Genomic DNA, 144179 nt, shown 5'->3' with positions numbered 1-144179 from the left:
TCTAACACATCCTAGAAGGATGACTATATTTTTTGATTATTGTAATTTTCTAGCATTTGGCTATGTTAAAAATTTATTAAATTTGTTAGCGTATATATTATTTCATAATTAGAATTATAAATCTATATATTTCATCTATATATATGATGATATAATTTTAGTGATATGATTTTGATAACTATATGATAATATGTTTATATGCATGTGTATGATTAAAGTGTTAAATCATGAGATATTATTAGTATGATCAATATTTGCGGATACAATTTCTTTATTCACATTATTTCTAAATATTAATATTTTAACAAGAGAATAAAAACATTGCAATCTATTAAAGAATATATCAATAGTCTAAAGCTGCTACATATTTTAAAGTTGTTATAATAGTGCTTAAATTTCTCATATAAATCTTAATTATACTATTCTTTTCTTTTTACAAGTATAGTGTATGGATGACATTTGTTAGTTCATCTTAAAGACACACGAAAGTAAGCTCATATTTTGATAGAGTCGAGATTCAAATGAACTTTAATCCTTTATATTTTCTTTTTATGTGTTCTCTTTATGTCTTGCCAAATATTTGAATCATAGATAATTCACATGATTTATATTGGAGGTATTGAATATCTTTGTATTACACAAATGAATTTGGACATAAAATGTATAATAGAAAAGCTACCGGCTTTTCCCTCTGGCTTGTACTACACTTATATCAGTACAATTTAAGCACATGTCATTGTAAACCAGTAGTTTACAAATTACACTTAAATGTGTCGTTGGTAAAAACCGGGTGGGTCATCTCGGATATAATATGATGTGAATAATTTGTATTGAAGAACCAGAAGTTTCTTCAATCCAGTCAATTTTTGTGTGTTTCTAAAGGAAAATAAAAATTTGAGAAATTGCGATTTTATAACATTAATTGTTGCATCGAATAAAATATCATGCATATGTCTCTACTCACAACCAGAAGTTTGTGAAATTATTTTCTCCACTAATTAGACTAAGATCTTGTTTTCTGGGTTTTTTTAGAAATTCCTATATAAGTATCACATATATTATTAAAATTGATATTGAATATCATGTAATATATATTCATAAAAAGAAAATGGACCCGAAGATCCATTCTTTAGACGTCTAAAGTTAATTTTATGGTTGATACTTATGAGATCATCAATTCTAAATTATATATTTGAAACACCCAAAGTATGATATTAAGATATTTATTCGCATTAAGCCAACAAGATACTATATCTTAGTCCTCCCTAATTTATTCTAATACTTTTCATATTTGTGAACATTTGGATGTGTTGTGTATATTCCAATTGCTCCAATATAATACATTAAGATGAGTCGTGAAAGAATATTGGAAAAATATAATGACTCTCAATTTTGAGGATATAATTTGAGAAAATAATCAAATACTTGATTGCAGCCCAGTAGGCTGATTATCACTTGATAAATTAATTTTCTCAATATTAGGGGGAGGAGTAAGTAGCTGAAATCATGAACAAGAAGTTCAAATGAACAGCTGAAATCATGAACAAGAAGTTCAAATGAACAATTTAAAATAAATTGTTGTCTTGATCCTCGTACAAATCAATATGAACCAAAAGTTCAAAATATTATTCATTTGCAAAGTTTATGAAATAAATTATCAACTGATAATACTCCACTCAAAGTGGATTCTCCTATTGGATAATATAATATTGCAAATGAGTTGTTGTTGCGCCTGAAGCGTGGTATGAAAGTCGGATCCAATGTTAAAAGTCTTCTAATAAGAAAAGAAACTAAAGATGACCCAAGTGAGGATATGAAAATGCTAAGAGCACTTTGACCTAATTTAATTTTCAGTTCCAGAAGAACAAATCAAGTACCTGAAATATGAAATAAAGAGGTCTCGATAAATTATGTCATGAATGAAATGGAATGGAACCAAAATTGAGATAACCAAATAAAGTCAATATTGACAATGTCTTTGTATGCAATATAGCGCTAAAAGTTATCAATGATAACGAGGATCATGAGTCAAAGTCTATTAAAGATTGTAGACTAAGTGAGAAGTGGCCAAAATAAATATATTCATTTGAAGAAGAATTAAATTCACTGTACAAGTGACTCACTTTTGGACCTGTAGTCCGAACACCTCAAGGTGTGAAACTAATTGGATATAAATGAGTTTTTGTGAAAAAGAAAAATAAGAATAATATAAATTTTGATTTATTGCTCAATGATTTTCACAAAGACCTAAGATTGATTTTGATAAAACATATTCACCTGTAGTGGATTCAATCAATTTTTGATAATTAATTAGCCTTGTAACACATGAAGGGCTTAATTTGAAAATGATGGATGTAATGACATCTTATTTATATGGTTCACTTAATAGTGACATTTACATGAAACTCCCTGAAGGGTACAATATACCAGAGGCACGTAATTGTGGATCTCGAGAAAACTACTACATCTTATTAAACAAGTCTATCTATGGGCTGAATGAATCTGGATGCATGTGGTATAATCGCCTCAGTGAATATTTATTAAATGATGAATATACAAATAACTCAATTTGTACTTGTATTTTCATGAAATGATGTGGAAAAGAATTTGCAATAATAGTTATCTATGTGGATGACATAAATATTATTGGAACTCCCGAAGAGCTTCCAAAAGCTATAAATTGCTTAAATAAAGAGTTTGAGATGAAGGACCTAGAAAAGACAAAATATGTCTAGGTCTGCAAATTGAGCATTTGGACAAAGGAATATTTGTACATCAAGAATGCTAGATAGAAAAGTGTTTAAATACTTCTATATGGACAATTGTCACATGTTGCCTACTCCAATATGGTTGTTAGATCATTAGATGTGGAGAAAGATCTTTTTAGGCCTCGAGAAAAGGATGAAAATTGCTCGGTCCTGAAGTACCATATCTTAGTGCAATTGGAGTACTAATGCACCTTGCTAATTATACACATCTTGTTATATTCATTTGTGGTTAATCTATAAGTAAGATAGAATTATTCACCTACACGAAGATATTGGAAAGAAGTCAAACATATACTTCGTTATCTTAGAGATGCTGGTTACTTGTCAGATTCTCACAATAGTAGATCAGAAACAGGTTATTTTTTTACATGTGATGGTACAACCATTTCATGGAGATCTATGAAACAACTCATGGCAATAACTTCATCAAATCCTGCATAACTATTAGCACTACATGAAGTCACTTCGAAGAAGATATTTTAAGCAACGACTACAAAGAATATCGTCACACATATAAATTTTTGCATGAGGGGGAGAAATACATATGTTTTGCACTCTTTTTCCCTTCACCATGGTTTTTTCCCACTACGTTTTCCTGGTAAGGTTTTTAACGAGGCAATTCACATTCAAAGGATATTGTACTCTTTTTCCTTCACTAGAATTTTTCCCACTGGGTTTTCTCTAGTAAGGTTTTAACGAGGCATATCCTAAATGAACATCCAAGGGGGAGTGTTATGAATAATAGTAAATAGATGTGGATGTTTATTTCCCTCAATCTTTCTATATTCTTTAACTCCTATAAATTAAGTTCCTAACCTTTGTGTATTCCTTGAGTTAATGGTTGTTATTGGTCATGTACTATAAATATGGATTATGTTGAAATGTTAAGGCAACTTGAAAGAAGATGATAATATAATATTGTTTTTCTCTTCGCTACTTCTCTTTGATCTCTATTATTTTATTTAGTTCATAACAGAAGGGATGTAATTATTTAATGGATATGGAATGAACATAAAGAGCTTTCATATACATGCATTTGTTTTATACAAAATTTAAAACCGTTGGAGTTCGCCACCATGAAAAACCGTTGCATTCTGAAGCAACGTGTTATTCCTTTATCAAATAATAAATTAATTGATGGCTGTATTACGTCTTCTCTTTTTAACAATTTGTTTACACTCTCTTTTTAACAATTTATTATTAAATAAATTAACTTTATTTTAATAATTTGATGTTAATTTGAATTATTATTATAAAAATTTAGGTTTAACTTTATTTACTTATTAATTTAATTTAGGGTTATTACCATTTTTGCCCCCTGCCATATAGGCGACTTTTGGTTTACCCCCCTGTAAAATTTTTTTTTGTAAAACTAACCTTGCCAAATGAAGATTCTGTCATTTTAGACCTCGCCAGCAAATGGCACATGCCATTTGCATATGTGGCATGCTGATTGTGTAATTCTTTTATTTTTTTTAATTTTTTAAAATTCAAATATGCTGACATGTAATTATATTTTTTATTTTTTATTATTTTTAATTCCACGTCATATTTATTTTTTTAAATTTTTTTTTAAAAAAAAATTAAAATTTATTTTTATTTTTATTTAACATAATATTTTATTTTATTTTTTATTTATCTTAACGTAATATATATATATATATATATTATTTATTTTAATATTATTCAAATTCAAAACACATAAATATTGAAAAAAATACCTGCGGATTTACCTACGGATTTTAAAATACCTGCGGATTTTAAAATACCTGCAGATTTACCTGCGAATTTTAAAATATCTGCGGATTTACCTACGGATTTTAAAATACCTGCGGATTTACCTACGGATTTTAAAATACCTGCGGATTTACCTACGGATTTTAAAATACCTGCAGATTTACCTGCGGATTTACCTACGGATTTTAAAATACCTGCGGATTTACCTACGGATTTTAAAATACCTGCGGATTTACCTACGGATTTTAAAATACCTGCGGATTTACCTACGGATTTTAAAATACCTGCGAATTTACCTACGGATTTTAAAATACCTGCAGATTTACCTACGGATTTTAAAATACCTGCGGATTTACCTACGGGTTTTAAAATACCTGCGGATTTACCTACAAATTTTTTTTAAAAAAAAAAATATAAAAAAAAAATATATTTTTTAAAAAAAAAATTATTTAAAAAATTTTTTTTGAAAAAAAATTAAAAAAAAAAAGAAAATCCACGTGGAAATAAAAAAAAATCAAAATAAAAAAATATAATTCCACGTCAACTTAGTTGAAATTAAAAAAAAGAAAAAAGAAAAAAAATGCCACTAAGCACGCCACATAGGCTTTGGGCGTGTGCCATTTTCCTCCAAGGTCTAAACAAACAGAATCTTGAAAATGGCAAGGTTAGTTTTACAAAAAAAAAATTTACAAGGGGGTAAACCAAAAGTCGCCTATATGGCAGGGGGCAAAAATGGTAATAACCCTTTAATTTATATTAATTTTAATTCATATTATTTAAATCAATATTTTAAATTTTAAAAATTAATATAAATAAAATATTAATATATGAGATAAAAATGTGGAACCCAATATGATTTTTTTAGAGTTACAAGTAAAATTTGGATGAGTTGCTTCAATATGATGTGACTTAACAGGTCCCACAAAAAACTCAAAATTGAGTTGCACCATTGGAGATGCTCTTATGTCACAGATTAAGAATAAGAATGAGAATGAGGGCTTTCAAAATTAAGTGGATCTAACCGTTGGGATTTGTTTACCGTTATGGCCAATTAATTCTCTTGTACTTACTAAATACTAGTGTTATTATAAAGGCCAATGTCTACTTATGAGTTACGCTGTTTCATCTTGTGAATTCAGTAGTATTCCTTTCTAATATATTCTTTTTTCTGCTCATTTTTGTTACTTTTCATTTGGATTACAGTTTTCAATAAGCCCATAATTTTTTACTTCCATATTTTTTGAACATCTTCACCTTATAATTCTCTTCCACCATAATTATCAAAAAAAGGTTTTACCACTAAATCATTTTCTGTAGGAAGTGCATAGATGATTTTTTCTTCTTCCAAAAAATTAATTTTTCCATACTGTTTGGAATGGAAGAAAAATCAAAGAGAGGAGTTGATTGATGATAAGTTGTAAGCTGGGATACATAAATAACTGGGTGTATCTTAGAAGATGGTAGAAGCTTTAACTCGTATGTCATTGTTCCAAATGCGACATATCACTTTAAAAGCAAAATCTCTTAGCCAACTTCTGAGAGGCGCGTTTTTGAACCAATGTATGTCTATACGGTTGCAAACGCAACAATACCAATTCTCTAGGTAAAAATGCACAAGCCTTCCTTTTTTATTTGCATGTTCTTGCATTTTGTTTATGCAAATTTGGTCAAACGGTCTTAAATAACCCAAATCATAGTGTGTCCAAATCATAGTCACAGAATTCACTGCCCCTATAGAAAACTGCGAATTGGTTCGCACGTACCGGTTCGCGGTTGCAAATTGGTACGTGAAAATTCGCACAGAATTCTGCAAATATGCCATACCAGAGTACCAATCTTAAGAAATAAATTTTAAACTAATTTTAAAACTTCAAAGCCAGGGATTTGTTTCTCACTCTATAGTGAAGTGTATTTATAAGTAACCATAACACTAAAGCTAGGGATTTGTTTCTCACTCTATAGTGAAGTGAAAAATCTGGCCCCACTTACGACCAGCTTCTTTAATATCTTATGATACTTACAATTCCAACGTACCTGTAAAGTGTATTTATAAGTAACCATAACACTAAAGCTAAGTAAAGGTTCCGATGTGGGACTTACATATATTCATATGCATAAGTTTATCTCAATTAGCTTATATAATTATTCAAATAAAGTTTATATTCAACAAATAAAGTTTAGAATTGTTTCAAGACTAAATAAGTAGAGACTTTATTTTAATTAAATATTTTTTTGTTATAACGTACCGATTATTTTATTTTAACGTACCGCGAACCAAAATAGCGTACCAACTCTGTATACCCCTCACGTACCTACTTCTTTGAGAGCTGCGTATCGCGTACCCGAATTCGTACCACGTACCAGAGTGAATTGCGAACCATGTGACGATGGTCCAAATAACAAAGTAAGTGAGTTATAAAATCCATTAAAAACTCTTCCCACACTTGTGCTGGAATTTCTAATGGTTGTAGTAAATATCATTTCTTTGTTGGAAAATACTTGTTTTGTTGATAGACTTTGAAACATTGAATGAAATTTTTGACGTCTTTGTACGTGTCAGACCAATGGAAAGAAGCTGAAATGTGAGCTAGTGTTGGTTGAAGTCTTGAATGTACCGCAATAGGCATTGAATGATATTTTGGAAGAACTCATTGACACAGTTCTTGAATGAGTGGTATGTATACATGTCTTTGTAGTACAAAAAATCGTCTTAGAGTATGAAAAGTTGTTGCATGTGTGATTATGAGTTATATTTTAGCATAAGTTCTTTTCCTTATTTTTCGTTTCTATAATTAGGGGTGAGAATATGAGTGATAATATGTTAGGCCAACTAATAGGGGCTTACAGCCTAACCTACACAGGTTTAGGTAATGTCAGATTTTTTTAAGTAGAAAAGACCTATGTTTTTTATAACTTATGAAAGTCGAGTAAAAACACTTTATGAACTATAATTTTTTAATACATATAGTCTCACAAAACTTATGCTACTAGATAAACATAGATAAGTTAATATAAACAATTTTTTAGTATCATTGATCGTTTGGTCTTTTAATCTATATAAACATTAATTAAATTATTTATATACATATGCTCAAATAAAATAGGCATTTAAGTAGGCTAACATGTCAATCAGACATTTGAAAATATCATGCTTAAGCTTAAAAATAAGCTTATGACATGCTACATGCGAAACTTAGGCTTTGATATTCTTAGCAGGCCAGACGTAGGCTTGATAAAGTGTAGCTTGACCCAGTTTATTCCCACCCCTAGGTGAAAATAGGCCAGACCTTAGAAGGCATGAGCCTGGCCTATAATAAATTTTAAGGCTTGAGCGTGGCCTATGATATATTATAGACTTTTTTTTTGCTCAGTTTGAACTTTTTAAAAGCTTGGTCTTACTTGAAATGCTATTTAAAAACCTATTTCATGTTAAGACTTTTAAATAGTTCATTTTTACCTAATTTTAAATAGATAACACAAACATTTATATACTATTTTTCTAATATATATATATATATATATATATATATATATGCTGATCTATCAAGCTTCATAGATTTTTTTAATAGCCTAAGTTTGACCTATTTAATTTAATAGGGTTTTAAAAAAGCTTAAACTTGACCTTTTTATTGAACATGCAAAGATTAAATAAGCCAAACTATATGCCCTTGTAGGCTGGACTGACCTATTCATATTATTAGGTGTATCCTTCGTTGTGTCAGAAGCAATGGATTGTTGAGGAGATGGAGAATAAGAGAACTTCATCCTATGTGTGTCAGCAACTATGTACATATGCAACATGGTTTGCCTTTCAAATTGTAAAATATCTCAAAATTGAAACCTTGTAGCTTTAAGACCCACTCGTGTTGTTCTAAAGTCTAGATTGTTTGGACCAAAATTTTTTTTCAAACTCTTTTGATTCGTAAATATATGAAAGTGCCTTCCAATAAGATAGTGACGTCATTTTTTACAGCTTCTGTGTTGGCGTACATATCACAGACATATACTTAAAAAGCTTGCACGCGGTTACACATCTTTTTAAATAAGAAAGCTAAAGGGTGGCCCTCCTAAGATAGAACAACATCAATGGCTACAACTGAAGCATCTCTCTCACGAATGAAGACCTTCCATAAAAAAATTTGGAAGAGCCAATACTAGGGTTTCTGTCATGCTTTTCTTAAGTGTTGTAAATGTTATAACATCTGATGTATGTTGGAACAAGTTTAATTCTACGACTAATCCTTGAGTTTTGATGATAACAAGTATATAATGTAAGGAGAATAATTTTTTACTCTAACAGTTTGTTAAGTGTGCAGGATCTGATAATAAGTTATGAACTCTGGGTTAGCAAGTTATCGACTTAGGACTAGTAAAAGTTCTAGATTTTGAACGAGAAACTCTGAACTCTGGACACCAAACGCACTCTGAACCAATGATGAATACAACTAATTATGAATACAAGATGTGTTTTCAAGCAAATATACATCTGAAAGAATCAAGTCAAATCAAGAAAAGATCTTATCTAGAATGACTTTGATTAAAGACTGTGAAGTCTCAACGTTCTCAAAGCTCTTAAAACACTCTGATAAAGCTTCAATAACTCATACTGAGAAGCATATGACTCAATAAGTTAACTATGAAGAGATAATAATTCTAAATTCTGATTAAGCTTCACCAGTACTTATCTGAAACCTATGATAAAAATCTTGTGCAAAAGAAGATCACGTGATTACAATACATTATCCTACTCACTTCCCTAAAAATCCGAATAAAGGACTGTACTCTGCACCATCATTGCTATCACATGTTCCATCATCTGTCCTAGTGCTACAAGCGCAATTGTAGTCTAGTACTAGCTAACGTCTCAAACAAACTTTTCATTGTGGATACTAATTATTTTATTCTCCAACGGATATATTTCTTTATCTATAAAGAAGAAGACTTGGAAAGAATGAAACACAAAAGAATGTAATATGCACAAACAATGATACACATAAGAAAAATGAAAATATGAGTGTGAAGCAACAAAAACAAAGATACACATAAGAAGAAGAAAATATGTGTGCGAGATTTCTCGAAAGCATGTACTTTTGAGAAAAATAAATGAAGAAGATATGTGAAGAAGTTCACCAAAGAAATGAAGAAAATCAATGAAGATGTACAATTAAAAAATGACACTACTACGGAAAACACCTACCACAATGGTTGGAAAAGGGATACAACCACGTCAGACAGCCATTGTAAGGTAAGTTGTAATTGTATTTTTTTTTGATAATCAATGAGGTATAGGTATATATATATATATATATATATATATATATATATATATATATATATATATATATATATATATATATATATAAGGACCTGTACCAGAAAGATACAGATTGAATACAACACAAATGCAGTAATGCATTATCCAACCACCACCAACTAACTATCCTACCATTACATAAAATCTATAGGACAGTGATACCATTCATAAAAATTACACAACACTTTCTTCTTATTACCTACTACTAGCCACCACCAAGAGAACATTTTCACATTATGGATTATTTCCTCACTGTCCCGAATCCCATTCTCGAAGATTACGACATTCCGATGATTCCAAATACACCATCATGTACACGCCCAAACCACTGCAGCACGCCTTGAAGAACAGAAACGACTCAGTTTATCCACCATATCCTTTAAATGATTACAACAGTCTAATATTACCACCGGTTCTAGCCCCAACCATGCAAAGATCTTATCCCACACCCCTCTTGCAATTACACAGCATAGAAACAAATGAGATGAATTTTCTTCCTGTAAACATCCAAAGGCACAATAGCTCCGCTCATCGTTTTCTAAAATGCCTCGTTTCACAAGTTGTTCTCTTGTTGCTAGTCTATCTTGCAATAACCTCCACCCGAAAACTTTCACCTTCGAAGGCATCCATGAGTTCCATATCAACTTCATAACATCCTTTACCTCATACTGCATCTCCACCACATTTGCTCCCAGCATAAGTTCACGGTAATACTCTCCAACCACAAAACATCCTTTTCCACCAACCGGCCATGAAAATCCATCCCTAATGAATCTTCTCGGGACTATCTCAGTCAAAATATGACAAAGCTCTTCTAACTCTACCGCTGCCGCCTCACAGAGAACAGAATTGAAGTTTTCAATCTTCCAATTCCTTTCGGTCTCCGCCCACCACCCCATCTCCTTAACACTGCTATCCTTATTTTCAACTACCTAAAACAATAAAGGAAATACATAACAGAATGGCATATTCCCAATCCACCTACTTGTCCAAAACGGAACCTGACTGCCCTCTCCTAACTTGAATGATAGAATTCTACAGAAAGCTTTCTCTTCCTCTTTATCACAGATTTTCATGAGGTCTCTCCACCAAATGGATCTCGACGCGTGATTTCCAACTTTTCTTTTAAACAAAACTCTTTCATACAGAATTCCATACCTCTCCTCCAAAATTCCTTTCCATAACGGCTCTGCATCGTTGAAAAACCTCCAGAACCACTTAGTTAGCAGCGCAATGTTGAACACCTCCAAGTCCTTAATTCCTAAACCCCCTTCCTCTCGCGGCCTACAAACCGAACTCCAGCTAATCCAATCCACCCCCTTCTTTTCTCCAGAGTAATTGTATGTACGATGCTTTTCATTACGGTTGCGTGACCGTTGTGATAAACTATGTAGCGTGCTATCGATCACAACGATTAACTTAAACATCTGTTGTAATAAATGTAGGGTCACGAGTTCGATACCCGACTACAACCAAAATAAAAAAAATTAAACAAATTAAATCTTTAAAATATCTAAATTTCATAAACAAATAAAGTAAATATGTGAAGGGATGTAATTATTTAATGGATATGGAATGAACATAAAGAGCTTTCATATACATGCATTTGTTTTCATAAATTCATTCATATACATGCATTTTATTTTATTTTTTTGGTAATATTCATATACACGCATTTGTTTTCAAATATAAGAACCAATTTTAGGAAATCCTATTAATTAAAAAACAGTTTTCTATTTAGTACCAAAATGTAATAATGAAATAAACAAAACTAAAAAAGCAAAAGTAAGAACATGTTCCTATAAATACCGGGGCAGTACAAATCTCTTGGAAGCAACAACAACTTCTTCTGTCTCTGTGTCAAACTCATCTCATCACCGTCTTCTCTCTTGCTTATTAAAATGGCTAGCTGGAGAAAGTACCAACACCGGAGATATTATAACGGTAAACTGTCTTTTTTTTCTTTTCCCTTTCTTTCTTTCCTTTGGTTTTGTTCTTACTTTAGATTCTGTTTACTTCTTTTGGTTCACAGATAACAGGTTTTCAAGCGTGCCGTTATGGGATAAGAGGTATACGGAATCACATTCCAAAGTAATGAAGTGGGACGACTATGCTGTCAAACAGGCTGTTTATGTTGGTATTTGAGGGTAGTAGTGATAGTTTAGAATGTAGTTGAATAGTGTGAAGAGCTTTGATTGATAGTTCGAAGATAGTAGCAAGTAGTGTGTGAGATAGTATCGGAGCATGGCAACACATAAGTAATCAATTTGTTGTAGGAGGAGAGTAATAATAGAATGAAGCCTCCAATGTTATTGATATTGGACCTTAAAGGCTTAAAGGCTTGAATACAATTACACATATGTTTGCCTATTTATAGGAGCTTAAGGATGTTTCTAGAATAGAACTATCTAGGATCTTGTGGTCTTTTCTACATTACATTGACATAGAATTTTCTAGACTATAAGTAAATCTAAGAATCATTGGAACACTCTAGAAACATGTAGCAACTTTAGACTATTCTAGTTTTCTCTAAACATTTTCATATATTTATGCTAGAATAGTCTAGAAATGTGCATCAGTTTCAACAGTTTACGACGCAAAATTCAGGCATTGCGCTGAGATCAACGGCTATGGCTGGGACATTCCGTTGCCTGATCCAGACATGTACATCGATGATGTAGATTGGGATGCAAGTGTTGATCCTGAACTCTGTATGGATTTGGAGAGAGAAGAAGAGGCCAGAAGAAAGACGATAGAAAAGTGCGTGATTCTGGAAAGTTCACTCTTATTAAATCAGTCATTATCAGCTCTTGGTCTAAAACCTACCGGATGGGAGGTTGACGACGAACAAGTAACAAAGCTTCCGGAACCAAGTTATGGTGCTGATGAAGTTAATGAAGCAAACTCTTGGGAAGAGAATGATTCTCAGAGGTTGATTCCAGAGGAGCACTATGTTGCTGATTTTCCAAACAAGTATCAAGCAAGAAATGATGGATATAACAGAAGGAGAGGTAATAATGATTATAAGATGAATAGAGGAAGAAGAAATGGAGGAAGAGGAAGAGGAAGGGGAAGGAGGTGAAAAAATACTTAGACTGCAGATTTCTGTTAAGGGTTTTGTTATTTCTTTTGCTTTCTGTCCTGGTCGCTTGTTTTGTCTGGATTGCAGATTTTGCGAGCTTTTGATACTAATTCTCTTGTTTCTTTTATTTTTTTTATATTCTATTAGTATTAATATATGGGGTTCTACTTTGCTGTTAAAAACAAAAATTATAAAAATGTTTTTTTTATAGAATTATGACGGTTTAAAAGAGAACCTAAAATATTAAAATACTGGTCTCTTATTTGAATGAGTGCACTGACTGACATATAAATATATTGGATTGTCATTTACAAATTAAAATCAATGATTAAATTCCTTTTAACTAATAAATATTGAATGTAGTTAAACCAATCATTTGTGTGATTATAATGATTTAAAGTTTACCTTCATTCACAATATAATAATATTAATTACATTGTTGATTCGTACAAACTAAATATTTATTAAAAAAAAAGTTTATGTACAAAAAATGCAGAAGTGATTTTGACCAAATTAAAAGAAAAAAAAAGGTCAATTCTATAGAAATGTTTTTATTTGTGCTAAATATGTAGTTGATTAGAAAAGATATATCAACTAAATAGATATATATTAGAAAGAAAAAAAATGTGAGTAGTAGTAACCAAAAGTTTTGGTTGAAGAAAACTAATTGCATGCACACAAAATAAGCAACACAAAGCACTTTCAATTCCAACCCTTTTTTTCTTCTAAATTTGTTTTCACAATATTTGATATTAAAATAAAATATTATTTACACCTTTTAGAATATATGTTTAATCTTCTTTATTAGCAATAGAACCAAATCTATAAGAAAAGTTATTGTTTTGAATATCACCAAAATACCCTTTGGTTAACTTAGTCTAATTTAATAATTTTGGGGCAAAAAAATGTCTTTTGCTGATTAACCTATAGTATAATTTTTGGTTGCAAATAATTACTTTTTGCTTTTTGACAGACTTCTTTTCTCCTCTTCACGATAAAAATCAAAACCCCTTTTATCTTCTCTTCCCCAATTTGTTCTAGAAACCCTAACTTTTCTTGCCAAAAGCCTGCTGTGATTATGCAAACATGCTCAAATTCACATGCTACCCTTTGTTTTATTTTGCTTCATACACAATCCTACCATCTGTCTCACCAACAAATATTGAAATCTCTCCACAACAAATACATCCATCTCTTCTCCATCTCTCTCCACAACAAAGCTTTGCATCTCCCAATTCACTATGGCAAGACCTTATGCGAAATTGAATGACATCAATGAAAGTAAGGAACTATGGAAAATTGTCGTCAGAATCCACCATAAGTGGACAATTTTATCAAATACCAAAGAGCACTTCGAATTGATTCTGGTTGATAAAGAGGTTTGCTTCTTGTGTTCGAAAATATTTGGTGTTTCATTTTAGGGTTTCGTTTCGTATTTGTTGTTTGATATGGATTTTCATATTTCTGAATCCTTTTCGTGTCTCTGAATCGTTCCTAAAATATATGGTTTGCAGATTTAGGGTTTTCGTCGTTGACAAATCTGTACACCCTCATTTATATGTTTATTTGTTTCTAACGAGTTTAATGATGTACCTCTATTTGTAACAATATAAATTTATGATTCTCAATGGTTTATTGGATTTATTAGACTTATTTTCAGTTTTTCATGTTATTGATCATAATGGAAAAGGGGTCTTCAAGATGTTACTGGCATAGTTCTACAGGTAATAGATGTGTGTAATACTACTATGAAATTTGCTCACTGACTGACATGCAGTATGTGGTGTTCCATGATTTTGTTCTTGTGCTTTCCTAATATAACTCCCTGGAATTATACTGTATTAAATTTTAATATCTTTCATAATTTGAAATTATTGCTGAATCAGAATATTGTGACTTCGATATACTAGATAGTAAACATAATTTTCTTTAAATTGAATCATATAAAATGCATCAATTTTTCATTTGTTTGTTTTCAGTCTTATAAAATGCTAAGATGTTCACTTGTCTGATAGAACATGGTTCTCATGCTTTAGGATGATCATTCATATGGGCGAGACCTTAAACTAGCAAATGCGGCATATAGGTCGCCCCATCATCAGAGGGCCGCCGCAAGCGATGATATCAAAGTGTTTTGTCCAACCGCGAATTTTCCAAGAAGCGATCAATTCATCGAAAGAAAACCTTAATTGTATCACAACGGCGATACCGCCGAAGAAAGATAAGTGACTCTCCTTACGGTTCATTATTCTAAATTCTTTTATTGAGTTGTGTCCTTATAATTTGTTAACATATATGGAAGAATGTGGCCGCACAGCATAATAGCAGGTTGATATTGTACCAGATAACCATGTTTGGATACTTTGGGATGCAGAAATTCTACTATGCACCATTATTGCTTCCTCTTCCAATAATGTCAATATTATTTGACTTCGTCTGCAAATAGATTTGATCCGTTTTTTCAAAATTAATACTTGATGTTGCAACAGCTTCGGGGCTTAGGGGGGTTCCAAACATGGAATTGATGTACATGACTTTCATTCCACCAAATTTGAGTTCTGAGAAAATTGACGATGATCAGTTTGAAGATTTCTAAGATGTGTAGTCTCAAGTTTCAAGGTGATTGTTGCTTCACTCGTATAACTTCACTTCGATTGAAAAATCATATGTGCTGACTCAAATGTGTTTATTAACTATTATTGTTGATGATTAGGTTATGTTGTTATGGATATTACTAACTATTATTAGCTAACTAATAATTGGATTTATAAATTATATCATCAGGTAAACATTGTTGACATTGTTGACTGTGTTCTTGATTGAAGCTGTGAAGCAAGATCAAGTTATTGTTTATTGTTAATTGTATAAATTGCTGTTGCAGGGTTGTAACAGTTAGGTATTACTAGGGAGTGAGCAGAGGTTCTCTTGTCTTAGATGGAGTTCTAAGATAAAGGTTGCATTGGGTAGTGACTAGGTAAACCAGAGGTTGTTTATCTGTAAACTAGAGGTTGTTTACATAAAATAATACTATTGATAGTGAAATCTTCTTCCTGGCTTGGTAGCCCCTAGAGGAGGTAGTTAAACCAAAATGGGTTAACAATTAACTGTTTCCAATTTAGTACCAAAAATAATTATGAAATAAACAAAACTAAAAAGCAAAATAAAAACATGTTCCTATAAATACTGGGGCAGTACAAGAAACCTCAGACAACTTCTTCTATCTCATCATCGCTTTCTATCTTGCTTATTGAAATGGCTAGCTAGAGAAAAAACTATGTGGGTCACCGGAGACTCTCATCTTATAACGGTAAAGTGTCTTTTGTTTTCCCTTTCTCTCTTTGGTTTGGTTTTGTTCTTTCTTTTGACTCAAGTTATTTCTTTTGGTACACAGATAACAGGTTTTCAAGCGAGCCTTTATGGGATAAGAAGTATATGGAATTGCATTCCAAAGTGATGAAGTGGGAAGACTATGCTGTCAAACAGGTTGTTTATGATGCGAAATTCAGGGATTGCATTGAGATCAACGGCTATCGCTGGGACATTCTGTTGCCTGATCCGGACATGTACATCGATGATGTAGATTGGGATGCAAATGTTGATCCCGAACTCTGTATGGATTTGGAGAGAGAAAAAGAGGCGAGACGTGAGATGATAGAAAAGAGCGTGATTCTGGAAAGTCCCCTCTTATTAAATCAGTCAATATCAGCTCCTGGTCTAAAACCTACTAGATGGGAGGTTGATGAGGAACAAGTACTAAAGCCTGAGGAACCAAGTTATGGTGCTGATGAAAATAATGAAATCAACTCTTGGGAAGAGAATGATTCTCAAAGGTGGATTCCTGACTTGCAAAACAAGTATCAGGCAAGAAATTATGATGGATATAACAAAAGGAGAGGTAGACTATGCCAAACAGCAGCTTTTACAGCGCTTTTTTTGGGCTTTTAGAGTGGTTAAAAGCGCTGCCATAGCCAGCGCTGCCGTAGGCAAAGACAGAGCTTTTTGGTACGACAAAAGCGCTCTCGTAGCATCCCCTATAGCTGCGCTTTTTCCAGAAATGGGCTCTCGTAGCATCCCCTATAGCAGCGCTTTTTCCAGAAAGTGCTTTCGTAGGTAGCGCTTGTTTTATCTTTTATGCTTTTTTTATCATCTTAGGCAGCGCTTTTAGTTAGAAAGCGCTTTCGTAGGTAGGCATATAAGAGCATTTTTAAAAGCGTCGTCGTTGCTAAACGCAATATTTTAAAGTGCAACCTGTAATTTAAGCCTCCTAGTTCGATCTGTAATTTATATTTATTTTCAACCTGTAATATTTTCGACCTGTAATATATTTTCAACTTGTAATATTTTCAACCTATATTTATTTTCGACCTGTAATATATTTTCAACCTGTAATATTTTCAACCATAGGTAGGACATTATATACCATTATATACCAATATAATACTATTTTAATCCAACATAAATTATATACACCATTATAGTTCAATTCACATGTTTACAACAGATACATATAACCAAATCATCTCTAACAATAACTAAATCAGAATATAAGCCCGAAATTCTCAAAATCCGACGAGCGCACGGTCCTGGTCCTACAAAGTATGAACAAAACAACACGGTCAATTAAACTAACTTTGCTCAAACACAATTAAAGGCTCCAACACAAAGTCATTATCAAAATCCGTCACACAATAATGAGCAAGCAACACAAAACGACCCAATCCCCTCATATAAAATTCTGCACTAATAGTATTTGCTCAATATGAAAACAACACTAAAATTCTATACCACAATAAAGTTTCAAAACAGAGCCCACACCAACATCTATACTTCAAATTTTCCAAGAAAACAAATTGTCCTTCAGAAACATAAACAATATTATTAGCAACAATTTCATGTGATTTGCAACTCAATCCACCAATGTAACGTGCCATCAATCCAGTCCCAAATCAAACTATCAGCACCACTTATTTAAGAATCAAACTCAACAACAACAAAAACAAAGTTCAGCGCTCTTATTCAGCAAACAACAAACTTGATTCATATAACAACGTCATCATCGTCAATTAATATTAAGCAAAATGAACCAACATCCACCAAAGAAACTCAAACACAAAGTCATCATCAAAATCCGTCACACAGTAATGTATTCATAAAACTTTTCACACAATAATGTATTCATACCTATATGAATAGTCGCTGAATATAAAATTGACACAATTCCTCTTTGATTTCTTCCAACTTAAGTCTCGTGTAAGAAGCTGCATAGAAGTCATCAAAGTACTACATAACAAAAATATAATATGCATGATTTAGTTAAATGTAATAAATTATAAGAAATTATCCTAAGTTATAAATCCATACCGTGATTGGAATCTCTAATTGATTCGTTTGAAGAATTTCTTTCAAAACCCTCAAAATGAAGTATCTGCAATCTGTACTGTTTTGCTGTTGCGGACACTAAATAGAAAAACAAATAAGATTTTATAGATGTCTTGTTTTATCAAGTAGCATAACTATTATAAGCAAAATTGTGAAAATTAATGTGCCTGCACTTTGATGCAAGTAATGTTGTTTGATTTAGTCCGGGATACCTGTGCGTCTCTTTGACTTCGGAACACTTGTAATGATCTAAAAAAATATAAAAGCATATATTTAGATCAATCTCACAAATAATTAAATAGATAAATATACACGAATATTTAGAACGATCTCACTTACCTATCAATCGTTGACTTCATAGCCGGATAATTGGTCCATTCACCATCTACCAAATTCAGAAAATATACCACTTCTTTTATAGGGTTGATAGCAAGCAACAACCAGTGTGCTCTATAAAGTAAAACAAAAGTTTATATGAAAATTTTGCTAATCAAAAGAAACAAGATTAGATGAATCAAGAATGAAAAACTAACTCTACTGGTCGGGTATTATACGCCCAAAGATACAGGCTTTCTGTATTGCCGGTGGTCATGAATCTATCGACTAAGCGCTGTCTAACTGAATCCGGTTCCGTAGCAATTGGCTGTCCGCTGCAATGGGAGGAAGACACGAAATGAAATCTGTTTGACAATTCAGTCCCGCGCAACACTTTGTCTTACAACAACCTTAAATAAAAACATAATAAAAATTAGACTATTTTCATTGAAATGTGTAAATAAATTGTTCAACTAATTAAATAATATATTCATCAGATTACCGGATGTATGAGTGAATATTACCGACGCCTAATTGGTCATGCGTAAAAATCTCTTTCATGTCATCTAGTGCAACATTTTCGAGGAATTCAATACCAAAGACAACTTCATCCATATTAATTTCACGGAAAGTACCTGTCGTCAAATCTGACATATCAACAAGTGTTCCGAGTGTCTGCTGGTATCGAGGCACAAAAGCACCTCTTTTTGCCACGGCCTTCGGAGGACCCTTTTCCTTGGGTGGTACGCTACGAACTTCACTACAACATTTTTGGTCTACGGCCACGCTAAAATTTTCCACAGCTCAGAAACTATGGCCACATGCATGATTTGGCCAGGGTTTTCTTGACTTTAATGTTTAATTTTCTTGTATAATTAGATTTTAATTTTTGTAATCATTGTCTACACAAATGAGTATTGTTGTTGGAATTTTAAATTGACCTAAAATGACATTTTTTCCAAAATTTTTAGATTGACACAAATGATTTTCCAACAACTTTTTTAAAACAATGTTAGGGGATGTTTAACACTCTGCAACCTTTTTTTTCCAAAATTTCAAACTTCCTTCCCTTCTTTACGAGATGGAAAAACATTTATCTTTATTTTAAAAAGAAACTTGCGAGGTGTTATGCATCCCGCAAGTACAATAATTTGAGAGGTGGTTGTCACATGACAAACTCACACAGCTAATCAACAGTTTTCTTGTAGTGAGTCTGATAATCCTAAGAGTGAAGTTTGTAAGCTCCCCTTAAATCCTATTCAGGTTAATTAAATTTATCTTTAAAGCACAAAATCAAATCATCAGATATTAAGCATTTGTTTTTAGTAGATGTTTTGGGGATCGCTACCCCTAAGTGGGTTTGCTAAATTTGCAAAACATAATTACCAGTAATAATTGAACAAAAAAATAAATTTACTTGTAATAACAATTGCCCCTGAATTATTTACGGACAGGTAAAATCTTTAAAATATCTAAATTTCATTAACAAATTAAGTATGTATGTGTAGGGATGCGATCATTTGATGGATATAGAATGAACATAAAGAGCTTTCGTATACATGCATTTGTTTTCATAAATTCATTCATATACATGCATTTTATTTTATTGTCTTTGGTGATATTCATATACACGCATTTGTTTTCAAATCTAAGAATCGATTTTAGGAAATCCTTTTAATTTAAAAACAGTTTCCTATTTAGTACCAAAAAGTAATTATGAAATAAACAAAACTAAAAAGCAAAAGTAAGAACATGTTCCTATAAATACTGGGCCAGTACAAATCTCGTGGAAGCAACAAGAAATTCTTCTGTATTTAGATTATAGTGATTCCCTTGGTTTATTTAAATTTTCATTTCGTTAGACTTATTTGCTCTCATTTTCTTCCAACTCTATCAATATGTCTTCTTTCAACAGGAAGGAAACCATTCTATCAGTCCTCCGAGAGAAAATAGTGTCTCCTGACGATTTCAAAGAACATGGAATTGATTTTTCAAAGATGTTCTCTTCACAAAACATGGAACACTACATAAACATTTTAGATGGATCCATCTATCCTGTCACTGTTAAAGAATTCTGGATGAATGCATCCATTCAACTAAACGGCAAGGGTGAGTCTGTTATCTGTTCTAATGTTTTTGGTTTTCCTATTTCTCTCACTCCAAAACTCATTTCAAGGGTGATGAAATGTGAAGATAGTGGAATCTCTGTTGAGCTCTACAACAGCGGCTTCATTTCGGATTCTATGAATGAGGTCTTCGCCAACCCTGATAACTCCTTCATTGCTCTCTTGGCAAAGATCTGGCATCAACTTTTGGTGGGAAACTTTTGCCCAAAAATAGAAGATCAAAAAGTAATGACTTAGGGTGACTTTCAATTTCTGTATTTCTTTCTTATTAGGAAGAAAGTCAACATACCGCTTACAATCTTTAACTATCTTAAAGAGAAAATCTTGAGTTCAAGGAAAGGCAAGATTTTCTACATTCCATGCGGAAGACTTTTATCTGAAATCTTTATTCGGAAAGGGATAGTCAAAAAGATGCGGACGGCAGGGTTATCTGATGCCCTTGAGACCGAATGTGGCTCAATGTTGGACCTACATGAATTATAAATTTAAAATAGTTGATGATGTATTTAGGGTTTCTTCATAATATCTTTTTGCAGTTCTTCATGATGATGAATTTAGGGTTTTGTCGTATTAATCACTTCAAATCAATGAAAATTTCTCTTCCAATTCCAGTGTTCTGACTATCATTTATATTCAATCTATAAACGTTACCAACACAATTCCTTTTGGTTTCTCTTCCAACTCATGTGTTCTAATTATCATTTATATTCAATCTAAAAACGTTAACAACACAATTCCAGTGTTCTAACTATCATTTATATTCAATCTAAAAACGTTACCAACATAATGCCTTTTGGTTTCTCTTCCAACTCATGTGTTCCAATTATCATTTATATTCAATCTAGAAATGTTACCAACACAATTCCAGTGTTATAATTATCATTTATATTCAATCTATAATATTATTGTGATGCATATTATTGTGATGTATATTGTTTTAGAATATTATTGTGATGTATCTCTTTTTTAAGATAAAATTTAAACACAAACAATGTCTGCATCGAAAACCCAGAAAACCCACAATTCAGACAAATTCCCCTCGTCTACTTCAATCTTACAACCACAACATTGCAATAAAACAGTAACAGTTGCAAAAAATGTTATCATTGCAAAAACCATTAAAAGGTGCAACATATAAAAATCAATACACAACTTGATTACATAACTTATAAGTTGATAAATTAAAACAGCAACTCAACCACAAGTAATAAGGTGTGACCATAAAATAATGAACATCATAATGCCAAAAAAAGGTGCAAGATCCATAGTCATAATGTCATATAATACCTAGAAAGGTTCGTAATCTAATTACTTTGTAGCAAAGTCTAATTAGTCTTTCTTATTAATCCATTATCTTCAATTTGATAGCTAGACTCAGAAGAATGTCTACTATCAACAGGATGATTCTAAGTATGATCCCTAAAAAAATATATTAAACGAATATACTCTTTAAAATAATGATTATTTTCTATAACTTTTTTAACAATAATTTATACTATGTAGTGTTATCATAGTAGTTATTAATTTTGGAGAACAACATATATTTTCTCTAATCCAGATCCTGTTGGATACATTTTGTGCTCATTATTTTAAAGTTCTATGGACTGCATGCAATCAACTTTTAAAAAGCTATCGGCTCCATGTAAGGAAATATCACTTCCAAACATTGGAAATGTTTTTTCTGCCATTGCAATCCTTCATTGGGAACTTTTCCAAGATTTTTAAGTTACAAATATCATTATCTTGAGCAAATGTTATCAATGCAAATGCTTTCACAATAAAGATATATAGTGGTGAATACATATAGTTTGTTGTGGATTAATTTCTTGACAATATTGTGAGTGTTGTTCCTTTAGAAATGTAGGTTAAAGATTTGTTGTTGTATCTGTGTAACATATTCCCTCGATTGTTAAAAAAATTGAGGGAAAATCGAGATGAATAATATCTATATTTTAAAACATTACATTGTTTACATAGAATATTTAAAAAATTCATATTCATCATCATTACTGCAATTCCAAATTTTGTTGTATATATCGTTGCAAAGGTTGAACAAGCATCTTTGTTTAACAAGGAAGCATGAATGATTTTCTGCACTTGGGATCTATCATGTGGAACTTTTCTAACATTCTTTAACAGAGAGTTGTTCCAAAAACACAACATTAACACCATTATGTGAGATAGATTGCAAGGGGAGAAAAGTGTTTTTTTAATGATAGAAAAACATTGAATTTTTTTTTGTCTTGCAATTCATCCCAAAGAATGATGTGTACTAGTTTAGGACGATAACATATAAGTTGAGTGAGATTCAAAGCGTGTCTTGATTTATTTTCCCTCTCGGTTTTATTAAAAATCCAGGAAATATGTTGTTTTTATTTTTATAAAAAAATAAAACATGACACGACTTGACATAATATCTCGATATCTTTTTCTGAGGTGAAAGATTCTTTATTTATTGTTGTGATCTTTGATAATTAATGATACTAATAATAAAAATCGTGTCCTAAAGTTTATTTAAAATTAAAATTGATTTGAACTCTCTCAGTCCCGTTTTAACTCAATTTCTCTTAACATTAAATATCAGTTATGTAATCAGACTAAATCCTCTCAATTGATAATAGTACAATCTTTAGTTGGTCTAGTGGTGATTGGTTCTGAACTTGGTAGGGAAGACTACAGTTCAATCAAATAAAAAAATCTAAAGCACATTGACTAGTATGTTGAAAATTTGGTCCAACTTTATAAAAGAAAAAAATAAACATAATATTATTTCTATTGAACGAGAACTCCACAATAAGGAATACAATCATTTTCTTATAAAATAAAAATCAATAAAGTAAAAATAATAGTTAAAACTTCAATTTGTTTTTTTTTCTTTTGCAAAATAGACTTTATTTTTTTCCAATAGGAAATGGGATTAAAACCGGAGTATAAGGTGGATACTTCACCCGATTACCAAACGGAAGGATTCTACTACTCAAATCAAATGAGCGGTAGAATATTCCACACATGAAAGTTATAATTATCCACTTGCTTATAAATAGAGTAAAGCCAATTTCAAGCAATAAAAATTACCTCCGACATACATTCAGTAAAGTTAAACGAGTCATTCTTAAAAAAAATAGCGTTTCGCCTATTCCAAATACTTCACACCGTTGCTAACCAAATAACCGCAACTATAGACCTTTTGGCTAACTTCTTCACCTTCTCAACAACAAAGACAAACCCCTTAAACTTCTCCAAAGATAAACCATCGACGGGACCAATCCAATCAAAAACCTTTTCTCCAAATACCCTCCACGACAAAACAACCCCCTAACAATTGAGAAAGGCATTCCTCCTCCATAGAACAAAAAGCACAAACCAAATCATTACTATACAACACTGTCTTACGGAAGAAATGTGTCCATTGACCTGAATGATGAGGCATTTGTTATTGCAAAAACAAGGCCTAGATTGCGCAATCTTACAATTTCAGGGTTTAGGCTTACATCTGTTGGGGTTGTTGCCATTCTTGACGGTTGTTCTCTTCTTGAATCTCTTAACCTGAAACATTGTTCTTCTTTGTCTTCAATAACAAGTTTGAGGAAAAGGTGCTGTGAGCAAAATCAAAAAATTCATTCCACATATACTTGACAACTATTGTTGTTATAGTCACTCTGATTATGATTATGATTTTGATGGTTATGATTTTGATTTTGATTGATTATCTTTTGGTGACAGTTGGGATAGTGATTCTTTAAAATGTTATGAAAGAATTTGATTTCAGTTATAGGAAAATCTAATGCTTGGCTTGCATGTTTTATTTTTAACGAGATTACTTATGATTTTGATGCTGAATTATTCTGTTTGTTTATGATTGATGTTCATAAAATAGTAACATTATTAAACATAAAATGAGGTTAGTCACCATTAGCAAGACCATGTAAATTTTAAAGTCTAATATGTAATTTATTTTTTATCCAGTGTGAATTTTACTATTTTTAAATTTTATTAATTATATTTAAAGTTTTTAATTTCAGTAATTTACATTTTAGACTGGGAATTTCTGATATATAGAGTGAAAAACACTCTATAGAATTTCGAAAATGCCTATGCAGAAATCAAAAATGCATTTCCGGTACGCACTTTTCACAATACAAGTTTATCAATTTATCCATTTTATTTTAAAGAGAAAATTAAGTCGCAGATGCTTTTCCGATTCACACCCTGTAGGCAGATAGGGTTTATGTGGTCCATAATATCCTCCAACTATTATATATAGGCTTATTCTTCATATTGTTTCATACCAAAACACGAAAAACCAGATGAGCATCATTTGACATGTTGAAAATATTCATTTTATCGATAATACACCATCACGATAATTGAAGATCACCGAGTATATCCCTCTTGAAGATCTGCAATACACAGTGCATGAGCTTCTACCATATGGCAACAATCGGAAAGTTGTGAAGATCGAGCACCGCTCGCCATTGACAATGAAGGGAATCTTTAGTTCATCACCAGAGCTAAAGACGAGTGCTGATTTACGCTATGTGGAGAACCTTTTTCCGTTTAGAAGCAAAAGTTTCGAATGAGCTGGATGCGACTATTGCGAGATCGATCGATGATATTATCAACATGTTGCAACGCCCACTTGGACGTTGAAGTGTAATGTTTGAATTATGTTAAAAAAATCCTTAATGTATTGCTTATGTTATGTTATCAATATTAGAATTATGGTATTTTGAGTTTGTGAATTTGGTGTATTTTTAATCATTTTTTTCTGTTTTATGTGTATCAACATACCAGAAATGCAACTTCGGGTGCGTCTCAAAAATGCATTTCCAAAAAAATTAATTTCTTATCAATTCTTAGCGCGTCTTAAAAATATATTTCCGATTTTCTAAAATATTTTTAGAATTTCACATGGTGCGTAAGAAAATCATAAGATGGATTAAAAAATTCTATTTGAATTTTATCTATGGTAAATTAAATATTATCTAAATTTCGTATTTGTAAGATAGCCATGATCCTTCTTATTTTATAGCTTCTACTCCTTGTCGTCAAGTTTATTTGTTTTTTTATTTTATTTTATTGGATACTTTCTTCACTCAAAAACTTCCTCTTTTTTAATTATCTTAAGTATTTATTATTGATTATTATTTTTTATTTTTCAGCTTTCAATATCAGTTTTACATATTTTCTTTTACCTTTAATTTTCTCGTAAAGTACAAAAACAACTAATTTTCAGACATATTCTCTCCACTTCTAAAAACATTTCAAAATGTTTTATCTTTTTCTCAAACCTTAATGAGTCTAACTTTTAAGAAATTTAAAAATGTTTTATCTTTTCTAAACCTTAACGAGTCTAACAAGTATTCCAAAAAAAATTAAATTGCACTTATTGTTATATGCATCTCCATTGTTAAAAAAGACTTGTCCAACTTTTTATGACAAACTACATACAATTTTCCTCTACTGTATGGTGGTTCATCTCTCAATTCCTATAAATAAGCTCACATATTAATTATTTGTACAATTAAGCATATAATTAATATTAGATAAATTTAGTCATACCAACTCATGTCGCTTCCTTGCAAGCGACTTAGATCTGAGTGTATTCGGAATCTTTAATTTTTTTCTCTATTTTTGACATTTTGATTTGCTATTTTTTACATTGGCAACAAATAAAAACACACGTAAAACACATGGGAAATACGTATTTATATATTAAGAATACAATTATACGAGTAAAACAATAATATTACTTGAGTATCTTCTTTCCGCCTATATTGAACAAAAAGGCCCAATTGTTTTCGTTAACAATACCTTTTTGAAAAATTTGCAAGATTTTCCTCTATCCCATTTATAAATGTTTTTAAACAAGTTATATCGCTCATTCCTCCATTATTTTTTAGCAGAAGAAAGTATGAAATCTTTGTTATATCCATCATCAACAACAAAATGGAGCTAACCAAAAAAATAAAATTATATGACAAAGCAAATAGTATTCACAATGTAATTAATTTAAAAAATGTGAAGTTGTTTATTAATGATACTTTTATTTTGGTATCATAAAATTTTTGATTTTCTATCCATTGGAATTTCCTTCCAACTCTTGAACATCATGAGAAAGTCTTGAAATATTCTAACAACTCTATTCAAATACCCGGCTAACAAACGAGCAACTGATCATTATGCGAGACCATCTGAATTACATTCAAGTATTATCCATGTTCCATCATAAGATGTAATTGTATGGCCTTTTGACGTGACAAAATGCTATACGGTTCGTTCGGGTTACGATTTATTACAGCAACAAGATGGGGAGCTGGACATAGGCAGAAAACAGGGGCTGGAGTATATTTGGGCATCTAAGGTAACTTCTAAGCTCAAATTTTTTTGCTGGAGAGTGATTCTTGACAGACTGCCGACGAGGAATCAATTAGTTCGTCGTGGAATTATTGCGAATAATCATGAGCCCCTATGTGTTTTCTGTGAGTTGCATTTTGAAGAACCATCTCATATCTTCATTTCCTGTTCTAAGCTACGAATTATGTGAGGAAAAATTAAACTTAGGCTGGACATTGATTCGCAAGGGGCAGAAGACTGTTGTGAACAACTTCATGTGGGAATTTCTGCTTTGGTGGGGAAGTTCCAATGTAAAAGGGCTGCAGCTATTTGGATGACGATATGGTGGTGTATTTGGAAGGCTAGAAATAATATCATTTTCAATAATGCGGTTTTGGATTGCGATGAATTATTCTTCTCAATTGTTTGGTACTCTTGGTGGTGGCTTGCTATCGAAGCCAAAGATAGGATTAGAAGAAACTTTTATGAGTGGTTTAAAAACCCGTCTTTATGTATGTGAGTTTTTAGTTGGGATGGTATATGTCTTGATTTTCAGGTTTTACCCGTTTTCTCTTGTAAGGGTTGAGTACCCCTAGTACTCTCTTTTATACAAGAGTTTCTTATGAAAAAAAATCTATCACATAAAATTAAATAAAAGATGGTCATAACTCAACTATGTAAAACATTTAAATTATTTAAAGATACTTTAACCTTAAATTACTTACTAATAACACATACATTCCAAAATTCAGAAGTAGCCACTTGAACATCATCTTCAGTCTCATCTTATACCACAACATCTTCAGGGTGAGAGGGTGAAATGTCATGGTTAGGAAATTTCTCTAAAAGTGATGGTTCTATAGTTTGGATTGGCGGAGGGGTTATTTTAGTTTGGATTGACGGTGAGATTATTGTAGTTTGGATTGACAGAGAAATTATTGATGATTTTGGATTTGTCGCTGAACCAGGGGCAGTTCTATAGCCCAGCGAGCCCGGGCACGCGCCCGGGTTCAACCCCTAATTTCTTTGTATTTCCCCAAATTTAATAGCCGATTTTTAAACGAAACCAGAGGCAAAATTAGTAAAAATAAAGGTGTGAAAATTAAAACAAATGAATACCCAATGGTCCAGGAAGGCCCAACCAAATTAATTATTTATGACTTAAAACATATAATAAAAAAATCATGGTACCGCCATTGTAGACCTGCTGCATCTTCTTTCTCTGACTGTTCGTATTTCCTCTCTCCCCTCTCCGTCACTTTCAAACATTCACCGCAAAGAACTCTCGGAGAGGGCATTTACCTCTTAATTTTATTTAGCACACTATTCGCAAATTAGGTTTCATCTCTCTTATGTAGCACACTTAATGACTAGTTATATATTGTCACATGTAATGTGCAGTTAAATTTTTTGTCCAGGCTACATAAAATTCCTGGCTCCGCCACTGCGTTGAACGTATGCGCTTCTTGGATTCTTCTAGCTCTTCAAGATATACAAACCTTGGACGACCCTTCACAAACTAAATAAGACGTGTTAGTGAATATCAGTCAACAATCAAAACATAATTTGTATAAATTAGTATTGAGAATTTATTACTAATCGATGATGACTTTGAAAAATAAGAAGATGATTTGTAAATGGATTGAGAGAGTTGAGTAAGATTGAGAGGCTTCATCTTTTTCTGATTCTCTTTTATTGTTTTGCGACGAATATCTTCATATGAAATCATTCTTTCACAATAGGTTTAATCTTCAAGTATATGTGACACTATTACAAATAACACTTTTTATGACGAAACTTTTACCTCGAATATGCTAAAAATCGAGAGTATAGGTTCTGAGAGCACCATGTTTGGTTTTTTTTTTTTAAAATTAAACAACTTTTTCCCTTGTTTTTCTCAAAAACTGAGGCAACATATCTATAAGTGAGCACCATGTTTGATTTTTTTATATAAATAAACAACCTTTTCTCGCGGTTTTCTTAAAAACCGAGGTAACATATCTATAAGTGAGCGTCAGGTTTTATCCATAAAACAAAATAACAAACATATCCCCTCAATTTTTTTGGAAAACCAGGAGAATATAGCTATAATGGATCTCGCTTTAACTCTCTGTTACCGCATTTAAAGTTATTTTCAATGATTTTTCTTACTGATATCTCTCATGTAACTCAGGAAAAAATTAACAAAAAGACTTCTTTAACATTTGACTTGTAACCCAAAAAATTAAATGCTAATAGATGATTGGTCAAAAATATAATATATAAAATTTTACTATAGAACCTTCTTACAAATAAAATTATCAGTAATAATTGACCAAAAATAAATAAATTTACCAGTAATAACAATTGGCCGTGAATTAATTACTGACTGGTTACAAAAAGTTTCTCAAGATTTATAATGTGATGAGTTTGTGGGGGGAAGTATAAGAGGGAAAATAATGACATTAATGTGATCCCAAAGACTTTAGACTCGCATTTGTGGAAGTCGATTGTGAAATTATGGCCGAATCTAGAAGTGATGCGTGTTTGGACGATTGGTGATGGTAGAACTGTTAATTGGTACTAAAATGTCTGGATTGAAAAAGCTTTAAGGTTGAGTGGATTGAATTTGAATATCCCTGGTCACATGCATGAACCTATGGTAGCTCACTTTGTGGATGAATCAGGGTGTGGGCGTTGGAACTTCCAGATAGCATTATCTCTAATATGTATGGTTCTTTGGGCCATTTTAAAGAGAAAATGTTCATTCAAGTTGGAAGAAGATTTGGAAGGTAACAACACCTGAATGCATGCACATGTTTGTATGGTTAATGAAACTTGAAAGGATTTAGAATAATTGAACAAAAAAATAAATTTACTTGTAATAACAATTGCCCATGAATTATTTACTGACAGGTAAAATCTTTAAAATATCTAAATTTCATTAACAAATTAAGTATGTATGTGTAGGGATGCGATCATTTGATGGATATAGAATGAACATAAAGAGCTTTCGTATACATGCATTTGTTTTCATAAATTCATTCATATACATGCATTTTATTTTATGGTTTTTGGTAATATTCATATACACGCATTTGTTTTCAAATCTAAGAATCGATTTTAGGAAATCCTTTTAATTTAAAAACAGTTTCCTATTTAGTACCAAAAAGTAATTATGAAATAAACAAAACTAAAAAGCAAAAGTAAGAACATGTTCCTATAAATACTGGGCCAGTACAAATCTCGTGGAAGCAACAAGAAATTCTTCTGTATTTAGATTATAGTGATTCCCTTGGTTTATTTAAATTTTCATTTTGTTGGACTTATTTGCTCTCATTTTCTTCCAACTCTATCAATATGTCTTCTTTCAACAGGAAGGAAACCGTTCTATCAGTCCTCCGAGAGAAAATAGTGTCTCCTGACGATTTTGAAGAACATGGAATTGATTTTTCAAAGATGTTCTCTTCACAAAACTTGGAACACTACATAAACATTTTAGATGGATCCATCTATCCTGTCACTGTTAAAGATTTCTGGATGAATGCATCCATTCAACTAAACGGCAAGGGTGAGTCTGTTATTTGTTCTAATGTTTTTGGTTTTCCTATCACTCTCACTCCAAAACTCATTTCAAGGGTGATGAAATGTGAAGATAATGGAATCTGTGTTGAGCTCTACAACAGCGGCTTCATTTCTGATGCTATGAATGAGGTCTTCGCCAACCCTGATAACTCCTTCATTGCTCTCTTGGCAAAGATCTGGCATCAACTTTTGGTGGGAAACTTTCGCCCAAGAATAGAAGATCAGAAGGTAATGACTCAGGGTGACTTTCAATTTCTGTATTTCTTTCTTATTAAGAAGAAAGTCAACATACCGCTTACTATCTTTAACTATCTTAAAGAGAAAATCTTGAGTTCAAGGAAAGGCAAGATTTTCTACATTCCATGCGGAAGACTTTTATCTGAAATCTTTATTCGGAAAGGGATAGTCAAAAAGATGCGGATGGCAGGGTTATCTGATGCCCTTGAGACCGAATGTGGCTCAATGTTGGACCTACATGAATTATAAATTCAAAATAGTTGATGATGTATTTAGGGTTTCTTCATAATATCTTTTTGCAGTTCTTCATGATGATGTATTTAGGGTTCTGTCGTATTAATCACTTCAATTTGATAGCTAGAAAAGTTCGTAATCTAATTACTATGTAGCAAAGTCTAATTAGTCTTTCTTATAAATCCATTATCTTCAATTTGATAGCTGGACTCAGAAGAATGTCTATTATCAACAGGATGATTCTAAGTATGTTCCCTAAAAAAATGTATTAAAATAATATACTCTTTGAAATGATGATTATTTTCTTTAACTTTTTTAACAATGATTTATGCTATGTAGTGTTATCATAGTAGTTATTAATTTTGGAGAACAATACATATTTTCTCTAATCCAGATCCTGTTGGATACATTTTTGTGCTCATTATTTTAAAGCTCTATGGACTGCATGCAATCAACTTTTAAAGAGCTATCTGCTCCAAGTAAGGATATATCACTTCCAAACATTGGAAATGTTTTTTCTGCCATTGCAATCCTTCATTGGGAACTTTTCCAATATTTTTAAGTTACAAAATATCATTATCTTGAGAAAATGTTATTAATGCAAACGCTTTCACAATAAAGATATATAGTGGTGGATACAGATAGTTTGTCGTGGATTAATTTCTTGGCAATATTTTGAGTGTTGTTCCTTTAAAAATGTAGGTTAAAGATTCGTTGTTGTATCCGTGTAACATATTCCCTCGATTGTTAAAAAAATTGAGGGAAAATCGAGATGAATAATATCTATTTTTTAAAATATTACATTGTTTACATAGAATATTTAAAAAATTCATATTCATCATCATCGTTGCAATTCCAAATTTTGTTGTATATATCTTTGCAAAGGTTGAACAACCTTCTTTGTTTAACCTGGAAGCAGGAAAGATTTTCTGCACTTGCGATCTACCATGTGGAACTTTTCTAACATTCTTTAATAGAGAGTTGTTCCAAAAACACAACATTAACACCATTATGTGAGATAGATTGCAAGGGGAGAAAAGTGTTTTTTCAATGATAGAAAAACATTGAAGATTTTTTCTGTCTTGCAATTCATCCCAAGGAATGATGCAATACTAGTTTAGGGCGACAACATATAAGTTAGGATTAGGGTAAAATCTATTTAACGAGTGCTTTTATAATAAAATCTGATTATGTTATCCCTCGGTTTTTAAGGAAATCAAAGGGTTAGATCATTTAATATCCACTTATAAATAAATAAAAACATAAACATGACTGAGTGAGATTCGAAGCGTGTCTTGATTTATTTTCCCTCTCTGTTTTTTTAAAAATCCAGGAAATATGTTGTTTTTATTTTTATAAAAAAATAAAACATGACACGACTTGATATAATATCTCGATATTTTTTTGAGGTGAAAGATCCTTTATTTATTGTTGTGATGTTTGATAATTAATGACACTAATAATAATAATGTATCCTAAAGTTTATTTAAAATTAAAATTGATTTGAACTCTGTTTTCACTCAATTTCTCTTAACATTAAATTTCAATTATGTAATCACACTAAATCACCTCAATTGATAATAGTACAATTGTTAGTTGGTCTAGTGGTGATTGGTGTTGGACTTTGTAGGGAGGACTACAGTTCGATCCCCTGTAACAGCAATCAGGAGGGAGCTGGACCTAATTGATGTCAGAACTGACCCCGAATCGGACTAAGAAAAATCAAATAAAAAAAATCTAAAGCACATTGACTAGTATGTTGAAAACTTGGTCCAACTTTATAAAAGAAAAAAATAAACATTATATTATTTCTATTGAACAAGAACTCCAAAATAAGGAATAGAATCATTTTCTTATAAAATAAAAATCAATAAAGTAAAAATAATTAATAAAACATCGATTTGTTTTATTTTCTTTTGCAAAATAGACTTTATTTTTTTTCCAATAGGCAATGGGACTAAAACCGGAGTATAAGAGATACTCCACCCGATTACAAAACGAAAAGATTCTATTACTCAAAACAAATGCGCGGTAGAATATTCCACACATGAAAGTTATAATTATCCGCTTGCTTATAACTAGAGTAAAGCCAATTCCAAGCAATAAAAATTACCTCCGACATACATTCGGTAAAGTTAAACGATTCATTCTTAAAAATAATAGCGTTTCGCCTATTCCAAATACTTCACACTGTTGCTAACCAAATAACCGCAACTATAGACCTTTTGGCTAACTTCTTCACCTTCTCAACAACAAAGAAAAACTCCTCAAACTCCTCCAAAGATAAAACTATTTATAACTTATTCCCAACTAGACTTGGGCCTTCAATAACAGTCTTATTTGCTGTTACAAATCAGCAGAAAACTTATGCTAAATGTTAGGTCTTCAATCTTTTGTTTCCTAAATAATCTCCTTATTTAGGAAGTCTTCACTCTCCTTAATTTCTGATTGAAGCTTTTAATCCTTAAAGTATGCGCCATATAAGATTGCATAATATTCTCCAGAATATTCTGCATCTGTTAAACTGAATCTTCATATTCCAGCTCAACAGGCGCGATGTCATGAGTTTCTGCATATGACATCTCATAAGACATGTTGTCACAGAACATGTCTCAACATTCCATAAAACATCTTCTTGTTGTACCCTGTTTTGTACAAATCGCAGCAAACAGTATTCTTCTCTTTAATTCTTTGTTTCTGAAAGTAGGACTAACAGTCTTCTGTTATGCAAATCCTGGGCCTTGGGCCTAAAGAACATAAATTAGGGTTAACCAAGTTAACCTAATTTTCAAAAATCAGGGTGCTAAAAATCAGGCCATGGCTTGGTCTCTTACTGATATACAGTCAGCACATAATAGTTAGTTTCCTAAAATATAGCCTGAGATAAAATAGGAAACATAACAGAAACATAACAGCCCATGCTATCAGATATTGATGTCACAACATTCAGCTTTACATCCAATATAATATGTATTAGCTAACCATACATATCCTGCAATACACTACAAATGCATGTCATGACATCAATCAAGACATCTAAACTCAGAATTATGTTTTACCATAAAATGCAGCCAATCAAAAACATCTACAGACACTATTGTGAATAGATGATGTATGATTGGCCAAATAATAGGATCTAGAGACATTTCGGATCATTGTCCCATTTGGCTTGTCCTGGATAATAACAATTGGGGTCCTAAACCGTTCAAGTTCAATAATGAATGGTTCTCTCTCAATTCTTTTATTCCATTATTGGAGAAAGAATGGAAAGAGATTATGGTGGAAGGTAGAGGAGACTTTGTCTTGAAAGAAAAACTTAGACTTCTAAAAGAAAGACTAAAGTGTGGAATAAGATTGTAGTCTGACCTTAAGTCAATCTTAGTAAAAATAGTTGAAAAAACCAACTATTGTGGAGTTTTGGGTGGCACCACATCATGCACAATCCCTTCTTTTTCACATAACATGTCGAAGTCTTTCGACACATATTCTCCACCACCATTAGTCCTCGAAACCTTGAGTTTTAGACCATTTTCTCTTTCGACCATAGATTTAAACTTGGAAAATACCTCGATTACGTCACTTTTCTTCTTAATCAGGTAAATCCATAGTTTTCGACTGAAATCATCCATGAATGTAACAAAGTATCTGTTTTCTCCATTCGAATCCATTTGGATTGGGCCACATACATCAGAGTATATAACTTTAAGGATTGCCTTCGACTTGCTTCATATATTAATGTCATATAATACAATAAATCTTAAACATATCAATTCATAATCTTAAAAAATGAACATCATAATGCCAAAAAATGGTGCAAGATCCATAGTCATAATGTCATATAATACCTAGAAAAGTTCGTAATATAATTAATTTGTAGCAAAGTCTAATTAGTCTTTCTAATGAATCCATTATCTTCAATTTGATAGCTAGACTCAGAAGAATGTCTACTATCAACGGGATGATTCTTAGTATGATCCCTAAAAAAATGTATTAAAATAATATACTCTTTAAAATAATGATTATTTTCTTTAACATTTTTAACAATGATTTATACTATGTAGTGTTATCATAGTAGTTATTAATCTTGGATAACAACACATATTTTTTTTAATCTGAATCCTGTTGGATACATTTTGTGCTCATTATTTTAAAGTTCTATGGACTGCATGCAATAAACTTTTAAAGAGCTATCTGCTCCAAATAAGAAAATATCACTTCCAAACATTGAAAATGTTTTTTCTGCCATTGCAATCCTTCATTGAGAACTTTTTCCAAGATTTTTTAAGTTACGAAATTTCATTATCTTGAGCAAATGTTATCAATACAAATGCTTTCACAATAAAGATATATAGTTGTCGATACAGATAATTTTTGAATCAATATAATTTTATATTAAAAAGAATGCTACTATATGATTGGTTAAAAGTGTAATATATCAACTTTTATTATAGAATCTTGTTACAAATAAAATTACCACTAATGATTGACAAAAATAAATAAATTTACCCATGAATTAGTTACTGACAGGTTAAATCTTTAAAATATCTAAATTTCATTAACATATTAAGTAAATATGTGAAAGGATGCCATTATTTGATTGATATAGAATGAACATAAAGAGCTCTCATATACATGCATTAGTTTTCAGAAATTCATCCATATACACGCATTTTATTTTATTTTTTGATAATATTCATATACATGCATTCGTTTTCGAATATAAGAACCGATTTTAGGAAATCCTATTAATTAAAAAACAGTTTCCTATTTAGTACCAAAATGTAATTATGAAATAAACAAAACTAATAAGAACATGTTCCTATAAATACCGGGGCAGTACAAATCTCTTGGAAGCAACAACAACTTCTTCTGTCTTTGTGTCAAACTCATCTCATCACCGTCTTCTCTCTTGCTTATTAAAATGGCTAGCTGGAGAAAGTACCAACACCGGAGATATTATAACGGTAAACTGTCTTTTTTTTCTTTTCCCTTTCTTTCTTTCCTTTGGTTTTGTTCTTACTTTAGATTCTGTTTACTTCTTTTGGTTCACAGATAACAGGTTTTCAAGCGTGCCGTTATGGGATAAGAGGTATACGGAATCACATTCCAAAGTAATGAAGTGGGACGACTATGCTGTCAAACAGGCTGTTTACGACGCAAAATTCAGGCATTGCGCTGAGATCAACGGCTATGGCTGGGACATTCCGTTGCCTGATCCAGACATGTACATCGATGATGTAGATTGGGATGCAAGTGTTGATCCTGAACTCTGTATGGATTTGGAGAGAGAAGAAGAGGCCAGAAGAAAGACGATAGAAAAGTGCGTGATTCTGGAAAGTTCACTCTTATTAAATCAGTCATTATCAGCTCTTGGTCTAAAACCTACCGGATGGGAGGTTGACGATGAACAAGTAACAAAGCTTCCGGAACCAAGTTATGGTGCTGATGAAGTTAATGAAGCAAACTCTTGGGAAGAGAATGATTCTCAGAGGTTGATTCCAGAGGAGCACTATGTTGCTGATTTTCCAAACAAGTATCAAGCAAGAAATGATGGATATAACAGAAGGAGAGGTAATAATGATTATAAGATGAATAGAGGAAGAAGAAATGGAGGAAGAGGAAGAGGAAGGGGAAGGAGGTGAAAAAATACTTAGACTGCAGATTTCTGTTAAGGGTTTTGTTATTTCTTTTGCTTTCTGTCCTGGTCGCTTGTTTTGTCTGGATTGCAGATTTTGCGAGCTTTTGATACTAATTCTCTTGTTTCTTTTATTTTTTTTATATTCTATTAGTATTAATATATGGGGTTCTACTTTGCTGTTAAAAACAAAAATTATAAAAATGTTTTTTTTATAGAATTATGACGGTTTAAAAGAGAACCTAAAATATTAAAATACTGGTCTCTTATTTGAATGAGTGCACTGACTGACATATAAATATATTGGATTGTCATTTACAAATTAAAATCAATGATTAAATTCCTTTTAACTAATAAATATTGAATGTAGTTAAACCAATCATTTGTGTGATTATAATGATTTAAAGTTTACCTTCATTCACAATATAATAATATTAATTACATTGTTGATTCGTACAAACTAAATATTTATAAAAAAAAAGTTTATGTACAAAAAATGCAGAAGTGATTTTGACCAAATTAAAAGAAAAAAAAAATGTCAATTCTATAGAAATGTTTTTATTTGTGCTAAATATGTAGTTGATTAGAAAAGATATATCAACTAAATAGATATATATTAGAAAGAAAAAAAAAAAGTGAGTAGTAGTAACCAAAAGTTTTGGTTGAAGAAAACTAATTGCATGCACACAAAATAAGCAACACAAAGCACTTTCAATTCCAACCTTTTTTTTCTTCTAAATTTGTTTTCACAATATTTGATATTGAAATAAAATATTATTTACACCTTTTAGAATATATTTTTAATCTTCTTTATTAGCAATACAACCAAATCTATAAGAAAAGTTATTGTTTTGAATATCACCAAAATACCCTTTGGTTAACTTAGTCTAATTTAATAATTTTGGGGCAAAAAATGTCTTTTGCTGATTAACCTATAGTATAATTTTAGGTTGCAAATAATTACTTTTTGTTTTTTGACAGACTTCTTTTCTCCTCTTCACGATAAAAATCAAAACCCCTTTTATCTTCTCTTCCCCAATTTGTTTTAGAAACCCTAACTTTTCTTGCCAAAAGCCTGCTGTGATTCTGCAAACATGCTCAAATTCACATGCTACCCTTTATTTTATTTTGCTTCATACACAATCCTACCATCTGTCTCACCAACAAATATTGAAATCTCTCCACAACAAATACATCCATCTCTTCTCCATCTCTCTCCACAACAAAGCTTTGCAGCTCCCAATTCACTATGGCAAGACCTTATGCGAAATTGAATGACATCAATGAAAGTAAGGAACTATGGAAAATTGCCGTCAGAATCCACCATAAGTGGACAGTTTTATCAAATACCAAAGAGCACTTCGAATTGATTCTGGTTGATAAAGAGGTTTGCTTCTTGTGTTCGAAAATATTTGGTGTTTCACTTTTGGGTTTCGTTTCATATTTGTTGTTTGATATGGATTTTCATATTTCTTAATCCTTTTCGTGTCTCTGAATCGTTCCTAAAATATATGGTTTGCAGATTTAGTGTTTTCGTCGTTGACAAATCTGTACACCCTCATTTATATGTTTCTTTGTTTCTAACGAGTTTAATGATGTACCTCTATTTGTAACAATATAAAGTTATGATTCTCAATGGTTTATTGGATTTATTAGACTTATTTTCAGTTTTTCATGTTATTGATCATAATGGAAAAAGGGGTCTTCAAGATGTTACTGGCATAGTTCTACAGGTAATAGATGTGTGTAATACTACTATGAAATTTGCTCACTGACTGACATGCAGTATGTGGTGTTCCATGATTTTGTTCTTGTGCTTTCCTAATATAACTCCCTGGAATTATACTGTGTTAAATTTTAATATCTTTCATAATTTTAAATTATTGCTGAATCAGAATATTGTGACTTCGATATACTAGATAGTAAACATAATTTTCTTTAAATTGAATCATATAATATGCATCAATTTTTCATTTGTTTGTTTTCAGTCTTATAAAATGCTAAGATGTTCACTTGTCTGATAGAACATGGTTCTCATGCTTTAGGATGATCATTCATATGGGCGAGACCTTAAACTAGCAAAGATTTCTCGTGGTAGCTTGATGAACAATGGAAGGATGGAGTTAAATCCACATCAACGAAGATTTCTCGACTCTTGATGTGTTTCCAGCTCCTTTTACCTAAAACCTCTTCTATTCCTACTTCTATTACAAGTATATAATATGTTTTAAGAATAAAAACTGAATGCCCTTATGAACTGGTTTCTGCTCTATTTATAGCAGTTCTGGCCGCCATAGTTCGCTACGCGAAATATGGTTCGCTACAGCAAACTACATTTCTTCATCTTTAAGTCTTTCAGTTTGAACCGCCTTCAGCAGACCGCCAAAGTTCGCTACAGCGAAATATGGTTCACTGCAGCGAATCTCCTACGCTGTTGCTCGCTCCTAGCGAAACTAAGAAATTTGCTTTTGACTTGGTTAGCTACGCGAAAAATGGTTTGCTGCAGCAAATCGGACTTTCGCTACACATTCGCTGCAGCGAAGTATCTGTTTTCTGGAATTTGCCTTTGACTTCCATGGAATTCGCTACAGCGAAATATAGTTCGCTACAACGAATGTCCTGTTTGCTGGTTTTTGGTTTTAAGGCGAAATCCTGCACAAATGCAAACCAAACCAAGTAATCTTGCAAAATAATACTTTATTCAATAATTGAAGGTTTTTGTGTGAGAAATGTGTCAAATAAGTAAGATAAGTTCTATAAGATAATATGATATTTTAATATGAATTAAACACTTATCATGAACAAAAAAGCCCAATTGTTTTCGTTAACAATACCTTTTTGAAATATTTGCAATATTTTCCTCGATCCCATTTATAAATATCTTTCAACAAGTTATATCGGTCATTCCTCCATTTTTTTACTAGCAGAAGAAAGTATGAAATTTTTGATATTTTCATCATCAACAATAAAATGGAGCTAACCATAAAAATAAAATTATATAACAAAGCAAATAATATTCACAATGTAATTAATTTTAAAAAATGTGTAGTTTTTAATTAATGATACCTTTATCTTGGTATCATAAAATTTTATTTTTCTATCCATTGGAATTTCCTTCCAACTCTTGAACATTATGAGAAAGTCTTGAAATATTCTAACAACTCTATCCAAATACCCTGCTAACAAACGAGCAACCGATCATTATGTGAAACCATCTGAATTCCATTCAAGTATTATCCATGTTCCATCATAAGTTGTTGTTCAAACCAAGTCTTGCACACGTAAATGTGTGTTTGAAATATGACTCTCCTCATCTATCACATAAAACATTAAATAAAATATTGTCATAACTCAACTATGTAAAACATTTAAATTATATAAAGATACTTTAATCTTAAATTACTTACTAATAACACATACATTCCAAAATTCAGAAGTAGCCACTTGAACATCATCTTCAGTCTCATCTTCTACCACAACATCTTCAGGGTGAGAGAGTGAAATATCATGGTTAGGATTTTCTCTGAAAAGTGATGGTTCTATAGTTTGGATTGACGGAGGGGTTATTTTAGTTTGGATTGACGGTGAGATTATTGTAGTTTGGATTGACAGAGGAATTATTGATGATTTTGGATTTGCCGCTGAACATATGCGCTTCTTGGATTCTTCTAGCTATCCAGATATACAAACCTTGGACGACCCTTCACAAACTAAATAAGATGTGTCAGTGAATATCAGTCAACAATCAAAACATAATTTGTATAGAGTAGTATTGAGAATTATTACTAATCGATGATGGTTTTGAAAAAGAAGAAGATGATTTGTAAATGGATTGAGAGAGTTGAGAAAGACTGAGAGGCTTCATCTTTTTATGATTCTCTTTGTTTGTTTTGCGACGAATATCTTCATATGAAATATTTCTTTCACAATAGGTTTAATCTTCAAGTATATGTGACACTACTACAAATAACACTTTTTATGACGAAGCTTTTACCTCGAATATGCTAAAAATTGAAAGTATAGGTCCTGAGAGCACCATGTTTTATTTTTTTTAAAATTAAACAACTTTTTCCCTTGATTTTCTTAAAAACTAGGGTAACATATCTATTAGTGAGCGCCATGTTTATTTTCTATATAAATAAACAACCTTTTCTCTCGGTTTTCTTAAAAACCGAGGTAACATATCTATAAGTGAGCGTCAGGTTTTATCCATAAATAAAACAAACATATCCCCTCAGTTTTTTTGGAAAACCAAGGGAATATAGCTATAAGGGATCTCGCTTTTAATCCCTGTTACCGCATTTAAAGTTATTTTCAATGATTTTTCACTAGTCACCTTTCCATCATCCCTTTTTTTCTTACTTAATTTTTTTTAACATTTGACTTGTAACCCAAGAAAAAATTAACAAAACAACTTCTTTAACATTTGACTTGTAACCCAAGAAAGAATATATTCTTGCACTAGGGTCGAGTTTTGCTCTAGGGTCTAGGGTTGACTTGAATGAGTAATGTCATGTTGGTGTTTTGCATTGCTCAATCCTGTAATGCAAACAAACGATGTGGACACGTACAAGTGGGAATAGGAAAGAATGCTTTGAATTCTTCTCAAAGAACTTTCAAAGATGTGTAGAATTTTGAAACTGAGCGAGAATCTTGCTTCAAAATGAAGATTTCACATTGTAATTCAGAGATGTGAATATAATAACCTTGTGAGAAGCGTTCTTTGATCTTATTCCACATGATAACAACATTTTCGAGGATAAATATGCTTTGAGGGATTGATTCTTCAATTGAGTTCATGAACCACGAATGAACTAACATGTTGCAACGATTTCAAACTTTGAAACTTAGATCAAACTCCACCATAACGAGTATCGATCCATCAATGAAATCAATTTTTTTCGCCAATAGCACGTCTAATTTTTTTAATAGACAAATATTCCATTAAAAATGGAGTAAAAGGGATACTCCACCTTAATACAACCGGGAAAGCCCCTTACTTTCTAAAACATAGAAGGGGAAAGGTATTCCATATATAAAAGTTACTTAGATCGATGATTTTACAAAAAGAACATAACCAGATCCAAGATCTTTGGACAATATTCGACATACAATCATCAAGGATAAACATCACTCCCTTAAAAATGACTTTGTTACGTGCTAGCCAAAGACTCCAAATTGTTACTTACCAAATAACAGCTAAAACTGTCCTTTTCGACTTACACTTGACTTTCTCACTATTAAGAAAGAAGGACATGAACTCCCTCAGTGACAACTCCATCTGATTGCCTATACACTTCATAACACTCTTCCAAATTCTTACCGAAATCATACAGTCCTTAAAAGGATGCACTCTAGTTTCCTTTTCCGTAATGTAGAAGGCGCAACGTAACTCTTTGTTCTGCGTTAAAATTCCTCTTATGGATAGTTAATATTTAGTGGGCAGCTTATCGAATAACAATCTCCAACCAAATATGGACAAATTTGACGGATCTTTTATACCCCACAAACAATTGATAGCTTTTTCGACATCATGAGTTAGGGGCCTACTGTTATTACTATCACATAATAACTCAAAGCAAGATTTTACCTTTAATTTTTTGTCGGCTTCTTTCGACCAAACGAAAGTATCATCCTCATGCTCCTTCATTGTAGTCACCTGCACTAAGCTCTCAAGATCTTCCCACAAATCTTGATTAAAACCTTCCCTGTTGTTCACTACTGTTGTAAGATTCCAAATCCACACACTTCCTGTCTAACTCCCAACTTCATCTACACAGCAGCCAACTCTATTGGCTGACGCGGATATTTTGGGAAAAGCTTCCGTTAGAGATTGAGGACCCGCGTCTCATTGATCTTGCCCGTGCATGATAGTTTGAATGTGTGAGAACTGGTGTAATACAAATTGATGAGCGACAATCAGAAAGATGAACATAGAAAACATTTCCATACTTTTGAGATGGATCTTGAACTAGATCAGCCGTCGGTGCAACAACATTATCGCCGTTGTTGATTACAAAGTTTGCCCCACACACCATGATGTATGTTGAAAGAAGAAGAAAAACAGTATAATCGATGCGCCATAGAGCTCAAAAAAGTTGTGATACCATAATGAAGTTTTGAATGAACATGATGATAATGAAAGAAGAATAAGAATTCAATAGAAATGGGGTGAATAAAGGTAATAGTTTTCTCATTGAGTTGAAATGTTAGTTAGTTACACATGGTAAATATATTTTTTTTAATAAGCAATTGTATTAAGAAATCGCACTAAGGGTGCAACCTTTACAGCACAAACAACATTACAAATCGGTAAAACAATCCAATGGTAACATGTACCAATCGTAGAAACTAGATGAAGATGAAGGATTACTACAAGCTAACCATCTCCAAGAGAAGAATAACACATTATAGAAAACCACGCCAAATGAATAAGCAACATTCTCAAAAATCATGGCATTTCTCACTAGCCAAAGACTCCAAGTTGTAGAAATCCAAATGGTATTGATCTTAATCTTGGCATTTGCATTCTTCACCTTCTCTTGAATAGAACCGAAATCCACCAACTCCTCTAAATTAATATGAGCGTCATTCCCCAACAGAGAAAGAATTCATCCCCATATCGTTTTCGAGACTTGACAGCGGAAAAACAAATGATACAAAGTCTTCGGATGAATTGTACAAAACTCACAAATATGATTTGTAGAGATGTTGGAAAATCCTCTATTAATCAACTGATCTTTAGTAGGAATTCAAGAAATGATCAACCTCCACACAAAAATCTTGATCTTAGGCGGGACTTTCAAATTCCACATAACCTTCAACAAATTGAGCGTATGCGGCATCCACGTTGGATCCTTAAACTCAAAAACCGAAACAGAAATGCTTGCAACCGTAAAGCCCCCATTAGAAGTCAAGATCTATTCGAACTCGTCACTTCCTTCCCGGGGTGGGGCTGTCGCTGGCAACATGTGCTGCAACTGGCTCCTGTAACACCCCAAATTCTAGACTAATTATTTATTTAATTATTTTAGCGTGAATCTATGGGTCGTTGTGAAGTATTGAAAATGTGATGATATGTTGAGTCCTTATTATGGTTTGTGATGATCTGTGATGTTTGAGATTATGATGACTTATGTGATGTCTTGGTGATTCATCTGATGTCGTGATGGTTTGCGCGATGCTTATGTGCATTGATGAATTTTGGCGTATTTTAGAATAATTAGAATAATAAGTGGAATTATTTTAATTAGTAAAATAAAATAATATCAGTGTTAGAGATATTAAGGGTAAGAGTGGTCATTTGTGAAGAGTAAGTGAGGGCGATAAGGGAAGACCATATTAGGGGTCCTAGGGGTAAAAAGAGAAAAGAGGAAAGCAAGAATCATTCTGTACGATCAAAGTTTGTGAAGAGGCAAAGGGAGAGAGCTAGGGCATGAAGAACATGGAGGAATACGTAGAGAGAACGCGAATAGAAATAGAATCCAACCGTGAATTAAGGTAAGGGGTGACTATTCTTTATTAAATAGTATTATAGTTTTGATGATGGTAGAATAGATTAAGAGTTGAACCTCTATTTAGGATGTTAAGGTTTATGAGATTCTGACACTGACATGCCCAATCTGATGAATATGATGTAATTGGTTGTTATAATTGATGGATGATAGTTATATTGCATTGTTGTTGTGTTAGAATCATGAAAACTGATGAAAATTGGTCACTATAATGTGTGGGTTCGTATTTGGTGTTGGTAGTGAAAGTAGGAATGAAGAAAAGTCATAAAATTGGAGTTTTCTACTACAGCAGCGTCAGGAACCGGTTCCCAGGTGGGAGGAACCGGGTTCCCATAGTAAAAACCCGAAACGAGGTGATTTTGTTCAGCAGGAACCGGTTCCCAGATGGGGAGGAACCGGGTTCCACAGATTCTGTTAAATTTTACTTAACTTTAAAAGCCCCTAACTTTCAAACCGTAAGTCCGTTTTAGACGGCGTTTTGGACGTTGTTCCTTAAATTGAATGCTCTACCATATGAAATAAAGAAAACAACAATAACTTGAATATGTGCAATGATGTGGGTTGTTATAATTTGATTGTTATGATGAATGTTTTATCTGTTATGATGTTGTGGTTGTAACTGGTGATTGATATACATATATTGTTGATGTAAAATATGTGTTTGTTATGGTTGAGAAATAGCATAATTGTGTGTGGCTATTGATTGTTGTGTTGGTTGATGATTATGACATCTGGTTGATTAATGTTGATGATGAGCATGTTATGGTTGATGCATGCATTTCATAATCATCATGTGGCTTATCCTTGACGATGGTGGATCAGTGGTAGCTAATTCCCATTGTGTAGAATTAGTGAGTGGGTGTCGTCGTATCCTTGACGATGGTGGATCGGTGAGATGGGTTATCCCATGTTTGGTACCACATGCATATAGCTGCATTGCATTAGGTGTATGAATCGTTATAACATGAATGGAAGTGTTCCAATGTTATAATATTGTGTGTTGATTAATGATTGTGATTGGTATGAATTGATAAATCTGAATATGCTAAGTAGGGTGGATAATTGCTTATGAATTCTATATCTCACAATTTATAATGCTATTTAACTTATGATGTAGTCTCACCCTTACTTTGATGATTTCAGATTGAAGTAGTGGCTTAAGCGATTGGTGAGGATGGCTTGTAAAGTCATGTCTTTAGTTTTAATAAATAGGTGTCAGTGTCATGCTCTAAGACTTGTAACACTGGGGAACGCTTGATTGAGTGTTGATTATACTCTATTATTTCATTTTGGTTGTTTGGATAATTATTTCTTTTGAAACTAAGGCATGTGACTTTATGAATAGTATTTTATGTGGTTTTAAGAATTATCCAAAGTTTGTTTAATTTCCGCTGTGATAAGCATGAATTTTATTCCAATCAAATGTTGTTTCTCAGTAGAAAATGACCATGAATGTAGAATTTTATTTTAAATGAATTGTGACGCCCTTTAATTCATGTTAAACTCTGATTTCTTTATAATTTATTTGGGGAAATTAGAAGGGTGTTACAATAGTGGTATCAGAGTAGGTCGGTCGGTCCGGCCAAATGTCGAGTCAGTTGAGTTGCACGACAGTTGAATACTGTCGGCGTATTATCCCTTGGTACGCGACATGTGAGTGAATCACTGTCGGTACTTGTTTGTTTTGTTTTAGGAGTTGGTTTGAGCGAAGTGGGGGAGAAGCCTTGCTTCTCGAAAGAGATTCAGTTGCAAGTTTGCCAAGGGGGTTGTTGTCGTGATGTTTCAAAAATCGAACTATGAAATGTATTGTTCGAGTTACAAGAAGTTTGGAAGCGAAGAGATATGATAAGGTGATGTTAAGAATGTGATTGAATTGAAAAGGATGAGTTTTGGAGCGGAATTTCGTAAGCAAAACGCAGGAAAATTGCTGAATCGTTATAAAACTTCGAAAATTCATAACTGGAGTTCTGGACATCCGATTTGAGTTCCGTTTGAAGCGTCGGAAAGCTAATGAGATGAACTTTTTCATAAAAATGGTTGCAGAAGTTGTAACATATTTAATTATGACAGGATAATGTTGGAAAGAGGTGAAGTTGCGGTTACACTTGTTCTTAGAACTAGACTTGTTTGCTGGTACTGCACGGGATGTTAGTGTTAGAGTTGAACGAATGGAAGAAATAATTGAAAGGTTTGTCTCTCGGACGTGTTGTTAATATGTAGAAGTTGGTTCAAGGTGATGATAATGGTAAGAGTGTAAACGTTATCGAAGCGATGTTGTTGTGAACCGGCGAGAGTATGGACTCATGAATTCGTATCAGTCGAGTTTCAGATGTGCGTAGATTACGGATGGTGAATTGATTGAGAATGAAGAATTATTCCAATGGAAATGATAGTTGATGGATTAATTCTGTAGATGGTATGTCTTGAGTATAGTTGGATTATAGTCGGGTGATTTTCGTAGTTGGATGAAAAAAAAGGATGTTGGTAGATCTTGGAAGTAAGCGAAAGAGATGGAACTTATGTTCATCAATCTCAAATTCTGATTTTTGCAATCATGGAGCAGTTGTCAGTAAAAGGGGCATAATGTTTTACTTGTAATTCATATTGAAGTGATTCTGGACTTTTTGGAAAGCTTACAAAATTCCCTACAGTTTGCATATAAGATTTGTCATTAGGAAGTTTTTGAAGAGGGAGAAAAGTGTGTTTTAATATTTGGCTCTGATGCATACTTTTTGGAAAATTCTGCATACGGGAATTATGAACCAGTCCCATTGCAAGGATGATAACTTTTTACTCGTAACTCCGATTTGAGCGATTCTTGATGTTCTGGAATCTACACGAGTTTCCCTTCATTTTGGAATATAATTTTGTGCTTGGGAGGTCTGTATTGGAAGAGATAATTGTGTTTGAAGATGGGTGATTCTTGCTGAAAATTGAAAAGGTGAAGAAGAATGTAAAATATTGATGAAACATTGGCATCTGTAGGAATGCGACGGTATTGAAAAATGCATAGAGATGCAATTAATGTTGAATTAGAATGATTATAGTGACAATGTTATGAGATGGTAATGTTGAGAGGAGACAAATTCAAGAGAGATCGCGATAATAATGTTGAGTTGTGAATTGAATGAGGTCAAGTGTGAAATTAGGTGGATTATAAAGGTTTTGAGAATAAAAGAAAGACGATTGGTTGGTTAGCATTGTTGAAATTCTTAACTTGGAGGAAAGTTTCAATTGGAGCAAATCGAATCGGATTGTACTTGATGTAGTAACAATTCCCAATGTTAGAAGGATGTTTAATTGATAATTGTGTGGTGCTACGAGCGTGTATAAGAATATGTATTGGATTTTGAATGTTTTTGTATCGTGGCAAGGTTGGAATTAATGAAACTAAGAAGACGTTGATAGGCCTTATAGAATTAGCGGAACATTATGCTTATGGACTTTGGGCACAAGTTGAAGTACGCTATTGTCGTTGGGTACTGATTATTTATGCCGCTGTTATGGTTACCGGCTGTCTATTGGAAAATTGAGGAAGTGATCACCCTTAATCTATTGTTGATAGTAGACGGAATCATAATTGATGGATAGATGTGTCATGACAACTAGTATAGTATGTACGTTGAATTGGTTGAAGTCAAGCCGAGCACTTGTGTATTATTTGATTTGTCAATGGTTGTTTTTAAAGAATTGTGTGTGTTGTTACACGATGTGTTGTGGGTAGCCTTATGGAGTGAATCCTAGATTATGGAATCCATTATGAATTGTGGCCTTTTGGCAAATAAATGCACTGTCTAAATTAAAGGTAAATGCATGTTAATTGTGAATGAGTTCGTTGCAGTTTGGCGTAATTGGTGTGAATATTGTATGTGATAGCATGAGATGTGTCATACCCCAAAATTTGCCCTCCCATATTCCATCTACAATGATTCAAAATTCAAGATCCAGTCCCAAAGATTACTCACTCCAAAGTCCAGAAGGTCCACAATCAACTGGTTTGACCTAAAAAGTCAATCATCACCAGAGCATAGTCAAAGCTTCCCAATTTTGGTCAACATCTAGTATGTGAAGTACAACCATCATTTGAGCAAAGATTGATCATGATTCCATTAATAGAAACTCAGAGATGAACAAATACACAAAGGTTCAAATTAGCGTTTCTTAGGAGAAAGTCAACCCAACTTTGACTGGGCATAACTTTCACATGGAACATCAAAAATTCCCCACTCAAAGCCTATTTTGAAGGAAATTGGATTCTCTACAATTTTGTCTCTCACAAGCCAGGGCTAGAAGTGATTCATTTGAGAGATACAGTGCAAAAGATTACAGGTCCTTTTCAGGCATCCTTCAAAAGCAGTTTTTTCCCAAGGAGGATATGATCAAGATAAAAGCCCCAAATGAAAAATATGTTCCAAAGTGGCTTGTAGAGGACCTCTTGAGGTTTCCAAAAAGTATTAGAACTCCCTCATAGCTTAAGAATTGAGTGAGATATGATTGATCAAAGTTGGTTTATTTTGGAGGCAAAATGTGAGAAAAAGGTTCAAAGTGAGAAACTTTGCAAATGGGCCTATGGTTTTTTAATGCAATCTTGGTCCACAAATCATTAGCATGCCCAAAATCATTTTTCACGAAATTTAGCATTATATTTGATTTAATATGATTTTTATTTCATTTTAATGATTTAATTAACATAAAAATCAATATTTTGATAAAGGAGATTATTTTGATTGATTCCAATCAATACTTATGGTTAAATGCAATATAATTTCGTGGGATATCAATTGAAAAAAAGGTTGGCACAAGTGGAGACAAAATAGAAAGTTTTGAATCAAGAAAGAAAATCAATTTCTCAAACATGGCAATATTGGATGCAAAGATCTTTGGGCTATAATTTGTGACCTAATTCGTTGCCTATAAGTACCTAATGCATACCATATGAATAGGGGTTGGAAATTCTGCAGGGAGAACCATACTCACGAACAAGAAAATCCACCTAAAATCAAGATTAGGTTCTGAGGATTCAAGGCATTCCAAAGAGGTTTGAAGATAGCCACACGTTCCTTGGAGCATTCTGAAGCTATTGGGATACTCACGCTTCCACAACACCCCCAGAATTTCTCCACACGAGCCAAGGTATGGGGTCTTGAATTTTTGATCGGTTAGAGTAATCCACGCGCGCTTATGGCAAATTAATTGTATATTATGATTGTTCTCAATGTTGTGATCGTTTCTGGGCAAGAAATTTATCGTTTGCGTGGTTTTATCGTGATTAGCCATTAGAGGCCGTTTTCGAGCTTTTAGGGTTTGAATTGGGGGTTCTGCGTAGAAGTAAAATTAGGGCGTGAGAGTAGCTTGGCTGAACTCGCAAGATCAAAACGAAGAGGATAGGGGGGTCGCGAAATGTTTATTTTTGCACAGGGGCTAATCGCTATTATTTAAGGTATTTTGCTACAAACGAATCTGTAGCAGATTCGTAGCAAAATTCGTTAGAGATTTGCAGGTGATTCTGGGAAGACGATGGCGTGTCGTCCTATGGTTGGCCCATTCATAAATTCGCGCGCAATTTCGTTGCATGTTTCTTGTTTCTATTATATTTCCTTGGCCGCGTGGAACAAACAACTAATGGGTTTAGCTGGAGTGGTGGAAGCGTGTGTGTTTATCCCTAGGGTCCAGGGTTCGATCCCTGGCCCTTTTCCATACTTTTTTCAAAAGATTTGTTCTATTATCCCATGCATGCCTGGCCATGGGGGCGCGCCATAGTCCCTCCAGATCTGGACCTTCAGTCCATTCACTAACTTAGATCTAACATCCCAGACTCACCCTCATATCATGCACCATACGGTCAGCCACACTGAATCCTGTTCCTAATAAACTAAATTAATTTTGATTAATAATATGTTTTAATTAATTCTTTTTAATATATTATTTAATAATAATTATTTTTTACAAATAAATTATTATATAATATTTATATTAAAAATGCAATTTATTGTTCGTGCCGATTAAATCGATTAATCGCTATGGGCAATAATGATTTTAATTAACATGTTTATTTAATTAAAATAAAATGCAAATAATTTCTATTTAGTTAAATGGTTGCAACTATTTTATTAGTTGTGATGATTAACTTTTCCTTTTTTTCAATTTCTAATTTGTTATTATTTGTAATCGTATTAATCGATTATGAGGGATAACAATACAAAATAAAATCCCTAAAAAATAATAAAACACATTAATTCATTATTATTGATAATCGAATCAATCGATTTGAATTGGTAATGGTGCAAAACCTCAAATCTGTTAACTATGGCGATTGAATCTATTGATCGTTGCGGTTAATAGTGCTAAATCAAATCAGGGTTGTACCCCCAGAATATCTAAAACAACTTCAAAACACTTTTCAAACACCTTTCAAAACTCAAGTTCAAAATACAGATTTTTATCTACGATAGGCTATTCAAAGCCTTCAAACCTTCAAATCAAATTTCAAACCTTAAGGGCATACAACCCGCCCCCCGAACTACGTTGACTCTGATTCTCCATAAGGAGATACGTAGGCACTTGGCAACAAGGCGAGTCCCCTTCCTCCAAATCTTAATCATGTCTTGAACCCTATTAATTGTTTGTTACCTTTCTTTATGTTTTGCCATAACCCTTGTCTTTGCAATGTTAACATTTAGGAAAGGGTTGAGGGTGCCTAACACCTTCCCTCAACCTGAATATAGTAACTTACCCTGAATCTCACCTCTGCGTAGGGTTTCCTATTCGCCCTTCAGAATAGGTGGCGACTCTCTAAGTTAAATTTTTAGGCAGGTTGCTACAGCTGGCGACTCTGCTGGGGACTATCTAAAAAGGTGAATTACTATGCTCCTATAGGCTTTAGGCTTTGGCAGGGTTTAGGTTTGGCAACTTTTTAGGGTTTGGCTAACGCGCCTTTTTCAGGGTTTGTAATTATTTGTTTTATTATTTCTTGTTTTTTTTAAATTTGTTTATTTATTTATTTTTTATTTAAAAATATTTAATTATTCAGGATATGTTTATATCTGATCACTTATGTGAATATATTTATATTTTTTATTGACTATTATATTTTTATATACTGCTGGATATATTATGTAGTGTTAAAACCCTAAGTGTGGGAGTTAACTTTGAGACCAAAAGGGGACATGAATCGCCTTACGAGTCTCACTGATAACTCCACTCGGAGTGGGTTAGGTATTTGGAAAGGTCCGAAACGAAGCTTGACTTTGTGAAGGGCTTGACTGGATGCTTAGCTGATCTCTCCGGGAACCTACCCCAAAAATTCGAACCTCATGGATAAAATGAGTTGTTCCAAAATCCGAAGAGACAAAAAGTCTCGGAGGCTACGAACGACCCCATGAGACCTTTTAGAACCCCTATAAAAAGGTTGGCTCCCAAGAGCCGCTACGTCGAACCTATGAACTTATGTGATTGTGTGCTATATATATGTGTTGATCATCATTTTTATTATTTCTTTTTCATTCATCATTTATCATGAGCATTCTTGCATCATATTTTATTCAAAAAAGGGGGAAAGAAAAAATATCATACATATCATGCATGGCATGCACATCATTTTCATGGCATTAAGAGAAGATTTCTCTTCTATCTCAAGAACAAGGAACCATTGGGAAGGATAATCTAACATCCCGCCCATATTATCAAACAAGGTTTCAGCAGAAGAAGTCAATGGATCAACTTGAACAGAATCAAGCCGCCCTTCGTGAGGAAGTGGATCAACTAAAGGTTAGCGTGGAAGAGGTTAAAGGAGGTATGGCTCAGATGCTAGAATTCATGAAGGTCCTCCTAGACAAACAAGACAAAGCAAAAGAGGTTCAGTCTGGGGATACCCTGGTTCAGGATGAGATCCCTAATGACGAAAACCCGCTGCTAGGGTTTGTTTCAAGCTTTGGCCCGGCTAAGGAAAAATCTCAGGCCCGATCTGTCAGGAGAGCTATCCAGTTCCAAGAGAAAGGAGAGACCTCCCAAGAAGGATTTGTCCCCATTCCACAAACGAAAGGGACAACCCGTACAGTTCGCATTCCTGCTAGCAATGTCCCTAGGGATGAAGAGTACCTGGATCTACAGTACGGAGTGCAAGAGGTGGACAATACAGACCAAGCACCTCAAACACAACAGTCTATTCCTAACTCTGGGGAAGACTCCAAGGACAGTGAGCAAATCAAGGCGCTAGAAGAGAGACTAAAAGTGGTAGAAGGATACGATGTCTTCGACGTGGATACCTTCGAAATGAGCTTGGTCTCAGACTTGACTATCCCTCGTAAATTCAAGATTCCCGACTTCGAGAAATACAAAGGGCTCACGTGTCCGAGGAATCACTTGCGCATGTATGTGCGAAAAATGGCTGCCTAAGCTCATGATCAAAAACTGATGATACACTTCTTTCAAGAAAGCTTAAGCGGAGCGTCTATTGACTGGTACATGCAATTAGAGAAGTCTTCTGTCCGAAGCTGGAATGATCTGGCCAACACCTTCTTAAAGCATTACAAGTACAACCTCGACATGGCACCCAATCGGATGCAATTACAAAACATGTCACAGAAGAAGGATGAATCATTCAAGGAGTATGCCCAAAGGTGGAGGGAAATGGCTTCTCGAGTCCAACCTCCCCTAATGGAAAAAGAACTGGTGGACATATTTATGAGCACCTTGCAAGGACCATACTACGACAAGATGGTCGGAAGCATATCTTCAGGGTTCTCGGACTTGGTAGTCATTGGTGAGAGAATTGAAAATGGAATCAAGAATGGGAAGATACAAGGGGCACCCTCAGGTTCCTACCATCCAAAGAAGTCATATGACGCAAAGAAGGAATCCAACATTGTGGGGGCAGTCATGGGTAATCAGACTCCAGTATCACAACAAAGGGATCAGCAAAAGCAACAGGCTGGCCAGCGCACCTGGAGGTCCAAGCCAAAACGATCATTCACTCCGTTGCACATGCCATTGGCTCAAGCCTTGCAACGTATGCTCAGTCAAAATCTGATAACTCTGCTACCTCCATACTCAGCTCCAGCTAACCCCGCTCCTGGGTACAAGCATCATGCTAGGTGCGCTTATCATTCAGATAGCCCTGGTCACGATACAGAGGATTGTGGGCCGTTAAAACATAGGATCCAAGATTTGATTGAAGAAGGGCTCGTTGAGTTCGAAGATCCTCACAAGTCTAATACCATAGGTGGCTAGAATGAGGATTTCTTAGATCATTAGTTTTGTTTCCATTTGCAATTTCTTTCCGTTTGTTTAAACATTAGTCTTACGACATATGCTATGTACTTTTCAAAAATCATTAATGCATTGCTTACGTTTGTCTTGATTTATTTCTGGTGTTCTCACTATATTTAAAACTGTGTTTCTACTCGGTTTTCTTATCTGTGATATTCAACTCTTGTGGAAAGTTTTACACCTTTTGAGGGAGAATGTCGAAAACGATACCATAATTTCATACACCGTGCTTTCGAACAGACCGTGTTGACGATGTACAGGCATTGTTTCAATTCCCAAACAGTGGAGATATAAGGATGTTAACCCCTTGTCAACCCCTTTGAGCCTAAAGAAGTAGGAGTTTTCCTTCATATAAAATAAAACCCTTAATATATAACCTGGGGTAGGGTAGCTGCTCAGTTAACTTAATCATTCCAAGTTGTTCCTTTGAACATAATCACCGATGGTTCCCCATCATCATTAAGTCCGGCAGTCAATGTCCTCAAAGAAAAAGAAAGCAATGCAAGAGCCTGCTAAGTCAAAACCTATTAAGGAGACTTAGGCAAAATTGGGGCATCCCGCTGACTGTAATTTTAAAACAAACAGTCCAGAAAAAAGTTAGGGATAACAAAGTCGAAAAAAGGTTATTATGTACCTTCGACAAAAGGAAAATACTACAAAAAAGGAGAATGACTGCCTTTGCAGATAAACCTTTGGTTTTTGAACCATCACAAATGTCAATGTCACAATTCCCAAATTCTTTTGGAGACTAAATGCATAGCTAACTGAGCATAGGACTGGAGAACATCACGAAGATTGGGATGGGTACGAATAAACTTTGAGCCTCTATCTTTTGTTTCTTTAAACCGTGAACCAGGCCACGTTACAACCTTTAAAAGTCCTAACTGAAGCATGGTTAGTTCGAAAGCATACCGTTACCAAAGGTATCCCGACTCCTTAAGGTCTACTATAACTCTTTAGTTGATATCACTTTCCTAAAAAAAAACTTTGTTTTACTCAAAAAATGTTTTCAAACTTTCAAGACAGACGTATGCATTTGCATTTCATCATAAAGTACACTTGTCTATATAGATTTAAATGTTAACATCAGGGAGAAGTTGCATGGGGCATGGCTAATGGCTAAAAATCCTACTGACTGATGAAGTAGCTTTTAAAAGCTTGTCAAAAGAAGAAACATCCCTTACTCATGACTGGGATGGCTAATGTGTACACATGGCATAACTCGTCATTATCCCATTTACATGGGGCAATCTGATCAAGATCCATTGGAATCTCTCGAAGACGCTGAATAGCCCATGGGGCAAGCCCATTACCTGGGGGCACGTTGCAAAGATCACTCACTATCAGATGATGTCAATGCCACTCTCACATCCTTTTCAGGAACATTTATAGGATACTTTTCAATCTGTCCATATAGTCTTCTTTAAGACGTGTTCAAATACTTCTTACCCTTTCTAGGAACCTTTTCCAAACAGTCTTTTAAAGACCCACCTTCTTATCCTTTCTATTTTCAAACCCTTTCAAACAGTCTTCTCTAAGACATATTCCCCTCCAAGAACCTTTTCTAGGTAGTCTTCTGTAAGACATCTCTTAACTTTTTTCAGTTAGTCTTTTAAGACATATTCAAACTTCTCTTACGCTTCCAAAAAACCTTGTCAAACTTTGTTTAAAGTACAGAGTCTTTTCTAAGACAGTTCACCATTCTTTCTAGAGTAGTCTTCTTCAAGATGTTTTCCCTGAGTTTTGTTTAAAACCTCGCGTTCCTAAAAACAGTCTTTATCCTCTATAGGAATATTTCTGACCCTTTGCACAACACATCCCTTCGAGCTTTTGTTTAAAGCTCAGTCTTATTTAAGACAAGTTCACGTTTCTTTCCAAGGACCTCTTCAGGTAATCTTATAAAAGACATCATCTCATTCTGAGTACCCAGCAAATCACTATCCGTCAGGCGCGACCGAAACGCATGACTCAGCATCTGCTTCATATTCAAACCAACACTTAACATCAAGGAGACCTCTAAATTGATCTAATCAAAGACGATCATTCCTGATAAAAACCCTTAGATGGGGAAACCATGTTCAGAGGGTTTTCCTAGAACAGGGGCATACAATCCAGAATCCTATTGACTGAGGGGCATATCTTTCAAGAATTCAAACACTGGGGCAATGCCTATCAGGCAAGACATGGTGAAATTCGAGTTCCCTCAAAAGGTCCCTCCTTCAGATTAAGGGGCACGTCTCTCAAAATTTCCAATATTCGGGAAGTCACATTGGCATCATACAAAAAGCATTGTTGCATATTTGATCTTCTCACGCCTGTACCATTCACATCCCGCAGTGTGGGATAGGCATACATGCATAATTCTCATTGAGAATCTCATTACATGACACATGCATCATGACATTGCATAAAACTAACGCTACCTTTTCAGGTCACTTCATAATCAAAAAGATGTTATCATCCAATTACAGTGCAAATACGATCGTATCAACGATTCAATCTTAACAGATACAATTCCAATACTTCATTCCAAGTCTTTCTTCAAAGGCAATCCAGAAGCAATCAAAACAGTTTCTTACCTTTCCAGGTAGTCTTGTCCAAGATAACTATCCTAACCTTCCCAAGCAGTCTTGTTTAAGACATATCCCAAACCTTTCTAGGTAATTCCGTTTAAAACGCTCGTGTCCTTTATAGGAATCTTTTTAGATGGTTTTGTTTAAAACGTTTCATATCCTCTATAGGAATCTTTTTAGATAGTTTTGTTTCATATCCTTTATAGGAATCTTTTTAGATAGTTTTGTTTAAAACATTTCATATCCTTTATAGGAATCTTTTTAGATGGTTTTGTTTAAAACGTTTCATATCCTCTATAGGAATCTTTTTAGATAGTTTTGTTTCATATCCTCTATAGGAACCTTTTTAGATAGTTTTGTTAAAAACGTTTCATATCCTTTATAGGAATCTTTTTAGATAGTTTTGTTTAAAACATTTCATATCCTTTATAGGAATCTTTTTAGATAGTTTTGTTTAAAAACGTTTCATATCCTTTATAGGAATCTTTTTAGATAGCTTTGTTTAAAACGTTTCGCATCCTTTATAGGAATCTTTTTAGATGGTTTTGTTTAAAACGTTTCATATCCTTTATAGGAATATTTTTAGATAGTTTTGTTTAAAACATTTCATATCCTTTATAAGAATCTTTTTAGATAGTTTTGTTTAAAAACGTTTCATATCCTTTATAAGAATCTTTTTAGATAGTTTTGTTTAAAACGTTTCGCATCCTTTATAGGAATCTTTTTAGATGGTTTTGTTTAAAACGTTTCGTATCCTCTATAGGAATCTTTTTAGATATTTTGTTTAAAACATTTCATATCCGTTATAGGAATATTTTTAGATAGTTTTGTTTAAAACTCATCATTCCCTTTATAGAAACCTTTCTAGTTAGTTTTGTTTAAAGCGTATCTTATCCTTTATAGGAACCTCTCTAGGTAAATCTTGTTTAAGATATCTCGCATCCTATCTAGGAGCCTTTCCAAGTGAGTCTTGTGTAAGACGTATTACATCCTTTTCAAAAAAAAAAAAAACCTTTTCTAGGTTAGTCTTGTGTAGGACATATTATACCTTTCTAGGTAATACCGTTTAAGACGTTTTCATTTCCTTTCCAGGAACCTCTTTAGGTTAATCTTGTTTAAGACATCCCATCTCTGTCTAAAAACCTCTCCAAGTGAATCTTGTTTAAGACACATCTCAGCCTATCCAGGACAGTCTTGTTTAAGACACATCATGCCTTTCTAGGTAGCTTTCTTAAAATATTTATCCAATCTTTTCTAAGATATACCTAGTTCTTTTATAGAACTCCTCAGTTAGTCTTATCCAGGACATTCTTCCTAAGCATTGTTCAAAAGCCTAAACTTCTTCGCACCAACCTTCGATACATCCTATTCAGGAACCTCTTCAGGAAGTCTTATGTAAGACATTACTTCTTCTCTCCTCAAATGCAGTCAAATGACAAAGGCCAGAAAAGCATATGCTTTAGACAAGTATCCTGCCAGACAAATGGGTGGCATCTATAAGCCCATCTCCCACAGAGCTCTTTCCTTACGCAAGCAAATTTCAGGGCATTTCAGTGTCCAATCATCTTCTACCTCTTCAGGTTCAAGAAGATTGAACAGGGGCAGCTGTCATACCCCAAAATTTGCCCTCCCATATTCCATCTACAATGATTCAAAATTCAAGATCCAGTCCCAAAGATTACTCACTCCAAAGTCCAGAAGGTCCACAATCAACTGGTTTGACCTAAAAAGTCAATCATCACCAGAGCATAGTCAAAGCTTCCCAATTTTGGTCAACATCTAGTATGTGAAGTACAACCATCATTTGATCAAAGATTGATCATGATTCCATTAATAGAAACTCAGAGATGAACAAATACACAAAGGTTCAAATTAGGGTTTCTTAGGAGAAAGTCAACCCAACTTTGACTGGGCATAACTTTCACATGGAACATCAAAAATTCCCCACTCAAAGCCTATTTTGAAGGAAATTGGATTCTCTACAATTTTGTCTCTCACAAGCCAGGGCTAGAAGTGATTCATTTGAGAGATACAGTGCAAAAGATTACAGGTCCTTTTCAGGCATCCTTCAAAAGCAGTTTTTTCCCAAGGAGGATATGATCAAGATAAAAGCCCCAAATGAAAAATATGTTCCAAAGTGGCTTGTAGAGGACCTCTTGAGGTTTCCAAAAAGTATTAGAACTCCCTCATAGCTTAAGAATTGAGTGAGATATGATTGATCAAAGTTGGTTAATTTTGGAGGCAAAATGTGAGAAAAAGGTTCAAAGTGAGAAACTTTGCAAATGGGCCTATGGTTTTTTAATGCAATCTTGGTCCACAAATCATTAGCATGCCCAAAATCATTTTTCACGAAATTTAGCATTATATTTGATTTAATATGATTTTTATTTCATTTTAATGATTTAATTAACATAAAAATCAATATTTTGATAAAGGAGATTATTTTGATTGATTCCAATCAATACTTATGGTTAAATGCAATATAATTTCGTGGGATATCAATTGAAAAAAAGGTTGGCACAAGTGGAGACAAAATAGAAAGTTTTGAATCAAGAAAGAAAATCAATTTCTCAAACATGGCAATATTGGATGCAAAGATCTTTGGGCTATAATTTGTGACCTAATTCGTTGCCTATAAGTACCTAATGCATACCATATGAATAGGGGTTGGAAATTCTGCAGGGAGAACCATACTCACGAACAAGAAAATCCACCTAAAATCAAGATTCGGTTCTGAGGATTCAAGGCATTCCAAAGAGGTTTGAAGATAGCCACACATTCCATGGAGCATTCTGAAGCTATTGGGATACTCACGCTTCCACAACACCCCCAGAATTTCTCCACACGAGCCAAGGTATGGGGTCTTGAATTTTTGATCGGTTAGAGTAATCCACGCGCGCTTATGGCAAATTAATTGTATATTATGATTGTTCTCAATGCTGTGATCGTTTCTGGGCAAGAAATTTATCGTTTGCGTGGTTTTATCGTGATTAGCCATTAGAGGCCGTTTTCGAGCTTTTAGGGTTTGAATTGGGGGTTCTGCGTAGAAGTAAAATTAGGGCGTGAGAGTAGCTTGGCTGAACTCGCAAGATCAAAACGAAGAGGATAGGGGGGTCGCGAAATGTTTATTTTTGCACAGGGGCTAATCGCTATTATTTAAGGTATTTTGCTACAAACGAATCTGTAGCAGATTCGTAGCAAAATTCGTTAGAGATTTGCAGGTGATTCTGGGAAGACGATGGCGTGTCGTCCTATGGTTGGCCCATTCATAAATTCGCGCGCAATTTCGTTGCATGTTTCTTGTTTCTATTATATTTCCTTGGCCGCGTGGAACAAACAACTAATGGGTTTAGCTGGAGTGGTGGAAGCGTGTGTGTTTATCCCTAGGGTCCAGGGTTCGATCCCTGGCCCTTTTCCATACTTTTTTCAAAAGATTTGTTCTATTATCCCATGCATGCCTGGCCATGGGGGCGCGCCATAGTCCCTCCAGATCTGGACCTTCAGTCCATTCACTAACTTAGATCTAACATCCCAGACTCACCCTCATATCATGCACCATACGGTCAGCCACACTGAATCCTGTTCCTAATAAACTAAATTAATTTTGATTAATTATATGTTTTAATTAATTCTTTTTAATATATTATTTAATAATAATTATTTTTTACAAATAAATTATTATATAATATTTATATTAAAAATGCAATTTATTGTTCGTGCCGATTAAATCGATTAATCGCTATGGGCAATAATGATTTTAATTAACATGTTTATTTAATTAAAATAAAATGCAAATAATTTCTATTTAGTTAAATGGTTGCAACTATTTTATTAGTTGTGATGATTAACTTTTCCTTTTTTTCAATTTCTAATTTGTTATTATTTGTAATCGTATTAATCGATTATGAGGGATAACAATACAAAATAAAATCCCTAAAAAATAATAAAACACATTAATTCATTATTAGTGATAATCGAATCAATCGATTTGAATTGGTAATGGTGCAAAACCTCAAATCTGTTAACTATGGCGATTGAATCTATTGATCGTTGCGGTTAATCGTGCTAAATCAAATCAGGGTTGTACGCCCAGAACATCTAAAACAACTTCAAAACACTTTTCAAACACCTTTCAAAACTCAAGTTCAAAATACAGATTTTTATCTACGATAGGCTATTCAAAGCCTTCAAACCTTCAAATCAAATTTCAAACCTTAAGGGCGTACAACCCACCCCCCGAACTACGTTGACTCTGATTCTCCATAAGGAGATACGTAGGCACTTGGCAACAAGGCGAGTCCCCTTCCTCCAAATCTTAATCATGTCTTTAACCCTATTAATTGTTTGTTACCTTTCTTTATGTTTTGCCATAACCCTTGTCTTTGCAATGTTAACCTTTAGGAAAGGGTTGAGGGTGCCTAACACCTTCCCTCAACCTGAATATAGTAACTTACCCTGAATCTCACCTCTGCGTAGGGTTTCCTATTCGCCCTTCAGAATAGGTGGCGACTCTCTAAGTTAAATTTTTAGGCAGGTTGCTACAAGATGAATGCATGAATATATATTGTGAATATGTATGCATTTCAAGAGTGTCTTGAGTTATTTTGCATGTGAAGAATCATGATGTACATTCTTGTGTTGTGTGATTCTAATGAGGATCCGTCGTAACATTGTGTGCCCATGTGGGGTGTGAGCGATGATTACAAACGATTGTGTGCCCGTGTGGGGTGTGAGCAATGGGTGAACATCGTATGCTCGACGGGGAGTTACAATAAGTAACGAATGATGGTTCCAATAAGTTCCTGAGTGAACTTGAGATGATTGAGTCGGTACCGCATTGCATTTGCATAGAGTCGTGAGTCGGTCTCTATGATTTGCATTTATCATCTTTGTATTCGTGCATTGATAAATGAACACGAATATGTATGTTTATGTTGAATGTTCCGAGGAGTTGTCTTACAGATCTAAGTTTGAAGTATTCGGTAACTACGAGAGCGTAGAATACCTGCTGGAACAGAACTTTCGAAGAGTTAAGTCGAAAATCTTTATTATGTCAGTTTTGGTGATTGAAAGTTGGAGTAAACTTGGCAGAGTTGATACTTTACAAGTAATCAGAGTGTGCAGCGAATGTGTGGTGTAGTGAAGCTGTTCATACGTGAGTAAAAATGATGTTGGTAGGTTGGCTGCATTGATGTTGTGTTTAAGTTGTGTGTTCTTATGTTGTTGTGTTCTAGATCTTAAACCGGAGAATTCCTAAGTTGGTTACTCTTTGTATTGTGATGTTAAGTTGTGAAATGTGTTACTTGAGTAGCATTCGTGTTGTTTTCGCCATGATGTTATGAATTGTTGTATCATACGCGGGGTTGCCTTTCGGAGATGATAGTTGGTTAGTCGGATGGAATAAGTAGTTGGAGTAGTCGAATCGGATAAATTTTCGAGGACGAAAATATTCTAACTGGGGGAGAGTTGTAACACCCCAAATTCTAGACTAATTATTTATTTAATTATTTTAGCGTGAATCTATGGGTCGTTGTGAAGTATTGAAAATGTGATGATATGTTGAGTCCTTATTATGGTTTGTGATGATCTGTGATGTTTGAGATTATGATGAATTATGTGATGTCTTGGTGATTCATCTGATGTCGTGATGGTTTGCGTGATGCTTATGTACATTGATGAATTTTGGCGTATTTTAGAATAATTAGAATAATAAGTGGAATTATTTTAATTATTAAAATAAAATAATATCAGTGTTAGAGATATTAAGGGTAAGAGTGGTCATTTGTGAAGAGTAAGTGAGGGCAATATGGGAAAACCATATTAGGGGTCCTAGGGGTAAAAAGAGAAAAGAGGAAAGAGAGAATCATTTTGTACGATCAAAGTATGTGAAGAGGCAAAGGGAGAGAGCTAGGGCATGAAGAACATGGAGGAATACGTAGAGAGAATGTGAAGAGAAATAGAATCCAACCGTGAATTAAGGTAAGGGATGACTATTCTTTATTAAATAGTATTATAGTTTTGATGATGGTAGAACAGATTTAGAGTTGAACCTCTATTTAGGATGTTAAGGTTATGAGTTTCTGACACTGACATGCCCAATCGGATGAATATGATGCAATTCGTTGTTATAATTGATGGATGATAGTTATATTGCATTGTTGTTGTGTTAGAATCATGAAAACTGATGAAAATTGGTCACTATAATGTGTGGGTTCGTATTTGGTGTTGGTAGTGAAAGTAGGAATGAAGAAAAGTCATAAAATTGGAGTTTTCTGCTACAGCAGCGTCAAGAACCGGTTCCCAAGTGGGAGGAACCGGGTTCCCATAGTAAAAACCCGAAACGAGGTGATTTTGTTCAGCAGGAACCGGTTCCCAGATGGGGAGGAACTGGGTTCCACAGACTTTCTTAAATTTTACTTAACTTTAAAAGCTCGTAACTTTCAAACCGTAAGTCCGTTTTAGACGCCGTTTTGGACATTGTTCCTTAAATTAAATGCTCTACCATATGAAATAAATAAAACAACAATAACTTGATTTTATTTTGAAAAGTATCGTTTTCTCCAAATGTGGTTTATTCTTGTTTTGCATAGTTGATGAGGTGCAATGATTTGTTGTTTGCATAATTGAATATGTGCAATGATGTGGGTTGTTATAATGTGATTGCTTCTACTTGTTATGCAATGGTGTGACTATTGATTGTTGTGTTGGTTGATGATTATGACATCTGGTTGATTAATGTTGATGATGAGCATGTTATGGTTGATGCATGCATTTCATAATCATCATGTGGCTGATCATTTACGATGGTGGATCAGTGGTAGCTAATTCCCATTGTGTGGAATTGGTGAGTGGATGTCGCCGTATCCTTGACGATGGTGGATCGTTGAGATGGTTATCGCATGTTTGGTACCACATGCATATAGTTGCATTGCATTAGGTGTATGAATCGTTATAACATGAATGGAAGTGTTCCAATGTTATAATATTGTGTGTTGATTAATGATTGTGATTGGTATGAATTGATAAATCTGAATATGCTAAGTAGGGTGGATAATTGCTTATGAATTCTATGTCTCACAATTTATAATGCTATTTAATTTATGATGTAGTCTCACCCTTACTTTGATGATTTCAGATTGAAGTAGCGGCTTAAGCGATCGATGAGGATGGCTTGTAAAGTCATGTCTTTAGTTTTAATAAATAGGTGTCAGTGTCATGCTCTGAGACTTGTAACACTGGGGAACGCTTGATTGAGTGTTGATTATACTCTATTATTTCATTTTGGTTGTTTGGATAATTATTTCTTTTGAAACTAAGGCATGTGACTTTATGAATAGTATTTTATGTGGTTTTAAGAATTATCCAAAGTTTGTTTAATTTCCGCTGTGATAAACATGAATTTTATTCCAATCAAATGTTGTTTCTCAGTAGAAAATGACCATGAATGTAGAATTTTATTTTAAATGAATTGCGACGCCCTTTAATTCATGTTAAACTCTGATTTCTTTATAATTTATTTGGGGAAATTAGAAGGGTGTTACAATAGTGGTATCAGAGTAGGTCGGTCGGTCCGGCCAAATGTCGAGTCAGTTGAGTTGCACGACAGTTGAATACTGTCGGCGTATTATCCCTTGGTACGCGACATGTGAGTGAATCACTGTCGGTACTTGTTTGTTTTGTTTTAGGAGTTGGTTTGAGCGAAGTGGGGGAGAAGCCTTGCTTCTCGAAAGAGATTCAGTTGCAAGTTTGCCAAGGGGGTTGTTGTCGTGATGTTTCAAAAATCGAACTATGAAATGTATTGTTCGAGTTACAAGAAGTTTGGAAGCGAAGAGATATGATAAGGTGATGTTAAGAATGTGATTGAATTGAAAAGGATGAGTTTTGGAGCGGAATTTCGTAAGCAAAACGCAGGAAAATTGCTGAATCGTTTTGAAACTTCGAAAATTCATAACTGGAGTTCTGGACATCCGATTTGAGTTCCGTTTGAAGCGTCGTAAAGCTAATGAGATGAACTTTGTCATAAAAATGGTTGCAGAAGTTGTAACATATTTAATTGTGACAGGATAATGTTGGAAAGAGGTGAAGTTGCGGTTACACTTGTTCTTAGAACTAGACTTGTTTGTTGGTACTGCACGGGATGTTAGTGTTAGAGTTGAACGAATGGAAGAAATAATTGAAAGGTTTGTCTCTCGGACGTGTTGTTAATATGTAGAAGTTGGTTCAAGGTGATGATAATGGTAAGAGTGTAAACGTTATCAAAGCGATGTTGTTGTGAACCGGCGAGAGTATGGACTCATGAATTCGTATCAGTCGAGTTTCAGATGTGCGTAGATTACGGATGGTGAATTGATTGAGAATGAAGAATTATTCCAATGGAAATGATAGTTGATGGATTAATTCTGTAGATGGTATGTCTTGAGTATAGTTGGATTATAGTCGGGTGATTTTCGTAGTTGGATGAAAAAAAAGGATGTTGGTAGATCTTGGAAGTAAGCGAAAGAGATGGAACTTATGTTCATCAATCTCAAATTCTAATTTTTGCAATCATGGAGCAGTTGTCAGTAAAGAGGGCATAATGTTTTACTTGTAATTCATATTGAAGTGATTCTGGACTTTTTGGAAAGCTTACAAAATTCCCTACAGTTTGCATATAAGATTTGTCATTAGGAAGTTTTTGAAGAGGGAGAAAAGTGTGTTTTAATATTTGGGTCTGATGCATACTTTTTGGAAAATTCTGCATACGGGAATTATGAACCAGTCCCATTGCAAGGATGATAACTTTTTACTCGTAACTCCGATTTGAGCGATTCTTGATGTTCTAGAATCTACACGAGTTTCCCTTCATTTTGGAATATAATTTTGTGCTTGGGAGGTCTGTATTGGAAGAGATAATTGTGTTTGAAGATGGGTGATTCTTGCTGAAAATTGAAAAGGTGAAGAAGAATGTAAAATATTGATGAAACATTGGCATCTGTAGGAATGCGACGGTATTGAAAAATGCATAGAGATGCAATTAATGTTGAATTAGAATGATTATAGTGACGATGTTATGAGATGGTAATGTTGAGAGGATACAAATTCAAGAGAGATCGCGATAATAATGTTGAGTTGTGAATTGAATGAGGTCAAGTGTGAAATTAGGTGGATTATAAAGGTTTTGAGAATAAAAGAAAGACGATTGGTTGGTTAGCATTGTTGAAATTCTTAACTTGGAGGAAAGTTTCAATTGGAGCAAATCGAATCGGATTGTACTTGATGTAGTAACAATTCCTAATGTTAGAAGGATGTTTAATTGATAATTGTGTGGTGCTACGAGCGTGTATAAGAATATGTATTGGATTTTGAATGTTTTTGTATCGTTGGCGAGGTTGGAATTGAGGAAACTAAGAAGACGTTGATAGGCTTTATAGATTTGGCAGAACATTATGCTTATGGACTTTGGGCACAAGTTGAAGTACGCTATTGTCGTTGGGTACTGATTATTTATGCCGCTGTTATGGTTACCGGCTGTCTATTGGAAAATTGAGGAAGTGATCACCCTTAATCTATTGTTGATAGTAGACGGAATCATAATTGATGGAAAGATGTGTCATGACAACTAGTATAGTATGTACGTTGAATTGGTTGAAGTCAAGCCGAGCACTTGTGTATTATTTGATTTGTCAATGGTTGTTTTTAAAGAATTGTGTGTGTTGTTACACGATGTGTTGTGGGTAGCCTTATGGAGTGAATCCTAGATTATGGAATCCATTATGAATTGTGGCCTTTTGGCAAATAAATGCACTGTCTAAATTAAAGGTAAATGCATGTTAATTGTGAATGAGTTCGTTGCAGTTTGGCGTAATTGGTGTGAATATTGTATGTGATAGCATGAGATGAATGCATGAATATATATTGTGAATATGTATGAATTTCAAGAGTGTCTTGAGTTATTTTGCATGTGAAGAATCATGATGTACATTCTTGTGTTGTGTGATTCTAATGAGGATCCGTCGTAACATTGTGTGCCCATGTGGGGTGTGAGCGATGATTACAAACGATTGTGTGCCCGTGTGGGGTGTGAGCAATGGGTGAACATCGTATGCTCGACGGGGAGTTACAATAAGTAACGAATGATGGTTCCAATAAGTTCCTGAGTGAACTTGAGATGATTGAGTCGGTACCGCATTGCATTTGCATAGAGTCGTGAGTCGGTCTCTATGATTTGCATTTATCATCTTTGTATTCGTGCATTGATAAATGAACACGAATATGTATGTTTATGTTGAATGTTCCGAGGAGTTGTCTTACAGATCTAAGTTTGAAGTATTCGGTAACTACGAGAGCGTAGAATACCTGCTGGAACAGAACTTTCGAAGAGTTAAGTCGAAAATCTTTATTATGTCAGTTTTGGTGATTGAAAGTTGGAGTAAACTTGGCAGAGTTGATACTTTACAAGTAATCAGAGTGTGCAGCGAATGTGTGGTGTAGTGAAGCTGTTCATACGTGAGTAAAAATGATGTTGGTAGGTTGGCTGCATTGATGTTGTGTTTAAGTTGTGTGTTCTTATGTTGTTGTGTTCTAGATCTTAAACCGGAGAATTCCTAAGTTGGTTACTCTTTGTGTGGTGATGTTAAGTTGTGAAATGTGTTACTTGAGTAGCATTCGTGTTGTTTTCGCCATGATGTTATGAATTGTTGTATCATACGCGGGGTTGCCTTTCGGAGATGATAGTTGGTTAGTCGGATGGAATAAGTAGTTGGAGTAGTCGAATCGGATAAATTTTCGAGGACGAAAATATTCTAACTGGGGGAGAGTTGTAACACCCCAAATTCTAGACTAATTATTTATTTAATTATTTTAGCGTGAATCTATGGGTCGTTGTGAAGTATTGAAAATGTGATGATATGTTGAGTCCTTATTATGGTTTGTGATGATCTGTGATGTTTGAGATTATGATGAATTATGTGATGTCTTGGTGATTCATCTGATGTCGTGATGGTTTGCGTGATGCTTATGTACATTGATGAATTTTGGCGTATTTTAGAATAATTAGAATAATAAGTGGAATTATTTTAATTATTAAAATAAAATAATATCAGTATTAGAGATATTAAGGGTAAGAGTGGTCATTTGTGAAGAGTAAGTGAGGGAAATATGGGAAAACCATATTAGGGGTCCTAGGGGTAAAAAGAGAAAAGAGGAAAGAGAGAATCATTTTGTACGATCAAAGTATGTGAAGAGGCAAAGGGAGAGAGCTAGGGCATGAAGAACATGGAGGAATACATAGAGAGAATGCGAAGAGAAATAGAATCCAACCGTGAATTAAGGTAAGGGATGACTATTCTTTATTAAATAGTATTATAGTTTTGATGATGGTAGAACAGATTTAGAGTTGAACCTCTATTTAGGATGTTAAGGTTATGAGTTTCTGACACTGACATGCCCAATCTGATGAATATGATGCAATTCGTTGTTATAATTGATGGATGATAGTTATATTGCATTGTTGTTGTGTTAGAATCATGAAAACTGATGAAAATTGGTCACTATAATGTGTGGGTTCGTATTTGGTGTTGGTAGTGAAAGTAGGAATGAAGAAAAGTCATAAAATTGGAGTTTTCTGCTACAGCAGCGTCAAGAACCGGTTCCCAAGTGGGAGGAACCGGGTTCCCATAGTAAAAACCCGAAACGAGGTGATTTTGTTCAGCAGGAACCGGTTCCCAGATGGGGAGGAACTGGGTTCCACAGACTTTCTTAAATTTTACTTAACTTTAAAAGCTCGTAACTTTCAAACCGTAAGTCCGTTTTAGACGCCGTTTTGGACATTGTTCCTTAAATTAAATGCTCTACCATATGAAATAAATAAAACAACAATAACTTGATTTTATTTTGAAAAGTATCGTTTTCTCCAAATGTGGTTTATTCTTGTTTTGCATAGTTGATGAGGTGCAATGATTTGTTGTTTGCATAATTGAATATGTGCAATGATGTGGGTTGTTATAATGTGATTGCTTCTACTTGTTATGCAATGGTGTGACTATTGATTGTTGTGTTGGTTGATGATTATGACATCTGGTTGATTAATATTGATGATGAGCATGCTATGGTTGATGCATGCATTTCATAATCATCATGTGGCTGATCATTTACGATGGTGGATCAGTGGTAGCTAATTCCCATTGTGTGGAATTGGTGAGTGGATGTCGCCGTATCCTTGACGATGGTGGATCGTTGAGATGGTTATCGCATGTTTGGTACCACATGCATATAGTTGCATTGCATTAGGTGTATGAATCGTTATAACATGAATGGAAGTGTTCCAATGTTATAATATTGTGTGTTGATTAATGATTGTGATTGGTATGAATTGATAAATCTGAATTTGCTAAGTAGGGTGGATAATTGCTTATGAATTCTATATCTCACAATTTATAATGCTATTTAATTTATGATGTAGTCTCACCCTTACTTTGATGATTTCAGATTGAAGTAGCGGCTTAAGCGATCGATGAGGATGGCTTGTAAAGTCATGTCTTTAGTTTTAATAAATAGGTGTCAGTGTCATGCTCCGAGACTTGCAACACTGGGGAACGCTTGATTGAGAGTTGATTATACTCTATTATTTCATTTTGATTGTTTGGATAATTATTTCTTTTGAACTAAGGCATGTGACCTTATGAATAGTATTTTATGTGGTTTTAAGAATTATCCAAAGTTTGTTTAATTTCCGCTGTGATAAACACGAATTTTATTCCAATCAAATGTTGTTTCTCAGTAGAAAATGACCATGAATGTAGAATTTTATTTTAAATGAGTTGTGACGCCCTTTTATTCATGTTAAACTTTGATTGCTTTATAATTTATTCGGGGAAATTAAAAGGGTGTTACAATTCCACTGGCTGTTAAGCGCAAAACTGGTATGGAAACCAGCTGCAACAGCTGCTGTGAAAGCCGAACCAAGGAATATGTCAGAATACCAATGAACTGCCCCATTGTCCCAAGAAAAAAAATCCTCTACAGTACATAGTTTATTGGTTGAAAGGTCGAACAAATCCGGGAATTTATTGCGAATAGTTTGATTTGCCAACCATAAACTATACCAAAACAAAATTTTGTTGCCTTTCTTCAAATTGCATTGAACACAATTAGAGAAACCGACTTCACTAAAATCCACCTTGACATCGTTACTAATTATATCCCTCCACCAAATAGAGTTGTCCGGATTAAGAACTTCACCACAAGACGCTTGCACCTTTAACTTCAGATCAAAATATCTCAACCTCAAGAAACTAATCCAAATGGCTTTATCATCCTTTAAGATCCTCCATTTCCATTTGAGAAGAAGAGCTTTATTCATCTCACCCACATCTCTAATACCTAGACCTCCTTTCTCTTTGAGCTTGCACACCATTTCCCATTTAACCCATGAGATATATCTTTTGTTCACATTACCACTTCACAAGAAATTGCTAAGGATACTTCTAATATCTTGAATGACCTTGGCCGGGCTAAATCATCTAAATAACTTATAACAACCTTATAACCGAATTAACAAACTTCATATATTGTCTACACGAAATGCATCTTAACAATAATGTAGTTACAATAACTTGTCATATCTAAGCCATTGTTTGCTAAGCTTTAACAATTATTATATCATAATATTCAAGCTTAAAATATTCAATACAAAAATAAAAGTAAAGTAACAAGAAAAAGGGTAAAGTAATAAGAATTTCTAAAAGTTAGATCAACATCAAAAATAAATTTACCAGCCACGTGAATTAATTACTGACAGGTTAAATCTTAAAAATATCTAAATTTCATTAAAAAAAAAAAGTAATATGTGAGGCGATGCAATGAATTGATTAATATAGAATAAACATAAAGAGATTTCATACATGCATTTGTTTTTAAAATCTCATAAATACATTCATTTCTTTTCAAATCTAAGATTGGATATTAGGAAATCTTATTAATTAAAAATATATTTCTATATTTCAGTCTAAAAAATTAATGGCAAGAGAAATAAAACAAAAAGCAGGTAAGAACCTGCTCCTATAAATACTGACTGGTGCACTACATATCCTCTCGTAGAACAACAAAAAACATCACAGAACTTCTTCTGTCTTTGTATCAAACTCATCTCATCATTTTGAAATGGCTAGCTGGAGAAAAAACCAAGGGATCAGTAATAGCCAAGGGGGTAACAGGAGATCTTCATCTTATTACGGAAAACCACCTTTGGGTAACTATCTTTTTGTTTTCCCTTTGTTTTGTTTCGTTTTGTTCTTTCTTTTGATTCTGTTTACTTCTCTTGATTTATAGATAATAGGTTTTCAACAGTACCTTTATGGGAAAAGAAGTTTTGTACTACTGTTGGTGCAGTTTCATGGGGAAGGCTGTTAGAAGGCAAGAGGTATATGGAGTCGCATTCCGATGTGATGAAGTGGGATGACTCTGCCGCCAAACAGGCTTTCCACGATGCAAAAAACAGGTTTTGGGCTGACATCAACGGCTTTTGCTGCGACATTCCGTTGCCGGATCCAGACATGTACATCGACGAAGTAGATTGGGATGCATGTGTTGATCATGAACTCTATCTGGATTTGGATAGAGAAGAAGAGGCCAGAGATAAAATAATAGAAAAGAGCCAGGAGGAGACTGTGATTGTCGACAATTATCTTGGTAATTGGGAACTCACACCTACTGGATGGGGGGACGAGGAGGAAGAAGTAACAAAACCTCAAGAACCGAGTTATGGTGCTGAGGGATGGGGATCAAGCAACCATGAAAACCAAGAAAATAATGAAACAAACTCTTGTGAACAGAATGATTCTCAAAGGTGGATTCCCAAGGAACAGTATGGTGGTGAGCTGCATGAAAAGTATCAAACACCAAATGTCGAGAACAAAAATTGGGGAGGATATAACAAAAAGAGAGAGAATAACATATCATGGTCTAAGAACCATGCATATCAGCATTATAATAATGACTATAAGATGAATAGAGGAAGAGGAAATGGAGGAAGAGGAGGAGGATGTAGAGGAAGAAAGGGAAACTGTGCTTATGTGGCCAAGGTAGCTACTCCCAATTCACGGTAAATTCCTTAGACGACAAGAAGGTCTTAAAGGCTCGGTTTTGTTAGAGTAGTTGAGGATATAGGTTTTGTTACCAGGTGTTATAGTATTATAACAGTTTATAATTATATTGGACTGAAATGATTAAAATCAATGATTAAATTTCTTTAATTAATAAATACTTGTGTGGAGTTAAACCAATCATTTGTGTGATTATAATAAAAGTCAAACATTTATAATGATTTAGAGTTTGCGATTGATTGATTAAACAATATTATACAAGTTAAATTTTATAAAAAAATTATTCACAACTTTCATATTTTCCATTGAATCGGCACATATTTTTTGACAAGTGAGTCTTTTAAATTAACTAACGTGTGTATTGTTGACATTTTTTACCTTTTTTTGTTCGATCTTAAATTAATTCAATCACTCAAACTACATAAAATTACAACAAAATATATATATTAGCATCCTAAATACATAAAATAATATTTAAAAAATATAAAATCAAATCCTAATTCAACCACACACAAAAAATTAAAGGACCAAGTTGTTAAAAAAAATTTTAAAAACTTGATCTTTCCCCCTTTGAAACGGGGTTCTATCAGTGAGGTAGAATTTGCAAATCTAGTGTGACAGTATCTCTATGGAGGCCAGATCTAAAGGCCAAAACTTGATGCAAATTCTAAACGAACTAATGATTCAAAATTCTATTATGGACAAATTTGTGTGGAAACTCTACTATGATGGGATTTATTATGTCCGGTCTAGTTATGTGTGTTTGACATGTATGGATGTCGATCATGTTTTTGATCAGCGCATCTCGTGCGCTGGATCGTATTTGGGCCAGCAACGTGGCGTCCAAAATTCATGTGTTCGAGTAGCAATTAATCTTAAACACCCTTCATATGACAGATCAACTGCCTAGAAGATGGATTTTTCGCGATGACCATAACAACTTTTGTGCATTGTGATTTATTACCGATGAAGATCTTAATCACCAGTTGTTTTGGTGTCCATTTTCTATCAAACACTACAACAAAAAGCACTTTAGCGTCGGTCTTAAGTCATCGCTAACATCCTAAAAACCGACGCTAATAGCTGTTAGCGTCGGCATTAAACACCTTGAAGCTAACACCTTGAAGTTTCATGTATATAACACTCTAGTGTACTAAAATATATTGGTCAATAATGAACTCAACTTAACCATAAAATTAATTTCTAACAAACTTCATAAACCTAAACATTGTCTATCATCAATTGAATATTTACCCTTCAGAAACTATTCATAACTCTTCAATTAAAAAATCAAACAGAAAACAGCACATTAGCCCCTGTATGCTCTAACAGTTATGATATATAATCCCCCAACTAATGATTATAGAGTGTGAACTTAACAAAAAATCTTCAATTAAAAATCAAACAGAAACTATTCATGAATCCCCACTTGCTAATAACCACCATAAATAATACCAAATATGCAGTCATAATTACACTCAAATCAGTATGCTTACGAAAAAAGGTATTCAAACCAGTATAAACTATGAAAGAAATGAAAGTCAAAGGAGTACTAAAATTACCGAATAATTATAATGATAATGTTCACTCGAAGTAGAAGGTCGACCCACCTGACGAGACTGAAACATATCAAACATTTTCCTAAGATCTTCAAATTGCTTTTCCAATTCATCTGTTCGTGCATTAGCTCGTGCAACAGCAGCTTCAGTTCTGGCAGCCTCAATGGCTTGGTTATCTGCTTCTCTATTGGGGTTTGTAATTGACACTTGTGTCAAGAAGATCACTCTATATCTTACGTTGCGCGCCAATTGTGCAGCTCCATAACACCGCCCCCATGTTTTACCTCCGGCAGCTTCTTTCCCCATTTGTTTTCTTGTCAATCCATCCACATCATCACTACTTTGCGTGGCTTGTGTAACACTACTCACGTATGTTTCATGTACAACATAAAATTAATGTGTCAAAGATAATGTGCCATAATTATAGCACTTTAAGTAAATCTAACAGTAGGATTGCTAGGGCTATTACAGCGACAGAGTGCATATGTGTAGAACAAAAAATAGTAACAGATAAATATGAGAATTTTTTACTGCAACAACAAAAAATACAAATGATGGCAGTTGAAAGTTGCAACTAATTGTTTCATGATTACTATTCGGCGAACATGTTTGCAATTCAAATCTAATTTGAAATTAGAAATATTGAATCTCCTAGAAAGTAAAAATATAACAAGAATCATACAAAGATATCAAACTTAGCAGCTCCACAAGATTTCAAACTTACTACAGATTTATTGAATTGAATAAAAAGTTGTGAAAATAAGGAATGCCAGAGAAAGGAGTCTAACATTAAAATCTTAAATTCCACTATTTCATTTTCACTGTCAAGCACAACACGTAAACATTATATATTTTTTTTAATAAGCAATTGATTGAAAAGCTCGCACTAGGGGTGCAACCCTTACAAAAAAAACAAGGCACTATGGATTGCGAGTGTCGGATAAAGGAAGTTTAAACCATTCATAATATGTTGGTTAAAACTTAGTATATCCACAATACATCCATCTCCAAGAAAGGAAAACTATGTTAGTACAAATAACATCAAAATAAAACACCTCCCGCTTAAATATAATGGCATTCCTCATAAGCCAAAGACTCCAAATAGTAGCTACCCAAACAAAATTTATTTGAATATACGCTTGCTACACTTCACCTTGTCTTGAATAACTTCGAAACAAAACATATCCTCTTCATTAATCTCCTCCGAAATACCGAGCCAATTAAAAACGTGTTTCCAAATCGCTTTCACCTCTTGACAATTGAAGAAAAGATGGGAAGAAGATTCAAGAGAAGAACCACACAACACACAATTCGGACACAAAACATTAGCAACACCTCTTTTCAACAATTGATCTCTAGTAGGAAGCCGATCAGTAAAGAATCTCCAAGCAAAGACCTTGATCTTGGGCGGGAGATTGAGCTCCCACATCACTTTCAACGAATTGATCAATTGATAATCCCATGCAATTGATTTGGCACTATCAATCGCGAAAGTAATGCTCGCAACGGTGAACACCTTGTCCTTGGCAATGGACCACAAGAAAGTGTCGCAACCGTTCGCTCTAGGAATGAAACCACGAACACGGTCACAAAACCGAAGCCAACTGCTGCTAGCTGCTGCCGCGGCTGTAGAAGAGGAGCCGTGAGAAGGAACAGCTGAAAAGAGGCCGTCGAAGTCCCACCTAAACGATCCGCCGGTCCACTCTAAAACCTCCGCCACCGTACAATACTTCATGATTGATAAATCGTACAAGTCTGGAAAGTCCAAGCAAAGAGATTGTTCACCCAACCACCTATTATGCCAAAAGAGAGTATCCTTACCATTCGTGCAATAACATTTGAAACATCCGGAAAAACCGTTGTCAATAATGTCGTCCAACACATTGTTCTTACACATATCTCTCCACCAAATGGAATCGTCGCTTCTATGTAAAACGCCCCCGTAATCTTGAATTCTAATTTTAGGACATAAATACCTCACCTTGATAAATCTATTCCATATAGCTTCGTTATCATGGAGGATTCTTCACTACCATTTCAAGAGAAGAGCATTATTCATCTCTTTAACATCTCTAACCCCCAAACCACCCTTCGCCTTAGGCTTACACACCACCTCCCACTTAACCCAATGAATACACCTTTTATCAAGCTTACCGCTCCATAAAAACTCACTTTGAATTTTCCTAATTGCTTTGGCAATTTTTCCGGGAATCTTGAGAAAGGAGAGCGTAAAAATAGGAATTGAATTCAAAACCGAATTGATAAGCGTGACTCTACCTCCCATTGAAATATTTCTTCCCTTCCACGAGGAAAGACGCCTCTTTATGTTGTTAACCACATCCAACCACACTTTCTTCCTTCTAGGATTGTCCCCCACCATAATTCCAAGAAATTTGAAAGGAATCGCTCCTTTCTTACAAGAAAGAAATGTCAAGGCGGCATTAATGTACCACTCTCCTACATTCACTCCTATAATGTTGCTTTTGCCAAAATTAATCCTCAACCCGGAAACCAATTCAAACCCTCTCAAAATCACCTTCATATTCCAAATGTTATCGCAAGACGCTTCGCCTAGAAGAATAGTGTTATCCGCGAATTGAAGGATGTCCACACTATCGTTCTCCCCATACATAAAGGGCTTGAAGTTCCCCACCTCTACCGACTTCTTCGCTAAAGCGGTCAAACCTTCCATGGCAAGCACAAAGAGAAAGGGAGACAATGGATCACCTTGTCTTAAACCTTTGTGAACCTTAAACTCTTTAGTTGCACTTCCATTAACCAAGACGGACATACGATTGTTAAAAATACAAGCTTCCATCCACCTCATCCACCTAACACCAAACCCCATCCGCAACATAGTTTCTCTAAGATATTGCCAAGATACGGAGTCATATGCCTTTTCAAAGTCCACTTTAAGCAAGAGACAACTTCTTTTCTTCCTTATCGACCAATCTATAATTTCGTTGACCAAAAGAACACCATCCATCATGTTTCTACCCGGGACAAAAGCGGTTTGGTTGGTAGACACTAAACTCCCAATGACCTCCTTCATTCTAGCCGCTAGAATTTTTGCAATAATTTTGTAAATACTACCCACCAAACAAATGGGTCGAAATTCTCCTAAAGATTGTGGATTGTTGGTTTTTGGGATCAAAGCAATGAAAGATGAAGTGATAGATTTCACAAGAGAACCTTTAAGATAAAAATCATTGCACATCTTCAAGACGTCAACCCGAATCACAACCCAAAATTTATTGAAAAATTCTAAAGAGAACCCATCCGGCCCGGCACTTTTGTTGCCATCACACGACCAAATAGCTTCCTTAATTTCCAACTCCGTGAACGGCCGCTCTATACTCAACCCCTCCGACACATGAAGCCTCTTCAAATCCAATCTGCTAATGTTCGGCCTTCCCTTCCTCCGATTCCTCGAAAAAAGACTTGAAGTGGTTGTAAGTGAATTCTTTGACCTCATTAACATCCTCAAGCACACCCCTACTTGACAAAAGAGAACACAAAGAATTCCTCCTTCTCCTTACTTTAAGGGAATTATGAAAGTACCTTGTGTTGCAATCACCTTCGGCAAGCCACAACTGTCTCGACTTTAGCCAAAGAAAACCTTATTTTTTATAAAGATTGTCCCAAAACACAATGGCCTCCTTAGATCTTTTGGCCACTTCCTCCTTCGGAACATTACCTGCAAAATGAGCAAACTTGTTATCTAAAAAGTGCATCTCTTTTCCCGCCTCCTCTATATTAGTATCAATCCACCCAAACACCTCCTTATTCCACAAAGAAATTTTGAGTTTAAGAGCCTTCAATTTTTCAACAAGACAAAAGTCCCCTCTACCCTTCACCTCCAAAGAATTCCACTCTTTCTCCACAAAGGAATAAAAGTCCTTGTGGCTAAACCAAAGATTATTGAATCTAAAAGGTTTAGGACCCAAATTCCTTTTGTTGTCTCGAATCCAAATGGGAGCTTGATCCGACACATCTCTAACTCCTATAGTTTGTCCTTCCACCTTCCAATCGTCCATAAAGGATGAAGACAAGAGAAATCTATCCAATCTACTCATCGCACTACCACACCTATTTGAACAAGTGAATTTCCCTCCAATCGTGGGTGGATCCACCGACTCCATCTCTTTAATGAAATCAATGAAATCGACCATCTCCCTTTTATAATTCTTCTTCGAAATACCAACTCTCTCCTCCGATGATGTGACAATATTGAAATCCCCACCTATGCACCAAGATCCATCAATACTCCTCCTCTTCAAATCCACAATCTTTCTCCAAGAGTTCATTCTATCCTTGTGGTCACAATAAGCATAAATGTTGACAAAATATATTATTTTCTTATCGTTTTCCACACAAACGCCTAAGAATCCCTCTCCGCGGAAACTATAAATAAGTTTGAAGAAATCTTTCCTCCACATAATGAGAATACCTCCCGAAGCCCCTCGGACTCTAGGTGAGACCATTCCACCCACTCATCTCCCCATAACTCCTTAACATATTGATGCTGAACATCCCTCAACTTCGTTTCTTGTAAAAAAGCTAAATCAGCCCTACCTCTCTGAATATTGAAGCCAATTCTCTTCCTCTTCACCCTCTTGCCACCTCCTCTAATGTTTAGGGAATAAATAATCATTTAAACCCATTGATAGTCTCTTTCAAAACCTCCTTCCCTTTGTGTCCACGAAACTCCATCTCCTCCAGTTTTTTAATAGGGTTGCAAAACTCCGAAGAATTTGTAATTCCCAACATTTTCATAGATTTCCATAACCCCTCAGACGATGCTCCTATACCCCTTTTGATCACTCTAGCATTGCAGTTCCTCACATCCGAATGTGTAAGAGAGTTGTTCAAATATGATTGTTCCTCAAAGTTATCTCTCTTGGCAGACCTCTGCTCTAGTTTGGAATGCAAAGGAAACAGCAAATCTGGAGGGTATGAGAAATTATCGACCCTTTCACCCAAATTAAAAATCTCCCTCATGTGCTTTCTCACCTTCTTAGAATTTTTCAATTTAAGGCATTGGTCATCAAAAGACAGAACCTCACCCACTCCTTTATCCCTTCCTACGTGCATGGGAAAGCCGTCTTCCAAGAAATCAGCGTCCTTCTCCAATATACTGGGTCCCACCAAAGTAAATTCAGATTTATTATTAAAAATATCTGCACTAGATGACAAAACCACACCTTTGTCTCTTTTAGTTGAAAAGCCTATTTTTCCTGAGTCCAAATTAAGGAGATGAGCCTCCCCCAAAATAACGTTAGGCCCATTACAAATGGGGCCCTCAGCTGCCACGCCCTTAAAGCAAGATTTGTTGCCTCTCTCCTCATATAATCCCTGCTTCGCCGTTTCAAAAACAACAGAGCACTTCTTCCCAAAAAAATCATCGTTCCCGGTACACTCCACCCTAGATAGGCTTTCACTAGAAATGCTATCAGATCCACCCTGAACTTCCTTCACTGACAGAGAAAAACCTTCTTTGTATCCTGCTTCCTTAACACCCTTTCCATGATATCTGCCTCCCTTCTTTATATATGATAAATTATAAATTAATATAAAAAAGATGGGACTAACATGGCACCTTAATATGACTGCCAGAAGAAAGTGGCAAGGTGGGTGATAGGCGATGGTACCAAGGTTGAAATTTGGAAGTATAGGTGGTTACCAAGCAATCTAATTTCCTCGAGAATAGCCATGTCTCTTCTCTAGGAGACGATGCTCGTGTGAGTGACTTTGTTGATGCAGAGCCTGCAAAGTGGAAAAGGGAGTAGGTGAGCTCTTCCCTTAACTAGTTTTAAGCAAAGCCTGATCTGATCAGCTGGCTTCTCCATTGGCTCTACTGTGGAGAGACTTTAGCATCCCAATTGTTTTGCTCTCTGCTTTGAAATATATTCATACATAAAGATAGGATGATATTTAAAAAATTAGTCACAAAACAAAAGAGAAGAAAATTAAAGTCAAAAGTGTGTTAAATATTGATAAGTGAAAAAAAAACTTAAATGTTTTCATATATAGCTTATTATTATTATTATTGTGATTATTATTATTATTATGACGATAAAAATATTTTAATACTAATATTTTACTAAAAAAGAATTTCTTACTTAATTGCTAGGTACATGTTTGTTTTAAGTTATGAAGTAACATTCTTTGGAATCGTATTCCCCGGGTTCTTATTCCTAGGAATAATATTTCTATCTATGTGTTTGACTAAAAATAGTATTTCCTATGAACTTTACATATTTTATTTAATTTTAAAATTATAAAAATTAAAAATAAATATCAATGTAAATACTAGTGAGAAGGTGTAGTTAGTTAATTTTATTCCCATAAGAATATTGGAAATTTTTTTATTCTGCTTTTTATATATAATGCTAATAATAAATTCTATTTTAAAAATACAATATTAGTAATGCTATTCTGTTTTCATAAAACATTTATTTATATATAAAAAACATAAACAAAATATGTTTTTAACATAATATTAAAATTTTATGTTTAAAACATATATTATCTTGTTTTTTAAATATAATATTTATATATAAAAAAACAAACTATTGGCATAAACCTAAAAACATTAATTCAGTATAATATAAACTAATTTAATATTGATGCAGTATAATATAATACAATCAAATCATAAAATTTTCATACACAAAATCATACTTCAACCAAATCATAAACTCTAACATAAACCCTAAAAACATAAACTTTAACATAAAATCCTAAAAATATAAATTCTAACATTTCAACCAAATCACAAAAATTTCATACACAAAATCATACAAATTTTATCATGATATTTTAAAAATAACAACTAATTTCGTTTAGATGTGTACCTTAAAAATGAGTTTGATGACAAAACGTTGAACCAACTATAAAATTGGGGTTTAGAGGTTTTGATTTGTGATAAAAATGAAAATTTTAAGAGATTTTGGGTGTATATAATGATGAACCCGCAGCTAAAAAGTGGGGAAGAGAGAATGGGTATTTGGAAAATTGATATAAATAATGGAGTGTGGAGAATGAAAGAGAAAAGCTGGTATTTATAACAATATTGCAAAGTGAAATTCACCCCGCAACATTTATTGTTGTTGAGAGTTGCAAAGTGACTCCCACCCTGCAACTTTTGTGTCAGCCAAAGTCTGCCCTGTGCTCAATGCCATCAGTAAAGTTCAGACGTTGTCCTATCAACTTTTTGAAAAAACACTTGCGAAGTATTTTGCACCCCGCAACGTAAAGAGACGTTAGGACTTGCGGCGTGACTTTCACCCCGCAATTTCTGCCTTTGAAAAGGTGTCAAATGGTCACCTACCACATCTGACATACAATAAATTCCAACCTTTAATTTCCCCCTATTTTTTTGAAACTTAGTTGCGGGTGAATAATACTTCGCAACGTTATTTTCAAAAAAAATAAATAAATTTCACCCATCAGTTATGAGAGGAAAAATCTTTTTCTTTCTTTTATAAAAAAAAATTGTGTTGCGAGGTGAAAATCACCCCGCAAGTACATTATTTTGCTAGCTGCTTCTCACCTGGCAAAATCAATGTTTTCTTGTAGTGGGTCCCTCAAGTTCCAATTGCTTGATTTTTGTCCCCCAAGTTTTAAAATTGCTTGATTTTGATCTCCAAGTTCCAATTGCTTAATTTTGGCCCCCTTGACATGTAGACTAATTCTTTTTTTTTTGTTGCTATTTCTCTTTTCTTTTCTTTTTTTAAATATTCTTCTTTACAATCTTATACTTTGAATGTAATATTTAAAAAATCTTAAATATTTCATTCAACTTATGCATAATGATAAATTATTTTAACAAAATAAAATAAACCGCTACTTAATTAAAATAACAAATTCATTGGCCAATAACTCCCTGATAGTTAAGCATAAAGTCCCAAAATCTAGCAAATATATTAGTCATATAGAATTTCAATTTTTTATAAGGGATATTGTGTGTTTGTCCTTATATTCCAAGTGGCATGAAATATTTAAAATTTTCAAAATATTACATTCAAAGCTTAACTATTAAAAGAGAAGAAAAATATAATTGTAAAGAAGAAAATAAAAAAAAAACAACAAAAAACAAGAAATTTAATCTACATGTCATTAGAGAACTATCAAATGAAAAAAGAGACAAACTTGAGGGACCAAAATCAAACAATTGAAACTTAGGGAGCCAAAATTAAGCAATTGAAAAATTTGAGTGACCAAAATCAAACAATTGAAAATTTTAGGGTGTCAAAACTGTATTTAAGCCAAACAAAAATAAAACAAATAAAAGTATAATATCTTATTTAATCAATAATCTTAATTGCTATTGGAGGAAATTAGAATTACTTGATGCCAGACTGAATTCTAAATCAGATAAGGTGTCAAATATGTCAAATACTAGTGGTGAAAAAAATTTAATAAAAAGAAAAGGCATTAAATTCTTCCATTCAAAAAATATTTCAAATAAGACAAAATATAATTCCGTAAAAAATAGATAAAACATAATTTAAAAATAAATGCATATATGAAAACTTTTTTGTTAAATGATGAAGATCTTGTTTCTATAAATAAATATCTCTAAAAGTGAAAAGAAGGGAGAAATGAAAATAGTTTTAGAAAAAATTAAATAAAAAAAGGAAAATAAAAATATATTATGAATAAAAACAAATATATTATTGCTAGTATATTATTATTATTATTATTATTTTAAAGGATGCAACATTATTTTATAATATATATAATTGAAGATGAGTATGTTTCCATTTTTCAAAAATAAAATGAAAATATTTTCCAAAAAAATAATGAAAATAAATAAATAACATAAAGAAAAAAAAAAGTAGAAATGACATAAAGAAAAATAAATACATTATAACTAATATTTTATTATTATGTTTTTTGAAAGAACATTATTATCATAGTCAATTTTTAATTTCAAATCAATGCCAGTATTCCATTGTATGCCAGTATTACTTCAACGCCACTTGATTAAAAACTAATTTATCAGTAAAATTTACATGATCTTACAAATAAATTTAATTGTAAAAGCAATGACACATAAACTAATTACTGAGAGATTAAATCTTAAAAGTATCTAAATTTCATAAACGAAGTCAATTCGTGAAGCGATGCCATAATTGATTTATATAGAATCAACATAAAGATATTTTGTATAGATACATTTGTTTTAATTTAAAATCTCATAAATACATTTACTAATTTTCAAATTTAAGATTCGATTTTAGAAAATCATATTATTTTAAAAAAACAACGTCCCTATACATAGTGGCCAAATACATATCAAAGGATATATCTTGTGGAAGAAACAAGAAACGTCAGGAGAACTTTTTCTTTCTTTGTGTCAAACTCATCTCATCATCATTGTGTTCTCTGCTGCTTATTGAAATGGAAAATTGGAGAAAAGACCAAGGGATCAGTAATCATCAAGTGGGTCATTGGAGATCTTCATCTCATAGCGAAAAACCACATTTGGGTAAAGTGTTTTTTCTTTTCACATTCTTTGGTTTCGTTTTGTACTTTCTTTTGATTCTTTTTACTTCTTTTGGTTCACAGATAACCAGAATATGAATATGCATTCCAATGTGATGAACTGGGTAGACTATGCTGTCAAAGAGGCATTTGACGATGAAAAATTCAGGTTTTGGGCTGAGAACAACGGCTTTCCCGGCAACATTCCATTGCCCGATCCCAACATGTACGTTAACGATCCACATCACAATCAAGATTTGGATAGAGAAGTAGAGGCAAGACATAACATGAAAAAAAGGGGACACGAGGATTTGATTATCGATAGTTCTCATCGTTTGAAACAGTCCTTCACAGGACTTGGATGGGGACTCGGACCTACTGGATGGGAGGATGATAACAAAGGAGTAATAAAATCTCCCGAACCAAGTTATGTTGCTGAAGGATGGAGATCAAAGGAGTACACTGGTGGTGAGTTGCATGACATGTATCAAGCAGGAAATAGTGGGAACAGAAATTGGGGAACATGGGAAGCAAATAACAAAAGCACAGAAAATAGCATGCCATGGTCTAAGAACGATGCATATCAGCATGATAATAGTGAGTATAAGATGAATCCAGAAAGAAGAAATAGAGGAAGAGGAAGAGGGAGAGGAAGAGGAAGAGGGAGAAGAGGAGGAGGAGGAGGAGGAGGAGGAGGAGGAAGAAGAGGAAGGAGGGGAAACTATATTCCCAGTTTATAGTAAATTTCTTGGATGGCAAGAATGTTAAATACTCGGTTTTTGTAAAAGCAGTTGAGGATATAGGATTTGTTATTGAGGTGTTATAGTATTATTAGTTTAAAATATGTGTCTCTTATATTGAATAAATGCAATGACAAACATATACATAATTATATTGGATTGAAATGATTAAAATCAATGATTAAATTTCTTTAACTAATAAATATTGTATGGAGTTTTTTTTACCAAATATTGTATGGAGTTAAAACCCAAACATTTGTGTGATTATAATTAAAGTCAAACGTTTAAGAGGCTTAGTGTTTACCACTGATTAACAATATTATAAATATTAATTATATAGTTGATACATACAAATTAAATTTTATACAAAAATAAAGTTTGTGTAAAAAAAAAAATTTGTTAGAAGCGGTTTTGACCAAATTAGAAAAATGAGTAAATATAGTGGTGTTTGATTTAGAATAATAATGCAAGTGTTAGTAAGTGGGGAAATAGTTTCATATTGGATGAGTAAATTGTGTGTCTCTCACAAAGGTGTCTAATTCGACACTATGTATCAATGCTTCCTAGTGAAAAACTCCTCCGACAAAAACTACTATTGCTTTGTGGAATGTTTGTATGCATAATGTGTTTAATATCAAAATTATTGCTTAAAATTATTTATGCATGGTTGTTTTAAATGATTAATACTTACATAATTTATCATAGAAATTCTATTACACCTTTGGCCAGATCACTAATGTGGTTGAGGAGTTTGTGAAGAGAAAGATGACGTGTAGTTGGAGACTCAGATATTCATGGACTCTCCTATAATCTTCTAACATAACACACCAAATTTATAGTGGATTTTTAATCTCCTTGATTCAAAGGATTTTTAAATTTGCTTTAAATACATCACAAGACACCTCTTAAATGAGTCGTAATGTTTGCAAAATATTTAATTGCAAAGATTTAGAAAAAGTTTCATGAACATGTGCAATGAAGAGACATTATGATGTTTCAGATTTTTCACACAGCTTCAGGAAGCAATTGATTGCACTGAGGGATCAATTGATTGTTACATATGTAACATTAAAAAATATGAACATTTTCACTAAACAATCTATTGTGGGGGGAAGGGGCAATCAATTGTGAGGTCAATTTTCAAGGCAAATCGTGACCCTACAATTGGTTGCTTCTAGAGATCAATAGATTGTTCCTTTCAAATTTTCAACTTTTCACAAACAGAGGCATACTAACAATTGATTTATTAAATGAAGCAATCGATTGGTTCTTTTAAAAACTTGAAATTTTGCTTTTTAAAATATGTGGCTTGATTGCAAATGTTTTTTAAACCATTGTCAGCATCTTTTGGATGGATTTGACCTTCCTTTCCCCCCGACTTTTGCATAAAAGGATGGTCACTCAAGAGGTTGTTCTCGAAAATTAAACAATTGTGGCCTTCTTGAGCTTCGTTCACCTTAAATGAGAGTTGCGAAAGTCGATTATTATATGACCGCAATCTTTCTTTCTTCTGAATGATCTAGGTCAGGGCTGCTTGGGTTATCACATATCGTCGATACTTAGTTGCATCGAAACTCTCTTATGTAATTCTACCATAGAATCGATATGTCCATCTGGTAGGCCGTTGAACCATAGCTGAACTAGCCCAATCAAGGTTAATGCAAACAATTTTCATTTGGAGGCACCAGTGATAGTGAAGTAACTCAACTATTTGTTTACGAGCTGCGTATGTTTAACAAGATCCCCCTTTATGTCATAGTCTGTTAGCTTGGGAGGCTTTTCCATAAACTTGGGGATTTTTCTTTCCAAGATTTGTATCGACGACGGGTGCTTTGGTTGCACCTTATCTTAGTGATTCCTGCTTGAGCGGGGGAGGGAGCATGACTTCTCTGTTCTTCTTCAGGGCTCATAGGAGGAGTTTGGTGTTTTTTACTTCTGTGATGATCCTTCATTCTAGGAGCTTCGTCTATTTTTGTCCCGACTAGCTTCGGGACGACAACACGAGTCTTTCTCGAAGCAACTTCTTAAATTTTATTTTCTCGGGAAGGAATGTTCTGGATGCTCTCTTCAAGGCGTAAAAGCCTTTATTCAATAATGTGTGAGTTTTTTTCTTGAACTGTAACACCCGGTATTTAATTAATTATTTAATTAAATACTTTCAAATTATTTTGAATTTAATTGTTGAATTTGTGGGGTGTTGAATTTGTGGAGTGTTGAAATTGTTGACATGGGTTGTTATGATTAATTAGTCGATTAATTAATTGATTAAGTTGTAGAAATAGTATTGAAGAAATACTAGATTTATTATATGGACTTAATTAAGTGACGGTGGTAGTAAAAGGTGGGGTGAGAAAGTTAGGCCCAATAGGTTTAATGAAATTAGGTTAAGATAAGGATTAGGTTAATTAGCAGGGGAAAAGTCTTGGGGAATTGGTCATGGGGAGTTGCAGAGAAGAGAGAAAATGGGAGAGAAACTCATTCCCATTTTTCTTGCAGCAGTCTCACTAAATCGAAGATCCCCGATTCGTTAACCGTTGGATCGTGGCCAAATTTAGAAGGTAGATTCACAACACCTATATCTAAATTTTGACCGTTGGGATCTTTAAAATAAGGTCTGAGTTACGAGATATCATAATCGCACTGTAGCTGCATATTTGGGAAAATTTTCAGCTTTTGATTCTGATTAAAAGAGGAAAGGGTTAGAAGTTAAAGCTAGAAGGCTTCGATCGGTAGAATTATAGAGTAATCTTCAATCCAAGGTAAGGGTGGGATTCTGACTCTATGATGGGATTTATGATGAATTGTATGTGGAATTGGGTTTGTATAATCGCCTCTGTTTGTGGTTGTGTGAAATTGTTGTGGTGTGTGGTTGTTTGTGGTGGTTGTTTATGAAATTGCTGAAATTGTCTACTGTCAATGAATATATTGTTGAAAATTGTTCTATGTTGATGTTGGTATAGTTGTTATGTTGTTGTAATAATACGTTGTTGATATTGTGATGTTGGTGATGTGATTATGATTATATTATCGTTATGATTATGCTGTTGATACGATGATGATGTTGTAGGCCTATGGCCAGTGTTGTAGTGACGATATGGGCTTATGTATTTTGTGATGATGATTACCTCTAATAATTGGTAATAATAGTGATATAGGCGTATGCCTCGTGATGAGATTTTTGTTGTGTTGTATGTGATTGTCGCATTCATTAAGTCGCATCCATTTCAGAATGCATGCCTGAAAATTATGGCAAACATGATGGCCTGAAAAATTATGGCAAACACAACGGCCTGAAGATGGCAAATGTTTAAGTTGGTCTGAAAAAGGAAAATGTTTAAGTTGGCCTGAATGGCAAAAGTGACGATGGCATGAATGGGAAATGTTTAAGTTGGGAGTCTTACTACAAATGGTACCACATGCATATGCATTGTTATGAGTCACATTTCGAGTTGATTAATTGTTGTGGATGATGTTGTTGTGATGATGGGTAAGTGTTGTATTAAATTGATGATTTTGTTGTAATAGATGAAGAAAATATTATGTAATTGCTAGTTTTCTAAACTACGACTAGATGAAGAAAATATTAAATAAAATCTTAAAAGAACATGCATTAAATTAAATTTTAGTTAAATAACAATAATTAATTTAAACGTAAATTTATATTTTAATTTTTTAATACATAATGAAGATTTGTTTCCATAAAAAATAGTTTTAAAAAATAAAGTAAAAAGAGAGAAACAAACAAAAGGTAAAAAAGAAGGAAAAAAAGATAGATAGAACATTATTCTTCAAAAAAAATTATTATTATTATTATTGTTAGAACATATATAGATAGGCGAAGATGATTATATTTCTATCTTTCCAAAACAAAATGAAAAGTATTTCCATAAGTAAAAATAATGAAAAGGTTGAAATAACATAAAGAAAAACGAATATATTTTACCTTGTATATTATTATTATTATTATTATTATTATTATTATTATTATTATTTAAAAATAACGTTATTATTATTATTATTTTCAATATTTTAATTTCAAGTTAATAATTAAATTAGTTAAATTTTAATTGTGAGTGAGTGATGTTGTAATAGAAGGTAACATGCTAGTTCATTAAAGAGTAATTTCTCGATAAAATTTAAATCACTCTACAAATAAATTTAGAAAAAAATAGAATATGCATTGTCAAAATATGTTTACATTATCAACTAATGAAAGACAAATATTTAATTTAAATTTTGTATTTTTAAAATATTGACATGACATGACAAGTATAAGAATTTCGATGGTCATATGTGTAATATTGGTTCACACTCTTAATGTAGTAACTTTAAACTCATAAATTTATCCGATATTACAATTAGACATGAATTAAATAATGAGATATTAAATATTCAAGATATCTAAATTTCATAAATAAAGAGTGACTTGATCCCATTAATTGATTGATATATAATAAACATAATTTTTTTTGTTTTTTTTCAAAAATAAACATAAAGATATTTAATAATACGATAGATTTGTTTTTAAAAATCTCATAAATACGTTCATATGAATTGACGAACCAGCTACTTAACCAACCCCGGATTGCTAGGAAAGAGAGTCAGGAACACCCGTATACCACCTTAGAGTGGCGTCTCTAAGAGTTCCAAATAGAAGTTTGTATTTCAAATATTTATGTTCCCCAATGATGACTGTTTGAGTGTTAATAGAAGCGACATGCTCAAATTAATCACCGCACCCATCAAACTTAGTCGATGATGGTAGCTTAATTTTTTAAGGATGGGCGCCTCTGTTGAAACACTTTTGGAGGGGTATGTATTTTGTACCGTCTCCACATGGATTAGTGTGATATCACTGTCGTTCCACAGTTGATATGATTTTAAGAAAAAGATTTATAAGGGTTTAGATTGTAAAAGAAGTAATGATTTCAATAACATGTCACAACAGTAAATGCTTAGAAAATTAACGTTTAAAGAAACATGTCAGCATTAGATTTCATTAACCTATTTCATATTTATTCTCATAATCTAGTAAGTGAATATAGTTTATTAAGCGATATAATCACATATCACTCTTCAACACCACTTATGTCTATCTGGTGTTGTGGGTTTTACCGTATTGTTTAATCAATGATCCCTCAACCTATTAAGCAATACAATAACATAAAGACTTTATACAAGTGAATATCAAACTCCAAATATATGTATAGACTTTGGTCTTTGATATTTGATGATCTTAGGCTAAGACTTGAAACATGTTTCTCAATAATGATTCAATCCATAGAAATAACATGAAAACAAAGATAACATCTATATTGATTCATGACTAGTTCACATAACAAGGATAGAAAAAATACATAGGATTACATTCAATTACATCTAATCCGGACACAGTGGATTTAGCTATACATCATCATCGTATCTTACTTCACAATAAAAGAGAAGAGATGAATAAGAATCAATGTTGAGAAGCCGATTATTGGTGCGTATTCAGCTCTTCTTCCCCAATTATGAATTTTTACAATGTTTGTAGTGTATTTCTCTCTCCAAAATGGTGTCTAACCCTAAAAATATCAAGTTAAATCTATTTATACAAAACAAAAATGATAAAACTGCCTTGAATGGCGCTTAGCGCAGGAAAACATCGATTAGTACGCAAACCTCTATTTTGGAATCTTCTAGGGAGCTTTCATCGCGCTTCGTCCCACCATTAGCTTTTGCTTTCCTTACAAAAATGCATGTTGAAGCTATTATTTTGCCTTTTATTTCCCAAAGCTAGACAAATACAAACAAATCTACAAAATAAGCTGCAATTGATCAAACTATACAAGATTTATACGATAAAAGTTAAAAGCTAGTATTAACACTATGGTTGAGGTTTTGACATGAATATCCAATTAATTAAGTTAAATGGTGCCACTAATTTTTTTTTAAAAGAGGACAAATATATATTAAAAGAAAAAAGAGTACAAAAAGAGGGGGGACATAAGACCGAAACCCTCAAAGATTAAGCAAAACGAAAATAGGGGAAACCTAGCGTATTACGAACTAAGTCGTCAAAAACAGACACAGGAGCTTCGTTCCACCAAACAAAACCTTGAATGGATAGGCCTAATGAAGCTAGTTTGTCTGCACAGTGGTTTCCTTCTCTGTAAATATGATAAATAATAAAAGACATATTGTTCGTTCTATATATATATAGTTGAGCCATCTATTTCTTAATGAAGTGGGAACACAGTTTAAATTGCTAAAAGCTTGTGTGACTATCAAAGAGTCGGTCTCTACCCACAAGGAATTCCAATTTCTAATTGATGCTTCTTCAATTGCTCTCATTAATCCAATAAATTATGCATTTAAAGCGTTGTTCTTACCAAGATTCTCCACAAAACCGCCAATAAATTAAACATTGTGATCTCTGTAAACTCCCCCACAAGCTGCATGACCCGGGGCGCCGTGTGAGGTTTCATCCGTGTTGCATTTCACCCAGGAAATTAGGGGAGGCTTCCATAATACCTCTATTAATCTAGTTGTTCTAGGAGGATGAGAAGATACTTTGAAAGCTTTCAGAATCAAGAAGTCTTTCATATCACATGAGGAAGAAGCTTTGTTACAGTTACCTAAGAGATGGACCTGAGCAATAATTAGATTTATGGCCCGCCTCCAATGAATGGTCTTGCTTTGAAACTCTCTCTAATTTCTACATAACCAAATTGGGTTAAAAATATTGACTATGGCAGAAATAATAACTACCATTCCTTGTTGAGACCAATTTTTGTTACACACATCCCAAATGTCCTTAAAGTTTAGTCTAAAGGTATGTTGAGTAATGTTGGAAAACCAGTCCCAAATATGATGTGCAAACCTGCAAAACAGAAAAAGATGCGCCATATTTTCTTCATGGCAGCTACAGAGAACACACATCGAGGGAAAAAGCATAATGCCTCTATTAGTTAAATTCTCGTCTGTTGGAACCTTTGAGAATAAAAGCTTCCACACTAACAACGATTTCGAGGGAGGGATACAATTATTCCAAATCAGCTTTGTCCAGCTAAGATTTGCGTTAGGGGGGATTTAAATTTGTAAGCTTCTTTGAGAGTTAAATTACCTGCTACAGAGTATTTCCATCGTAGCTCATCTGGTCGAGACTCAATGGGGATATGAGACTGGTTGATAATACCAATAAGATTAGGAAACCAGTTTGCTAAATCATCTGGAACCGACCAATTAGAGTTATGGATGAAGTCAGCTACATTAGCTTTTAGGTTAGAATGGAGAGTACAAGGAATATCCAGTTGGTTCACTAAAGTGGTGCCACTAATTAATACTAAATATAAACACAATTTGTCCCTTATCAACCTCTATTCTCTCATATTATAAATTTTGGGGATCCAATAACTCAAATTCATCCGTCATGTTTGTCTCATGCTGATATTGCTGGATATGGATGGCATTATCCTCCAAAGTTTGGTTCTACCAACGAAGGTCGTTCATAGCAGTGCACATATTTTCTATGAAACTTTATTCACCTTCAAATTCATCATTGGAAAAAAAATTTGTCTTTTTGTTCACCTTGGTGGTAAAGGAAAATGTGCAGATGAACAGTAATCCGGCTAGGTGCAGGCGTTATGGTGGCCTGGGTCAATTTTACCAAGGCCACGGGATAAGCGCCACTTGTACTTGCTAAAAGTAAAAATGTATCGCAACCGCTAGTTATAAAGGGTTGTCTGAGGCTTTACACTTTATTGTGAGGTTGAAAGCTAGCTCACGTAGTGGTTAGAAGCTATGTATACGTGTATTTTTTATCCGAGTTAGGTTTTTCTTCTCGACCATGACAATGTGGTATTTATAACCGCAGTGAGCAGGAATCCAAGGCTCCATGAAAATAGAAAAAATTAAGGAATGTATAGTTTCTTCCATGATATTCTAAAGAGCATAGGCTACCTCTCCCACAATTTCTTACGTGTTGCTACAGAATAAGGACATGTCACTCACCGATTTCTAGATCAGGCGATCTTAGATAAATGCAAGGTATCCAAAAAAAAGAGAATTTCTTTGGCCACCTCCCAACCTTCTAGTCCACCTCTGGTGAAAAACCCAAACTACCCCTGACTTCGGAAATGCATTTCCGAAATGCAAGAAAAAGGTGTTTTCGGAGATGCATCTCCAAAAGCGCCTTTTTTTTTGAAAAAATTGTCTTATTTCGGAAGTTCATTTCCGAAAACAGCATTTCGGAAATGAACTTCCGAAATAATGCGCGTTTTGCAGATTAAGCAAAACAGCCCCCCTCCCCCAAATCATTTACCCTAATCTTCTTTCAAACTCAAACCCTCTTCAAAAATTCTGCAAAAGCAAGTGTGAAGTATCAGAGGTTGCCAAACTCTTCTTCCAAACTCAACCAAACTCATCTCAAACACTAATTGGTAAGTTTATCATTTTTTTCAATTTTTAGATCCATTATACATTACTATATTAGGGTGTTTAGAAACTGAAAAAATCACATTAAGATAGGTTGGTACTGATATTAGGTTGTTTAGTAGGCATAAAAATAGTTTTGGTTTAGGTTTTTGGGGTCTGCCATTGGAGGTTGCAGAGAAGTTCTGCGCAGGGGTGTTTCGGAAGTTCATTTCAGAAAACACCTCCATTCCCAGTTTCGGAAATGAACTTCCGAATTGTATCAGAAGTGCATTTTTTATTTTTTTTCTTTTGTCTCGCATATTTATCGATTTCAATTGTTTATAGGAACATGTCAGGCAACCAACCAGCACGCGTTAGACAGGGTAGGGAGACCCAGACTGCGTCGGCTAGACGCGAGCGGGCGGCGGCGCAACTGGCGTCGACACAAGGACGGGGGCAGGGTCGGGGACGACGTGTGCGAGTTCCCGTGGATATGGGAGAGGGTACATCTACTTTAGGATCTAGGAGTCGGCTGGCTCGGGTATCTTCTTCCCGCCAGCGAGAGGAGGAGGAGGAGGAGGTGGCGGCAGTGCCTTACCACGAGCCGGAGGGGGTACCGGATGTTGATCCTCCAGCCGGGGAGGAGGATGAGGAGGAGGACAGCTATCCGGGAGGGCCCTTTGACACTTCCGTGCTGATTAACTACCACGATCACGTCGCTCGACGTATTTGGGAGGGAGAGGTATTTTTTATAATTTAACCGTTTATAATTTAGACGTTTATTCAATATTTTCTTAACGATCTATTTAACATATGCTTTTGTTTATTTTTTTTTAAGAGGAGAGAGAGCCGTTGAAAATGGTGAACCACGCCCGCAAGATTTTCAGTCTGTTTAAACCAGCAGCTGAGTGGTTTAACGACGCGGTGCGAGGTTCAGGGCTTAGCGGGCTCTGCATGACGGGGTACACCACCATCAGCATCGGCATGCAGGAGGCATTTGTGGAGCGCTGGCACAAAGAGACGTCTTCTTTCCACTTGCCAGTGGGGGAGATGACGATCACCTTACATGACGTGCAGTGTCTTCTCCACCTGCCCATCAGGGGGCCGCTGTTGACCCACTTCCGGATCCAGAGGGTCGAGGCCAGTAGTCACTGGATGGCGCTCTATTTGGGCATGGAGCCCGAAGTTGCTGACTTCGAGTGCATCACGACATCTGGGCCTCATGTCCGGTTCACCACACTGAGCCGCTATTTCGAGCACCACCTGGATGCGGAGGCCATGCCGAGCAGGCGGGTGACGAGCTATTCACACAATACCACCGCGGCTGCGCTCTCCGGTGCTGGTACATGCATGTGGTAGGCGCTGCTTGCTTTGTGGACAAGAGTGCAAGGTATGTCGATGTGACCTACCTCCGCTACTTCATGGACCTGGATACCGTTCACCAGTGGAACTGGGGGGCAGCTACTCTGGCATACCTCTACCAGAAGCTGAATGAGGCCTCCAACTGGAGGACGAGGCAGTTGGTCGGATCCTTCACACTACTCACGGTACGTTTCATTTTAATTGTTTCGTATTTATTTATGTTTCGTATTTATTTTTAATACATTATCGTGTTTCTGTTTCAGAGCTGGATCATCTCCTACTTCTCCCGCATCCACAGCTTTCACATCGATCCTGCGTACGTGGACGCCATGCCCAGGGCCGCGAGATACGTTCTCCAGAGGGGGAACGATGCGGTGGGACCATACCGTGGATACCTAGACCGCACGATGCATGACGACGTCACCTGGAGGCCGTTCAGCGACTACGCTCAGATTGTCCCCTTTGACGACATTGCTCTATATTCAGGCTGGCTGGCATGTGGGACCGGCATCATGGTCCGGTATCTCCCTGAGCGGTGCATGCGTCAGTTCGGATTCGTGCAGCGGATACCCAGGTCACCCTTTGAGGCTGCTCCCGACATTGTGACCCGAGTGCAGCTCACTGCCATATGGGAGGATTGGGAGCGTCATGTGGTACCGGAGGAGTACCGTCGCACTCGGGTCACCCAGGACTGGCACAGTGAGGAGGGATACGTCACATGGTTCTACCGGGTGTCACATCCTCTTCTGAGACCCGACGTTCCCGGCGCTCCTAGGCCAGCACACGAGGAGATCATGGAGAACCAGCAGGCCGACGATGACCACGCCATTGATCTCATGCCGATCTGCCAGCGGATAGAGATGCTTGGGCGGGACGCGTTGGATCGAGGTGTCGTTCAGCAGGGCGGTCCAGAGGCAGTCGCCGTGATGGAGATGATCGTCACTGATGCGGGCCATGCGGCGACATACAGGCGGCAGAGGAGGTCCCAGGGAGAGAGGGTTAGGCACACCTAGTAGTGGTCGGGTTTATTTATTTTTTGTTTTCGGATTGTATCTTTAGCACATTATTATTATTATTTGGATTTGGTTGAGCTTGTATATATTTCTTTTTTTTATCATATTAGTATTTTCACCTTTATATGTCGTTTATTTTATTTCCCAGTTTCTTTTAATTAAAAATACGAAACTGTTAAGAAAAACATAAAAAAAAATCTCTGTTTCTGCATAATTCGGAAGTGCATTTCCAAAACCCCTCAAAATCTGAACAAAGGTGTTTTCGGAAGTTCATCTCCGAAAACACCCCCCATGAGGTGTTTTTGGAAGTTCATCTCCGAACACACCCCCCATGAGGTGTTTTCGAAGATGCACTTTCGAATTGTGGAAATTTTTTAAAAAAAATCAAAGCTTCGGAAGTTCATTTCTGAAGCAGAGGTAATTTCGGTTTTTCGCTGGGGGTAACCCCCATAGGGAGGTGGCTAAAGAAATTTTCAAAAAAAAAAAAGACAACACATCTAAGAAATATGTGAAGTATCCAAGTAAGGGGTGATTGTGGGACCCTCTGCAGGCCTTTTATAAATATGTTTTTTCTTTAACTACGACTATATGGAGGAAAGAATGAGTAAAATTAAAAAAAAAAACAATTATTTCTCTCTTTCAAAAACAAAATAAAAAGACTTTCCATAAGTAAAAGTAATGAAAATGAAATTATTTCATAAAGAAAAAAATGAAAAGTTTTAAATAACATAAAGCAAAACGAATATATTATAACTTGTATATTATTATTTATATTTTTAAGAAAGAACATTATTAGTATTGTCAATTTTTAGTTTCAAGTAAAAAATTAAATCAGTAAAATTTTAACTGTAAGTTGTAAGTGAGTGATGTTGTAAGTAAAAGTAACACACCAGTTTGTTATTAATGTGTTTTAAAATTCAAGCTGAACTAGTCCGTTTGATCGGTTAGACCATAAATTGAAGAGTAGAAATTGTTCAGTAAGGTCTTCGGACCATAATTGTAATTAATTTGGCAAAAATAAGTATAATGCAGCTGGTTTAGTGATCAGAGCGATGAATTGGTGGATTTCTTGATACGGAGGATTGGTCTTTTTATATTTAGTTTTTAGATTAATTATAATTTTGATCAACTGTTTTTATTTTAATTAAGTTTTGCTGCCTCCATTTTAAAATTAAATTTTATTAATATTTACTATTATGTTAATTATTTAGAATAAAAAAACAATATTAAAATTAAAAAATAAAATTCTATTAAATTTTAAGAGTCAGACTCGTAACCTTTCAAAATTATTAGGATTGTGTTTTATCCATTGCACATTAAAGTTCTTTGATGTTTTATTTAGTCAAAGAGAAGAAAGTTATATATTCTATAATTATAATATTTCTCTATAAGCACTCTCAATAAATTCATTATTATTTATCATATTTTATTATATAATAAATTTAGAAAATTAAAAATTAATTATGAGATATAATAATTTTATAAATTAAGAAAAGTTTTGAAAAAAATTATGTTACTAAAGAATCACATTATTTTTATAAATAAAAATAGGGAAAATATCATTTTATAGATGAAAATAATATTCTGGGATTATTATTTTTAGGTAAAAATCACATTATTTTGACTAACTTTTTTATTTTTCTACTCTTTATATTCTGGGATCAAATTCATGTTTTAAACCATGGGTTAAAGAGTAATTGATAGATAAAATTTACATCATTCTACAAATAAACTTTATCTGATATAACAATTGCACATGAATTAATTACTCAAATAGTAAATCTTTAAGAAATATAAATTTCATTAAGAAAGTCAAAATGAAATCTGATTTCATTAATTGATTGATATAGAATAAAAATAAGATATTTGATAATATATATAGTTTTTTTTAAAAATCTCAAAAACACATTCATATTAATTTTCAAATTTAAGATTCTATTATAGGAAAATTTATTGATTAAAATATTATTTTCCCTATTTAGTCTAAAAATAATATTTGTAAAAGAAACAAAACAAAAAGATTTTAATAAACATATTTAGTCAAAATGAGATCTGATTCCATTAATTGATTGATATAGAATAAGCATAAAAAAATAAAATAATATCTATAAATTTTTTTAAAAAAATCTTATAAATACATTCATATTAATTTTCAAATTTAAGATTCTATTATAGAAAAATTGATTGATTAAACTACTATTTTCCCTATTTAGTCTAAAAATAATAATTGTAAAAGAAACAAAATAAAAAGATTAGGTGAGATCCTGTTCAGCTGTTCCTATATATATCGGTGCAGTACAAGTCCAAGCACATATCTTGCAGAAGAAACAAGTAGGTAAACTGACATGTGGTTTGTGATAGCCAAGGTTAGTTACGTTGTTCTGATGCAATGTTTTGTTATAATCCAAAAAAGTCTAGCTCGTGAAGATCCTACTTTGCAATTTATGTTCCGTCAATGCATATGAAGTATTCGTTGGGTCTTTGATCTCTACAGGATTTATATTTGTTTTTGCCATGTAATTTACTTAAATATTAGCACATGATTTTATTTATTTTTTCTTTTTTTCCTCCACCTTCAGCATCCATAAAAGAAAAGGCATTGAATTTGTTATGGATAAATTTATTTCTCTTTTCACTTCCACATGACAATAGATTAAAATTTGTGATACCCGTGACAATGTGGAGAAGAAAGACTTACTTATTGTAAAAAGTGCACCATAGATGCACAACACACGTAAATATTTTAATCATTTGCATATTCCATAATTTACTTGCAATCAACATGTCTACAAAGTTTTTTATTTTTAGGTGTTGATTTACATGGAAGTATGTTCTATTTCTCATTCATCAATCAAGTATTATATGCATGTTAAATCGGGAAAGTTCTCGATAATTGGACATGTGTGGAGTGTATACTGAGGAAACAAACTTTCTCATAAATGCAAGATAAGGTTGAAAAAACTGTCAAAAGAATGAAAGGACGAGAAATTTTTGATAGAAGTCCTTTCATTTTTTTGACAGATTTTTCAACCTAGAAAGTTTGTTCCCTCAACATATACTCTTCACATGTCCATTTATCAGGAATTTTTCAGCCTAATATGCATACAATACCTAGTTGATGAATGAGAAATAGAACTATACCAAATTTATTTCCATGTAAATCAGAACATAGAAATGAAAAAACTTTTTTGAGATTCAAATTGTAAGTAAATTGTAGCAAATACAAAAGATTTAAATGTTTACATGTGTTGTGCGCCTTCGGTGCACTTTTTATTACAAGCAAGTAAGTCTTTCTTCCTCATATCGCCACAGGTATCTCAAACATTAATTTGTTGTCATGTGGAAGTGAAGAGAGAAATAAATTTATCCATAAACATTAGACCAAATTGGATGCCTTTTCTTTTAGTTATGTTAGAGGTAGAGGGAAGAAGAAAAAATAAAAAATCTAGTGCTAATATTTAAGTGAATTACATAGCAAAAAGAAAATATAAAGAAAAACCGCAACATAAACAATAAAATAGGATCTTCATATGCATTAATGGAACATAAACAATAAAATAGGATCTTCACCTACTAGATTTTATTTGATTATGAAGAAAAACCGCAACAGAACAACTAAGCCTGGCTCTCACAAAGCACATGCCGATTTACCCTCTTTTTTCATTTGTGTCAAACTCATATATCGGAAGACCACCTTTGGGTAAAACGTCTTTATATTTTCACTCTCTTTCGTTTGGTTTTGTTATCTCTTTTGATTCTTTTTAGTTCTTTTGGTTCATAGAAAATAGGTTTCCAATTGTTCCTATATGGGAAAAGGTAATAGAAGGATATATATAATGTATATGCATTCCAATGTGATGAAATGAGAAAACTATATTGTCAAAGAGTGACGATGAAAATTTCAGGTTTTGAGCTGAGAAAAACAATTTTCCCTACAATATTCCATTGCCCGATAGCTACAGACTTGATTTTGTTAAAGGATTTGGGGATATTGGTTTTGTTAGCAAGGTGTTATAGTATTGTATATATATGTGTCTCTTATCTATAATAATATATAAAGGCAAAACATAGTTTTGATGTAGCCTATTTTCCTTTTAATTATACCTTTTTTAGTTGTTTTTTAACTTCAATTTCTCTTTACTAACTTGCTATATGCCAGTTTTTATTTCTTTTTCATTTTTATTTTTTTAAATTATTTTATAAATAATTAAATAAAAATTAAAAATCAAAACATAAAAAATAATGTTTATATTTTTATCCGCTGCATATCGAAGAAAGAGGACAGACGGGCACGTGAGTGCCCGTCTGGACGCTAGTATTGAATAAACGCAATAACATGCATATAATTATATTGTATTGAAGTGGTTAAAATCAATGATTAAATTACTTTACCTAATAAATATTGGAACGAGTTGGACACAAATGATAAATATTCAATACAAAATTATTTGAAACTCCAATATTTTCTAAAGCATCTACTTTTATTAGTTTAAAAAAAAAAACATTATTAATTTAATACTTCTAATCAAGCACAAACAATGACTTTATATTATGAAACGACCCATAAGCCATAATCCCTTCTGTAGATGTAGTTAGTCAGTGCATTCACCACTTTCATCAAATCAATATAAAGTTCAATTTTCTAAAAACCGCTAGAAAAAACAAAAAGAAAACCATCAACAATACCTTTACGTGTCAACACTGCAAATACCAATTCCTTAAAAAACCACATAACTAGTCTCTATTTGTGACCCTAAGCAGGAAACAACACCCTATAACATCCTTTGTTTATCTAGAGTATGCATCCGACTTCATTACAACATACTACATATATTAAGTTTAAACATGTCTACAAATATCAACCTTCAAATTGGTAGGCAACACAAAATCTTCAGCATAAACTATATTATTCCTCCAAAACCATATCTTGTAGCATGTCATTGCCCTAATTTATGACCAATTTGAAATCACTTTGTGCCCCTAACACGTGCTGCATATACAAATTGACCAAGTTTTGCAAATCAACTACAAAAAAAATTGCTCAGTAATTCGATTTTCATTAAAGAAATTGAAACAAATTTCCCTGTCAGAGTCTCGCATAATATTGAATACAATCTTAATAAATTCCTCAGAATCAGCATATAAGGGGTCTCTTAAATGAATGAGATGCCACCTATTACGTGTTTTTTTATATATTTTACTAGTACTTTCAACCCGTGCGATGCACATGACAAATTATTGATAGATATTGTACGTTAGGAAAAAAAATTAGAATTTTTATTGATTAAATAGTTGAGGTACATAGAAATTAATGATGGAGTAATGAGTTGGATTAATTAATATTAAATTTCAATTAATATATTAAATAACATTTGTTGGAAAGAGAAAAGAAAATTATATAATTAAAAACTGTTTAGGCGGGATTTTATTCAAAATTTGGCGGCTAATCTATATTTTGTTTTAATATATTAAGGATATTTAAATTAAAATTGGATAACATTTTACCACGGTCAGATTTTCCAATCGTGGGGAAATACCCATCTTATTGACACGCTTTGAAATTTGTTTTTCAATGATTTTTAAAACACTTTTGTGTTGCAACTAGTGTCTTACCCGTGCGTTCGCACGGGTACCCGTCGTTTCCGCGCATTTGGGTTTAGGGAAATCAGAAATGTTAGGAAAAGATTATAAGTTAGGTTAGAGGTTATGATAAAGAAAAATGGTGTGTGTAAAACAGAAGTGAATGGAAAAGCTGTTGTTGGGCAAGATTCGTTCGAGGGTATTAGTGAAGTTGCATATATATATCGAAGGCAATAGTAAAGGTGGAAGGTGTGACAAAGGGAAGGGTAAGTATGTGGGATCTTCTTCTGCTGGTGTTGATGAAAGCGTTAATATGCAGTCATACATAACTATTTTGTCGGATAGTGACAGGTAAAGGTATTGTGAAGTAATAGTGAATAGGACTGAGTTATTTATTTTGAGTTTATTTTGATAACTAATTTAATATTTCCGTTAATATTAAATATTTTGATCAGTAAGTTCATTTTCCCGTTAATATTTAATATTTCGATCAGTAACTTCATGTTCCCGTTAATAATCAATATTTTGCTATATTCCCGTTAATATTCAATATTTTGCTCAGCAACTTCTTGTTCCAGTTAATATTCAATATTTTAATCAATTAATTCATGTTCCCGTTAATATTCAATTGTTTTATCAGGAACTTCGTGCGCGCATTTGTTCCAAAAATATTATAGGTGCTTATAATTATTTCAATATATCAAAATATGTAAATTAATAATATAAATATTTTTTATATAAATATTATTTTTGTTTTTTTTAAATTATTGTCAAAAATATTTAAACCAATAGTAAAGTTGTTATACTATTATTCAATATTTTGATCAGTATGTTTCTGTTATTATTCAATATTTTGATGAGTAACTTAATAATTCCGTTAACATTCAATGTTTTGATCAGTAACTTCATGTTCCCGTTAATAATCAATATTTTGATCAGTAACCTCATGTTCCCATTAATATTCAATATTTTGATCAGCAACTTCATGTTCCCGATAATATTCAATATTTTGATCAATAACTTCTTGTTCCCGTTAATATTAATATTTTTATCAGGAGCTTCATGTTTTCGTTAATATTCTATATTTTGATTAGTAACTTCATGTTCCCGTTAATATTCAATATTCTAATTAGTTACTTCATATTCCCGTTAATATTCAATATTCTAATCAGTAACTTCATGTTCCCGTTAACATTCAATATTTTGATCAATAACTTCATGTTCCCATTAATATTTAATATTTTGATCAGTAACTTGATCTTCCTGTTAATATTCAATGTTTTGATCAGCAACTTCATGTTCCCGTTAATATTTAATATTTTAATAATAAGTTCTTGTTCCCGTTAATATTTAATATTTTTATCGGGAACTCCATGTTCCCATTAATATTCTATATTTTGATTAGTTACTTTATGTTCCCGTTAATATTCGATGTTTTTATCAGTTATTTCATGTTCCTGCTAATATTAAATATTTTGATCAATAATTTTATGTTCTCGTTAATATTGAATATATTGATCAGTAATTTCATGTTCCCGTTAATATTCAATATTTTAATCAGTTACTTCATGTTTCCGTTAATATTTAATATTTTAATGGGTTACTTCATGTTCCCGTTAATATTCAATATTTTGATTAGTTATTAAGATAAATCTATGTTTTGTAATTAAACAATAAAAGTACTAATTAAAATAAAATTCATTATAACATTGATGAAATGTAACTGATTTTTAAATAGATTGTAAGAGTGGCAGTTAAGTTTTTATTAAAAAAAAAAAGATAAATACATAGTAAGTTATAATAATTGAAACAATTGAGAAATTTAGGGGATAAACCGTGAAATATTTCAAAGGATGCATGACGAATCGTTTTTAGCAATTTATGCTATTTGGCCACAATTATACCAACCATTTTTTATAGAATGTCTTTGGCTTTCTGTCAGTTTTTGTAAGCAATTGTGATGAGTTTGCTTGTTGGAGACATAATGGTGAGCAAATATAAATATTCTCATTTTCAAAAAAAAAAAAATTAAAATTCATTCATTAATTTATAGATATTTTTAATTAATTTTTAAAAAACATATATTTTTCTTATTTACATTAATATTAATATATATATATATATATATATATATATATATATATATATATATATATATATATATATATATATATATATATATATATATATATATATATATATATATATATATATATATATATATATATATATATATATACCTATCGTAATATTCATAGAATTTTAATAAAAAATTCATATAGTTATTATATTTATATTATAATAAATATTGATGTAGCACATTATTTGATATTAATTATTTATTAATTAAAAAAATAACATCATATTCTCCACCTTATTTCAAATAGACATGTTTAATGAAGATGCCATATTTAGCTTTTTATAATACGTAAGCATAACATATTTATATCTATTATATTCCTTCATATTATTGAAAACAAAATTTCAAATTTATATTATTTATTATAATAAAGTGAAATTAATGTTTTAATAATAAATAATTTATATAAAATTATAAATAAAATATTTAATGAAATGACATGTCAGTTTTAATATCATAACATTGATGTAATAATGATTGATTTCTATCATATTAAAAGTGATTTAATATTCATTTAATTGCATTCTAAATTTGAATGACTTATGATATTAATAGCGGTTTAGTTTTTCTTTATTCTCATTATAAATTTAAATGCATTTAAAATAATGAAATTAAATAAGAATTAAATTATTTTTTGATTTGTTATGAATAATTGGATGATTGTCTCCCAATAACTTTATTCTTTATTTATAATAATTTATATTTATTACATTGTCTATATGTTATCCTATATATACATAGATAAAATACTACATAATTATTCTCATCTTTCTCATCTTTCTCTCTTCTCTTTTCTCTTGTTTCTCCTTATTATTTTATAACACTATTGAATTTCTAACAATTTATTGTAGTTTTTAGAAAAGAAAAATAAAAAAATTAAAATTTATCAATGGTCCACCTTTCACCTAAGATTTAAGTATTGTTATATTTTTCCTGTACACGTTTCTAAGATTTATCATTGAGTCAAATATAAGCAAATATCACTTTCCAAAAATAATATTTTAAAAATCATAATTGAAAATGATTGACATAAATTATCAAATTTAAATGTAAAATATTAGTTTCATATCAACTATTAATAAAATGTTGGTCATGTTAAAAAAAAAAAGGTGATTTATATATCTAATATATTAAAAAAAAAATTTCGTAAAGTAAATTTTAAATTAATTTTACCTTCTAAATATCAATATCTAATATCTAATAAAACTTATACAAAAAATTAACAACCGACATATGATATTTTAGCCTATAAATATGAGACATAAGTTTCACCATTGTTGCAAAGAAACATGGCTTTAAAGTTTGAGACTATTCTTCTTGTCATCATTTTTGGTAAATCTTTGAACTCATCTACTCTCTTCCTTTTTAATTTCTTTCTAAAACAAAAAAAAACTTATAAATTTATAAAATATCTTTTTGGTTTATGATTCAGGTGCAATTCTTTTGGAAGGCAATCTGAAAATTGTTGAAGCTTGCCCCCAATTTTGCTATGGTGATGCTGCATACATGATTTGTCCTTCTTCTGGAAATCAACATCTCAGTCCAGGATGCAACTGTTGTTTTGCATCCACTGGTTGTACAATTTACAAAGCAGATGGAACTTCTCTTTGTACTAAGAATTGAAATATATAGGATGGTGATGTGAATGTCTCTATTCACATGCACAGAATAATCACTCTTTAGAAGAATCTTGAGCATGCATGTTGCTGCAGATACAACAATTATGGAAAATCACCTGCTGCTGTCAATAACAGCTTCCACAGGATGCAGCTCCCCATTTCTTAAAAATGCCCGAGCATATAATTCACCTAGTTATATATATTTCATTTAAGTAATAAAATTAAAAAAAAACAATTAACTGTATAATCTAATTAGAGCAAACTTATTGTGATCTTTTTTATATGTGTTCTTATCTTCTAGTTTTATGATACATTCTTCTCCCTTGCTAACAACTTTCAAAATCCCTTCCCATGTCCATTTGTTAACATCCCATTCATCAGCCCTGAAACGAACTTCACATATATAAATGCTGAGCTATTACACACTTAGCAGAAACATCCAGATAAAGATTAATCAAGTCCAAAAAATGGCAAAGTTGAAAATCAATCCCATCACAAAATAATCAAAGTATCGCGAACGCGTTTATGACTAAACCGAAGAAACTTCCACGGCGAACACTGAAAAGTGAAAACTACTGCTTCTTTATCAGGGTATAGTACATTACTAATTTCAACATTATGCTACTATGAACTAAAAAGATCTCAAAACTCCTAAATCATAAGCTATAATTTGCAATTGATATGAAACCTGTAAGAAGTTGCACTCATTCTTGGAGGTATTTGCATAAACAGTAGAAATCCATTAGCTTGATATTACAATTTTTTTGAATTCCAAGCCTCACCTCATCACTAACAGTAATTCAACATTACCATTGTCAGTCGAATTTATCAAAATCAAAATTTGAAAATATATCCACTTTCCTATCATATACCATTCACAAAAACAAATTAATCAAAATCAAATTTTGAAACAAACCCATCAATAAAAACACATAAGACTTACTATGTAGACGAACCCGGTCCACACAAACAACAAAATCCTGCAGTTCATTTAAATCCATTAACAGTCAGCCTATATACCATACAAAACCTATCAACCGACTCATGGAAGTTTTCGCCCAACACCCACTACAGAAGCTAAAATCAGAACAAAAAAAGAGAACCATGCATCAATTTAACAAACAATAGCATTGGTTTAGTACCTACAAAGCTACAACCTTGCTACATGGCATAATTGTTCACCAAAAAGCACATACTCTGATATCTTCTTAATTGCTTCAACTTGAAGAAAGAAAATGATATGTTTTGACAAACACATTAGTAATGAATGATACCAAAAATATAGAGTCAAATTCTGGAATATAACCATGTACTTGTACAATCCATGTTCACAGAATCCATTTGGTAAATCTGTTAAACACAATTATCTGTACCTTTATTGCAGAATTTCGTGCACTGACTTTGTCAACCAAATGCAGTAATCATGTTAGCTTGATTGAATATCTAAAATTCTGCAATAAAAAAGAAGATGGATGTGAAAATATGAGTTTCAATTTCAATTTCAAGATTAAGAACTCAAACCTCAAACTCCACAATTTTCCCTAACAGTTACACTCAAACCAACGATTCTCCCAAGTTTTCAATCAAATATCAAGCCTTTGATGTGAGTTGTAAAGCGGTGCCTCGTTCCAAGTTTTCCCTTTCAACCCTACCACTTGTAAAACTCAACAATAGGCTTCCTTTTGCTCCATCAACTCAGCAACACATCATTCAACCATTCTCACTCACACACGATAACATCATAAGCAATACCGATTTTCCATTGACCTTCAGCAAGCCGAACATAACTTTAATAATAAAACATCAACAGACTGATTATCAATCTAATCGCGAATTATAAAAAGGTTTTCGGTACCGAAACATTACCTCGTCAGAAGAAGTTAAATGATTCTTGACGATATAGCACAAACCGATTCTATCACTAAGAGTAGTGGATTTGCGCGCAGAGAAAACTTCTAATCGTTGTAGCATCGAACATTGATGGAGGAATGTGTCTCTCTCAGTGATAACGCATCTACAATGGAATCGAAGACAACTCAGTCGTGTAATACTTTAAAAGAAACATAAGATGAGATAGTTAACAATGGACCATGGTAACTTACAAATATAACAAATATAAATTTTCATCTATCTATATTTATCATCATCAAATAATAACAAATATAAATTTTCATATATTTCACAAAATACTTAAATTAAGTATTCAGGAGTTTTTATTTTTACCTTAGCCTCTTTGCCAAACTTAAACCAATGTTGTTCTTGATCTTGTCCATTACCAAACTTCAAATTTATTCCTGTACATGTGAAAAATGAAAATCAATCTAACATTCTTAATCAACCTTTCCTGACCTCTATTAACAACATACAATACATACATAAGATGTTAAACACATGATCCTAAAACTCTTCACCAATCAAATACTAAACATTTTCGAAATAAAAGTAAGAAAAACTCAAAAAGTGATTGGTTTGGATCTTTTAGCGAACACTTTGCAGACAACAAATTGGTCGTATGACATGATTTTCAACAACAACTTGTTCAACAACCGCACCGCCGACGAATCTTCCCCCTTCCGTGTGAGTCAACACCATCAAACCTGAAACAACAAACACTAAATCAAAATCAAAATCAAAATTGAATCTGTCTAATACTCAATAATATCAATGAAAAAGAGATGGAGATGAAAGAAGAAGAGGGAGAAGGAGAGGGAGAAAGAAGATGAAGCAGAAGTCGCATAGAAGAAAAATCAATCCATAGAGAAATCAACAGCTTAGTGATTTATTATGAATAAGGATGAGAAGTTGTAAGCATTTCAATTTCGTAACCGTGTTGGAAGTGGAGAAACCATTTGAATTTAAGACCATGAAGTAAATAAGTAACGAATGCATAGTGGAAGATGGAGGGAGAAAATTACACAGCAATAACTGCCGCAGCCCACCATGCAGTTGAAGGATCAAAAATTCTGTAGTAACCACCAAAGCTGATGTGGATCAACCATAGAAGAGTTGCTGATGTGGATAGCCTAAGAAAGTCCCAAATGGTAGACTTTTCTTATATGATAGATATCATCATTCATTTTTAATATCTAAAAAATTTGCCGTTGAACTTCAATATTAAAGTTCAAGTTCATTATTTACTTGATAAAATAAAACTTATCATTAAATTTTTTCAATATTGATCGGTAAAATAGCAAGTGTACTATTTTGCCTCTGTAGTAATAATAGGGAAATTCCCCGAATGTCGATCTCAAGGACTGCACGTTAATATCGAGTTTAAATAATGGTTCAATTAAACAAAAAACTATATTTGGAGTTTTGTTTGCAAATTGTGACTAAAAATAATTAAATTAAGCAGAAAAGTAAATTGGCTTTTTGACAAATATGAATATTATGCTAGGGTAAAGTGTGTGATTGTTCCTGTAATAACCTTGGATTTAGATCTCTTCAACAAGTTCATAACCTTTAATTACCAGCCCTTTAGGATATTTTCCCCTAATTCCTTAGCGGGAAAACCTTTGAACATTCATCCTAAATCCTAAGTCCTTAGAGAATTATGATGAAATCAAGCCTTTATATTATCAAGAGTTAACCGGTAACTATAGGGTATCCCTAGTCCTAGGTGATATCTACTATAGTCTAATCGTACAAAAACCTTAACAACCGCTGTCCAGCTGGTTGTTAACCGTAAATCAATCTTGTTGGTCCGACAAAGAAAGCATAAAAACCTTGTACAATTAAATTAAATAAGAAAACAAATCTATTGATGAACTCAGGAATTCAAAATCATTACAGAGTCAAATCAGGGACACCCCCTAGCATTAGGGTTTAGTTACTCATATTGTTCAGAGAAAACAAATTATAAAATAGATACATTACAAGAATTGAGATGAAAGTTGATCTTCAATCGCTTCCGTTCATGAAGACCTTCTTCTCTCCCAAACCCTTGTTTTCTCCAATCTTCAACCGTGTCTTCTCTCGGTCAAAAAGTCCTCTAATTCATCGTTAAAACTCTTCTAAATAGTGCAGACTCACTTAGGTTGGTTGGAAGTACCCAAAATGCCCCTTGGGTCAACACTTAATAAAAAATCACAAAAATCAGCAAAATCAGCGTTTTAGCCAACACTGGCCGTGTCAGGCAACACGGGTGGCCGTGTTGGCCTCCTGGACTTAATTTTTCAAAATCACACTCAGCACTGCTAACACGGGTGGCCGTGTTAGGTAACACGGGCCGTGTTGGTCCTTAACTTCAGAATTTGGATTTGCGTTCTTCATGAAAGTTGTAGCCCTTTTCGTTAGCGAAATTTTGCCACCGGAACCGCGTCATTCCGAGTTACGAAGCTCCAGTTATGATCAAAATACTACACGCCTGTCACAATGAGAAACATGCTGAAAATTTCTAGATCTCACACTTGCTAACACGAGCCGTGTCAGCCCCGTGAATTTCATCTCTTTTGCATTTTCTTGGCCACGCTTCATCCTAACACTGTCAGTTTCAGGTGACACAGGTGGTCGTGTCAGACCTAATGTAGCTTGATTTTTCACTTCCTTCGAAACTCCCCTTTTTGTACTTTTTCGCATTGATTTGTCTCGATTTATTCCTTGGAGCCTGCAAATAGTAAAATCCACAACCAAAGCATAAAATGTAGAAGAATGAAGTAAAACGCTTGACAATATAAAGCAAAGACGACTAAAATCAATGGTAAATAAACGTGTAAAAACCACTGATCAAACTCCCCCAAACTTAAACCGTTGCTTGACCTCAAGCGACAATTACAAAAGTTAATGACCTTCAAAGCGCACGGTGTTCATACGTGAGATATCTGTCTGTATTGATCAAGAAACAGTTGGTTCGGCATTCACATGACGCGACGAGTTTTGTTACCACATTAATCCTGAAGCTCCCGTTTTGGATACCTCTCCAACTATGCTTTGCACTTAAGTCTCTTTCCGATTTTCCTCCTCTTTCATTCGGACAATCATATTAAGGCACTGCATTTCTTATAATAATCATCACCTGCATGAGACGGATCAAGGCTTCTTATTATTTTTTTCCTGGCACCAAACTAGCAGCATTGGCTACTTTTTATTACCGATGAAATTTTCAAACCTTGCAGTTATATATTGTCCTTTTGGACGACGTTTGGGGATCAATCTCCTTTGGGCTGAATAACCGGGTGAGGGTTACCCAACTTAGCGAGCCGATTGCCTTTTACCGCCTTTTCATCATTTGGTGCCAACTTTATATCTCTTTTTTTCTCAACCAGTCACCATGCAAGTGAATCCGAATTATGCCAGACTGTATCAATAAACTACTCGAGAAGTACTTCTCAGGAGACAAGTACTATGGTGCAAATCTACACGTTAGACTCGTATTTCTTTTAGGGAACCAAGGGTGTTTAAACAAACCTCTTCTTGTCACATTATTCCACACTTCCTGTCCTCAAACAATCCTCGCTTCATCTCTATATACTATTCCCGATCGCTCTTTAGGATCAAAACTTCTTCAACAAAAATTAAAATTTCGGTTAAAATTTGGGCAGAATTCACTTTATGGTTTCACATCATACCTAATAACATAAAAATAACATAAAAATAAAATGCAAAGAGAAGAGCCTCCCCCAAACTTGAACTAAACATTGGCCTCAATGTTTCAGAACGAGCCTGAGAGAGGTGACTCACAGAGGGTAATGCACTCTAATGATCACTTCCAAGCTTTCACCAGAGACGTCCTCTTTTATTTCCTGAAAATAAAATAAACAAACAGAGAAATTAATTATTAAAACCGTGGGTTGCCTCCCACGAAGCGCTTCGTTTAACGTCGCATGGCTCGACGATCCATTCCCCTTGTTAGGGTGGCATATATGACACAAAGAACACATCATCTTTTTTCTTTCTTTTGTTTGGTAGCAATCCCATGAACTTAAAGTACCGATGATGTTGCTGCCAAATCCTTTTCAGCTTAATTTTATTGAACAAGGCATAAATGTCTTCCAATACTTTGTCAATTTCCTGTCTTTCATCTGCCTTGTTGTAAAAATAGTTTTTGGGGATACTCTTTTGTTGAAAATTTTCTTGTTGGATGTCCACATCTTCACAAATTGTTAAATTTGTGGTTTTATCCAAAACTCGATCATCTTCAAGTTTCCTTATTTCTTCTTCCCCATATTTCTTTTTTACCTCAAATTCTTCTATTCTTACTGCATCCTCTTCATCTGATGTTAAGCATTTTTCTTCTGGTTCCACATACTCTTCTTCCAACTGTAACTTTCTCCAAATAAACCTATCTGGATAAAAGTTAGCTTCCTTACATTCATTCATAAGGATTCTTACCTCCCTCTTATATGCTTTGAAAATTTTAGTCGCCTCTTCCAAGGTGACTCCTGAATCAGGCGACCAACATGCAGGAGATACAGGTGGCAATGTATCAAAACAATACATAGCTACAAAACTCAGACAATTTGTTAGTAGCAAAGTATAGAAGAATTCATGAAGCAAAAATAATCTGACTCTTTTTTTTTTTTAATTTTTTTTTTGATAAAAACAAATTCAAATAAATAAAAACAAAAACAAAATTTTAGCTGACGAGCAACAAAATTTCAATTGAACTAAAATTAAAACTCTATATTTTGGCAGTCCCCGGCAACGGCGCCAAAAACTTGATCGGTAAAATAGCAAGTGTACTATTTTTACGAAGTAGTAATAAAAGGTTAAAAACCAAGTATCGATCTCGAGGACTGCGTTTGAATATAAGTTTTATAATTATTCAATTAAATAAAAAGTCAACGGGTGTTTTTGATTGAGTTATAATTTCTAAATTTAAAATAAAAATAGCAGAAAGTAAATTTAAGCCTTTTTCACTGATATGAGTAAATGCCAAGGTAAGGTGTGTAATTTGCTCTGTAATAACCCTGAATTCTTATTTGAGATCTCTTCAAAAAGTTCATGATATTCAATTACTAAATCTTTAGAGTGTTTGCCCCTAAATCCTTATTGGGCAAACCTTTGGTTTTTCATCTATAAACCTAAGTCCTTAGAGCTAACAGATAAAACCAAGCTTGTTTTCTATCAAGAATTCTTAGTGACCATAGGGTATCCCTAGTCCTAGGTGATATCTACTATGGTTCAATTGAATACAAACCTTAACAATTGCGAGCCGGTGAATTGTTAATCACAGAACAATCTTTATTGGTCCGATAAAGAAGGCATTAAAAACAGTATAAAATTGAATTGAATAACATAAACATGAAGTCGATCAAATCAGAATATCAAAAGTCATTACAAACCAAATCAGGGACACCCCCCTAGCATTGGGGGGTTTAGCTACTCATATTGTTCAAAAGAAATTCAAAAGTATCAAAGTTAAACATCACAGATAATTGGGGAATTTGTGATCTTCAATTGCTCTTGCTCATGAATGATCTCTCTTCTCCAATAATCTCATACGTTGCTCTGCTTCAGATTCAATTCCTTTTGTTGTGTAAAAGATACCCCTTCTCTTCTCAATCCCCCACTATATATTGCAAACCCTTCTTTTTAAGTCGGAAAGTACCAAAACGCCCTTCTGGATCACTTTTTGAGTGAAAATCATAAAAACATGAAAATCTGCGTAACAAGCCAACACGGGTCGTGTTGGGCAACACGGGTGCCCGTGTTGGTCCTCTGGATTTCTTAAAAAAAAACAAACTTGCGCTCAGTAGAAGCAACACGGGTCGTGTTAGGCAACACGGGTGCCCGTGTTGCACCACTGCTTTCCACTTTTCCTTCTTCCTTGCATGCCTAGCAACACGGGTCGTGTTACTCAACACGGGCGCCCGTGTTGCACCACTGACTTTATCTTTTCTTCTTTATCTTGCTCTTTACCTCCGACATTTCTTGCACTGGGTCCCGTGAAGAATCTCCTAGATCTGAAATACCATTAAACAACCAAACCAACGCATAAAATGGAAAAATAAACTCGAAAACTAACAAACGCATAAAACTAGCAAAAACAAACAAAATTACTTAAATAGCTTAAAAAGACTATACTATGACATTAAGTAGTGCAAAATACCTGGATTATCATCAGGAAAGTGACAAAGACATAGTGAGAATCGTGACCGATCACTTGCCAAACACTACGCCACACAAAGCTAGGATTGTTACCCAAATTTGCCTCAAAGAACGTCGAATTAGGAAAATACCTAGCTTTAAAAATTCTGGAAACCAACGAATGAGGCTTGGATAAAAGAAGCCAACCCCGCTTAGCTACCATAGCCAAGTTAAAAGATTTTAGGTCCCGGAAACCAAGACCGCCTTCGTTCTTAGTACCTGTAAGTTTATCCCAAGCCATCCATCGAATACAGTTATGATTGATTCCACCACCCCGCCAAAAAGAATTAAGCATCTTCTCAATATCCGAGACAATACCATCAGGAAGGATAAACAAGCTCATAATATAGGAAGGTATAGATTGAAGCACCGACTTTATCATCACCTCTTTACCTGCCCGAGAAAGAGGCATCCCTCTCCAAGAATTAATCTTCTTCCAAATTCTATCCTTCACATAACCAAATGTGGCTTTCTTGCTCCGGCCAATAGCAAACGGGAGACCCAGATAGGTACCAGTTCCCATGACATGACGCACCCCCATGATACTAGCCAAATCCTCCTGAGCCGGCCGGCTAAGATTCCTGCTAAAAAACACCTCAGATTTTGATAAGTTAACATCTTGACCAGACGCATCCGCATATACTCTAAGGATCTTCATAATATTGTGCACTTCGGAAAGATTAGCCCTGCAAAAAAGAAAACAATCGTCAGCAAAAAGTAGATGGGACACACTAGGTGCCCCTCTACAAATCTGAACCCCGTGGAGATTCCCACGAGCAACCTCTCGATTGATTAGAGTTGAAAGACCTTCTGTGACAAGAATGAAGAGATAGGGGGATAGAGGGTCCCCCTGTCTCAAACCTCTTCCTGGCTGAATAGGACCAACAATATCCGTGTTCACAAGAACAGAGTAATGCACCGATGAAACACACATCATCATCCAATTCACCCAACTTTCCGCAAACCCTAATCGCTCCAACATCCCCCTCAGAAAACCCCAATCCACCCTATCATACGCCTTACTGATATCAATTTTCAAGGCCAACTGAGCACTGTGACCTGAAGTCCTCCTCTTAAGATTATGAATAATTTCAAAAGCTATCATAGCATTATCAATAATCGACTGACCTTCCACAAACGCCGATTGTTCCTGTCCAATACACTTAGCCAGACACTTCTTCAATCTATTAGCTAGGAGTTTAGAGAGAATTTTATAAACCACATTACATAACGAGATAGGCTGCAAATCACCCATGCTATTTGGATTGTCACACTTTGGAATAAGACATATGTTGGTATCGTTAAGAGTAGGCGGGAAATAACCTCGCTCAAGCCAAACCTTCTCTTCCGAAAAAATATCATCACCACAGGTATTCCAGAAATTTTGATAAAATGCGGGATTAAACCCTATCCGGACCCGGAGATTTATCCGGATGCATTTGACTCAAAGCCTCGAGCATTTCCTCTTTTAAGATAGGAGCAGTAAGTAGCATATTATAAAAATCAGTAATAACAGGCTGCACCAAATCTAGAACTGGAGCATACACTCCTGACTTGGCGGCGAACATCTTATCAAAATACCGCCTAGCAACCTCACACAATCCAGCTTGATCTCTAATCTCAGATTGAGATTCATCTGTAAACACTTTAATTTTCTAGTTATTACGACGCGCCGAAGCTGACCAGTGAAAGAACTGAGTATTAATATCACCGTTGCGGAGCCAGGGCATCTTCGCCCGTCGCCGCCAATAAGTATCGTCCCGGATAAGGATTTTATTATACGCATTATGAGCTTCCACATAGAGAGCAGCATTCACCGGATCAACACTTCCACGATACAATTCCAACTGGGCACGAATTAAGTCCCTATCCTCATTCTTCTGTCTAGCCCGAAGCCTGTGCCAATGCTGTAGATCAGCAGCACATCCCGCAAGTTTATCAAGAACCGAGTTCGTATCAACAGCCACCCAACCCCCATCAACAACCTCCGACACTCCTTCCTCCTCCAGCCACCAGTTTTCGAACCGAAAGGACCTCCTCTTCTGCCTATATTGCACAGGATTGCAACAAAGGAAAATCGGACTATGGTCAGAGTGGGAAGCAATAAGATTGAGTAACTTTGCTGAAGGGAACAACTGTAACCAAACCGAATTAGCGAGAGATCTGTCCAACCGTTCCTCTATCATATGCGGCATGCCTCGACTCTTAGTCCACGTGAACGGATATCCCTCCATGTGAATATCAGTAAGATCACACTCACTCACCACCTCTTGAAATCCATTACACAGCCAGTCAGGGTGCGGGTGAACCCCTTGCCTATCCGATTGAGACAACAAGTCATTAAAATCACCAATGATGCACCACGGTAAATGAGACATATCGTGAAGCTCTCGAATCATTGCCCAAGCCTAACGATGTCTCGTTCTTTCCGGGTACCCGTAATAACACGTAAGACGCCAATCACCTTTCTCCTCATCTTTAACATAAAGATTAATAAAGTTTCTACTAAAATTCATAATGCTGCATTTCTGAGTATTCCTCCACATAACAGCGATACCACCACTTCGCCCCACAACATCCACTGCCAAACACGCATCAAACTTCAACGACACACGAATACGCTCCATCTTCTGCGAGTTAGCTAATGTCTTTGTAAGGAAAAGAACGTCGGGATGGTACTTATTAGCCAACGTCCTCAAATTAGGAATTGCTCTCGGGTTGCTCACTCCCCGGCAATTCCAACTAATAATTCTCATTGGTCCCGGCAGTCCTGGCTACCAGGACTTGCCGATAAAAAATTGTGTTGATCCTCAGTAGCGACCCCCTCCGGAGTTTAACCCTCCGCTCTCCTTCTCTTCTTATCCACCTGCCCTTCCTCAGAACTAGTGCCAGGACTTGCCGATAATATAACTTATTATTGTTATTAGTATGACAATAAAAAATCTTATTACTTTTTTTTACTCAAAAAAAATATATTCTTACTTAATTGCTAGTATTTCCTATTACAACTAGAAAGAGGAACTATTAAAGTATAAGAAATATTATGAATTTTTTTTAAGTAAATCTCAAAATAATTTAATTAAAATATATTGACAGTGTAAAGAAGTTTTACACCAGTTTTACACGATCAATGATTTATAAGTGCTAAAATTTTATAAATGTTTGATTTCTTTTTAATTACATATAAAGTGTAATTTGTGATGCACTGACTGTTTAAAATATTTTACACTAACAATGCACAACAATTACATTTATCTTCAAAAATAAAAAGTAAGACTAATAAATAAAAGTATAATATCTTATTTAATTAATAATCGCCAATGCAATCAGGAGAAGAAGACAAGAAGAAGATTAGTTGGATTGGTTGGGATAAAGTGTGTTTACCTAAAAAAGAAGGGGGACTTGGTGTGAAGCATTGTGGGAAGTTCAATTTAGTGCTTCTTAGTAAGTGGAAGTGGCACATTTTGAATAAGGAGAACTTTTTATGGACTAGCATTCTTTCTTGCAGGTATGGTGACATTCACTACGCCAAAAATGTCTTTTAAAATTGCCTTTACAAAAGCGCTTTTTAGTGAAAGCGCTCTCATAGCCTTTTAAAAAAATTTCTCTAAAAAAAAGTGCATACCCTACGAAAGCGCTTTTGAAAAGCGCTCTTATAGATTGACGTATGAAAGCACTTACGAAAGCGCTCTTATAGCCTTTCCTTACGAAAGCGCTTTTTAGTTCAAAAGCGCTGTGGTACCCCATGCTTAGAGAGCGCTTTTCAAAAGCGTTTTGGTACCCCATGTTATAATTAAAATTAATAAAATTTTTGGATTATTCTTTCAGATACGCTAGCTTCTGTATCTTCTTCTCCATCAATTCGCGATAACTCTGTTCACCAACTCCGTCCGTCTCATCACCGCCGTCCGTCTCATCGCCGCCGTCTGTCTCGTCTCTGTTCGCCTCGCCTCCGTCCGTCTCCAGTCGTCTCGTGGCCGTTACCTCTCTTCTCCGGCATCACTGTTTTCAGGTAAAATCTTCTTCTCCAAATTTAGGGTTTTGTTCAATCTTCTGCCTGTTTCTCACTTCTTCAACCTTCTTGACACTCCTATTTACATCTATACCTAGATTATTTTGCCGAATGGTTCCTGCCAACCCCAACCTTAAATTATAGGCTAGCCCCCTTTGATTGGCTATGTTCTGATGTTTCAATTAGGCTTATCCTGGAAGTTGAGATAGTTAGGTGGGAGTGCTTTATCATGGCCACCTTCATTGCCAATTAGTATAAACAATTATTCTATTTTTTCATTTTAGTGTAAATCCATGTTTTGCAAAGACTAATTTCTTAAGTCAAATAGAATAGTATACATCAATTAATGAATTCATTTTTTTAGATAAGATTATGATTGTGGATGAAGTGGTTGATAGATGTTAAATAAATATTCTGGCATGGAAAAAAACCATATTCTTGTTCATTAGAAAGCAAATAAAATGAAGAGTCTTGCATATATTTATTACAATGATGGTGAACTATTTATATAGAATCTATCGGTTCGGGACATCTGTTATTTATGAATCTATCTTCACTTCAGCTATGAATCTACCTTGTAAGTTGATTTCAACTCTCAAATAAGCTGTTTTTGCTTAAAAACTCATTGTAAAATCTTTTTGGTGATGTTTAGTTTATCCAAACGTTTCCTAAGGTTTTTGGTTCCTTCTGTGAGAAACATTAAAATAAAAAAAAAAGCATGTAAACCCATTTGATAAAATTCAATCATGTTTGAGTGAAATTTTCAAGAAGAAATCACATGGATGTAATGCAACCAGCTAGTGTTTGTATGTCTCTTTCTGATAGAGGGTTGTGATTGGGGAAAGAGGATCAGATGGTTTTCCATTTAAGGGAGGAGTATAAGTGTACAAAGATGAAAGTTTTCTACTTAAGAGTTCTTCCTTTTCTTCAAGATTTTTGAGACAATACTCATATATTATATAAAGTATAATATAAAGTATAATAAATGTCAATAGCTATTACTTCATTAGTTTACACACTACCCGCTTGCAATACTCATAAATTATATAAAGTATAATAAAATAGGTTTTAATTGATTGCTAGAGTCCCCTCCTACAACTTTTATACCAATCTTCCTAGTCTTAAATATTCTAGAACTAGGTGGTGCTTTTGTGCCTCGATACCGGACGACGCTCGAAACACTTATTGATATGTCCGATTTGAAGGATGGTGCTTTCCGTGAAATCAATATGGAAGAAGGTATCTTTGGTATTGAATTCCTGTCAAATATTGCACTAGATGACTTGGAAGAGATTTTTACGCATGAACAACTAGGCGTCGGTAATATTCACTCGTCCGATATATTATTTAATTAGTCGAATAATTTATTTACACATTTAAATGAAAATAATCTAATGTTTATTATGTTTTTATTTAAGGTTGTTGTATGACAAAGTGTTGCACGGGACTGCATTGTCAAACAGATTCCGTTTCGTGTCTTCCGCCCATTGCAGCGGAATGACAATTGCTACGGAACCGGAATCAGTTAGACAGCGCTTAGTCGATAGATTCCTGTCCACCGGCTATATAGAAAGTCTGATTCTTTGGGCGTATAATACCCGACCATTAGGGTTAATTTCTCATTCTTGGTTCATCTAATCTTTGTTTCTTTTGCGTAGCAAAATTTTCATATAAACTATTGTTTTAATTTATAGAGCACACTGGTTGTTGCTTGCTGTCAACCCTATAAGAGAAGTGGTATATTTTCTGAATTCGGTAAATGGTGAGTGGACCAATTATCTGGCTATGAAGTCAATGATTGATACGTAAGTGGGACTGTTCTAAATATTCGTGTATATTTATATATTTAATTATTTGTGAGATTGATCTAAACATATGCTTTTATATTTTTATTAGATCAATACAAGTGTTCCGAAGTCAAAGAGACGCACAGGTATCCCGTACTAAATCAAACAACATTACTTGGATCAAATTGGAGGTACATTAATTTTCACAATTTTGCTTATAATATTTATGCTACTTGATAAAACAAGACAACTATAAAATCTTATTTGTTTTTCTATGTAGTGTCCGATACAGCGAAACAGTTCAGATTGCGGATACTACGTTTTGAGGTTTATGAAAGAAATCATTCAAACGAATCAATTAGAGATTCCAATCACGGTATGGATTTATAACTTAAGATAATTTCTTATAATTTATTACATTTAACTAAATCATTCATATTATGTTTTTGTTATGTGGTACTTTGATGACTTCTATGCTGCTTCTTACACGAGACTTAAGTTGGAAGAAATCAAAGAGGAATTGTGTCAATTTTATATTCAGCAACTATTCATATAGGTATGAATACATTATTGTGTGAACAGTTTTATGAATACATTATTTTGATAATGACTTTGTGTTTGAGTTTCTTTGGTGGATGTTGGTTCATTTTGCTTAATATTAGTTGACGATGATGACGTTGTTATATGAATCATGTTTGTTTTTGTTGTTATTAAGTGGTGTTGATAGTTTGATTTGAAACTGGATTGATGACACATTACATTGGTGGATTGATGACACATTACAATATTGGTGGATTGATTTGAAACTGATAGTTTGTTTCATGTTTTTTTTTGTTGTTGTTGAGTCTTTAATTGACCGTGTTGTTCTGTTCATACTTTGCAGGACCAGGCCGGGAAACGATCAAACTTTTGAAGTATAATATTATAGTACTATAGGTGGTTACTAACATTGTTCATACTGTTTCCAATATTTGAAGTATAATATTGTTGATGTTACTGATTTAGTTTGTTTGACATGAGTTAGTTACATGTGAAACTTTCTGTATATATATCATACTTTACATGATTTAGTTTGTTTGACAGGAACTATAATGATGTGTGTATATATATATATATATATATATATATATATATATATATATATATAATTTTGGATATTATAATGGTATTATATTAGTATATATATATTGTCCTACCTATGGTTGAAAATATATCGTCGAAAATATATTACAGGTCGAAAATATTACAGGTTGAAAATATATTACAGGTCGAAAATATTTCAGGTCGAACTGGGAAGCTTAAATTACCTCATTTAGCAACGACAGCGCTTTTAAAAAACGCTCTTAAAGGGCCACCTACTAAAGCACTTTATTACTAAAAGCGCTGTCTAAGATTAAAAAAAACATAAAAAAAAAAAACACAACCTACGAAAGCGCTTTTGGAAAAGCGCTCTTATAGGGGGGCTACCAGAGCGTTTTTTCCAGAAAAAGCGCTCTGATAGGGGGGCTACCAGAGCGCTTTTCTGGAAAAGCGCTCTTATATGGGGGGCTACCAGAGCGCTTTTCTAGAAAAAACGCTCTTATAGGGGGCTACCAGAGCGCTTTCAAAAGCGCTGTCGTTACTTACGGCAGCGTTGGCTTTGGCAGCGCTTTAAAGCGCTTTAGTAGCCCAAAAAAAGCGCTTTGGTAGCCCTTTTCCGTAGTAGTGATTCAAAGAACAATATAAAGCAGCCCTCTTTTCATCCATGAAATAAAGCTTCATTTTGGTGGCGAGATCTATGTTCGATTGGTTGTGTGAACTCAAAATCTTCGTCAACTTGGTTTAATTTCTCTATCTCTTGCAAGCTTGGAACGGGTTCTTTTCTGGAATTTTGGTTTGATGTTTGGTTAGGAACAACGGCTCCTGTAATCCTTTTTCTGGATTTACTCTCTTTTTCTTCTATTTTCTCTCGCTTATGGAAGACGAAAGTACCTAGTAGAATTCATCTTTTTGGTTGGAGGTTGATTTGGAATAGACTTCCTACGAAATCGGAGATGGCAAGTGTGGAATCTTCATAGCACCCCACTTGGTGTGTCCTTTGTGTAGACGGGTTATGAGGACTTGGACCACCTTTTTCTTCATTGTCATATTGTTAGTATTTGGTGGAATAATTTTTCTACTTGGCTTGGTTTAGATGACGGGTCTTTGGCCGAAACAATTTTGGAGCGGCTCTCTTTATTGGAATCATCTTGTAAGTCTTCTTTCCTTTTGGATGTAGGTTGGTTCTTTGGATTGATTTTTTGTTGGGATGTTTGAAAGTGTAGGAATGAAATCATTTTTAAAGATACTATTTTGTCAAATTTTGATGGGATAGGATTAATCAAATTTATCTCTTGAGAATGGTTCATGATTTTTTTAAAATGTTAGTTGTTCTCGGCCAGAGTGGTGTGTCGATCCAAGACTTTTCCTTAGGTGAGGTGGTGGGTTTGGTTGGCCGGTTGCATCCAGGTGGGGTCTTTGTGCCCTCTTTTTTGTTATTGTACTTTTTGGGTTAAGCACCCTGGTGCTTTTTAATATATCCCTTTAATTATAAAAAAATAAGAGAATTTTAATTACTCGACGGAGCCACAAATTTTGAGTTGCGGAGGCAAACACATTATTTTATAAATTTTTTATAATATATTTACCATTTACTTTTTAAAAGTATAATTAATTTTTGTTTGATTTGTTTTTAGAAAATATTTAATATTTTTTTAATTTTTAATTTTTGGAATTTTGTTAATTTTATCATCAACTAAAATATTTATCTATTTTTCATATATAACAAATGATGTTACGAGTAGTAGTTAGCAATATTTTGTAATGATATTTTAGTGTTAAAATAAAATATATATATATATATATATATATATATATATATATATATATATATATATATATATATATATATATATATATATATATATATATATATATATATATATATATAACACAATTTTTTTTTAATTTTAATTATAAATAATTAAAAATTAAGCAAAAAACCAATTTATTTAAATTAACCATATTCTAGTTTTAAACAATTACTCCTACGAGACCTTAAAACAATTACTCCTATACTTATGATTTTACATCTAATTTTTAATAACATATTCATAGAAAAATACTTTTTCAATTAATTGATGGATCACTATCTTCAATAAATATTCTTTTTATTAATTGTTTTATATAAAAACATAATGATAGTTAATTATTTTATATAAAAATTAGTGGGGTCACATGCTGCCATACTTATTTTATTTACCTGGCTCAGTCTTTGGCCAGAATTGACCTTCAAATTTTCAGATAGTCTACTAGGTCGGAAAAAAAAATTAGCATTAAATTTTCCCGTTCAATGAATATTCAAATAACATAAAAATATAATATAAAAATAAATTCATATTTGAAATTATTTTGTTAAATAAAATTTACATGAGAGACTGAATCTTAAAAATATCTAAATTTCGTAAACGAAGTCAATACGTGAAGCGATGCCATAATTGATTTATATAGAATCAAAATAAAGATATTTTATATAGATACAGTTGTTTTTAAAATCTCATAAATACATTTATTAATTTTCAAATTCAAGATTTGGTTTTAAGAAATCATATTATTTTAAAAATACAACGTCCCTATAAATAGTGGCCAAGTACATATCAAAGGATATATCTTGTGGAAGAAACAAGAAACGTCAGGAGAACTTTTTTTTTTCTTTGTGTCAAACTCATCTCATCATCATTGTGTTCTCTGCTGCTTATTGAAATGGAAAATTGGAGAAAAGACCAAGGGATCAGTAATCATCAAGTGGATCATTGGAGATCTTCATCTCATAGCGAAAAACCACATTTGGGTAAAGTGTTTTTTCTTTTCCCATTCTTTGGTTTGGTTTTGTACTTTCTTTTGATTCTTTTTACTTCTTCTGGTTCACAGATAACCGGCATATGAATATGCATTCCAATGTGATGAACTGGGTAGACTATGCCGTCAAAGAGGCATTTGACGATGCAAAATTCAGGATTTGGGCTGAGAACAATGGCTTTCCATGCAACATGTACATTGACCATGCAGATTGGGATAATGACAAAGAAGTAATAAAGCCTCCGGAACCAAGTTATGTTGCTGAAGGATGGAGATCAAGCAACCTTGAAAATAATGAAACAAACTCTTGGGAAAAGAATGATTCTCAAATGTGGATTCCAAAGGAGTACTATGGGGGTGAGTTGCATGACATGTATCAAGCAGGAAATAGTGGGAACAGAAATTGGGGAACATGGGAAAGAAATAACGTAAACACAGAAAATAACATGTCATGGTCTCAGAACGATGCATATCAGCATGATAATAATGAGTCTAAGATGAATCCAGAAAGAAGAACTAGAGGAAGAGGAAGAGGAAGAGGAAGAGGAAGAGGGAGAAGAGGAGGAGGAAGAAGAGGAAGGAGGGGAAACTATACTCCCAGTTTATGATAAATTTCTTGGATGGCAAGAATGTAAAATGCTCGGTTTTTGTAAAAGCAGTTGAGGATATAGATCATATGCACTAGCATATAGACTGCATTTAGGCACATTAAAGCATAACGTGTTTGATATCAAAGATTATTGCTTAAAGATTATTTATGTATTGTTGTTTTAAATTAATGATTAATATTTACATAATTTATTGTAGAAATTCTTATAAGGTTTAGATATTAATATATGATTACATGTTCAATATTTCCCCATATTTTGCAGTTTAGCCTTACACCTTTGGCCAGATCACTAATGTGGTATCTGAGTTTGTGAAGAGAATGATGACCGGTAGTTGGAGACTCTTAGATTCAAGAAAGGGAAATTCTACGGTGCATTCGCCCATTTGACTTCAGTGGTGAAGTCACTGTCTGACCAATCAGAATTAAGCCCTAAGCCCTAATAGTGCCACAGTGGACTGAAGCATTAAATGACCCTTATTGACACTTACTGTGGTAATTTTATAGTTTATATATTGCAACTTAGTCCCTAACATATTAATATTGTTTTTAAAATGTAATATTTTTATAGACAAAATCAATTAAATTAAAACAAATTAATCAACTCAACAAATTAATCAACTCATCTCCAAATTAATCAACTCAACAAATTAATCAACTCAACTCAACAAATTAATCAACTCACTTCATCATCGTGAAGAAATTGAAAATAAAAATTCTTCATCCATCATCTGATCTTGGCATTTTTTCCCAACTACAAACTCAACGCAACAGTTATCGTCTCATCTTGGCATTTTTTCCAAACACTGCAAACTCAACACAACAGTAATCGTCTCATTCACAGGTTCGTCAAACGTAACAGGACCACAAATCTGTTTGTGTTCGTATTGAGCACGCTGCTGCAAAGGTAAATGAGAAAATGGTTGTTATATTTGTTTGAATAGTTAAGATTTACTGATTTCAAATTGGGAATTAGGGTTTAGGATTGGGAATTAGGGTTTATGATTGAATTTGTTTTATTTACATGGGATTTATATTTTGATGATTACGAAATTTTAATTTTGGTGGGTACCTTTGAATCAGGTCGATTGATTTAATAACGTAATAAGGAATTGTGATTGATGCTTGAAATTGTTTTCTGTACATGGGTTTCCTATTTGATGATTTGGAAATTTCAATTATGTTAAGTACCTTTGATTTGAATAGGAAATTAGGTACTGTGATTTATGTTGATTTTTGGTGTGTTAACAAATGTGTTAATTCAGGTTTACCATGCAAAACACCGACCATTATGATTCGTACGACTATCGATGGCGTGACAGTGGTACATCTGATTCTGAATCCGACAATGGTCGGGATGACAGTAATTCGGTGTCCAGTGCGTACCAAGGTTCAAGTGATGGTGATGGCGATGGCGATGGTGATAGTCACGGTGAAAAATTTGTTGAATTTGATGCAGTTGTAGGTGATAGAACAGTGAAAATTAATGCCCTTACTGCTGATGAAATTCGTGCTATGGAATTCGGTACAGTTGATGAAGCTAATGTGTTTTATTTCAAGTATGCTAAATGTAAAGGGTTTGCCATTAGGAAAAGTGATGTTAGGACAAGATCGACTGAGGGTGGACAAACAATTATAATGAGGCAGTTTGTATGCAATAAACACGGTCTAAGAGATACAAAACACTTAAGGAGGCTTGATAGAAAAAGAGAACACAGACCTACGACCCGCACTAATTGTCCCGCTAGGCTTCGTGTGCATTACAACCCCCAGAAGGATAGTTATGTAGTGACATGTTTTGAAGAGGCTCACAACCATGAATTAACACCATCTAGGTTTGTCCACTTACACCCCATTTATCGTGAGATTACTGCAGCAGATAGAGCTCAAATTGACGGTCTACAGTCAAATGGAATTAGAACTTGTCATATAATGGGGTACATGGTTGCTCAGAAGGGTGGACACGATCGTGTTGGGTTTACAAAGAAGGATCTGTACAATTATTTTGATAGTAAAATGCGTGCTAATATTAAAGATGGTGACGTTGCCGCTGCTATAAATTATCTAACTGTGAAGTCATCTACTGATCCCATGTTATATGGTAAATATGCCGTAGGCATGGATGGACGAATGAAGTCTCTTTTTTGGGCTGATGGAAGCAGTAGATCTGACTATTTTTGTTTTGGCGATGTGATTGCGTTCGACACGACTTACAAGAAGAACAAATACAACTACCCATTGGTTATATTTTCAGGGTGTAACCACCACTCTCAGACAGTTATTTTAGGTGCTGCGTTGGTGTCAGATGAAACGACAGAGACGTATAAGTGGTTGTTGGAGTGTTTTTTAGAGTGCATGGAAAATAGATACCCAGCAGCAGTTGTAACAGACGGAGATGGGGCGATGAGGGAATCTATAAAACAGGTGTTTCCGGATGCGACACATCGTTTATGCGCTTGGCATTTGAACAAGAATGCGTCTGAGAATGTAAAGAACTCGGAATTTTTGAAAGATTTTCAAAAAGCCATGTACTCTAATTTTACAAAGGATCAATTTGAAGAGTTTTGGTCAAAAACAATTAAAGAAAACGGACTTGAAGGAAATCCTTGGGTTGCAAAAACGTACGAGAACAGGTCACTATGGGCAACTGCATATCTACGTGAGAAGTTTTTTGGACGTATAAGAACTACGTCTCAATGTGAAGCCGTCAATGCAGTCATCAAGAGTTATGTCAGGAAGAAAGGCTGCATTTTTGAATTCATGCACAATTTTGATCAGGCTATGAGATCTTATAGAAACAATGAACTGATTGCCGATTATAAATCAAAGTTTTCAGAACCTGTGATGACTACTCAACTGCGTGCCCTTGAGAGCCATGCTGCGAATGTTTATACTATGGAGATTTTCAAGGAAGTCAGAGATGAAATAGTGAAGGCTGGATCATTGATTGTTAAGGAAAAGTTAATTCGCAACGGATTTAAGACTTATCGATTTACAAAATATTGTTGTGATAACTATGACGTAGAGGTTGTGTATGATGGTGAAACACTTCAATGTGAGTGTAGGTTATGGGATTCTCATGGGATTCCATGTTCTCATATGTTTGGTGTCATGATGGAAGAACATGTTAGTCTCATTCCCACCGGTTTGATTTTGTCGAGATGGACGAAGGATGCAAAAATTCAGTACTTGAACATGAATTGTAATGGTTCTGATGATTCTAAAATGATTGAGCTAGCTCGGTTTGGTGCATATTGTTCTGCATTTACTGCCTTTTGCAATGAAGCTTCAAAAAGGGAAGGTGTTTATGGGGAAATAATGGGTGACATTCTGAAGTTACACAAAAAGTATTGCAGTACGGACGATCCTATTTTGGCATCGAACTCAGTTGTAGGTGATCCAAATATTGTGAATAGCAAAGGTGCTCCAAAGAAAAGAAAGAATGACATAAAATCTATTAGGCGATGTTCTAAATGCAACAGTAGAACTCATAATGCAAGGAGTTGTTCGGTAATTTCGAAAGCTATATTCTGTTCGTTTGAGTCAATCTGTTGCTCTTTTGATAAACATAGTAGTTTCTGTTGTATAATTTGCAGGTTGCGGAAAACGCGCCATCTGAACAAAATGTTGGTATGACGTCGCGGCCAGTAACTGATTCATTCAGCCAGATTGTGAAGGTATTATGTTTTTTTTTAATACAAGCTCTGATATGCTGTATTAATTATAACGTGTTATTATTTGTATCAAAAGAATAATTTGTTTGTTAAAACAGAACAAGAATGGAAAAAGAGGTCGCATTGGTGGAAGTAGTGTGCAAAATAAATGTACAGAACCACCGAACTCTCGTGGCGCGAATGTGACAACGACTTCTCGCGCGGAAGTTGGAAGCACAAGCATACCCATGCCTGCAATGTATGGATTGCAACCCGTGTTGCCAGCGGTACAACCGATGTTGCATCCAATGCATGTACAACCGTTAATCCCACTATATCCAACGACAGTTGCGGAAAATTCGGGTTCGTGTTTCGGTAGGCCACAACGACTGATGAACAATGGTGGTACTTGAACGAGCAAAGAAGTAGCTGTAATTTGACCAGGCATGACTTTGGAGGTGATTTTTAGTGGTATGACAAGGTTTAGGTTAGAATACATGCATCTATATAGGTTTTTTGTGTCATAGCATATAGTTTGTAAGTTCAGTGGAGTCAAATCAACACTGATACAGTTTATATGTTCTACTGTCAGTCACCTAATTCTATGAGTGCAGTAGTGGTTATATTACCATCATGCATTAATATTTTTTTTCACCTAAAGTTAATGCCATTGAATGAGGTTTAGGTTAGGTGTAACTATACCTATATAAATTTTCCAATATATATAGTAGTAGTACCACCAAGAGAGGAAAAAATAACATAAGGAAAAAAATCTTGTTATAAAAGTGAATTGTTAGGTGTTCTTGCTCTTGAGAAATGTCCAGTGGTGAATCCCACTCAGTGACTTCAAGTGATACATAATTATGTTTATCATTTGCTTACATATTTGCGTTTACGTATAATTTCATTGTTTGCTTTGTAATTTTAATAGTTGCATGTTTATCTTTTTGAAGGATGGATGAACAATGGGCTGAGTATTTAGGTAATTACGTTTACGATGAGGTTGAACAGAATGTCGATCTCAGTGACATTGAAAGTGATGAAGGTGAATAAGAGATGGATGAAAATTTCGGTGATCCCGTGGTCGAAGAAAATGGCATTTCATTCAATTATCGTGTCACCGCTGCTTGTGTAAGAGGAAAGAATGTTTTCGTAAGTAATCTGGACCGGTTATTTTAATCGACATGTTGGTATGTTAGATACGCATGTATTGATAATGATTTTGTGCTATGAAACATATATAAAATGCAGCACTTTCCATCTAATGTTGCTGCCAATTGGTTATTGCCGTTGCAAACTGAGATAGACATTGTCGATGTTCATACCGATGCTGTTTACCCATGTGTGTTGAAGACTGGTAGGAGGCCAGGGGAGAGATATCTTTGCTTAGGTTGGTATGAGTATGTTAAAGCAACTCGTCTGAGGGCTGGTGATGTTCTTGAGTGCACTGTGGCAGATCCTCCTACAAGAATGTTTGTTCGTTTTATGATGTAATACGAATAATTGTAGGCGTATAATTAAACTTGGTTGAAGATGGAAAGTAATTTTCTTTGATGTTTTGTTAAGTAGTTGGTATGTAGTTTGTTTTGATGTTGTCTGTTTTGGTGTTGAAATGAATCAAATGTTGAGTTTCATTATGTACGTTTGCAGTGTAATGAAGTATTGTATCTCTTGTGTATAATATTAAATTAAATCTTAGCATTTTGCATCATTCAGTTAGCAGTTTACTCACTACAAATATTTCAGATGAGAAGTTTCTTTTTTCTATAAATGAATAATTTGTTTTCTGATAAATCAAAGCATTAGTAACAAAAGCATAAACAACAACAACAACCATAAATTAGGTCATTAGTAACAGAAACGTGAACAACAACAACCATAAATTAGGTCATTAGTAACAGAAACCTTAATCCGGAAAATACTTTGCATATTCATGCTTTTTCATTTTTGCACCCCCTGAATTTTGAGCATTGCATGGGTTTTTGCATGGATCCTTACTCCGTACAAATACTTTTTGATATAAAAAGTATATAAATCATGCAGATAAACAACAGAATGTGCTATGATTAATACAACCACAAAAAGGGCCCAATCTTAATAAACTGGGGTCAACCATAAAATTTCCCAGCAATAACAATCACTTACATTAAAACTTAACAAACACATACAAAATACCCAATATACTTCACTTCGCATCACAACTAACATTGTATCTGGAACATTATAAATAAAACTTAATAAACTTCCATAATTGTTTACAATATAAAATTATAATATTACAAATAGTAACTTTCAAAAAAAACAATTGCAACTATGATCCTCCTCGGTGCCCCTATGGGGTTGCAGCCCTACGCTCAACATATACCAATATTTCCTCCACCGGTGGGTATCGGATGACAAAATGGAGTTTGTCACCGACCTTCAAATCAGCTTTCCTTACGTAATCAAACCACGCCCCACACAGATATGTCTCCTTCTTCTCTTCCCTCTTCTTTATCTCACAGTAGTATGGTTCACCCTTATCACAGTCAAGTAAAACAATGTTTGAAATTTGGCCGAGAAGGCAACTATCAATCACATTTGCTGGAAATTGCTGCAAAGGTTTTCACCGAATGTCAGATTCTTTAAAATAAACAACTGACTTCTGCTGTTATAGGAAATCAAATAAAAACAAGACATACCATCACATTCTTGCGCATCTTCTTTGCATCAAACACTTCTCTAACCCAATACTCTTCATCCAGATTCACAGTGATCGTAGTGTACACCCTGTACCAAAGCCAAAACATCATATAAACTTTGTTTAGAAACTTCCAACTCAACATCGAAGCAACTTATTTCAATATAATATACGTTCAAAATAGATTTACCTATTGCTGTTGGATGATATACTTGTGAATTCATAGTCGACGCTTTGAGCATCGGGGGCTTCCGAAGAACCTATAGCCTTACCCTTTAGTTTCCCGTTACCTCCGGCATCAACTTCGCGATGACCTCCTCTCTTGCGTTTGCCTTCCATGCCCTCATTGATCACCACACCTTGGGTCGGACGAATTAACTTATCTTCGTTCTGCCAAAGTTTATTCTTTCCTTTCTCCACGGAGAGCCTGTCGTTGATCGTAGACCTGGTAACCTCTTGCACACAACGTTGTCTGGAAACCCCCTCGCCAGCTACACCCTTTCCCTTTGCTTTTCCCGACACCTTACTATGTTTATTACTCCTACCCATGGTCCAATCAAGTAAAGAAACATTAGTATCATACTTGCTCCCTAATCATACAGGTTTTTATGGTAAAATACGTGTTCATATTCATAAAACACACTTCAGATTTACCTCCTGGATGCAGATGATTGGAGAGAGGCCCTGTAAACAGATGCATGGTAGCTTTTTCTTGAATCGACACCAGTATTGACTGGAGCACTTTGAATGAGCTCCTTGGCAGGTTCCTTTAGTGGATCAAGTCTGTATTTTGCTCGAAGATTACACACTTCCACCTCCACGGAGAGCCTGTCGTTGATCGTAGAACTGGTAACCTCTTGCACACAACGTTGTCTGGAACCACCCTCGCCAGCTTCACCCTTTCCCTTCGCTATTCCCGACACCTTACTGTGTTTATTACTCCTACAAATGGTCCAATGAAGTAAAGTAACGTTATTATCTTACTTGCTCTCTAATCATACAGGTTTTTATGGTAAAATACATGTTCATATTCATAAAACACACTTCAGAGTTACCTCCTGGATGCATCATTTTGGAGAGAGGCTCTGTAAACAGATGCATGGTAACTTTTTCTTGCATCAACACCAGTATTGACTGGAGCACTTTGAATGAGCTCCTTGGCAGGTTCCTTTGGTGGATCAAGTCCGTATTTTGCTCGAAGATTACACACTTCTACCAACTGTTTACAAAATTCTTCGTAGCTATAAAATTTCCTGATTTTTTTTTCAGGAGCAATCGTTTTTTCAAATACAACTTATGACATAGGTACATCTGTTGAAGTTTCTTTTCGTCAAAATGTTGAAGATTGAGTTTATCAGCTCTGCAACATTATAACATGCAACACACATTGTTTATAAAATCCTGAAGATTGTATCAAAAACCCTAAAGTATGTAAAATCTATGATATTTAAATCAACAAATTTGCGCGGTATTCAAAAACCCTGTCGATTTGGATATCAGAAAAGCAGAGATGAATTAAAAATGAAGAGAACAGATACTAACCTATCTGAAGAAGACATGATGTTGTCTGAAATCGAGTGTGTTGTTGGAGTGGATGTTACGCAAAGAACGACAGCTAAACGGTGAGAGAGAATGCAAAAGAAAGAGAGATTAAAAACCGAACAGTAAGCATGCAATGTTACCTTTACCAACTAATGATATACCAAATCTTCGGTCAGATGAAAAGTTGCAATGTTACGTTTACCAAGTAATGATATATCGAATCCTTTGTCATAGGCGTGATATGTTTTTTCAATATATTAAATACTTAAAATTAATCAAGATTATCATTTTCTTATTAAAAACAAACACAGGTATTCATTTTCCATTATCAGTTTTCTTTTCTTAAAAAAATAATAAATAAGTTAGATCATTGGTAACTTAAACATAAACCTAGAAATTAAAAACCATAGATTAGGTTATTGTTCCAGAAATTACATTAGATAAATTAATCAGACATTTTAAAATATGCAATGACAATAATAATCCAAGAAAATAAAAACAAAGTCTTAAAAATCTTGGACATTTTCCCTTCATTTTGCAGTTTCATCTCCATCTGCTCTCCTCTCCTGTCTCGAAGTTCTTTAACAAAGCAATGCAAATCCTTCAAAAGCTCTGAGCAGCTGCAACATATTGACCCACTGTGTGTTGTTGCGTCGTCGTGCGAATCCAGAATTACATTTCTTGCATCCATGGTTATTTTCCGATCATATGGAGGTCGACCATCAAGTTCATCATCCCAAATGAACAAACTACAACATCGCCTTGCCTAAAAAACATCATAATTAACCATATTCACTAATAAATTAACCAAGTCCATTTTATAATACAGATTATAAAAGACGAAATCGTATAGCATATTTTCCAATCAAACTCACCTCCACATTTGCACATTTCCAATATCTCCTTTTAGGGTTATTTCTTGAGTTGGATATAAACAACTTCATTGGTTTATTGCAACCACATTCAGGGATTTGGGGGATTTGGGACACTTCGGAGTTTGCAACATATGAAGATGACATGGTTTAATGGAAAAGGGATTTGGGATGAGAGGGTTTCAAAACGTAACATTCTCGAACTCCATTTAAAGTGGCCAACATTAAAGTGGTATAATAGGGTCCAGCGATGGATGTTGAGGGAGTATATAATCAGCCGTCCAAATTAAATCACCGGTTGATATCTATTAGTGACAAAATGATCACAACCGTGCATGAGATCTATATTTTACCCAAATTGATCAAAGCCATCCACTTTATATTGAGAGAATTGGACCACATAAATAAATCCAATCTATTGAGAAGTTTTTAAGTACTGTGGATTCGATGCTTTAATTGTAACTTTGGTCCCCCTATTTTGTATTTTTTTCAATTTTAGTCCCCCTGTTTTTAAAACAACGATTTTGGTCCCCCTTTTTAGTTTTCTATTGAAAAAAAGTCAGGAATAGGGACTAATTTTACAGATGAACAGATGATGGTCGACTGTGTGTTAACCATGTTACAGATGAACTGATGATGTTCGACTGTGTGTTAACCATGTTACAGATGAACTGATGATGGTCGACTGTTTGTTAACCATGTTACAAATGAACTGATGATGGTTCACTGTGTGTTAACCATGTCAGGGATTCAACAGATGATGGTCGACTTTGTGTTAACCATGTCAGGGAATCAACTGATGATGGTCAACTGTGTGTTAGCCATGTTACAGATGAACTGATGATGGTCGACTGTGTGTTAACCATGTCGGGGATTGAACAAATGCTGGTCGACTGTTTGTTAACCATGTTACAGATGAACAGATGATGGTCGACTGTGTGTTAACCATGTCGGGGATTCAACAGATGATGGTCAACTGTGTGTTAACCATGTCAGGGAATCAACTGATGATGGTCAACTGTGTGTTAACCATGTTACAGATGAATAAATGATGGTCGACTGTATGTTAACCATGTCGGGGATTGAACAGATGATGGTCGACTGTGTGTTAACCATGTTACAGATGAACTGATGATGGTCGACTGGGTGTTAACCATGTTACAGATGAACTGATGATGGTCAACTGTTTGTTAACCATGTTACAGATGAACTGATGATGGTCGATTGTGTGTTAACCATGTTACAGATGAACTGATGATGGTCGACTGGGTGTTAACCATGTTACAGATGAACAGATGATGGTCGACTGTGTGTTAACCATGTTATAAATGAACAGATGATGGTCGACTGTGTGTTAACCATGTAAAAGATGAATAAATGATGGTCGACTGTGTGTTAACCATGTTATAAATGAACAGATGATGGTCGACTGTGTGTTAACCATGTTATAAATGAACAGATGATGGTCGACTGTGTGTTAACCATGTCGGGGATTCAACTGATGATGGTTCACTGTCTGTTAACCATGTTACAGATGAACTGATGATGGTCAACTGTTTGTTAACCATGTTACAGATGAACTGATGATGGTCGACTGGGTGTTAACCATGTTACAGATGAACAGATGATGGTCGACTGTGTGTTAACCATGTTATAAATGAACAGATGATGGTCGACTGTGTGTTAACCATGTAAAAGATGAATAAATGATGGTCGACTGTATGTTAACCATGTTACAGATGAACCGATGATGGTCGACTGTGTGTTAACCATGTTACAGATGAACAGATGATGGTCGACTGTGTGTTAACCATGTTACGGATGAACTGATGATGGTCAACTGTGTGTTAACCATGTTACGGATGAACAGGTGATGGTCAACTGGGTGTTAACCATGTTATAAATCAACAGATGATGGTTGACTGTGTGTTAACCATGTTAGGGAATCAACTGATGATGGTCAACTGTGTGTTAACCATGTCAGGGAATCAACTGATGATGGTCGACTGTGTGTTAACCATGTTATAAATGAACAGATGATAGTCGACTGTGTGTTAACCATGTAAAAGATGAATAAATGATGGTCGACTGTATGTTAACCATGTTACAGATGAACCGATGATGGTCAACTGTGTGTTAACCATGTTACAGATGAACTGATGATGGTCAACTGTGTGTTAACCATGTTACAGATGAACTGATGATGGTCAACTGTGTGTTAACCATGTTACGGATGAACAGGTGATGGTCAACTGGGTGTTAACCATGTTATAAATCAACAGATGATGGTCGACTGTGTGTTAACCATGTTAGGGAATCAACTGATGATGGTCAACTGTGTGTTAACCATGTCAGGGAATCAACTGATGATGGTCGAATGTGTGTTAACCATGTTACAGATGAACAGATGATAGTCGACTGTGTGTTAACCATGTAAAAGATGAATAAATGATGGTCGACTGTATGTTAACCATGTTACAGATGAACCGATGATGGTCAACTGTGTGTTAACCATGTTACAGATGAACTGATGATGGTCAACTGTGTGTTAACCATGTTACAGATGAACTGATGATGGTCAACTGTGTGTTAACCATGTTACGGATGAACAGGTGATGGTCAACTGGGTGTTAACCATGTTATAAATCAACAGATGATGGTCGACTGTGTGTTAACCATGTTAGGGAATCAACTGATGATGGTCAACTGTGTGTTAACCATGTCAGGGAATCAACTGATGATGGTCGAATGTGTGTTAACCATGTTACAGATGAACAGATGATGGTCGACTGGGTGTTAACCATGTCGGGGATTCAACAGATGATGGTCAACTGTGTGTAACCATGTCAGGGAATCAACTGATGATGGTCAACTGTGTGTTAACCATGTTACAGATGAACTGATGATGGTCGACTGGGTGTTAACCATGTTACAGATGAACTGATGATGGTCAACTGTGTGTTAACCATGTTACAGATGAACTGATGATGGTCAACTGTGTGTTAACCATGTTACAGATGAACTGATGATGGTCAACTGTGTGTTAACCATGTTACGGATGAACAGGTGATGGTCAACTGGGTGTTAACCATGTTATAAATCAACAGATGATGGTCGACTGTGTGTTAACCATGTTAGGGAATCAACTGATGATGGTCAACTGTGTGTTAACCATGTCAGGGAATCAACTGATGATGGTCGAATGTGTGTTAACCATGTTACAGATGAACAGATGATGGTCGACTGGGTGTTAACCATGTCGGGGATTCAACAGATGATGGTCAACTGTGTGTTAACCATGTCAGGGAATCAACTGATGATGGTCAACTGTGTGTTAACCATGTTACAGATGAACTGATGATGGTCGACTGGGTGTTAACCATGTTACAGATGAACAGATGATGGTCGACTGTGTGTTAACCATGTTACAGATGAACTGATGATGGTCGACTGTGTGTTAACCATGTAAAAGATGAATAAATGATGGTCGACTGTATGTTAACCATGTTACAGATGAACCGATGATGGTCGACTGTGTGTAAACCATGTTATAAATGAACAGATGATGGTCGACTGTGTGTTAACCATGTTATAAACGAACAGATGATGGTCGACTGTGTGTTAACCATGTCGGGGATTCAACAGATGATGGTCAACTGTGTGTTAACCATGTCAGGGAATCAACTGATGATGGTCAACTGTGTGTTAACCATGTTACAGATGAACTGATGATGGTCGACTGGGTGTTAACCATGTTACAGATGAACAGATGATGGTCGACTGTTTGTTAACCATGTTACAGATGAACTGATGATGGTCGATTGTGTGTTAACCATGTTACAGATGAACTGATGATGGTCGACTGGGTGTTAACCATGTTACAGATGAACAGATGATGGTCGACTGTGTGTTAACCATGTTATAAATGAACAGATGATGGTCGACTGTGTGTTAACCATGTAAAAGATGAATAAATGATGGTCGACTGTATGTTAACCATGTTACAGATGAACCGATGATGGTTGACTGTGTGTTAACCATGTTATAAATGAACAGATGATGGTCGACTGTGTGTTAACCATGTTATAAATGAACAGATGATGGTCGACTGTGTGTTAAGCATGTTACAGATGAACTGATGATGGTTCACTGTGTGTTAACCATGTTACAGATGAACTGATGATGGTTCACTGTGTGTTAACCATGTCAGGGATTCAACATATGATGGTCGACTTTGTGTTAACCATGTTACAGATGAACTGATGATGGTCGACTGGGTGTTAACCATGTTACAGATGAACTGATGATGGTCAACTGTTTGTTAACCATGTTACAGATGAACTGATGATGGTCGATTGTGTGTTAACCATGTTACATATGAACTGATGATGGTCGACTGGGTGTTAACCATGTTACAGATGAACTGATGATGGTCGACTGGGTGTTAACCATGTTACAGATGAACAGATGATGGTCGACTGTGTGTTAACCATGTTATAAATGAACAGATGATGGTCGACTGTGTGTTAACCATGTAAAAGATGAATAAATGATGGTCGACTGTGTGTTAACCATGTTATAAATGAACAGATGATGGTCGACTGTGTGTTAACCATGTTATAAATGAACAGATGATGGTCGACTGTGTGTTAACCATGTCGGGGATTCAACTGATGATGGTTCACTGTCTGTTAACCATGTTACAGATGAACTGATGATGGTCAACTGTTTGTTAACCATGTTACAGATGAACTGATGATGGTCGACTGGGTGTTAACCATGTTACAGATGAACAGATGATGGTCGACTGTGTGTTAACCATGTTATAAATGAACAGATGATGGTCGACTGTGTGTTAACCATGTAAAAGATGAATAAATGATGGTCTACTGTATGTTAACCATGTTACAGATGAACCGATGATGGTCGACTGTGTGTTAACCATGTTACAGATGAACAGATGATGGTCGACTGTGTGTTAACCATGTTACGGATGAACTGATGATGGTCAACTGTGTGTTAACCATGTTACGGATGAACAGGTGATGGTCAACTGGGTGTTAACCATGTTATAAATCAACAGATGATGGTCGACTGTGTGTTAACCATGTTAGGGAATCAACTGATGATGGTCAACTGTGTGTTAACCATGTCAGGGAATCAACTGATGATGGTCGACTGTGTGTTAACCATGTTATAAATGAACAGATGATAGTCGACTGTGTGTTAACCATGTAAAAGATGAATAAATGATGGTCGACTGTATGTTAACCATGTTACAGATGAACCGATGATGGTCAACTGTGTGTTAACCATGTTACAGATGAACTGATGATGGTCAACTGTGTGTTAACCATGTTACAGATGAACTGATGATGGTCAACTGTGTGTTAACCATGTTACGGATGAACAGGTGATGGTCAACTGGGTGTTAACCATGTTATAAATCAACAGATGATGGTCGACTGTGTGTTAACCATGTTAGGGAATCAACTGATGATGGTCAACTGTGTGTTAACCATGTCAGGGAATCAACTGATGATGGTCGAATGTGTGTTAACCATGTTACAGATGAACAGATGATAGTCGACTGTGTGTTAACCATGTAAAAGATGAATAAATGATGGTCGACTGTATGTTAACCATGTTACAGATGAACCGATGATGGTCAACTGTGTGTTAACCATGTTACAGATGAACTGATGATGGTCAACTGTGTGTTAACCATGTTACAGATGAACTGATGATGGTCAACTGTGTGTTAACCATGTTACGGATGAACAGGTGATGGTCAACTGGGTGTTAACCATGTTATAAATCAACAGATGATGGTCGACTGTGTGTTAACCATGTTAGGGAATCAACTGATGATGGTCAACTGTGTGTTAACCATGTCAGGGAATCAACTGATGATGGTCGAATGTGTGTTAACCATGTTACAGATGAACAGATGATGGTCGACTGGGTGTTAACCATGTCGGGGATTCAACAGATGATGGTCAACTGTGTGTAACCATGTCAGGGAATCAACTGATGATGGTCAACTGTGTGTTAACCATGTTACAGATGAACTGATGATGGTCGACTGGGTGTTAACCATGTTACAGATGAACTGATGATGGTCAACTGTGTGTTAACCATGTTACAGATGAACTGATGATGGTCAACTGTGTGTTAACCATGTTACAGATGAACTGATGATGGTCAACTGTGTGTTAACCATGTTACGGATGAACAGGTGATGGTCAACTGGGTGTTAACCATGTTATAAATCAACAGATGATGGTCGACTGTGTGTTAACCATGTTAGGGAATCAACTGATGATGGTCAACTGTGTGTTAACCATGTCAGGGAATCAACTGATGATGGTCGAATGTGTGTTAACCATGTTACAGATGAACAGATGATGGTCGACTGGGTGTTAACCATGTCGGGGATTCAACAGATGATGGTCAACTGTGTGTTAACCATGTCAGGGAATCAACTGATGATGGTCAACTGTGTGTTAACCATGTTACAGATGAACTGATGATGGTCGACTGGGTGTTAACCATGTTACAGATGAACAGATGATGGTCGACTGTGTGTTAACCATGTTACAGATGAACTGATGATGGTCGACTGTGTGTTAACCATGTAAAAGATGAATAAATGATGGTCGACTGTATGTTAACCATGTTACAGATGAACCGATGATGGTCGACTGTGTGTAAACCATGTTATAAATGAACAGATGATGGTCGACTGTGTGTTAACCATGTTATAAACGAACAGATGATGGTCGACTGTGTGTTAACCATGTCGGGGATTCAACAGATGATGGTCAACTGTGTGTTAACCATGTCAGGGAATCAACTGATGATGGTCAACTGTGTGTTAACCATGTTACAGATGAACTGATGATGGTCGACTGGGTGTTAACCATGTTACAGATGAACAGATGATGGTCGACTGTTTGTTAACCATGTTACAGATGAACTGATGATGGTCGATTGTGTGTTAACCATGTTACAGATGAACTGATGATGGTCGACTGGGTGTTAACCATGTTACAGATGAACAGATGATGGTCGACTGTGTGTTAACCATGTTATAAATGAACAGATGATGGTCGACTGTGTGTTAACCATGTAAAAGATGAATAAATGATGGTCGACTGTATGTTAACCATGTTACAGATGAACCGATGATGGTTGACTGTGTGTTAACCATGTTATAAATGAACAGATGATGGTCGACTGTGTGTTAACCATGTTATAAATGAACAGATGATGGTCGACTGTGTGTTAAGCATGTTACAGATGAACTGATGATGGTTCACTGTGTGTTAACCATGTTACAGATGAACTGATGATGGTTCACTGTGTGTTAACCATGTCAGGGATTCAACATATGATGGTCGACTTTGTGTTAACCATGTTACAGATGAACTGATGATGGTCGACTGGGTGTTAACCATGTTACAGATGAACTGATGATGGTCAACTGTTTGTTAACCATGTTACAGATGAACTGATGATGGTCGATTGTGTGTTAACCATGTTACATATGAACTGATGATGGTCGACTGGGTGTTAACCATGTTACAGATGAACAGATGATGGTCGACTGTGTGTTAACCATGTTATAAATGAACAGATGATGGTCGACTGTTTGTTAACCATGTAAAAGATGAATAAATGATGGTCGACTGTGTGTTAACCATGTTATAAATGAACAGATGATGGTCGACTGTGTGTTAACCATGTTATAAATGAACAGATGATGGTCGACTGTGTGTTAACCATGTCGGGGATTCAACTGATGATGGTTCACTGTGTGTTAACCATGTTACAGATGAACTGATGATGGTCAACTGTTTGTTAACCATGTTACAGATGAACTGATGATGGTCGACTGGGTGTTAACCATGTTACAGATGAACAGATGATGGTCGACTGTGTGTTAACCATGTTATAAATGAACAGATGATGGTCGACTGTGTGTTAACCATGTAAAAGATGAATAAATGATGGTCGACTGTATGTTAACCATGTTACAGATGAACCGATGATGGTCGACTGTGTGTTAACCATGTTATAAATGAACAGATGATGGTCGACTGTGTGTTAACCATGTTACGGATGAACAGGTGATGGTCAACTGGGTGTTAACCATGTTATAAATGAACAGATGATGGTCGACTGTGTGTTAACCATGTAAAAGATGAATAAATGATGGTTGACTGTATGTTAACCATGTTACAGATGAACCGATGATGGTCGACTGTTTGTTAACCATGTCGGGGATTCAACATATGATGGTCGAATTTGTGTTAACCATGTCAGGGATTCAACAGATGATGGTCAACTGTGTGTTACCCATGTTACAGATGAATAAATGATGGTCAACTGTGTGTTAACCATGTCAGGGATTCAACATATGATGGTCAACTGTGTGTTAACCATGTTACGGATGAGCAGGTGATGGTCAACTGGGTGTTAACCATGTCAGGGAATCAACTGATGATGGTTATTTGTGTGAAAAAAATTAATAAGAAAATAACTTTTTGAAAATAATCAATAATTAATAATTAATAATTTAGAAAATTAATAATTAATAAGAAAATAACTTTGTGAATAAAATTAATTAAAAATTAATAAGATAATAATTTAGAAAATAAATCCACTTTGCCATTAATGAAAAACTATTTTTCCTGTTTGTGTGTTTTGGAACATCAAAACAATGAAAATTAAAAAAATAAAAACAGAGGAAAGTCAGTTTGCATAAAAAGTAAGGGTGAAATTAGGGTTTATTTGCATCTTCAATCGATACTGCTACTGCCAACGGCATTGCGCGAGATTCACGGACACACACGACCATGGTTGGATGGGGAAGGTTTGTTCCAAAAATTTGTTTAATTCCTTGATCTTAAACTGTTCTTCCTCTTCTCCAATATCGGGTTTTCATGTAATGTGTTTCTATAATGTGATACCGGATATTGAAGTGGTTGTTTGTTAAAATGCAGGGTGAAAGAAGGAAGTTGCGATGAGGATGATTCCCAGGAAAGGAAAATACCTGGGAAACGCACAAGGAGCTTTGTTTTGAAGCAAATGTTGGAGGAGGTCGCCAGGAACAAGAAAGAAAGCAAAGTTAAAGGTAAAGACGGTCAAGGAGAGATGCCATCATCTGCATCCCAAAGGTACTTAACTTATGATTTTTAATAACATGAAAACCAATTTCTCCTTGCCATTACTTGTTGAGTAGGATGCTGGTATGATTGTAACCATTAAGTGTTTTATTGGACCCTGATATGATGAACTCACTACCAGGAAACATAGTCTGCATGAGGATACTTCCAACATTAGGAAGGAAAAAGGCACCATTGAGAAAGGAAAAAGGAAATGTGAGGTAAGTGGTGAGGTAGAGAAAGGGAATCTTAAAAGAGAAGGATGCGCTGAAGGTGGTGTTGGTTGCAGCCACAAACATAAGGGTAAGAACATGGAGTCTCCGGACCTCCACGACATTCAAAGAGATGAGCATGAATACACAACTATATCATCGGATAGCGAGAGGTAAATCATATGTGTACTGGAATTGTGTTGAAGTAACTGCATAAGCAATTGTTTGACCTTTTTATACATTGTGTTCGTATGAAGCGCCGACACGCCATTCAGAAGGCGTGTCGCCGCGTCGGACATGGATACTCGCACGACACGCGTATGACACGTACATTGCATTGTTATATTAATATATAAAATATGTTCTTGCCGTGTCTGTGTCCTATGTTTTCTGTATTAGCGGAGTCCTCGTGTCCGATGATACGTCCTGTGTCCGAGTCCGGGCTTCATGTTAATTGTGATTTTGTTTCAGTTTCAGGGTGTATAGCCCTATAATTGTGGATCAGGACGAAGAGATGTGGTCGCGAGAAGTAGTTGATGCGAAGAGGACGCGGAGTAATGTTATGGTAGGAAATGAAAAAATTTGATCTGTTGTATTATTTCAATTGTGTTTGAATTGTATTGAAGCTGATAATGATTTCTACTTAATTTGCAGCAACTTCCAGCAAACGTCATCGACAACTGCCAGCTGCGAAACTTTTCAAATATTGAGCTCTATGACTGTGACAATAATGAACCCTATGACTGTGAGATTAAGAAGAATTCGAAGAAGAAGGAGTGTTATTTGTGTGGGGCTTGGTTTGACTATATAAGGCATGCTGAAGTGCAGGTTGGTGACAAACTTCGCTTTGCCATCCGTTACCCACCTGTTGAACAAATCATGGTTTATGTTGAGCGTAGGGGTGATACCGCAGGAGGACATTGAAAGGATCCGTCGTGAATGAATTGCTGCAGAATACTCAGTTTTTTTTTGTAAACTGAATGTTATGTTGGGTGCTGAAATACTTGTAAAACATAAGCACTCATATTGAATATTTCAGGTTTTAAAAGAATACTTGTAATGTAGTTTATTTGTCTATTTTATCTATTAATATATCTAAAATTTGTTTTATGTGTATAGTTAATTTTAATTTTTCATATTTCAAAAAATTTCATGATATTAATTTGGATTTATTTAAAAAATAAATAAAAAATAAATATATCTATTAATTTGAAAATATATGTATATTTTTTATTTTAATACAAGTTTTAATCTATAAATATCATCTACTTGCTTACAATTTGTATTTTTTAAAAATACAAAAAAAAACTCTAATATTGAAGGTTGAACTTTAGACCAACATCTACCATCTAATTCAACAAGTATATACCAAATGACTAAATCTATCTATTTTTGAAAAACACTTATTTTTTGTGGGGTCCATTTTAAAGTTTTAGATGAATTATATGACCAAAACTAATGATACTTATGACCAAAACTAATGATACTTGTCTCAATATTATTGGTGGGTCAACAAGTCAAGTTCTATTTATTAGGAATCATTGGGGGTGTTGGTGTTACTCTTGGTTGCATATAAAAAATGAAGCCTTATTTATATATTATAAGTGGAATGCGTGTGAATAAATGAATACATCGTTTGCCCTAGTGGTTCACCTCTTGCACTTAGTCTCCTCTCTTCTCCAAGGTCTGGGGTTTGATTCCCTCCCAGACCTTTTGTTCATTTTATTTTTCAAATACATCAACGGGGTGTTGGTGTTACTCTTGGCTGCATATAAAAAACGAAGCATTGTTTATATATTATAAGTGGAATGCGTGTCAATAAATGAATACATCGTTTGCCCTAGTGGCTCAGCTCTTGCACTTAATCTCCTCTCTACTACAAGGTTTGGGGTTCGATCCCCTCCCAGACCTTTTGTTCATTTTATTTTTAGTTTTAGTTGTTTTGTATTCTGGTCAACAATATTATGATGCTTTTTTTTTTGCAACTTTTTCTTTTAACAATTTATTTACTTATACATAATTTTTATAAATAATTTAAATTTTAAAAATGTTAATTTTACTTTGATAATTAATAAAAGTTTACTTTAATTATTGTTATAGAATTTAAGTTTAATTAAATTTATGATGGAAAACAGTAACAGTTGCAAAACAACCAATATTAGCACATGCTTCCTTGATGAAACGTTTCCCATAACACATTTACTTCTCCAACGTGATTATGTTATGCCAATAGCTGCTAAGGATGTTTCAGCTTCCAAGAGAACGTGTGTCATTAAAGAGCTTTCAACTTTCCAAATTCTCATTCATTCCAATGTACAATCATTAAGTGTAAGAACTATTATAAATAGTTTTTCACCATCTTATATTTTCCACAATCTTCACACAGAAGAAGAAGAAGCAGCAAGTTGCGTACATTTGAAAGTAGCGGAATAAGAAGCAATATGGATCAAACCCAACAAGCTGGAGAAAAACAGACCGATGAAGTTGTTCAAACTGAAGTTCATTTGGTTCAAACAGGAGATGCAGGTGTTCCACAAGGTGGTCACGGAACAGTAGTGACTCAGTTACATGCAGTCGAGGTGTCTGCTCAAAGAAGAAGAAACAAGAGGAAGAGGAGGAGAAGAAGACGAACAAGGAGAGTAATCAAGATGGAAATCTTCGGTTCTTCGGATGAAGACGAGGCACCATACGATTGGAGCAATTTCATTTCAGCCAGGCGGCTTCGTTTTGGTGATTAGGGTTTAGGGCATTAGGAAAATATTGTTTTCATAGTTTGTATTTTGTTTTGTTATAACAATGGAGTTTATGGACTCATAATGTTCTGGAAATCAATTTATCAGAATACTTTATAAAGCATTTCAATTAAAAATATGTTGTTAAATACATCAATGGTAAATGATACGAAAAATTTATTTAAAGAATTGCAAAAAAATCATACTTGTCTTAATATTATTGGTGGGTCAACAAGAAGTTCTATTTATAAGGAATCATGGGGGTGTTGGTGTTATTTTTGGTTGCATACAAAAAAAATTTTTTTCAAGTGCATGCAAAAACAGAAAAGGTAAAATAAATGCTATTAGTTAGGCATGGTTTTTTAGATACAATCATGATTACCTACATGTACAGGCTGCTCAGTAATATCCCTATAAGTTAAGCATGCACTCTACTGAATGAATTAAATCCTAAAAAAGATCAGATAAAGAAATTTGTTCTTCACTCTATTAAAAACGAAGCCTTATTTATATATTATAAGTGGAATGCGTGTGAACAAATGAATACATCGTTTGCCCTAGTGGTTCAGCTCTTGCACTTAGTCTCCTCTCTTTCCAAGGTCTGGGGTTTGATCCCCTCCCAGACCTTTTGTTCATTTTACATTTTCAAATACATCAACACTGAAAATTACTTTTTCAAACTAGCCGTCTACCCGTGCGATGCACGGAAATGTTTTATTAAATAATTATTAATGATAAAAATATTATAAAAATAATTTATTTATAAATTTAATAGATTTGTTACATAAAATATTTAACATTGTTTCAATTTAAAAATAAATAAAATAAAAGAGAAGTAAATAAATATATAAAATAGAATAAAAATAATAGGTCAACCACATTTGATGTAAGGTTAAAGATCAATAAATTAAGATTAAGAAAATTTATTTTAAACTTTGAAACACTTCTTTGTAAACGATATTTAAAGGTAATAGTATCTTTACTTTTATAGATAGATATCATTAACTTCATACTATTCTATGATACGACTCTTGAAATGACAACATATGATTGTTGATGTGAGAAAATATAATGTGTAATATAAACTCCAACCTACTTCAAAATTTATCTTTAACTTTTGTTAATAATCATTGCAAATAAAATGAGTAAAAGAAATTGTCTCCCTTAAAATTTAAAAGAAAATAATGAATGAGAAGGTGTCAATGACAAACTTATATACACCTTATTACCAATAATTAATTTTTCATATAGAATCATTCGTTCAAGTACATATTTTTCAATTTTAAAATAATTTCTATTCTTTAACTCACCAATTAATAATTACCATCTTTTAAAATAAAATTTAAACAAACTATCAAAAAATTATTTGAAAACATGGACACATTTTTAAGGGAATTATTGGAAATTGTTAAAATTTAGATGTATGAATAATAAACATAATTAAAAAATAAAGTTAAGAATCATCGCATATGATAATAAATCATTCAATAAATCTTTTAACCAAATCTCTATTATGACCCATCCTTTTCAACCATTTGTTTGTCAACAAAATACATGTTGGGATTATTTAAAGTTTAAACCTTCAAAAATCAATATAAAAAAAATTAGCAAACAATAATACATTAAAAAATTAAGAAAATAAGAATCGAAAAACAACTTTATAAAAGTATAATTTAGTATAATATAAGATCAAACCTTTATTACAATACATCCTTTTCAATAATTTGTTTGTCAATAAAATACATTTTGTGATGATTCAAAGTTTAAACCTACAAAAATCAATATAGTACAAAATTAGCAAACGATAATAAATTAAAAAAATAAGAAAATAAGAATTGAAAAATAACTTTATAAGAGTATAATTTAGTATGATATAATATTGCAAAGA

The 144179-nt window shown here is 34.1% G+C and overlaps 7 protein-coding genes and 1 long non-coding RNA gene across 8 annotated transcripts; 6 read left to right on the top strand and 2 right to left on the bottom strand.

Annotated features, from left to right (window-relative positions):
* Nucleotides 1-11720: 11720 nt before the first annotated feature.
* Nucleotides 11721-12901, top strand: LOC131614874 (uncharacterized). Its single transcript, XM_058886413.1, has 3 exons — nt 11721-11763; nt 11852-11956; nt 12399-12901. The coding sequence occupies exons 1-3, from the start codon at nt 11721-11723 to the stop codon at nt 12899-12901; spliced, it is 651 nt and encodes a 216-aa protein (XP_058742396.1).
* A 57319-nt stretch (nt 12902-70220) lies between these two features.
* LOC131614873 (uncharacterized) lies at nt 70221-71164 on the top strand. Its single transcript, XM_058886412.1, has 2 exons — nt 70221-70308; nt 70389-71164. The coding sequence occupies exons 1-2, from the start codon at nt 70221-70223 to the stop codon at nt 71162-71164; spliced, it is 864 nt and encodes a 287-aa protein (XP_058742395.1).
* A 2679-nt stretch (nt 71165-73843) lies between these two features.
* Nucleotides 73844-74617, bottom strand: LOC131614872 (uncharacterized). Its single transcript, XM_058886411.1, has one exon. It carries the CDS (start codon nt 74615-74617, stop codon nt 73844-73846), a length of 774 nt encoding a protein of 257 aa, XP_058742394.1.
* Nucleotides 74618-82128: 7511 nt separating this feature from the next.
* LOC131614871 (uncharacterized) lies at nt 82129-83038 on the top strand. The gene is made up of 3 exons (XM_058886409.1): nt 82129-82216; nt 82297-82809; nt 83004-83038. The coding sequence occupies exons 1-3, from the start codon at nt 82129-82131 to the stop codon at nt 83036-83038; spliced, it is 636 nt and encodes a 211-aa protein (XP_058742392.1).
* Nucleotides 83039-102730: 19692 nt separating this feature from the next.
* On the top strand, nt 102731-103277 carry LOC131612619 (proteinase inhibitor PSI-1.2-like). Its single transcript, XM_058884381.1, has 2 exons — nt 102731-102773; nt 102874-103277. The coding sequence occupies exons 1-2, from the start codon at nt 102731-102733 to the stop codon at nt 103062-103064; spliced, it is 234 nt and encodes a 77-aa protein (XP_058740364.1). The 3' UTR covers nt 103065-103277.
* Nucleotides 103278-104451: 1174 nt separating this feature from the next.
* On the bottom strand, nt 104452-105025 carry LOC131612618 (uncharacterized). Its single transcript, XR_009287441.1, has 3 exons — nt 104927-105025; nt 104582-104827; nt 104452-104511 (listed from the first exon to the last, which is right to left on the bottom strand). It is a non-coding gene; the product is annotated as an uncharacterized LOC131612618 (long non-coding RNA).
* A 15669-nt stretch (nt 105026-120694) lies between these two features.
* LOC131612617 (uncharacterized) lies at nt 120695-121460 on the top strand. The gene is made up of 2 exons (XM_058884380.1): nt 120695-120815; nt 120896-121460. The coding sequence occupies exons 1-2, from the start codon at nt 120728-120730 to the stop codon at nt 121429-121431; spliced, it is 624 nt and encodes a 207-aa protein (XP_058740363.1). The 5' UTR covers nt 120695-120727; the 3' UTR covers nt 121432-121460.
* A 1242-nt stretch (nt 121461-122702) lies between these two features.
* Nucleotides 122703-126136, top strand: LOC131614870 (protein FAR1-RELATED SEQUENCE 5-like). Its single transcript, XM_058886408.1, has 4 exons — nt 122703-124940; nt 125027-125107; nt 125203-125342; nt 126037-126136. The coding sequence occupies exons 1-4, from the start codon at nt 122703-122705 to the stop codon at nt 126134-126136; spliced, it is 2559 nt and encodes an 852-aa protein (XP_058742391.1).
* Nucleotides 126137-144179: the final 18043 nt, after the last annotated feature.

Source organism: Vicia villosa, linkage group LG6, assembly GCF_029867415.1.
Source record: "Vicia villosa cultivar HV-30 ecotype Madison, WI linkage group LG6, Vvil1.0, whole genome shotgun sequence".
NCBI lineage: Eukaryota > Viridiplantae > Streptophyta > Magnoliopsida > Fabales > Fabaceae > Vicia > Vicia villosa.
Note: the sequence above shows the minus strand (reverse complement) of the source record. Positions and strands in the feature narration are given on the sequence as shown.

Bases quoted from the DNA above. Each gene is read 5' to 3' on its own strand.
- LOC131614874 (XM_058886413.1), top strand. From the start codon at position 11,721: ATGGCTAGCTGGAGAAAGTACCAACACCGGAGATATTATAACG. The intron at 11,764-11,851 runs GTAAACTGTCTT...TTTGGTTCACAG, and splicing joins ACACCGGAGATATTATAACG to ATAACAGGTTTTCAAGCGTG. The intron at 11,957-12,398 runs GTATTTGAGGGT...AATGTGCATCAG, and splicing joins CAAACAGGCTGTTTATGTTG to TTTCAACAGTTTACGACGCA.
- LOC131614873 (XM_058886412.1), top strand. From the start codon at position 70,221: ATGGCTAGCTGGAGAAAAAACCAAGGGATCAGTAATAGCCAAGGGGGT. The intron at 70,309-70,388 runs GTAACTATCTTT...CTTGATTTATAG, and splicing joins TTACGGAAAACCACCTTTGG to ATAATAGGTTTTCAACAGTA.
- LOC131614872 (XM_058886411.1), bottom strand. From the start codon at position 74,617: ATGTGTAAGAACAATGTGTTGGACGACATTATTGACAACGGTTTTTCC.
- LOC131614871 (XM_058886409.1), top strand. From the start codon at position 82,129: ATGGAAAATTGGAGAAAAGACCAAGGGATCAGTAATCATCAAGTGGGT. The intron at 82,217-82,296 runs GTAAAGTGTTTT...TTTGGTTCACAG, and splicing joins TAGCGAAAAACCACATTTGG to ATAACCAGAATATGAATATG. The intron at 82,810-83,003 runs GTGAGTATAAGA...TTGTAAAAGCAG, and splicing joins TGCATATCAGCATGATAATA to TTGAGGATATAGGATTTGTT.
- LOC131612619 (XM_058884381.1), top strand. From the start codon at position 102,731: ATGGCTTTAAAGTTTGAGACTATTCTTCTTGTCATCATTTTTG. The intron at 102,774-102,873 runs GTAAATCTTTGA...TTTATGATTCAG, and splicing joins TCTTCTTGTCATCATTTTTG to GTGCAATTCTTTTGGAAGGC.
- LOC131612617 (XM_058884380.1), top strand. From the start codon at position 120,728: ATGGAAAATTGGAGAAAAGACCAAGGGATCAGTAATCATCAAGTGGAT. The intron at 120,816-120,895 runs GTAAAGTGTTTT...TCTGGTTCACAG, and splicing joins TAGCGAAAAACCACATTTGG to ATAACCGGCATATGAATATG.
- LOC131614870 (XM_058886408.1), top strand. From the start codon at position 122,703: ATGCAAAACACCGACCATTATGATTCGTACGACTATCGATGGCGTGAC. The intron at 124,941-125,026 runs GTAATTTCGAAA...TATAATTTGCAG, and splicing joins ATAATGCAAGGAGTTGTTCG to GTTGCGGAAAACGCGCCATC. The intron at 125,108-125,202 runs GTATTATGTTTT...TTGTTAAAACAG, and splicing joins CATTCAGCCAGATTGTGAAG to AACAAGAATGGAAAAAGAGG.